General features: G+C 46.7%; 1 protein-coding gene across 2 annotated transcripts; it reads left to right on the top strand.

Annotated features, from left to right (window-relative positions):
• The first annotated feature begins 1,718 nt into the window (after nt 1-1,718).
• On the top strand, nt 1,719-98,139 carry KCNJ12 (potassium inwardly rectifying channel subfamily J member 12). 2 transcript variants are annotated; one of them, XM_060260941.1, is made up of 2 exons: nt 1,719-1,773; nt 96,599-98,139. In XM_060260941.1, exon 2 carries the CDS (start codon nt 96,749-96,751, stop codon nt 98,045-98,047), a length of 1,299 nt encoding a protein of 432 aa, XP_060116924.1. In that variant the 5' UTR covers nt 1,719-1,773; nt 96,599-96,748; the 3' UTR covers nt 98,048-98,139. The 2 variants fall into 2 exon arrangements, with proteins under 2 accessions (XP_060116924.1, XP_060116923.1); XM_060260940.1 differs by lacking the exon at nt 1,719-1,773 and adding an exon at nt 46,059-46,225.
• Nucleotides 98,140-121,896: the final 23,757 nt, after the last annotated feature.

Here is a 121,896-nt window from a genome sequence, read left to right as displayed (position 1 = left end):
TACTGACTTTGATGGACCGAGGGTCTGATTCAGTATAAGGCAGCTTCATATGTTCATATGTTGCCAACTGCACATTGGGAAATTCTTGGGAGATTTGGGGGTGGAGTTAGAACTCTGGGGATTGGGGAGTGTAGAGACGTCAGCGGGGTATAATTCCATAGAGCCCACCCTCCAAAGCAGTTATTTTCTCCAGAGGCACAGATCTCTGTAGCCTGGAGATCCGCTGTAACTCTGGGAGATTTCTAGGTCTCGTCTGGAGGTTGGCAACTCTATACCATATGCAATACAGTCCAACTGATAAATAATTTAGTGAGCTGTTGTAACTAACCTTTCCATACTGAATAAATGTCTAGTAGTTCATGTGACATTTCCTTTTTCTTGCAATCCTGGGTACTCTTTCGGAGCCTGCTCATAGGTTCGCACAGCACAGACAGGTGCGTTCCAAACAACATCCCTTTATTAGCAAGAAGATACAGGGATGGGAGTGACTGGTTTCGGAACAGAAGACCTCATGCAGTCTACATTTTAACGAATAGAACTAAGGAGTACTGACTCCACCCCATAAGACTAAACCAACACAAACAGATACCCAAGGCAGGGGGGGAAGGGGCAGTGTCCCATTGCACAATAAATGTGCAATGGAACACCAGGGCTTTTTTTCTAGAAAAATAGGTGGTGGAGCTCATTAGCATAACTCATTAGCATATGCTCCCCCCAGTCAAAAGCAACTCGATGTAAGAACAGCTTATATATGAACATATGAAGCTGCCTTATACTGAATCAGACCTTTGGTCCATCAGTCAGTATTGTCTTCTCAGACTGGCAGCGGCTCTCCAGGGTCTCAAGCTGAGGCTTTTCACACCTATTTGCCTGGACCCTTTTTTTGGAGATGCCAGGGATTGAACCTGGGACCTTCTGCTTCCCAAGAGCCAGTTTGGTGTGGAGAGCCAGTTTGGTGTAGTGGTTAAGTGTGCGGACTCTTATCTGGAAGAACCGGGTTTGATTCCGCACTCCTCCACTTGCACCTGCTAGCATGGCCTTGGGTCAGCCATAGCTCTGGCAGAGGTTGTCTTGAAAGGGCAGCTGCTGTGAGAGCCCTCTCCAGCCCCACCCACCTCACAGGGTGTCTGTTGTGGGGGAGGAAGGTAAAGGAGATTGTGAGCCGCTCTGAGACTCTTCGGAGTGGAGGGCGGGATATAAATCCAATATCTTCTTCTTCTTCTTCTTCTTCTTCTTCTTCTTCTTCTTCTTCTTCTTCTTCTTCTTCTTCCAGATGCTCTACCACTGAGCCACCATCCCTCCCCTAAAAAAGGAGGGCCCCGGACAAGCAAGGCCTGCTTAGGCTAGCTAGAGATCCAGCCAGCCAGCCCAAGCAGGCCTTGCTCACCTGCGGTTCTCCTTGGCCGCCACCCCTCCTCCCAGTCAAAAGGCTAGCAAGCCACCCACCGCCCAGAATCACATAAGAAGTGGAGGAAGAGTGGCATAGGCTTCTCCAGGGGCTAATGAGTGCTGCTGGGGGTGTGGCAAAGCTGGTGGCTGGTTGGCTGGCTGCTCTCTTAATCCAGGGATTGCTATGCAGCTGCACCTACTATTCAATGGACAAGGTAGGTGGTGAGGAAGAGGGGGAACCTTCAGAAAGGTTCAGGAGCTGTTCTCCTGTGAGCTCCTGTTGAACCTGAGCCACCACATAATAAGCATTTGTATGTCATTTTTGTTTCAGTGAAGACACTGCATATTTTTTAACTTCAGTGAGTCATATGACAACCCTGTAAGGTAGGTCATTCATATCATGTCCTATTATGGCAAAGGTGAAGGTGGTGTAAGAATATAAGAGGTAAAATCTATCCAGGTTTTCAGCTTCTTGCATAAAGTTGGTGATTATGTTTACTGAAGGGGGGGGTAATTTTTTTTGTAATATATGATAAACCTATAATTGATGTTGATAGGTCAGGTCAAATGTGCCTCCTCACACCTTTCAACAGGAAATCTGGAGTCTGGCTAAAGTCTTGTATCGTGGTTGTTGTCATGGAAGCTGTTTTAGCAAACTTTGATTTCTAAAGAACGCCAAAGTCCAGTGGCACCTTTAAGACAAAATGTTGGTCTTTGCTATTATTATTGGTATTATTCAAGGTATTGTTTGTCTTAAAGGTGCCTCTGGACTCTTAACTTTGTTCTATTGCTTCAGAGCAATATGGCTACCCACCTGGATCTATTTGATTTCTAAAGGAGCAGCGTATGCCCAAAGTGGCACTAGAAATAGGGATGCCAGCCTCCAGGTGAGACTTGGGGATCCCCCAGAATTATAGTTCATCTCCAGACTACAGAGATTACCAGGCCAGGGGGGACCTGGTAACCTTAACTAAAAATGATTCTGGAACCTCATTAACTTTAGGAAAACTGACTGTCGTGGGAAAGTTACAGGAGGTAACACGAGCCAAGAAAGAACCCTTTAAAATTCAGGTTGAAAAATCTGGATGCTCCCTGTACCTGATGACCTCTGGGAGAGGCAAAGCCCACCATAACTTGCCTTCCGGAGCTCTTTTTAGAGGAACATCCGATCCCCCAACTAGGTGGTTCTAATTGCCCCTATCAATATCACCATGCCAGTTCCGGCTGTAAAAGGACCCAGCAGGCTCCTGGATATGACTCATGGGCTTTCTACTCCCATGAGGCCTACAGACAGAGTGTCTCATTGCTTCTAAAAGGAACTTCCAGTTTAAAAGAAGTCCCCTTATTGCCATGGTTTTTTTGTTTTTTTTAAAAAAGAGTGCTTCTCCAGAAAAGCACAAGAAGTCTGAACAGAATCTCCCTCTTTAAGGGTCTGCACACAGTTTTCCACTCAAGGGCTTTCTCAGCCTGTCTGCTTCTCTCATCCATCTTTTTTATCTTTTCTCTCATTTTTAGTACTATTTGGGGAAGGGTGATGTTGGTTCAAGTTCCTGGTTTGGTTTCTGGCATCTGTAGCTAAGGGTGAAAACAGATGTGATCAAAACCAGCCCCCCTCCAATTTCATTTTGCGTATAAAAGGCGAATTATATGCATGCATATCTCCCTACCAAACTCACCCCATCTTCAGATCTCAGAAGCTAAGCAGAGTCAGCCCTGCTGGTTAGAGCCTGTGTGGTGTTGTAGTTAAGAGGGTCAGACTAGTATCTGGAAGATCCAGGTTTGAATCCTCACTCATGTCATGGAACCATGGGCCAATCATACTCGGTCAGCCTAACCTACCTCAAAGGGTTGCAGTGAGGATAAAACAGGAAGGGAGAAGGACTGGAGCTTCTTCTGAAGTCCCCATTGGGAAGAAAGGCAAGGTATGAATGAATTGAATAACTAATAAATACTACCTGGAATGGGAGATGACCAAGAACCAGGGCTGCTACACAGAGGCAGGCAATAGCAAAACACCTCTGAATGTCTCTTGGCTTGAAAACACAGAAATCACCTGCCACTTGAGGCCAAAAAATAAATATAGCATAAGGGCTATACAGTGAGGAGATTTCAGATCCCATTTAGCTAACTGAAACTGGGCTCCGCATTTCATTATAAGAATTTTAAAGGGAAACACATCTGTTTTCAGGGGGCTAGACACCGTACTGAAGAATTTCCCCTGTAACAATGTACAACCTAACCCACTGCATGGTATGTGAAGTTTTGAGTCCAGTAGCACATTTAAGACCAACAAAGTTTAATTGTGGGTATAAGCTTCCATATGTTCTTTACATGGAGACAGTTCCTGGTTTGATTCCTGGTATCTCTAAGGGTATGTATGCACACCAAAGCTTATACCCAGAATTTAACTTTGTGGGTCTTAAAGGTGCCACCAGACTGAAACTTTGTTCTGTCGCTTCAGACCAACATGACAACTACCCACCTGAAGCTATCTGACAGATACTGAGGTAAACTGACATGAGCAAGCTAGTTTGCTCTTCTTTTTTCATAAAAAAGTGGAGGAATTTTTTTTCTTTTACAAAAGTATAACAAAGTTTACTGAGAAAGAAACATACCACTGAGGTAAATATAACAGTTAACCCAAAGGGGAATGATGTTAGGTGTTATACACCCTGTGCCTAAGAGGGTGCAAAAATCCTCTCAGGCAGGCGAAGTGCTCTGTTCAGAGTTAACTTCACATCGTTAATATCAAAATGCGTTTTTGTAGTCATTTTTCCAGACAGGGAAACATAACCCCAAGACCTGATATCTTTAATTCACCCTCTGTGTAAAAAGCAGCCCTTCTCTCCCATTCCCAGCTGCAAACTATCCACTGACTAACTTCCTCTGAGCAGGATGGTTGTTGTCACCCACAAAAAGCTCCTGTTTAGGGTTACTAGAGGTGATTACAGACTGGCACTTTGGGCCAACTCAGAGACGGCTCTGAAATGACCCAAAAAATCCTTCCACACACAAACATCTGCTGCCCGTCCTTGTCCCGTACTCACCCCGTCCTCCGGCCTCCGCAGTGCAACTCAAAAAGCTACCACTTCCGCATGCGCATGACTACTGAAAATGTATGAGGGGAAAGTGTGATGGGAATGGTGCACAACAGCCATCTGAACACACCCATATCGCCCCAGGGACAGGATGGGGACAGCTTGCAAGGGAGCATGTGGATTTGAGACACTTTCCATCTCCCCCAAAATGCTTATCATCACCCCAGATGTCCTTTTTAGAGGACATGTCTTCTTTTTTTGGTGCCTATCTATTATTTTGCCTAAATAAATTAATTAAGATTGTTGCTGTTTGAAAACAAGGAAGGGTAGGAATATTCCTAAAAGGGTGAACACCAGTGCAAACACCAGTCGTTTCTGACTCTGGGGTGGTTGCATCACTGTGTTTTCACAGCAGACTTTTTACGGGGTGGTTTGCCATTGCCTTCCCCGGTCATCTACACTTTCCCCCCAGCAAGCTGGGTCCTCATTTTACCAACCTTGGAAGGATGGAAGGCTGAGTCAACCTTGAGCTGGCTACCTGAACCCAGCTTCTGCCGGGATCGAACTCAGGTTGTGAGCAAAGAGCTTGGACTGCAATACTGCAGCTTTACCACTCTGCGCGACGGGGCTGCTAGGAATATTCCTAGTTAGTAGCAATTATCACAGCTTAAATAGTAGGGGCATTTAGAATGAGATTTGTCATAGTGATCAGTAGTTTGAAATAGTCAACCAGGAAATATGTCCTTTTTTTTTTTTTGCTTTTCAAAATATGGTAACCCTATCTATTGAAATAAATGTTTTGAAATAAATATTATTGAATAAATATATCGAAAGAAATCTTGAAGGTGCCACTAGATTTTCATCTTATTTAACCTCTTTCAACTAGTTCATCACCTGTCTCCCAGCCCACAGCTCCTATTGGCTGGTGGGATCAGAGAATGCCACTCCTATTGCCTTGTGTGTTACTGGAGTAAATTTTGGTACCCTCCCTATAACACTGTCTCCTCCCCTCATTTGTCCCATTTAAAATTCTAATAAAACTGTGTGGAAAAAGTGCATTTTGAGAAGCAAAACCAAGCAGGGCTTGAAGGGACCAATCTGGAGTTGCCAAATCCTGGGGATTTGAGAGTGGTATCTGTGGATGAGGGGACAATTTGGGTAGTGATTTCATTCTAGGATCTATGATACACTGTTATGTACTAAGTTTAATATAATGACTTAAGCTTGAAGCAAATGTCCATTGCAAACCAGGATCCTGATGCCTACATTCTGATTGGGTAGAATCAGCCAATCAGGAAGTGAGGCATTTCAGAGGGAAATGCAAATGAAGGATCCTAGAGGGCGCAGTGGGGTTGGTGAGTGTCTGCCTGAGGGGTTGTGGTTTTCTATGTTCTAACTATATATATTCATTCACTGCCAGTTTGTAGTTGATGACTGCTTCTCAATAAATGTGTTCTTGTTTACAAAGAGCTGACTGAACCCACTTTATAACATGTACCATAGAATTTGCCCTCCAAGGCTGCTGTTTTCTCCAAAGGAACTGTTCCCTGTCATCTGGAAATCTCTTGTAACTTTGGAAAATCTCAATGTCCTACCTGGAGGTTGGCAAATTTGGCAATCCCTCCTTTTTTCTTTTTTCTTTTTTTTCCCACATGGCATGCCCATGCAGCTTTCCCCTGACAGACTGAGGAAAGTATGGGTGTTTGTCATGTCTGTTTTGAGGTCTCAGACAGCCACTGTCTACTCAATAGGCAATACAAGATGGACCAATAACCTGATGTTACAAGGCACCTTTCTGTCATCTGTTTCTTGGCATATGTCAAGTGAAAATGAACCTGTGTGTTTTGTGCTGTCAAGTTGCTTCCAACTTACGATGCCCCTGTGAATTCGTGACTTCCAAAACATCCTGTCATTGCTCAGGTCTTACAAACTGAAGGCCACCGTTTCCTTGCTTGAGTCCATCCATCTCATGTTGGGTCTTCTTCTTTTCCTGCTGCAGTCAGCATTTCCTAGCATTGTTGTCTCTTCCACTGACTCTCGTTTCCTCATGATGTGACCAAAGCATGAGAGCCTCAGTGTAGTCATTTTAATGAACTTACGGTTATATATTTCAAATATTTTGCATTTATGTCTCTGAAGGTAGTGTCCAAGATCAGGTAGTGTCTCTGAAGGTAGTGTCCAATTTGTAACAGCGTAATTGCCAGGTGGGCAGCTGTATTGGTCTGAAGCAACAGAACAAAGTTGGAGTCCAGTAGCACCTTTAAGACCAACAAAGTTTTATTGAGAATGTAAGCTTTCGTGTGCTAGAGGTTTGTGTCTCCTGTCCTCCACAAATGTTTGATGTGAGACATTGTTTTTAAGTGAGAATTTTTATCAGGAAGCTTTTGCAGACCCTCTTCTCTATATGTCCGTTCCCCTTCCCTCCCCCTTTCTCTCCCTTTCTCTGACTCTTTCTGCTTAATTCCCTTTAAGGACAAAACATCTACACAACTGCACAATTTCAAGACAAGCTGCACAAGTTCAAGACAGAAAGATATCAAAATATACCCATGGGAGATTATTAATCACAACCAACAAAACCCCCACATATTTAATTGCAAAGCTAGCAGGGAAAATACAAAAATAGGCAAGGGAGGAGAAAAAAAAGAATCAAAATAGCAAAAAATCAACGAAAGCCCAGGCAAAATAGAAATGTTTTTCAACTAACTATCTCCTAAATTTTTACAGGTTTGGCACCTGGCAAATCACTGTGAGGAAGGTTTTCTATTTGTGAAGTGCAACAACCAAGTAGGCCCTGCCATTGATGCTCATCCAGCTTATTTTATTTTATTATGTGGCAAATTTATATGCCACCTCTCTGGTAACCAGCTCATAAAGTAAAGTCAGTACAATAAAATAATTAAAATGGTAATGTAAAATTTATCCCTAGTTGGGATAAATAAACATATTCAGAGATATCTGTAAAACAGGGTAGATGCAGACCTTAAAAGCAGCTTTTTTTTTTTTTTAAAGGAACCCTTCAGGGAAAAGTCTGGGTAAAAAGAAATATTCTAGCCTGGCATCTAAATGTAGATGCCAGGCTAGAATATTCAGAGATATCCGTAGATGCCAGGCTAGAATATCCGTAGATGCCAGGCTACCCTTACCTCGGTGGGGTAGGGTGGGATATAAATAGAATAAAATAAATAAATAAATATTCAGAGATATCTAAATGTAGATGCCAGGTGAGCCTCAGAGGGGAGGGCATTCCAAAGGTAAGGGGTCACCACTTAAAAAGTCCTTTCTCTGGCCATCACTTCACTGAACATTGTGTCATTCACGTGATACTTGTCTTTTGTTTTTCCTGGCCATTTTTGTTGGCCCCAGCCATTTCCCAGTTGGTGCTGACATGTTATCAGATTGACCTTCTGATTTTTATGAACACCAGTGACATTGCCACAGCAGACAAAGTCATCCAGTGTCATTGGCAAAATAATATAGGATGCCTGAACCAATAGGACTGAATGGCAAACATGGCAAAGGAATCTGAGACCAAAGAACAAGTGTAGAGGAAATGGGCACAGAGAATTTCTTCCCCTCTTCCAGAAGCTGGCAGCACTCAACCAAGTTGAAAGGTGGTAGATTCAGGAAGCACAGCTTCCCACAGTGCATCGTTAACAGTGCTCTTAGCTGCGATAACTACATGGAGCCTCCACATTCAGAGTCTGTGTATCTCTGAATACCAACAGTCTTGACTCTGTGCCCTACTTATAAGTCTTGTTGGGGAATCTTGGTTGGCCACCGTGAGGAACAACAGGTGAATTCAGCAGTGTTCTCAAGAAGAGAAATGGTGCCAGAAGACCAACGATGAACAAATGTGTTGACAACATCTGCTGAACACAGCTTGAAAACAAGAGCTTCTTTCGGATACTTGCCATGAAAATGAATATGTAACAAGATAAGTAGCTTTGGCTCAATCCTATTTATAATGCTCAAGGAACTTTGGTTTCAGGAAGTCCCCAAAGGAAGGGGAAGAGGAGAACTAGGTGAACCCACCACAGGCATCTGTTCTGGAATTCTATCAACATGTCATTCAATGTGTCTCTTTTTGCAGTGAGCAAGACTCAGCCTAATTGAGTCTTGCTTCCTGTTGTCCTGAATTGATACTCTCGTTACTACATTTCCCCCCCCACACTTTGTTGTTGTTAAGTTGCACAGTCGAGTCTGACTCTTTGCGACCCCATGGACAAAGTTAAGCCAGGCCCTCCTGTCTTCCACCATCCTCTGAATGCCCAAATTCGTGTTTTACATCAGTAACACTGTCCAGCCATCTCATCTTTTGCCATCCCCTTCTTCTTTTGCTTTCTGTCTTTCCTAGCACCAGGATCTTCTCCAGGGAGTGCTCCCTTCTCATTTGGTGGCCAAAGTATTTGAGCTTCAGCTTCAGCATCTGACCTTCCAGTGAACAGTCTGAGTTGATTTCCCTTAGGACTGACTGATTTGATCTTCTTGCAGTCCAACATTATTTGCTGCTATCCAATCCGTCTTGTAGTTTTTCCTTTGGACTTAAAACTGGTTGAATGTTTCTTCTATCTCTTATGGGCATGCTGGGAACTGTGGTGCCATCACATCAGCAGGTATGATCTTGGATGGCTCACAAAATAGGACTATTCCATAGCACCAGCAGCTTAGCTTATGTATGTTAGTGCCATCAAGTCACAACCAACTTATGGCAACTCCAGCAGGGACCTTTCAAGGCACGTGAAGAGCAAAGGTGGTTTGCCATCGCCTTCCTCTGCAGAGTTTCCCTTGGTGTCTCCCATCCAAGTACCAGCCCTTTGGAGATCTCACAAGATCAGGATATGCCACGCCCTCTGAGGCTTAACTTAGTAGCATTTAATTTGCAACAATACAGGCAGTGTAGATCGAGAAGCACAGATGCACTCCTACAAGATCTGCCCCAAACCTTGGACAGAAACCTGAGTATTGAGAAATCACACCCTGTTGAGTTGTCTTTTCTGTCCTGAGCTGAAAAGTCCCGGCTTTGTAGCTTCCACATGGACTGTTCCTCTAAAAGATTTGGCCTCGATCAAGAGAGCCAGCATCTTTGTTCACCCAGGCAAAACAAATCCAGGCCGATTAGCATTCTATTTTGGGAATCGTTATGCACCCTGCAGCTGTACCTGGCACAAGAGGAAACCGAGCTACAGTTGGTTGATGAGACGCCGTTATCCCAAACAGCATCTAAATTACTGAAGGACGAGAATGCAGACAGAAGAGACTCATGCTGCACTCCTGGAGTGTCTTCCATCAATGAGGCTAGAGCCATCATTGCAAAATATTTCTCAGCAGTTCTGTAAGATGGATTCTAGATTCCTGTCTGGATGTAGTTACAATGTTCAGCTTTCAGAGGAAATGATACGGGATCTCCGGACCCCACATATTAGCTTCAGATGGTCATGGGATCCCTTAAAAAAAAATCTATCTACCTCCTAAATATCTCCTAAATCTAGCTCTTCAGTCTGGCTCTTATTAGATGATGAAGCATATTGTCCTGACCCAGGATAGGCTGAAGAGTTTTATAGACCTTAAGACAAAAGGTGTGGAGAACCTGACCTGGATAGCTCAGGCAAGCCTGATCTCATCAGATCTTGGAAACTAAGCAGGGTCAACTCTGGCAAGTGCTTGGATGGGAGACCTCCTTGGAATACCAGCAGTTGGGAGGCAGGGGCAGGTTTTATTCAGACACCTCTCTGAACATCCTCCAGGCTGTAGGGATCAGTCACCAGAGATCGCCATGACTTCCAGATGCACACACACACACATGCATGCATATATAAATACAAAAAAAAAAAGGCAAAAGGTGTAGGCACCTCTATTGTGTCTTGTCTCTCCCCCCCTCCCCAGTTGGATTGAATGTGAAGGACTACTGGCCTAGATCCAGCCTACACAACTTGTATTCCCACGAGTCAAACATAACCCCATTACCCATATATTAAAGCTCCACCTCCCAAGCTAGCCCACCTTGTCAGATCTCAAAAGTAACTAAGGTGGGCCCTGGTTAGCACTTGGATGGGAGATCGTGAAGGGAGTCCAAGGTTGCTGTACAGAGGAAGACAACGGCAAAACTGTCTCTGAATGTCTCTTACCTTGAAAACCCTACAGGGTCACCCTAACACCAGCTGCAATTTAGCGTGGCTTTCCTCCACCAAAGTGCTACCTGTCTTTTTCATCCGCTGGGTGCGTAGAAAGAAAGAGAGGGTGTTGTCATATGCCAGATGAGCCCCAATTCCTGGCTTAATGGGTCACAAGTTGTACAGCCTCTTTCTAAGCCTTGCCTGGATGATTTGCTAGTGTGTCTTCACAATCTTGAGGGCTCTCCACTTGGTTTTGCAAATCCCAGCGTTGTCATAACGTCGACAGGGAAGGGTATTCTTAAGCATCTTTCTTCAGTGGTTTTCCAATGAAATGTCGGTGCATCTATTGAGGAAAGGAAGAGGCGCTGACGAAGTGGGAAGAGAAAATAATAAATGTCTGTCCTCGCCTCAAATATAATTAACCTAAGGAGGAGATTTTTTTCCCGAAACTTTTGGATCCCTCAAAGGGAAGGCTTTATTCTTAGCCTAACAGGGAAAGTGTCTGGCAGTGCCATTAATTATGGGACCGCTCTTCCCATGACAACCTCCCTGTTGAGAGCCTGCGATGGTTTTATCATCCTGACACCAAGAGTTTATTTCGGGCCAGCTGAAAAGTGCCATGCGGGACGGAGAATGGCAGTTGCAAAGTCCAGTCGTTTGCTGCGCACTAGCCGATGAGCCTCAGTCCATCGGGGCATCAAACAACAGCCTGAGCGACGGTGGAAGTTAGAAGCTGGGTTTTTAAAATGTAGACAGCTGTCAGTATCAGGGCTACTGGTGCCAGCTTACCCTGAGGTGGGGCAGTTCCCTGGGCTCATGGCATCTGGTGAGACCAACTGCTTCTGTCTCCCTATTAGGGTTGCCGGGTCCCCCGTGGCCACTGGTGGGGGATGAGAGGGTAAGATTGCCAGATCCAGGTTGGAAAACTCCTGGAGGGTTTGTGAATGGAGGCTGAGGAGGGCGGGGACCCTGGGCACAATGCCATAGAATCCACCCTCCAAAAAGCATCCATTTTCTCCGGCGGGGGGTGGGTGGGTGGGTGGGTACATCTCTGTAGTCTGGAGATGAGCTGTAATTCCAAGGGATCCCCAGGTCCCACCTGAAGGCCGGCATCCCTACATATTCATGTATTTCTCTGCTCTTTCCACTGCCTGCTTGTGAGTGCTTTGTCACCTGTGCTTCCAGCTGCATGTGCTGGCAAAGGGCATGTGAGTAGTGCACAAAGCATCCCTGCTGGCCATGCCAGGGGCACTCGGCCTCCAGCTCCACTGAGGAAAGGGCATGCAGGCCGTGTGGGCAGCTGTGACTGCAGGTGGTAAAAGAGCTTAGAAGTGGGCAGAGGAAGGATGCAAAGGCAGGTTGGACCATATGGGTGGGTGGGCAAGAAGGGGGGGGGGTGAGCTTGTAGTGGGCATAAGGGAGCCCTGAGCACTTTCTGCCCAGAACCCCCCAAAACCTAGAACTGGCCTTGATCAGAATAGCAACAAATAAAGTCTTATGATAAACAAAAAGGATGATGCTTAAATAGCATATATAACTTGCTACCTTTTGATAGCCTCTGGCTGTAAAAGAGGGATGATAGAAGAGAGGTTCATCAATGGCTATGAGCCACCATAGCTAAAGAGAACCTCCAGGTCTTAAAGAAGCATGTCACCATAATGCCAGTTGCAGGGGAATTATATTTGAGGGAGGGCCAGTGGGTTCATACCCTACTTGTAGACTTTCCAAATTATCTGATTGGGCATTACTGGGAAACAGGATTCTGGATTTAGCAGGGTTTATGTTCTTGCATTAATTCTTAGTGAAAACAGACTTCAGGTGCACTCAGACGGGCAATTTGGACTGATAGAGCCACCCCCTGGATTACAATGGCGCATTTACACATGCACATCTGGGTCCCACTTGTCGGACCCAGAGTCAAGGAAAAGACAGTTGAAGTTCAAGATCTCTAGTCCAGCTTCATGGGCATACACATTAGTTGTCGGAACTGACTTCTCTGTCAGTTCCCCCAACTTATAAACCTTTGCCCTGACCGTTATAATTCAAGCCAAGTAAAAGTGGGGGTTTTGTGCGGGGTTTTTGCAAAGCTCATCATCGCAGGTGCTCGCTATCAGTTCATGGTTCGCATCACCTCCAGCTCTTGCCCTTGGTTAACTAGCAACTAGCCAGTTCCCAGACATGCCATCCTCCCTCTGGATAAGCAACAAGTTACAGTTATATCAAAGGCATAGCAAGCACAGCATAGCATGGAAGCACAGCCTAGCATTATACAATTGAATACACATGACAAGAGGAACAAGATGGAGTGACTCTTGACACCACTGCACACTTGACCTCGCTTTGCCTCCTGATGCCTCTGCTGCTTCAAAAAGCCACTGGGTACTTCTTGGTGGCAAATCGCTGGAGTGCTTCCCTGGTGCATTTCTGGGCTGTCTGAACAGCCGGGGCATGCTACAGAAGTGTCCTGCAAATGCACAAGCGGTGTGACTGCTCCTCCAGGGTGTGCGCAGCCCATGCCTCTCTCAGCAGCCAGGCATGCATCGACCGCTTGCAGCAGGGTGCCTCAAACTGCAACTGCATTTTTAAAGCCAAGACGACGCCGCCATGAGCCGCCAGCCGGAATGTAGCCTTCTTGCTGCATCTTATGGGGATGACTTATAGAGAATCAAACTCCTGTTCTTTCTTTCCACAGATGTTCAGCCTTGTGGAATGGGTCCTTCCTGACCCCAATGGAACCACCCATCCTAAGAGCACTGTGCAACTAAATCTTCTATTCCCAGATCCTCGGCAGATAAAATGGGGCCAGAAATTGGGGCAAATACCTGGCTAAGAAAAGGCAGGTTAGAGTTTTAGTGAAACTTCTATATAAAATAGAAAAATTAGGGTGGGGTGGTGAGGACAGGAGGACTCGCTTCTGTTCTTAAAAATTATAAGGCAGGAAAATGGGGCCAGAAAGTGGGACGCACAGCTGGGCAATGGGAAAACAAGGCCTCCTTCTTAGCAAAACTTAGACAAAGACAGGAGAAGTTAACGGACAGTTTGAACATGGTGCTAAGACTTGAAGGCTTGGTTCAAAGCTCAGCTCCTGAGCATAAGAAGATGAATTATTACTGTGCCGGACTGGCCATGTGTTGCCTCAATCTACTTCAGAAAGCGTTGGTGAGAAGCAAGGTATCAATCTTTTAAGCAACTGCGATAAATAAATCATTTCCAGCATTTGCGCCTCAGACACAGTCTCTTCCTTGCAAGGATTTGCAGTGGATCTCTTTTAGCCACCTAAAGGGGTTGCCTGCCACCCCACCCCCAATGGAAATAGTTTTTCTTGCCTGCTCTGGCCCCCAGTAATGTGTTAGTCACCTGTGTCTTGAGTTCCACTGAGGCACCATCTTGGTTATGCAACATTACCCATTTCTTAAAGATCCCTGGAAGTGGATTCAGTCAATTCCGGCTTCTTTACCTTCAGCTCACACATTAACCCCTCTATCCCTAAGTCAGGTGAAGAGACCAATTTGGGTCAGTCCAGCTTGTGAGAGCATTTGCCTTGGTCTCTGGCAGGAACAGGAGAGAGGGGCCCTTTCTGCATTCGGTTTTTACTGTATAGTTCCCCAGCACAGGAGTTGTTATGCCTTTGATTCGGATCACTTGCTTTCATTCTGCATATGTTGAATTGCCTCAGTACTTCATGCCTGGAACATCACTCTCTGTGGATTATGCTTTCTGCATTTCCACCCCATGGGGGAGGGGGTGGGAATCTGCAGCTGCTAACTTGAGAGAAGTTGGAGAGCCAGTTTGGTGTAATGGTTAAATGTGCGGACTCTTATCTGGGAGAACCGGGTTTGATTCCCCTCTCCTCCACTTGCACCTGCTGGAATGGCCTTGGGTCAGCCATAGCTCTGGCAGAGGTGGTCCTTGAAAGGGCAGCTGCTGGGAGAGCCCTCTCCAGCCCCACCCACCTCACAGGGTGTCTGTTGTGGGGGAGGAAGGTAAAGGAGATTGTGAGCCACTCTGAGACTCTGTCCTTGAAAGGGCAGCTGCTGTGAGAGCCCTCTCAGCCCCACCCACCTCACAGGGTGTCTGTTGTGGGGGAGGAAGGTAAAGGAGATTGTAGGCCACTCTGAGAATCTGTCCTTGAAAGGGCAGCCGCTGTGAGAGCCCTCTCCAGCCCCACCCACCTCACAGGGTGTCTGTTGTGGGGGAGGAAGGTAAAGGAGATTGTAGGCCGCTCTGAGACTCTGTCCTTGAAAGGGCAGCCGCTGTGAGAGCCCTCTCCAGCCCCACCCACCTCACAGGGTGTCTGTTGTGGGGAAGGAAGGGAATGGAGATTGTGAGCCGTTCTGAGACTCTTTGGAGTGGAGGGCAGGATATAAATCCAATATCATCATCATCCGCAGCAGCAGCAGCAGCAATTTTTAAAAAAACCACCTGGAGACTGGCAACTGGACTGATTCCTTTCAAATGGTTCTTGTACTGGTTCCCTTATGCCTGCATCCCACAACCCATCCACAAAACTATTAATGCGGGTGGGAAGAGCTCAAGAGGATTGTAATGTGTGTGGACTGAAGTGAGAACTGAGTTGGGTGTTCCTGCCTGGCTCATTGGAGCCTGACGGCCAGAGCTTGGGGACTTGGGAACCATGGGCGCAGGATCCTAAACCCTGCTGCCCTGCTCCAATCACGAGCCCCCTACTGGTTTGAATGGACCAATCAAACGCTTGTGCGGGAACACAGGTGTGTATATAGTTGGCCCAGAATAACTGTTGTCGGCAGTCTTATGTTTAGCCTTGAGTTTGCTGATACCAATAAAGACCTGATGTTGCACTACCACTTCGCCTCATCATTGTATGGAACCCACTATATTATAAGAATGCGACTTGAATGTTGCTGGCATTTTCCTCTGAAGGGGCATGAGAACAGAGAATAGGACAGTGTACCTTTAAGAGGAAAGGAAAGCAGGAAGTTGCTGTGATGACCTCGCAGTTCAGTAAAAAAGATTTTCACTGGTGAACCCTAAGTTTTAAAAATTAAGGGGTTTTTTTTTGCAAAATGTACCTGTCCAACACTGGACTTGAACGGACAACCCTTGTACAATGAGTTCAAAGCTTAACACTCTGAGGCAACCGGTTGCTTTGTCAAAGTTGAAGAAAAAGGCAAGCATCTTAAGTGGGCGGCACTTAAATACCCGCAGGAACAATTCTACTTTAGAAAGGATTAGGATGAGAACAAGAAGAACTTTGCTTATCACAGGACAGTAGAGTGCTGGAAGTGGTCTGAATGCTGAATGATTGGCAAACAAATGCAGAAGGAGCACATCAAGACAGGTGTGAAAGTGGAATACAATGTAGAAGGGAAGACTTCAATGTGCTCAGAAACCGAGGCAAAACACAAATGCAGAAAGGGCCAGCGTCTGTGACCACCCAGGGGAACAAAACGGGCCTGAAGTGCAGCTGGCCACTTGTGCAAGAAATGTAAATTGGGATCCAGGATTAGACACTCAAAAGGCCCTTTTGAAAAAGCAGCAAAGGAGTAGCATTGCAGAGTCCTTTGCTCCATCACAAGAATGGCTTTGTGGGATCAGACCAAGGGCTGATTTGGTCCCAATTCCTGTGTTTCTTTTATTGAGAAAAATGTTCTTGCCTCAATATCCAAATAACATCTTTAAGGTGTCTTATAGAGATCCATAGAATAACTGTTGAAACAATTACAAACTAAATAGCAGCTTAAAGCAGTTTTTAAAAGAGAGAGTTTGGAAAGTAGCAAAAAACCCCCAAACCCTGCTCAACATCTAATAAAATGAAACTGCCAATGAAACAGCTGCAAACTATTTAAGAAAAGTGGCACAGCAGTTCAAGCACAAAAAGGGGAAGGAAACTAAACTATGGAGTATATTAGAATGGGGATATATTAGTATGCTTGAGTTTGTAACGATGTGTCTCAAGACCAATGATATATAAAACCAGTTTACATCAGGTATGTCAGCTTATAAAATGCATTTTGTTTGTTATACCTTTAATCAACAGGAAGCGAAGATGCTGTCAGGCTTGGGGATCAGTCACACTCATTCAGCCGGGCCTATTATTTGGAGAGGATTAGAAATGTACTGGATAACTATCTGGGAAACTATTGGCCGGATATGTTGGGCCAATGCATGTTGCACACAACTACTCTTCTTCATTAAGGTGTGTGGACTGGGCTTACTCTTCAAACCAAAATGGATCCATATCAGTTTTGTTCCATCACAGCTTCTCCTTATGCTGGGCTTACACCAGTCTTCCTGGATAGTTGTGAAATATTTGGCAAGAGCAATAACAAAAAAGGGCTCACCGGTCACTAACTCATTGCACTAAACAAGCCATTAGCCTGAGCACATTAAGAGAACCACAGCCTTGATTTTGCCTTTGGAAAAGGAAGAGAAAAGACCCATTGACAGGAAGCCGAATGACTTCGGCTTACCTATAACCACCACCCCCCCATCCCACCCCCCTGACCTGGTCCAAAAGGTCTCATTCCTTGAGACGCAGCTTCCGTCTCCAGCCCAGAGAAAACATGGAACTCAATTAATATTTTATCAGGCAGCTATTGAGAGGCACTTATTTAAAACAAACAACCAAATACATACATCACAAGGGGTTTTGTGGTTATGCTCCGGGTGGAGAGCGCTTCTTGGAACACAGCCCTCCCCATTCTTACATGGTGATCCGGCAAGTTGAAATAAATGGGCAGGAAATAATAATTGGAATCGATGGCTAGGGCTTCCAAGCAATGTGGTCAAGATCAGGGCACCATGAATTCTCCGGCTCCGTACCCAGCAATGACATGCATCAGCTATCCAGCAGCAGCAAAGTATTTATGACAAAAAAAGTGAACTAGGTAACTGAGGGCGAGGGCACACATTTCGTGCGTGGCAGAAGCACCTCAGTGCAGGTCAGGTTAACAAATCATATCAGTCATTCGTAAATAAATGCTGTCTGGATGGGCCAAGCTAGCCCGATCTCATCAGATCTCGGAAGCTAAGTAGGGTCAGCTGCAGTCAGTGTTCCCTCTAAGCTGAGTTCATAGAATCATAGATGAAGATATTGGATTTATATCCCACCCTCCACTCCGAAGAGTCTCAGAGCGGCTCACAATCTCCTTTACCTTCCTCCCCCACAACAGACACCCTGCGAGGTAGATGAAGATATTGGATTTATATCCCGCCCTCCACTCCAAAGAGTCTCAGAGCGGCTCACGATTTCCTTTACCTTCCTCCCCCACAACAGACACCCTGTGAGGTGGGTGGGGCTAGAGAGAGCTCTCACAGCATAGAGTTCAACTCATAGAGTTGGAAGGGGCCATACAGACCATCTAGGCCAACCCCCTGCTCCATGCAGGATCAGCCTAAAGCATCTCCAGCAAATAATCATCCAGCCGTGTTTTGAAGACTGCCAATGAAGGGGATCACGGCGCCATGTGTGAGCTAGCTAAGTTTTTTAGCCTCTAGCTCACACATTTTTCTCTTAGCTCGGGATGGATGGCTCCAGAGCAAACTAATTTATGCAGTGGCCAAATTGCCCGCTCACAACTTTAATGCCAGTAGCTCACAAAGTAGAATTTTTGCTTACAAGACTCCACATCTTAGAGGGAGCATTGGTTAGTATTTGGATGGGAGAAGTTCAGGGTTCTTGACAGAGGCTGGGTCCAGACCAGCAATTTGAGCTGGTAGACGGATGGGATGCAAGCGAACCAAAAAAGCGCAACCAAATGCATGCATCCGCCTCTTGTCTTGCTCCCTCTCCCAACCTATCTGAGGGCCATCCCATTCACGTCGCAAAAAAGCTACCACTTCAGAAGCAGGCCTCAGATTCAGCAGGAGCTCACAGAATGCAGCTCCTGAACCTTTCTGAGGGTTCCCCCTCTTCCTCCCCACCTTGTTCATTGAATAGTAGGTGCAGCCGCATAACGATCCCTGGATGAGCTTCACCACCTATTTTTTCTACAAAACGACCCCTGTTCAGGTGATAGCTTTTTGCAGCGTGAGTGGGATGGCCAGGGAGGCAGGAGTGGGATAGGAGGCAGATGTGTGCATTTGATCGTGCTTTTTTGATCCACCCGCATCCCGTCCATCTACCAGCTCAAAATGCCAGTCTGGACCCAGCCAGAGGCAGGCAAAGGCAAACCACCTCTGAACATCTCTTGCCTTGAAAACTCTACAGGATCACCGTAAGTCAGTTGTGTGACTTGATGGCACTTTTGACCACCACCACCAACAACAACAGCATGTGGCTCAATGGAAAAGCCTCTGTTTAGCATGCAGAAGGTCCCAGGTTCAATCCCTGGTATCTCCAGTTAAAAGGATCAGGTGGTAGGTGATGTGAAAGACTTCTGCCTGAAACCCTGGAGAGCTGCTGGATAGACAATGCTGACTCTGATGGTTTGATGGTATGATTCATCCTTCTCCCCCCAACCCAAGGCAAAGAACCAAATCTGGCTTTCCTCCACTTAACTGGAATAGGAAGAACGAGCACCCATTCAGAAGCAACTACCTCCAGTTCTAGGAGAACACATGGTTTGGAGCCTCCCAACATGCTGTGCCTGAGCCCTGCACCCATGGCAGCTGTTTGTAGTTAGCTGTGTGCCCTCCCCTACGGTAGGCATCTTGTGGCACTCAACATCGCTTTTCAAAATTCCAGTAATGCCTGTCAGACCCAGAGGCAAGGAAAAGACAAGTAAAGTTCAAGATCTTTATTCCAGCTTCATAGGCAGATACAGGCGTTGTTGGAACTGGCTCTCTTGCCAGTTCCCAGGTCTTATAACCCCTTGCCCTGACCGTTGCAATTCAAGCAAAGCGCGCCAAGCTATAGCGGGGATTTTGCGCGGGTTCTCTCCTACTCTATCATCACCCCGGGTGTCTGTTATCTACCCCTTTGGCTACTTCTCCACCAGCTCCTTGACCTTGGTTGCACAGTAACATACAAATTCCCAGACATGCCACCCTCCCTCTAGATAAGCAGTGGGGATGCTTCAAAGCAATAGCCATCATAGCAAGCACAGCATTAGCATTATATAATTGTTAGCTAATTGGATACTTATGGCAAGAGGAATAAAAATGGAGTGACTCTTGACAATGCCCACCAGGCCGCACAGCTCTGCCCCTGCCCCTAAGTCCCCGGGCCTGCCGCTCACTCGCGAGTAGGCCTGCAGTGGCCACCTACTCGCAATTAGACCCACGACCATGCCTACTTATGAATAGACCCGCAATCAGCAAGGAAGAGGCAGTACAGGTGAGCGGAGGACAGGGAGGAAGTGGGATAGGCGGGAGGACAAAGGGAATCGGTGGGGAGGAGGCGGGCGGGCAATCCACCTTTCTCACTGGTACTCAAGGTGGATTACACAGAGCAGGTCAATGCAGTCAGCCATATGGACATTCAATAAACAATGCAATAGGATTAGGATTGCCAAAGTCTGGAAACAACCAGAAACCTAAAAGATAGCATAGCATACGTATTTTTCGGACTATAAGATGCACTTCCCCCCCCCAAAAAAGTGGGGGGGAAAGTGTGTGCGTCTTATAGTCCGAAGGGGGGCCATCTGCTGCCTCTTCCTCTGATCCGGCGCTTCCCCGCGCCTGCCTGCCAGGCAAGCGCTGGGATCGCTCCACGTGGCCCCAGCATTTTGCAAGCGCCGGCTGGGATCGCTCCCTCCCCCCTCCGATCCCAGCGCTTGCTTTAAACATCACAGCTGAAGGCAGGGACACAGGCAAGTAGGAAGCACCCACCCCCTCCGCGAGCGCCAGCTGTGGCAAGGGCAGCGTGCTTCCTACTTCCCTGTGTCCCTGCCTTCAGCTGGGGGGGGGAGGGGGGAGGGAGCAATCCCAGTGCTTGCTTTAAACATCACAGCTGAAGGCAGGGACACAGGCAAGTAGGAAGCACGCTGCCCCCTCCGCAGCCGGCGCTTGCGAAGCGCTGGGGCCACGTGGAGCGATCCCAGTGCTTGCCTGAAGAAGATGGAGCCAGGCAAGCAGGCGCGGAGGAAACGCCGGATCGGAGGAAGAGGCAGCGGATCACCCCCCAGGAGGAAGGTGTGTCCTATCCTCTGGAGCGCCTTATGGTGCGAAAAATACGGTAAGTATTAATACGGCACAGTAAGTGGTGCAGAAATTACACAGTAGGATCCAATTTACAGTAAACTATACCTAGTAGTGCAGGCCACAGTCCCTAATAATTGATCCAATTCACTTTGTGAACTATTTTGTACAATGCAACCCTATTACCGGGCTTCCGGTCACGAGGGATGCTGTGAGCAGACGCGTGTAACTCGAGCTCCGAGCGACAGTTGCAACTTCTGGCTATATGAGCAGATAAGAGTGCTTTTTTTTATTTTATGTTATTTTATTTTATTTTTCTCATCAGTGGAACAGTGCAGCTGCCTTCGGGGAAGCCTGCGAGGTCCTGCTTTATCCTGCCAGTCTTTGCTGCTCCCACGTAGAGTCAAAGAAGGTGGAAGGTTTCTATCTGGCTTCCCTCCCCCTCCTTAATTGCTTAACTGAAGATTTATGTCTCCCAAACCTCAGAAAAGAAAGAAAGATACGCGGGGGAGAAGGGGGGCAGAGGAGAGAGATTCCTTGAGTGGGGACGAGTCTGCGTCGGCAGAGGGGTCGTCAGGAAGACCCCCCATGGAGAAACTAGAGGGAAAGATTGACGCCCTTGCGGGCAATTTGCATCAGCTGTCGACTCGTATGGACAAGCTGCAAGTTTTAGAGTCTCTCCCAACTCAACTGTCTCAACAGTTACAGCAACTGACTTTGCAGTTAGATCAGATGCAAAAGGCTACAAATGAAGCTTTAAATAAAATTCAGCTTTGTGAAGGCAAAATTGTTGCAGTTGAACAATCAGTGGCTCAGCAAGATGCTGTTCTTAAAGAGACAGTGAGAGAGGTCCAGGCATTGAGAGAGAAATTAGACACCTTAGAGGCTGAAACGCGTCGTCGTAACTTAAGGCTGGTGGGCTTGACAGACTTGCCGGCTCAATCCCCCTCTGAGCTGATTTCCTTTGTGGCTGGCCTCTTTCGGCAGACACTCCAACTCCCTGAGGATTTTGCTCTAGACATTGCTGAGGTTCTTCGTATGGCCAGACCAGGACAGCAGGGGTTAACTAGAATTACTCTTTTGATTTCCTTTGCCCGTGTTACTACTCGAGACTTTGTTTTGAAACAGTTTCGGGACATCTCAATGAGGGGCGGAATAACTTGGCAAGGGAGTACAGCACGTCTCTCCTTATATCCTGATTACCCTCTATCTTTAATTCAGAGGAGAAGGGCATACAAAACTGCAAAAGACCTAGCTAAGCAGCGGAACTTAGAAGCCTTCGTCTTGTTCCCTGCAACCTTGGTGGTGATCCAGCAAGGGAAGCGCAAAGCATTCTACTCCCCTCAGAGTGCGGAAGAATTCCTGAGAACTTTATAACTACCAACTGCTGTGAACTTATCAAGGCCACAGGGAGGGAATGCAAGGTCCATGGAGACTTAATCATGTTTGGGCCTTAGATGTGCGCTGCTGCAAAAGAAAGGAAAGGGAGGAAGAAGGAGAACACACTGGATGATCGCTTTAATCTATTACTTTTTGCTCAACATTTTTTTTTTCCTTTTTTTGGTTGCAAGGGGGTTTCTGAGGATTTGGTTTTCTTCTCTTAGACTGTTCCATCCCAATGCAATCTATTTTTTCGAGAAGGCTGGGTTTGTTTGCCCTCCAACTTATTACTCATAGATAAATGCCTGCTTTTCTGGGAGACCCCCGTGCCGCCTTGACTCATTACCCAGATTCCCCCCCCCCCCTTTTGGAGAGAGTTTTTTTTTTTCTCTTTTTTTTCCCCCTACACCTCCTTGCCTAATAAACTTTGACTGCATTAAGATACTGGCACGTAATGGATCACTGCAGCTATTCTGGAGAAGTTATTATTAGTGCATGTATTATTGTTTAGTCTGACCTACAAAGTACTCATTCACTAATGCACTGTATATTGGTTATATTGATGTTGAGTCGTATTCAGTGTGGTGTCAGATTTGTATTATTTTAACAAACAGTTTGGGGGGGTGCTTTTGTTGGGTGGGCTGGGGAATAGGGTCTCGATTGATCGATTGTTTGATTAGGCAGGAGCACGTATGGGTGAGACATATGCGATATAGTGGCTTGGGACATGGCCATAATTTATGCGTATAGCTATACAGACTCCAGAGTGTTTTACTTCATTTACTTATTTATTTATTTTCCCCCCCTGTGTTTGGAGTTAGCATTTAATGTAGCAATGTAGTAAGTGCAGGCTTATGCCGCTCGAGCTCTGCTAAGTACTCTGTGACCAATTGGAAGCCAGGAAGTTTGGGTGGGGGTCATATGCTCCTTGGGGTTTGGAGCGTATTTTGTGGTGGGTCTCACTGTAGGGTGTAACATGCCTATTCTTATTTACTATTTGATGCCTGGCTGTCAACCCCCGGCCGGGTCCCCCCGGATCAAGGTGCAGGATGCCATTTAAGGTTTTGACATTTAACGCCCGTGGCCTTCGTGACCCCAAAAAAAGAGCCATGATCCTCGGCGCACGTGAGATACGAGCCGCTGATATTGTCATGCTGCAAGAGACCCACATCCTCGAAGATGAAGCCGGTCGGCTGGCAAAGTACCGTGGTGACCAGGTGTTTTTGGCAGGCTTTGAACGAAATGCTCGTGGCGTCGCCATAATTATCCGGGCTAAGTTGAGGTGGGCAAAGATCTCGGAGTTCTCTGACCCCCAAGGTCGCTACATCGTGCTGTTAGGGGAAGCCCAGGGTGTGAGGACGGCCCTGATTAATATCTATGGCTCAAATAATGATAATCCTCATACTTTTAATAAAGTGGCTGCTATACTTGAGAACCTGAACTATGACAACATTATTTTAGGCGGCGATTTCAATACTACTCTGGATGGCAAGATGGACCGCATGGGTGCGACTGAACGATCTTTGAGAACACGGTTGGCCGTATTGGCCCTGATGAAGGAATTTGGGCTGGTGGATGTATGGAGGGAGCAACACAAAGACTTGAAAGCTTACACCTTTTGCTCTCACATCCACCAGACCCTTGCAAGATTGGATTATTTACTGGTGTCTAAATCCATACTTCGATGTGTGCGTTCATCGGCAATTTGCCCCTCCACTCTTTCTGACCATCACATGGTGCTCATGGAAGTGAACAACTTGCTACACATAGATAAGTCCCCATCGTGGTACTTTAATAACTCTTTAGTAAACGATGAGGCTTTTTGTGCACAAATGGAAACAGAAATTCAACACTTTTTCGCCACTAATGAGGGTTCTGTTCAACATTACTTGACGGTATGGGAGGCTTTTAAAACAACGATAAGGGGAATAATTATCGCCTATTCTGCTGCAAAACAAAAGGAAAAACGCCGCACTGAGGCGAATCTTGAGTCCAGACTTCGGGCCCTATGGGATGCACAGTTTCAAAGCCCTTCAGAGGCGCAATTTAGGCAGATTCAGCAAATAAATTTTCAGCTCAATATGCTCAGGTCAAACAAGGTTGAACTTGCTTATGCACGTGTCAAACAACAGCAATGGGAATCCGGAGAGAGACAAGGTAGGGTTCTGGCATCCAAGTTTAAAACCCTGCAAGAGCAGAGATGGATCGCTCAAATTGTGGATCAAGATGACAAACCTCACGTCTCTTCTGCCGGGATTGCTGAATGCTTCCGTCAATTCTACCAGACCTTATATCAAGGACATACTTCGGTGGACCCGTCTGTTCAGGAATCTTTTTTGTGTCCTCTGGGTCTTCCACAGTTGTGTAAGGAAGCAAAAGAACTACTTGGGGCTCCACTGAGACTTGAGGAAGTGAAGGAGGCGATTCACGGACTTAAAGCTATTTCTTCGCCGGGCCCTGACGGGTTTTCTCCGATATGGTATATCCGGTTTGCAGAGAAACTTGCTCCGAAGTTGTTGGCTACATACCAAGCGATTTTTGATCAGGGTATGCCATCATGCTATTTTAATGAAGCCTGGATTACTTTAATTCCCAAGCCTGGGAAAGACCCACATCTCTGCGCCAGTTATCGCCCTATATCACTTTTAAATATCGACAACAAGATCTTGACGGCAATATTGGCTAAGCGTCTTCAAAAGGTCATCGCCTCGGTGGTTGACCCATCCCAAACTGGATTTATCCAAGGACGTTCTGGTACAGACAATATTCGGCTCATCACGGATTTGGCCGCGATTCATGCTCAGAAAGATGATCTTGCCCTCCTTATTTCCTTAGACAATGCAACCCTATTACCTGTGCAGAAAGACATCTTGCATGAATCAGTTGTGCCTGTTTGCAGAAAGCCAGGAGAGTGGGGGAGCCTTCCTGACCTCCTCAGGCAGACCATTCCACAAGGTGGGGGTCACAGCAGAGAAAGCCCTGACCTAGATAGCCCAGGCCACCCTGGTCTTGTCAGACCACAGAAACTAAACCGGGTCAGCCCAGATCAGTATTTGGGTGGGAGACTAGCATGGAATGTCAAGGTCACTGTGCAGAGAAAGGCAATGGCAAACCCCCTTTGAATGTCTCTTGCCTTGAATACCCTCATGGGGTTGCCATCAGTCAGCTGTGACTTGACAGCACTTCCTACCAACCCGACAGAGAAAGCACTATTCCAGGCACCTGTTGATTTTGCCCATTTGCAGGATGGCCCCTGCCCAGAAGACCTGCTGAGGTGGGCAAAGCCGTCATGGAAGAGCGTACAGGGAGAGGAGGTCTTGCAGCTGAGAGGGATCAAGGCAGCGAAGGGCTTTTGTGGGTGAGAGCCAATACCTTAAACAGAGTAGAGGGAGGTTTCTGCACAGACACATTTGCCACAGAATTTGTGTCATCCCTAAGAGCACCAAGGAGAATGCAAAACTGGCGGCTTTGCAGTGCAGTCAAGGCCTCACCTGAATTCACCTTATCCCTTTTTCCACAGAACCTCACAGCTTGGAGTTTGCTTGCTTCCTAAATCAACTGTGCACATGTCATGAATAAAGATTAGCTTGATTTGAAGGTGGGGAGGGGGTGAGTAATAGAAGAGAAAAAAACAAACAAAGCAAAGACTGAAAAAAGGGATTGGCAGAGAATACGATGCTTCAGGCTCCCCAGGCGTTCCCTAAAGGGTTTTGATCATATGGCTGAGCAAAAGAGCTTTCTGTGTCCTTCTCTCTTGGCTGCTAATGGCCCAGTGGCAAATCAAGTGGCTCCTCAAGGAGTTTGTCAACTCTGGTGAATCAGGACCTGAAGTCTTTTGATGAATGACAGGGAAATTAACCCTCCATGCAGACCAATGGAGCTTGCTTTGACCCACCTTGGCTGGTGAAAAGGGCAACTAGAATGATTAAAGGTTTGGAACACTTTCCCTATGAAGAAAGGTTAAAACGCTTGGGGCTCTTTAGCTTGGAGAAACGTTGACTGCAGGGTGACATGATAGAGGTTTACAAGATTATGCATGAGATGGAGAAAGTAGAGAAAGAAGTCCTTTTTCCCCTTTCTCACAATACAAGAACTTGTGGGCATTCGATGAAATTGCTGAGCAGTCGGGTTAAAAGGGATAAAAGGAAGTACTTCTTCACCCAAAGGGTGATTAGCATGTGGAATTCACTGCCACAGGAGCATAGCATAGCTTTAAGAGGGGATTGGATAAAAATATGGAGCAGAGGTCCATCAGTGGCTATTAGTCACAGTATGTATATATATGTGTGTGTGTGTATATGTATGTATGTATATGTGTGTGTGTATATATATATACACACACACACACACATATATATTGGCCACTGTGTGACACAGAGTGTTGGACTGGATGGGCCACTGGCCTGATCCAACATGGCTTCTCTTCTGTTCTTATGTGACACAGAGTGTTGGACTGGATGGGCCATTGGCCTGATCCAACATGGCTTCTCTTCTGTTCTTATGTGACACAGAGTGTTGGACTGGATGGGCCATTGGCCTGATCCAACATGGCTTCTCTTATGTTCTTATGTGACACAGAGTGTTGGACTGGATGGGCCATTGGCCTGATCCAACATGGCTTCTCTTATGTTCTTATGTGACACAGAGTGTTGGACTGGATGGGCCATTGGCCTGATCTAACAGGGCTTCTCTTATGTTCTTATGTGACCAGAGTGGTGGAGTGGATGAGCCATTGGTCTGATGCAACAGGGCTTCTCTTATATTTTTATGTGGCACAGAGTGTTGGACTGGAGGGGCCACTGGCCTGATGCAACAGGGCTTCTCTTATATTCTTATGTTACACAGAGTGTTGGACTGGATGGGCCACTGGCCTGATCCAACATGGCTTCTCTTCTGTTCTTATGGTGGTCATAATGATGACATGGAAGCGGACTGCTGACTAACTGCCAATGGATTGGCTCACTGCAGAGAATCTAGAATGGAGTAGGGTTTCCTGCCTTATTATCCCATAATAACATTAGGCTCTGCTGGGTGGTGGAAAGGGGACACCAAGCCAGAGCCAACTTGTGGCAAGCTCAAAGGGTTTTCAAGGCAAAATGATTTGCCATTGCCTGCCTCTACGTAACAACCCTGGACTTTCTTGCTGGTCTCCTGTCCAAGTCCTAACCATGACCAACCCTGCCTGGCTTCCAAGATCTGATGGGATCCAGCTAGCCTGGGCCACCCAGGAAGGCAACGGCAAACCACCTCTGCTACTCCCTTGCTTTGAAAGTCCCTTGCTGGGTTGCCATAAGTCAGTGGCAACTTGACAGCACTTCACACACACACACTTATGCCTTCTGGACATGACTGCCCTTTTCAGAGAGTAGAGTTTCCAACAAATATAAAACAGCATTTACAGCCTTTATGCCTTGTTGACCAAATAATAAACAATTTATACACTAAAATATCTTAGTAATTTGTTTAGGCCTGAAGTAACCCTGCATGCACTCCCCAAAATATTTTCTATTCACACGTATCTCTTGCCGGAGACAGTTTTCTCTATTTCTCTTTCTGACGCAGTCTATTCATATTCCAAAAGAGTTCTTCAGTGCCTTCCAACTTCATTTACAATTCAACAAGAAACCCTCTTTTAGTTTGATAACCTAGTCTCCTTTACAGCCAGGAAACAAAAGGGAAGCACATGTTTCTCGGCAAAACTTCTAACAATTGGAGAAAAAAGTGAAAGACAACTAACGGGCTGCTCTCTTTCCCCAGGGTGTTGCATTTCCCCATTCAGCAGAGGTCACCTTTCTTGGTCAGATAACCTTGCCTTCCATTCCAAGGGCATGTAGGCATTCAGTATTCTTGGGGTCTGGACTTTAGCGCCACAGGATTGTAGACCTGGATAGGAAAAGCAAAAATAGTGGAACTTTTAAAAACGTCTGATTAAAAAAACCCCCAGAACTTAATTTTTTTTAAAAAAAAAAAAATGACGAAACATTAAAATTCTTGGCAAACCTAACACACATTTAGAAACAACTTTTCTAGAGCCATGTGTCATGGCAGTTTTCAACTAGTCTCCTGGGGCGAGTAACATTTCTTCCAGGTCATCAAGCACAGGTAAGGAAAAGTGGCGTGTTTGAAGCTAAGCTGGGGCAGTATTCGGAAGGGAGACTAACAAGGCAGATTCTGCAGAGCGAGGCAATGGCGAACCACCGCTGCGTCTCACTGGCCTTGAAAGGCCCTTTCTGGCGTTGCCGGAAGTCGACTGCAATAGGGCAGCGCTTGAAGTGCACACAAACCATCAGGCACAGGTATTTTTAAAAACTGGGATAAAGTAGTAGAACTTCGGCCATAAGAACGTCATGATGTGACGTCGCCCCAGAGTCGGAAACGACTGGTGCTTGCAGAGGGGACTACCTTTTTTTTTTTTGGAGAACAGCTAGATTTTAGTCCAATAGCACCTTAGAGACCAGCAAGGTTTTCATGGTATAAGCTTTCAGGTGGTTTGTCTTTGCCTGACTTAGTGTAATGATACTGGACTTCCTTGGTGGTCTCCCATCCATGTATTAACCAAGGCCGACCTCGCTTAACTTACAAGTTCTGATGAGATCAGGCTAGCCGGGGCCATCCAGTTCAGGGCCTTGAAGGCACTGCTGGACTCCAGTCTAGCTGCTTGGATAGAATTGGCTTGGCTCTCCTTCCTTTCCAGACTGTGCCTGAAATGCAGGTAAGAATAGTAGCTTTCTTTACATTCGTTTGCAAAGGTCAGTGAACGGTGAGAGCCATTGCAGTAAAGTGGGATGAGGCAGAACCAGTGATCTCGTATTAGTCGTGGGGTACAAACACGGTGACCCTGACCTCAATAGTCCAGGCTAGCTTGATCCCGTCAAATCTCAGAAGTGAAGCAGGGTCTACCCTGCCCAGTATTTGGATGGGAGACCTCCATGGAATACCAGGGGAGGGATGGTGGCTCAGTGGTAGAACATCTGCTTGGGAAGCAGAAGGTCCCAGGTTCAATCCCTGGCATCTCCAAAAAAGGGTCCAGGCAAATAGGTGTGAAAAACCTCAGCTTGAGACCCTGGAGAGCCACTGCCAGTCTGAGAAGACAATACTGACTTTGATGGACCAAGTGTCTGATTCAGTATAAGGCAGCTTCATATGTTCAGGGTCATGGTACAGAGGCAGGCAATGGCAAATTACCTCTGAATAGTCTCTTGCTTTGCAAACCCTGCAGGATCACCGTAAGTCACCTGTGACTTGGCAGCACTTTCCACCACAAAAAAACAAACAAACGGTGAGATAAACAATGGCTGCTAACAGATGGGCAGTTTGGGGCATATGGGAGGCATCCCAAACCGAGACAGCTCAGAAAGAAGCATCCTGAACCACTCCCCCGCAAGCGGTCCTCATCCTGTCCACGGGGCGACTTGGCGTGATCAGACAGCTGTTGCACTCCATCTCCTGTAGCTTGGTTGGAGCTTCTTTTTTCCCATTCATTTTTTGGTTATGCGCATGAGCACTCACATGCCCATGCACCAATGTGCTTGAAATCAATATAGGTTTTTTTTTTTTGTTTTTTTTTACAAAAAAGGCTGGAAGTGGCTTGGAGCAGCTTGGCGGGTTCACACTGCCCAGGAACCTTGCTTGCGTGCTTCTGCATGCAGACGCTAAAGAGAAGACCGGCATGCAGCTTAGAAATTGGCCGCCACGTCAACAGTGGTAGCTTTTTGAGCCGCTTCAAGGATGCTGGAGGACAGGTTGAGTATGGGATTGGGGTGGGTGGCAGACGTGCTCGTTTGGATGGGTTTTTCTAGTCGGCTTCTGAGGCTCCTCTGGGTCGGCTTAAACTGCCCGTCTGTTTGCAGCCAATTGCATACATTTAAGGGCTCCGTGAGAACCGGTGACCTTCCTAGTTTTATTTTATATTGGCAGTGCCTCTGAAAGCCAACACACACATCAAACCTTCACCCTTCTGATGGTAAAAAAGCAGAAGCCATGAAGACAGCAGTGTGCAGACGGAACAAACCCGCCAACCCCTGCCAGCAGTACAACACACACCAGTGGCTTTTAAGGCATCAGATTTCGCCTGGTGAGGGGAATCCGAGGAGAAAGCAGTTTGTGCCCAGGAAATGTCTGCTCCCAGATGCTGCTCTGTGTCTGCGCCTCCTCTGACAGTTAACAGAACTGAACAAGGAGCTTGGACCAATCCAAGTCAATGCCTTCCTATGGCATCAATTATCCTGGGATAAGCAGGGCCGGCGCGGGAGTTTTTGCCGTCCCAGGCAGGCTCCCCCCGCACCCTCCAGTGGGGGAGGGCCCCCAGCACCGGACCAAATCGGGCCCATTAGCAGGCATCTGCTTTTGAGGCTTCTCTGGGTCGGCTTAAACTGCCCGTCTGTTAGCAGTCAATGTATGCAGTTGTAAACGCCCCCCCGCCTCAACCTTCTTGCAGCATGGGAAGGCCAAGCAGGGCCAGGTCACCTGTTTGCACGGAGGGATCCCAGGCTCAGGAGGAGGTGCCCTCCCCTCCCCTACCGCTAAGGGCTGGAAGTGAAAGGAATCTCATGAGACATTGGTGCTTGGGTAATTCGGCTGTGGAGCCAGTTTTGATGCTATCTGTTCTATCTATCTATCTATCTATCTATCTATCTATCTATCTATCTATCTATCTATCTATCTATCTATCTATCTATCTATCTATCTATCTATCTATCATCTATCTATCTATCTATCTATCTATCTATCTATCTATCTATCTATCTATCTATCTATTTATTTATTTATAATTTATATCCCGCCCTTCCCACCAAGGTGGCTCAGGGCGGCTTACAACAAGTAAATCAAACATAAAATTTTAAGTTAAGTATTTAAGATATTTAAACATTAAAAACATTAAAAACATTTAAAACATTAAGCATTGCAGCAGTATGCATAGCAAGAATCTGATAGAGCTACATTTAATTTCCTATGTCAGTTAGGTGTAGGCTAGCCGGAAGAGGGTTGTCTTACAGGCCCTGTGGAACTGAGTAAGGTCCCGCAGGGCCCTCACCTCCTCCGGCAGCTGGTTCCACCATGTAGGGGCCATAACAGAGAAGGCCCTGTCCCTAGTAGTTTTTAGGCGAGCTTCTTTTGGCCCAGGGATAACGAGAAGATTTTGGGTTCCCGATCTTAGTACTCTCTTGGGAACATGTGGGGAGAGACGGTCCTTCAGGTAGGCAGGTCCTAGGCCATATAGGGCTTTAAAGGTAATGACCAGCACCTTGTACTGGACGCGGTATATTATTGGCAGCCAGTGCAGAACCCGAAGACCCGGCCGAGTGTGCTCCCCTCTTGGGAGCCCCAGTAACAGCCGGGCCGTGGCATTCTGCACCAACTGCAATTTCTGAGTTCGGCACAGGGGCAGCCCCATGTAGAGGGCATTGCAGTAGTATAGCTTTATGCTGCGTTTTGTATGTTTTGTATAGCTTTATGCTGCGTTTTGTTGTTATAACTACAGAAGTTGCAGAAGGGCCCCAGGCTCAATCTCCAGTATCAGGGGATAGGTGATATGAAAGACCTTAGCCTGAGACCATGGAGAGCCACTGCCAGTCTCAGTTGATAATGCAGACCTCAATGGACCAATGGTCTGATTCAGAGTAAGACATGTTCATGTGAACAGCTTATCCCTATTCTTGCCCTGACCTGGATGGTGCATGTCAAATCTTGGAAGCGAAGCAAGGTCAGTCCTGTTTAGTACTTGGATGGGAGAGCACCCTCTAAGCAGAGGCAAGGAATGGCAGGGGAGGGGACTATGGCTCAGTAGCAGAGTATCTGCTTGGCAGGCAGATGGTCCCAGGTTCAATCACCAGCATCTCTATTACCAGGTAACAGGGGATGTGAAGGAACTCTACCTGAGATCCTGGAGGGCTGCAGACAGTCTAAGTAAATGGTACTGACCTTGATGGACCAATAATCTGATTCAGTATTCTCAAATTTCACTCACATGTTCCCTGCAGCTTAGGTTTTGTAGTCTTAAGGCTGCATACATAGTAGGGCAGGGGAGGAAGACTGAAAGGCTGGAGAATGACAAGAAGGAAAGCCTAAAGGGAAAATAGAACCAGAAGCCTGGTTGCTTACCAGTCCTCCTAATCCTCCATTGGCTGTGGCTGTTGTTACGGCCACAAAAATTGTCTTTCATTTGAATGAGGGCAGCCAATAACAAGCAGTGCCTTAAGTGGACCCACCCACTTTCTAAAAAGTTTGGTGAGTGCCAGGTACAGTACAAATGCAATTATGCGGTGTGATGGTGTGATGCGGTGTGATGTAACAAACAACAATAAACCAACACTAGGCAAAACTAATAAAGAATTCAAGTCTCGTGATGCATATATCTAGCCCAATAGTCCATGTGAAGACCCGGGTTTTTTATTTTCTTCATTTCAATGTCAACCTTCCACAGTGGTATAGGCTTCAACAAACAGCTGTTTGACATAACAACTTGATTTCATGAAGAAAAGAAATACAAGGAAAAGGAAGCAAAATAATTTGCATTGTTATAACATTTGTGTTATTGTTATTGTGTTACAATTCTTGCTGCCGTAGTTGCATGAACCAAAAATCTAGCTTGTGTCTTAGAAATGGTATTTTGGCATATACTCAAAAGATAAAATTCGGGTAGGTGGTTTATATTTATTTTAAGTATTTTTTGTAGCCAGGTATGTATTTGAGTCCAATAACTTCTCGCCTTTTCGCATTGCTGTGGCAACAGTTTTGGACTGATGCTCACCTCCTCATCTCAAAATTTTCAAGATGCCCACGGGCTCAAAAGCCTTGGGGACCCTTGCTTTCCATACCCATGGAAATAATTCTGATTTATAATCAATATTAATGAGCCAAATAACATTTTTCTCTTCAGATTTTGGCTGGCTCTGTTTACCTTGTCATATTTAAAATATCATTAATTGCTTACTTTCATTTCAAGATGTGATCTCAAAAAATTACTGTGCTCAAAGTTGCACTGTATCAAGTCCTTGTAGTCTTAATGTTTCCCATCGTTGTCATAAGAAGCGCAGAAAGCAGTCCGGAACCCCTTCATTGTGCCTTGATCCGGGTCAGTTGAAAACTTTCTTTCCACAGAACATTTATATGGAGTTTAAATATCGCTTGTATTGGTTTTTTTCCAGTTCCTGTGAGCCATCCATTCCTGTGAGCCAATTATGTCTGGGAATTTAATAAAATATGTAAATATTAATTCTAGCATTCTGGATGCGCTGCATACCATATGGGAAATTGTAAGTATATAGAATATTTGTTGTCCTGTTATGTATACAAAGAAACAAGTTCAAATAATACAACAGATTTAGCTTGGAATTTTGGAAAACATTTCCAGTTTAGCGGCAACCTGAATTTCAGCTGGAGTTCTGTGGAAAACCCAAGCAGGGGGCAATTCTAGTGCTAGATAACAGACTGCAAGCTCTTCAAGTCAGGCACAACTAGCCCTATATCTCGCTTTGGTCGGAGGAAGCACTGCAAGTAATCTCTAGGATGCTTTCTGGTCCTGGAAATCAGGTGCCTGCAAAGAGCAAATCCTGTGACACTTCCTTTGTTTCAAGCTTCCTGACTCAGCCTTCCATCTTTCTGAGGTCAGTAGAAAAATGAGGACCCAGCTTGCTGGGGGTAAAGTATAGATGACTGGGGAAGGCAATGGCAAACCATCTCGTAAAAAGTCAACCAAGAAAATGTCATGATGCAACATCACCATATAGTTGGAAACATAAGAACATAAGAGAAGCCATGTTAGATCAGGCCGATGGCCCATCCAGTCCAACACTCTGTGTCACATAAGAACATAAGAGAAGCTATGTTGGATCAGGCCAGTGGCCCATCCAGTCCAACACTTTGTGTCACATAAGAACATAAGAGAAGCCATGTTGGATCAGGCCAATGGCCCCTCCAGTCCAACACTCTGTGTCACATAAGAACATAAGAGAAGCTATGTTGGATCAGGCCAGTGGCCCATCCAGTCCAACACTTTGTGTCACATAAGAACATAAGAGAAGCCATGTTGGATCAGGCCAATGGCCCATCCATCCAGTCCAACACTCTGTGTCACATAAGAACATAAGAGAAGCCATGTTGGATCAGGCCAATGGCCCATCCATCCAGTCCAACACTCTGTGTCACATAAGAACATAAGAGAAGCCATGTTGGATCAGGCCAATGGCCCATCCAGTCCAACACTCTGTGTCACACAGTGGCCAAAAAAAATTATATACACACACACTCACACACACTGTGGCTAATAGCCACTGATGGACCTCTGCTCCATATTTTTATCTAAACCCCTCTTGAAGGTGGCTATGCTTGTGGCCGCCACCACCTCCTGTGGCAGTGAATTCCACATGTTAATCACCCTTTGGGTGAAGAAGGACTTCCTTCTATCCGTTTTAACCTGACTGCTCAGCAATTTCATTGAATGCCCACGAGTTCTTGTATTGTGAGAAAGGGAGAAAAGGACTTCTTTCTCTACCTTCTCCATCCCATGCATCATCTTGTAAACCTCTATCATGTCACCCCGCAGTCAACGTTTCTCCAACGATTGGTGTTTGCGCAGGGGACTACTTTTACCTTTTCCCCTGGCTTCTTGCGATGCTGCCAGGCATCTGTGCCGTCAGGCTATGCTTGAAGAATGGCTTTCTGTCCACTCCCAGGACTTGCCAGCATTCCCACCCTGTTGGCAGTCCAGTGACAACTGGGCAGACACAAGGTAGCCTGAAGATACAGGAAACAGCTGGGAGGGGATTCTCCAAGCTGGCTTCCCCTGAGTCAAAGTACTCTGTTCAGACTTGACCTTTTCTAAGCACTGTGTCCCAATGGTCCTGGGACTGTGTACTGTTGGCTTGAGAAGAGGAGGGCTGTGTAATAGGAGCTGAAGCTCATGCACGGCATAGCTGAGATCCCAGGACTTGCAAGGGAAGCAACAACCTTGGTATGCCCACAGACTATATATAGAAAAGGGAGCGGTGGGGGGGACACAGGTTCATAAAAGGACATGGGACTTTTTCAAGAAGGTTACAAAGGTTTGCTGTATCTTCACCACTCTCACATCCCCACAGATTCCTTAAGAACTGCCAAGAACTAGGGACAATCACGACTATGAGTTGCTTGCTACTCCTAGAAACAAGTACATCTAGGAGTAGATAACAGCCCATGCTTTGCTTGTAACCTAATAGAAGAGAGATGGGGTTGCCAGCTCCAGTTTGGGAAATTCCCAGAGATTTGGAGGGCAGTGCCTATCGAGGGGGGTGGAATTTAGAAGGAGATTTTACCTCGAATCGATGGCATACCATTGAGTCTGTCCCCTGGAGCTGCTGTTTTCTGCAGGGGAGTCAAACTCTGTAATGCGGGGATCAGTTGGCATTCCAGGAGAACTCCAGGCTCCACCTGAGGAGAGGCTGGTAGGAGACGTAGCCCTGATTCTATGTCAGAGCCATGGATCTTTCTGTTCAACCCTCAGTGATCTCAGTGGTCCTTGCCCAGTAGAAAGCACAAATGCTATGCATTAGAATTGCTCCTTTGAATAAATAACACCTGCCCATTACCGGATTGGAGTGTAACCAATACAATTAATCTGAATTACCTGTCCAGAGCCCTCTCCACTGTCTTGGAGTCCAAGGATGTTTGCAGGGACGAGGAGAGAGCAGGCTTCCAAATTACCTTGAAGCTCCATGTCCGTGTCTAGCTGTCTCGGGTGAATATCGCAGCTCATTATATGAGCCCTCCTGCTGCTCTGAAGGAAAATTGTCACCCGCAGGCAGAGAATTCTTTTTGCCCTTTTAGTAAACGAGGTGGGCTTTCCTGGAAGGAATCCTGCAGGGCCACTGTGCCAGGAGCAAATTGCTGGTGTGCTGCAAGAAACAAATTAAACAATTAAAAGTGCTTTTCTTGGAGACTTAAAAAAACAGCTCACAGAGAAGGCAGCGCGTGAGTCACTGTTCTGGCCTTTCTTTTTCCCCAATCTTCTGTTGGTCAGGAAAGTGTGGTAGTGTTGGTCATTTTGTCCTATCTCTGTATCTGCTGTGATTAGAGCATTCAAGTTGTTCCTGATGCAGCAAAATTACCCATCCTCCGAATAGGCTGCCTGTTGTGTCTCTGCAAGAGTCACTGTTCTGGATGGGTAATTTTGCTCAGGATGCAGAAGCACAGCAGTTAGGCTCCCCTGAGAATAAAAAGAAAGTTTGTTTCTGTTGTATGAGTACTAAGTTACTTGCATTTTAACCTTGGCTGATAGAAGCTTGGGTAACACTCACTATATTATTTATTTTAAATTTCATGTGCCAGTGATACCATGCCAATAAAAGCTGGATTCAGCAGCCTGTATAATTCTACACATTGAGACACAGGATTTGCAAAATCTGTTAATTATTTTTTAAATTCAGCATGTGACATCATTTCTTGTCCCATCCCAAGAAACGTTGGTAAAAGGGCTCAGATTGTAGACTCCCCTTGGACACTAACGCTGTGCAATGCCAGGTTCATAAACAATAAGGTGAGGACACCTGTAAGATTACCTGGCAGCTCAGTTGGTGGATCTGGTTTGCATGACTGAAACCAGGATCTGGGAGGGTGAAACAGTCACCTTGAAAGAACTTGCCTTGTCAGGTTTTTCAGTCCTACATCAGTCTTGAAAACGGAGGGGGAGTCAGAGGTGGCCATCTGTCTGGGGTACCAGTATTGGGGGACTTCAGTGTCCATGCAGATGGACCTGCTGTCTCTGTCCAGGCCTCAGAACCATTGTCTTCCATAGCGGCACTAGGACTCCAATAAATTGTCTGAAGCCCCACACATCGAGCAGGCCATGCATTGGATTTGATCATTGGCATGGGGTTGAATGTGGATCTAATCTCAAAGGAACAGGTGCCATGGTCAGACCGCTTGGTTTTGAAGGCCTGGCTGGACATTCCCACTTCTCCCTGTCTAGGCAGTGAGCTGATTTTTTGCTTGCCCATAGAGGCTAGTGGACTGTACTGGGTTTCAGAATGCTCTGTGGGATCTGCAGCCCTCCTGCACCTCTCTAGATGAGCTGATGGGAGACTGGAAGCCCCGTCTTGCTGAGGTCATCGAGGAGATTGCACCCCGATGTCCTTTTCTCTCCTGAGGGAAATCACACACACACACACCCAGTATACAGAATAGCATGGGGGTGAAATGAGAGTTTTGACAACTAGAGTGAGTTTGGCAGCGTACTTGCAACAAGGCAGCATGAACATCTCATAGGATGTTGCATAGTCTATCTGGGCCCACGGACCTTAATGGAAAATCCATTCCTTGTTTACCTTGCAGATTTGTCTGTGTTGTAAGGTATTTTAATGGAGTAGAGTTGAGTTTCACTTTTCAGTGTTTATATGGCCAATTAAAAGCTGTTCCTTGCTGGAGTTGTGTGACTTTGAAAATAAAGGGTTGATGCTTTGAGCGAGCCAGCATGTCTCTGCTGAATAGATCTTAGAACTGGTGCCCAGTGAGTACTCTAACCTGGGAACCCACGGCCAAAGGGGGGTATTACACTGAAAAGCCAATTGCCAATCTCAGTAAACCTGGGGAGGGGTGTGGTGGGGGGAGAAGCTTGCAATGCCCAACCATTTCATCTTTTCGTAAGCCCAGAGCATTTTATATTTTTGGTTTATATTTTTAGTTTCTACTGTGATCCTTGTGCTTTTTCCTTGATGTTTTATTTTTAAAATTGCATTGCCAAATCTCCCTATTCCTCCACATTTCCATTTTAAACAAAGCATCACAAGGGTTTTAAGCATGTTTGTATTTTAAGTAAAAAATAATATCTTTAATTGTGTTTCTCTGTATCCTTTATAAAGTTTATACCTTTGCTACTTGGCATTACATTTTTATGGCACGCATGGTCTGGTCCCACGAAGTCCCATTTATGTCAGATCCAGCCCTTGTAACAAATGAGTTTAATGTATTTATCAAAAAAATTTCTATGGCACCTTTCTACACAAATAAGGCAGCAAATATCCAAACACTGAAAACATGAAAATGGCATTTAAGATATTGATACTATTAAATAAAAACATGTAAGCACACAAAACACAAATGGGGGAGAGGAGGAGGTGAAAGCCACCATATTGAAAAATGGTGGACACCCCTCTCTTTAGCTAAGAAGACCCATATGTTTAAAGTACCTAAATACCAAATTATTGAAGAGAAAAATCTTTATAGTAGTATGTGACAAGCACTAATGATGGTTCTATTTATTTGTAAAGGCAAGAGCCGGTGGCGCAACTGAATAAACATTGATCTAATCATTATTCATCTTAATGCCCCTAGTATTAACGTTGTGAGACTATCTCATAACACTTTATTTGATTTCACTTTTGTAATTTTTGATATGTTCATAGTTAGCCACCCGGGGTGTTCTTTAAATCGAAATGTGGGCTATAAGTCCAGTAAGTAATTTAAAAAGAAATCATGTTTGCGCAGACAGACAGTGTGGGCAAAGTCAGGTCATCTTGAAGAATGCACTGGTGTCTCTCTCACAATCTGCAAATTTTCCGTGGCGTGAGATGGACTTCTTCCTCATGCTGCTGCTTTGGCAGCTCCAGTCGGTTGTGAGGCATACGTTGCAACGAGACAGAACTGATTACATAAAGTATTTACTGTATTGCTTGAGACCACATTGACAGGAAGCCAACATGATGATTAGGGTGACGTCTGCCGAGCTGGGGAAGGATTTCACTTGGGAACATCTGCTGCCCGCTGGAGGGGCCAGAGGTATTTTATATAAGATGCTGGCAGAACTTTTTATATTGTTGGGGAGAGCTGGGTTGCTGTCGAGTCTGCTTTGGGCAGGTTGTGTCCAAAGTTCCACTCAGCCCATGTCCTCCTCTCTCCTGAGGTGGATCTCCATACCCAGAGGAAGTATACTTGCAATTACCGTGACAGAGAAGGACTGGACAGGATCCTACAAGTTTGTCTGCTCCTCTTGCTTGATAATCCATCCTCACTGCAGCCTTGACCTACATAGCTTTTGTCCATGTGGATCTAGGGTTGCCAACTCGGCTGGGAAATTCCTGGAGATTTGGGGGTGGAGTTTGAGGAGGGCAGGGTTTGGGGGAGGAGAGGGATTTTAGTGGGATATAACATCGTAGATAGGCTTGCCAGCCTCCCGGTGAGGCCTGGAGATCTTCCAGTATTACAACATCTCCAGATGACAGAGATCGTGGCTGCTACGGAGGGTGGACTCTATGGCATCGTGCTTTGCTAAAGCCCCTCCCTTCCTCAAACCCTGCCCTCTCCAGGCTGCACCTCCAAAATCTGCAGTGTTTCCTAACCCAGAGCTGGAAAACCTAACCATAAAGTCCACCCTCCAAAACAACCATTTTCTCCAAGGGAACTGATCTCTGTCATCTGGAGAAAAGTTGTAATTCTAGGAGCTCTCCAGGCCCCGCCTGAACAATGGTAACCCTCCTGGATCCTGTGATCCCTGGCATAGCCTTTTGAGGGGTTGAAAGGGGCCCTTTCTCTGTTTTCTACCAGCAGAAAAGCTGGTAATATCCCGTTCACTGTCTCTGTCGGCTGTGTCTTGTTTGGGAGTTTCCTAAGGTATCCTGGACCTCTTGCAGGAAATGGAGTCGGACAGAAATCAAATCAACTAAACGTTCTTAGAGACGGAAGTGTGAGTATGAAAGACTGCTCCATCTAGAAATAGCAGCTCTCCAGCAGCCCTGGCCTCACTCAATGCACAGCAGCCAAGAAGGTCAGAGCGCCTGCTCCGACTGCAATGCCACTGAAGATGTTCTCTGTAACCGAGAACGAAATGTCTGGAAGAAAAACTTTCTCCAGTAGAACACAGCACTTGAGCCTGAAAGATTCTACAAACCCTACTGCTCCATCTTGATCACTGGCTCCTCTCCTATTCTGTTTTGATGCTGTTGGCAGAACTGCAGTGTGGCTTTTGGTAGCCAATGAACTAACTGGACTCAAATTGTGGAAAACATTCAGTTGGAGTTAGCCTTCAGGCTATCTGATTCAGACAGTTCCTGTGGTTACCACTGGTACAGAGTGATATTTCCTCCTCCCAGATGTTACCTAAAAATTGGGCCAGATTTTCACTTGGTGAACCCCTAAATCCAGAGGACTGGACAGAAGAACTTGCGTCGAGAGTAGTACCAACAGGAGGCTGAGATGATCCTCCATCAGATGCAGGGCCAGCCATCCCTCAACCACATGTGATTGTGTATAGACTTCTCCTCTGCTGTCAGAGTAGACAATACTGACCTTGATAAACCAAAGGGCTGACTTGGTGCATACAGCTTCCCAGGGACATTGAAGTGGGGGAAACAAGGCCAGCCCTAACTGTCTGGCATCCTAGGCAAGGCTAGCTTCTGCCCCCTCCCCCCCACACTGATAACATCACCAAGTCACATGGGGGGTGTCCAATTCAGTGCCCCCAGAAGACCAGTGTCCTAAGCAATCACCTAGTTTGCCTAGTGGCAGGGGGGCTGGCCCTGGGGGAAAATGAAGGAGGGGAATACTGTGTGTGTGGCCCTCAGTGACTAGCAGGAAGGACAGGATTAAAAAAATATTTAGTGGTATTCTGCAGCTTAGAGCAACCATGGTGCTATCCTGCTATTACTACCATCATTTAATCTGGGCCTATAATTGCTTACCTTGTGTGATGTGCCCTTCCCGCCCCTCTTTGGATAGTTATCCCAAGACTGCCTTTCCAAAGCAAATAAGAAAGTCAACAACAGGTTACAAATTAAAATCTTCATCTGATGAGCGAGAGCAACTTTATAAACTCATCCTTTCCCCAAACATTTAAGAACTTTATTCCCAGGGGAAACAGCTTGGATTGATCTACACGAGATAGACCTCTTTGATGCTTGTTCCCAGTCACAGAGGGTACTTTTATCTTTCAGGTCAGCGCAGATTCCTCAGCTTCTGTTGCGATCAAAAAAATATTTATTATTTTATTGTTTCCACTTGTTTCATTTTAATGTATCGTTCTAACTCTGAACTGTAGGTTTTTATTGTTGTTATTGTATGTTGTGATCTGCCCTGAACCCATTTACAGAAAAGAGTGGAATAGAAACCGAAATAAATAAATGAAAATACCAGGTAACAAACGTTACTCCTCCAAAGTCTCATGAGCGAAGGACAAGCGTAAGTAACACCGTAGCGGCTCCAGCATGGGTTCCTTCCTGCCAAAGATTTCACTCCCTGAGAAGAAAGTCCACTAGGTCCCAGCTGGCATTCCATGGGTTGGCATGAGGTGAAGGCACTCTGGCCCAGTGAAAGAAAATGCTTACAGCTGTGGCCAACATGTCAGAAGTCCATCCCCAGCAAAGCCAGGTCTTCAAAGCAGCAGCTGCACTCTGGAGTTCACTGCATTTTGTCTTATGTGCGGTTTATGGGACCTCCAGGCTTCAGCCAGTACCGTGGCAGCACCAATGTCTTAGATTAAAGCTGAGCTGCACACAAACCTGATTCCAGCCTCTTCTGGGTTGCAATGAATGTGGGGAGAACAGAATCAGGATTGAGACTATTGGCTCCACCTCCAACCTCCATGTCTTTGAAGTGTCACTCCCACCTGTGGATTCCATGTATGTAAGACGTTCACTTTGCCACTGAGCATGTGTGGCCTCTGCCAAGGAGATGCTCTTTTCTGCTTTCAAGCCTCAAAACTTTCTTCCTCTTCAGCTTCCCTCATGGAGTTTGGAGCAAGTGGTGAAGCCAGCAGCAGATGGGGGGAGGAGGGGGTTGTCTTCCATCCAAAGCGACAATGACGCTCCCACACTCAGTGTAGTCCTCATTACCTTCACCTCAGGGCCCAAAGGGAGATGGCTTTCTTAAGGGCTGGAGAAGCCAGTAGAATGAATGTTCTTGCTTAAGGACTGAACCTATTTTTAGCTTTGATAGATGAGACTTCATTCCCCTTGCTCACCATTGCTTCATTTTCTTACTGGAGCTGCTGAGATTTTGCCTGCCTCCAAGGCTCCCACTCAACTTGCCACTGTGAGCTCCAACCTTTTAAGCAAAATAAAGAAGTGGGTGCTTGAAGCAGGGAGCTTAAAATCCGGCTTCCTGAGTCCTTAGGAACAGCCTGGAAAAGCAGTGCAAACCAGCGGGATTCATTTTAGACAAGGCTTTTTTGTAGCAGGAACTCCTTTGCATATTAGGCACACGCACACGATGTAAGCCAATCATCCTGGAGCTTACAGGGCTATTAATACAGGGCCTACTGCATGCTCCAGAAGGACTGGCTACATCAGGGATGTGTGGCCTAATATGCAAAGGAGTTCCTGTTGCAAAACCGCCCCCCCCCCCGGTTTTAGACAAAACCCATTTTAAAAATTTGCTACTGCAGTGGGTGAGGAGATTGGAGTTTGAATTTTGGCTATGTCAGGAAACTCGCTAGGTGACTTCAGGCTAGTTGCTTTCTCTTTGTGTCTTACCTTCCTCACAGGGTTGTTCTGCGTTTTGATTAGTTTATTGATAATGGACAAAACCGTAAAGATAGTTTCAGGGAGCAGCCAGGTTGGTTTGTGGTACAACAACTAGATTAGAGACCAGTCATACCTTGGAGTCCAACAAGACTTTGACTCTCAAAAGCTTCCACCCTGAAATCCTTGTTTTTCTGCTGCTGCTGGACTGTAATCTAATTAGTAAAAGTAGTATGATCAGGGACTGCCTGCGATTTTGCTGGGGAAACCAAAGTGGAGTAAGATGTGTGAGCTATGATGCATTTTGTATGCCACATTCTCCTTCACCCATAATATTAGAACTCAGGGGTACCAACAGAAGGAGATCGTTTCATATGACTTCAGAGGACAATGAGACCCTCCCAACAGTAGCTCTCCAGATGTTTTTTGCCTACAACTCCCATCAGCCCCAGCCAGCGTGGCCAATGGCTGGGGCTGATGGGAGTTGTAGGCAAAAAAAAAATCTGGAGAGCTACCATTGGCCACCCCTGCTATAAAGTATGTAATGTGTACATCAGGATCTTTGCTCCCCTAATTATGGCCATCACAGTTCCTTTGCTGGTCCTAATGAGCCGCCTTCCTTGGAGTCACCCTTACCCATGGCTGTCTGACAACATCATTGGATTCCCTCCATATGGTAGATCAAACACGCAGAATGGCATCAGAACAGAGTCATGCCATGTTATAAATAAAGCTCAGAGAACTCTGTTTTCAGAGAACAGGAAATGAAGTGACGATCAGCCATTCCTGACAGACAAATATCTCCCACGATATCACAAAATTATTTACGTGGAGCTAGATTCAACTCTAGTAGCACCTTAAAGACCAATGAGATTTCTAGGGTAGCTTCCGAGAGTCTGAGGGAGGGAGCTTTGACTCTCAAAAGCTTCTACTCCCAAACACTCTGGTCTCCAAGGTCCCATGCAGGGGTGTCAAACTCATTTGTTATGAGGGCCAGATCTGACACGAATGGAATTTTGCAGGGCTGGGCCATGTGCGTCATGAAATGTAATGCCAGGTAGAGTTATAAACTTTATAAAGGACACAGATAAACACAATTAAAGGTATTATTTTTAACTTAAAATACAAACATGCTTAAAACTCTTGCAATATTTTGTTTAAAATGGAAAGGCGGGGGAATACTGGGATTTGGCAATACAATTTTAAAAATAAAACATCAAGAAAAAGCACAAGGATCACAGCAGAAACTAAAAATATAAAATGTTCTGAGTCTAGGAAAACATGAAATGGCTGGGCATTGCAAGCTCCTCTCCTCTCCCCCGGGTCTACTCAGATTGGCAATGGCTCTCCAGTGTAATATCCCCCTTTGACTGTGAGTTCCCAGGTTAGAGCACCATTTCTCAGGTCCATTCAGCAGGGACAAGCTGGCTTAAAGCATCAACCCTTTATTTGCAAGGACACAACTCCAGGAAGCAACAGCTTCAGCTGGCCATAGGAATGCTGGAAAATGAAACTGAGCTCCGCTCCATTGCAGCACAGACAATGTTGCAAGGAAAATGTGGATTTTCCATGAAGGACCTTAATGGAAAATCCATTCCACATTTTTTTATGCGTCTTTGCAAGCTCAGAAGAGCTTCCTGCTGCAGCTAACAAAGACAAGGCAGAAGAAGCTGAGAACTTCAACAGCCTTGGAGCTTCAAAGGGTGAGGACAGGTGGAGAAGGAGGGGGTAAAAAAGAGCCATAAGCCCTGGGCGGGCCACTTCTGGCCCGTGGGCTGGACATTTGACACCCCTATTCTACTGGACTTGAATCTAGCTCTTCTACCATAGACCACCATGGCTACCCTCTGAAACTAAGGTACTCAGGTTGTTTTTTCAAATTTTATAATGATCTGCTTTGGCAGTGCTAGAAGGTTTTTTTTGGATCTACAGTAGCTCTGTAGTGAGTTTGTGACCCAGCAGGTGGGTGCCACCACCCGTCAGAGGTTCCCCACTCCTTAGCTGAAAACCTGTGGGCTAAGTGTGTCCAAACATCCAAGTATACCGTGGTCTCTGAACTTCTCTTGGGCACTGAAGGGAATAGAGTTGTCCATCATCAGCCCCTGTGATTGGCAGGGCAGTGTGAACCATCTGGACTGGCCAGGTCTGGTATACATATAAGGAGTCTGGTTGGATGCCTTTGCCAGGTCAATGGAGTTATAGCTTCTGGAACTCAGTGCTGGCTCCAGCCCAGTCTCTTAGATCCCATTCCAGTAGCTGAATTCAGGGACTCTGAGCTGGGGAACCCAACATTCTAGCCCAGATTTGGTCACAGCCAGATGTGGCCCCTGGCCCTAATGTGTGAATAGGGCCAGCTAGAAATGACCTGGATGACCTAACCTTGGATGGCCCAGGCTATCCCAATCTAGTCATAACTTAGAAGCCGAGTTGGTCCTGGTTAGTACTTGGACACAAGACCATCAAGGAAGTTGACTTGATGGCACTTTCCAACAACAGTATGCGGGGCTGGGGCAGTGCTCTGACCTAGATATCCTAGGCTAGCACCATCTTGCCTGATCTCAGAAGCTAAGCAGGGTCCAGCCCTGGTTTGTACTTGAATGGGAAGCACCAAGGAAGTCTTGGGTGGCTACACAGAGGTAACCGTGAGTTGGCTGTGACGTGAAAGCACTTTCTACCAATACCAGAAATTAGAAACTACAACTTTTTTTGCAGGCAAATGTGCGTTTTCCAAGTGGCCCCTGATTTTGCAGCAGAAACTCAAGTGGAGTGAGATTTGCGGGGAGGGGGTGGTATGGGTTCTGTTCATGAGAACAGCAAATGCTATTCCATTTGCGAAGGGCGAAAAGCAGCGAGTGTGTCCAAACGTCACCACCAAGAGAGGGACATGCAGCAAGCCAGAACCTGATTCAGCCGGTGCAAGCCTTATCAAGAGTTCAGTGTCGAGTTTCAGGGGCAGAAAGAAAGATAAAGACCCTCCCAATTAAAAAACGACAACAACAGAAGAACTATCAAAGACCCAGAGAAATAGCCAGCCGGGGAATCAATCGCAAGTGCCAAATCTGACTTGTGGCTCGGAGAAGAGGTTTCATAGTTGCTGTTCTTGTGCTAAAGCAGCAGGAGGGAGTGGAGTGTTGTAGGAGAGAGTTTCTCTCTCTCTCTCTCTTTCTCTCTGTGTCTCACTCACTGGCTGCCTGTGTTACATTCTCTGTCAAGAGGCTTAGCTGGAAAAAGCACCCCAGCCGCTCCGAACTGCAGCATCGCCTCTGGATCAAATAGCTCGACTGGGAGCAGCAGCAACGGCGGCACCGTGAGCAGAAAGTGACCACAACTCCACAGCGAGGCCAGCACCTCCCTGCCACGCACGCCAGCGCAGCACAAGGCATCCCAAGGTTTCCAGCCAGGTTCAAAGTGGAATCCAGAAGACTTACCGGTATGTGGAAGATGGATCCATGGGCATCTTCCCAACCCCACTTGAATCCGACAGCTCCGTCAGGGTAAAAGAGAGTTTGGCATTAAATTCCTGTGCATTTGGATGCTCTTGGGTATTGGGATTTTTAAAAAAAGAAAACATACGAATGCTTCTTTAAAACATTTATTTTTGCCAAGGGAAGACAGGGAAAGCTCTCGCCTTCAAAGATCTCTATAATTTTTTTACTCGCCTTCAAAGATCTCTATGATTATTGCAATGGAGTGGTGGATTCTCTACCCAAAAGGCAACACGGCAGAAGTTTTCTGGGAAGCTCAGGAAGACCTATGGATCCCAACTTCCTTGGGACTTTTGGGAAGAATTTGGGATTCGGTAGGATCCATGCAGTGAGAGGTAAGTGATGGATCTAATGGAATCCAGCTGGAAATCTTGACATACACAGAGATCTGTTTGGGGCCTTACTGGCACCACCCCACCCCACCCCCCAACACACAAACAAAACTACAGAAAGAAAGAAAAGCCCTCTCTTAGTGATTCAGTCATGCCAGTTTCTACAGCTCTGACATAAAAGCAGAGAATTGCAGAGCTGGATTCCAGACAGTAGAAGAATCCTCAAAGGTGATCTAAGCACAGAGTTGGACTGGCAATAAGTCATCTTTAATTTTATTCCCCCCCCCCCCCTCAGAATCCATGTGGCCTACTGACTTGTTTTGTGCATTGAAAACAAGGGCTCATCCTCTAGATCACTTCACAGTTGGAGCAGAAACTGACCTGTTTTAGATGACGGTTAACATGTTTAAGAATGGTAGGAATATTTTGCTGCATCAGTTCACCTTGTCACCTTGTAGCAGTCTGGCCCCTGAAGCTGCCTTATAGTGAATCAGGGTCCATCAAGGTCAGTATTTTCTACTCAGCTTGAGACTCCAAGGTCTTGGGTCTTTTGCATTGCCTCCTGCTTGGTCCTTGCAATTGGAGATGCCAAGGAGTAAACGTGGGAGAGGCTTGACCGTTCAGCCGTGGCCTCTCCCCAGCCAGGGGATTCTCTGCTAGAATCTCAGCAGCCACCGGATGCTGGATAATCCACCTGAAATAGTCAACAGATGCTCGGTGGTTTTCATACCACTCTGAGGGTAGATCCAAACTGGCCCAAAGGTGGCACCCCTTTAGAAAAGACCCCATTTCTGAGCACCTTGAGGGACCTGCTATGCTTCAGGCCACCTGTATGTGGTCCAGTGCAGAGTTCAAGTTCTAGAATAGTTCGTTGGTGACTGGTGTAGAATTTGGCAAGGTCCAATAGGGGGGAATGGTTACCAGGCCAAGGAGTTAGCACTTTCACGTATACCCTGCTGGCTCAGGCCTCTTCCCATAAATTTCTCAGGTCATACTTCTTCAAATGTTATGTCTAACTGCTAATTTCTAATGTTTGGGCATCTCCCAGGTGTCATTTATTTTGCATGCATTCTGTGAACCCTATGTTCTTGATCTCGGCGTATGTTATTAGTTTTTAAACTTTGTTGAAACACTCTGTGTGTGGGAGGAGGGGGTCTGTGTGTGTTCACGCACAAGATCTCATAAGCAGTAAATTTCTCTCAGAACATTTCGATTCAGGTGGACAGCCATGTTGGCCTGAAGTGACAGAGCAGAGTTTGAGTCCAGGGGCACCTTTAAGACCAACCCGGTTTAGTTGGGGCATAAGCTTTCGTGTGCATATGCTAAGCTATTTGGTTTGCTGATGCAGTCGGGTGGGTTCCAGAACAACAAGAAGAGTTTTTAACAGTGTAGTCTCTTGAAGCCAATGGGCTTCTTGACAGCATGAACTTTTTAAAAACAATTCGACCTTTCTCCAAGACATTCAGGGCAACATTCAAGTATTTCCTTTTCTCCATTTTTTTATCCTCTAAATTCTGTGAGGTAGGTTAAGCGGAGAACGACTAGCTGGCTCAGGGTCACCCAGAGAGCTTTTGTGGGTTGAATAGGTATTTGGGTCTCCCGAATCCTTCTTATCTGACCCTCTCAAAATTACATCCATTGGCTCTCTTACTTCCCTAGTTTTGTCAAAGAATCCAGCAGGCTTTGAGAGTCCACTGAGTAGCCCAAACTGGTCCTCTAGGATTTTGGTGGTTATGATGAAACAACAACCCGGGAATTTTCTGTGTGTTTGAGAGTCAACCACTCAGAACTTTAAAAACATGTTTTTGCGAATAGCCTATTTTAAGTTATTTACTTCATTTTTATCATGCCCTTCCTTCCCAGGGGATCTTGGCAGTGTATGCATTCCCCCACTTTCTCCAACAATATCACTGTGAAGTAAGTGAGACTCAGAAATTGTGACTGGCCAGTGAGGCTCTCTGAGTGTCAAGGATGAGCAGGGATTTGAACTCAGGTCTTTCCCCCTCCCATCTTATCACAATGGTTCTTGCTAATTAGCCATTTTCATCATGGATATTTGTGTCTGTGGGTCGTTGCAACACAGAATTCATGAGGCGTGTGTACCGCCCCCTTGATTTTCCGAGACAGCCCTGAAACCTGCAATGCATTTCTGTCTGCTTCTAATGAATTTAAAAGAAAGGGCATTTAGCCAGGGCTTTTTCTGAGCAGGAACACACAGGAACTCAGTTCCAGCTGGCTTGGCACCAGGGGGTGTGGCCTAACATGCAAATGAATTCCTGCTGGGCTTTTTCTACCAACAAAACCCTGCTTGATATAATGGTGCTGTCAGGGGTGTGGCTTAATATGCAAATGAGATCCTGGGCTTTTTTGACAAAAATGCCCTGCATTAAGCCAAAGAAATCATGCACCTCGAATGAGACTAGGCTACAAGAATAGTAACGTCTCCCTGCACAAACTGGAAATACTAAACAAATTGGCAAGGCACATATTTAGAAAGCACCTTCAGTTCCCACCCTAACAGCTTGCTTGCTTGCTGTTGGATTAGAACAGCATGAGTATTTAGAAGTGACTGAAATATACAAGGCAGAAAATGTAGAGTAACACCTACTGCGTTAATTTCAGAGCAGTGAGACTGTGATCCCACAAAAGTTGTAAGGTTGTGCTGTTGTCTTTTCTTTCTCCTTTAAAAAAAACCCAGCCTCCTTCTAATGTGAAGCCTCCTGCTTAGTAAGAGGTGCAAGAATCTATTTTTGTGGCTGGTTCTTAGAAATGCAAGAGCTTATTTACTCACGAGCAGAGAGTTCTCGTGCTTTAAACATTTGCACTGGTAGTTCCTATAACTCTGTTTTGCCAAAAGAACCTTATTATAGTGTGTGTGTGGAGGGGGAAAGAGACCTAGCCTCCTCAAACGGGGGATCTGGGCACAAACAAATGACTGATGTTATAACAGATCCAAATGGATCCAAAGACATCACATGATTTCTTGACAAGGAAAACACAGTTTGTCATATCGTACAAAAATAGTCTCCTGTTGGCACTTGATTCAGCAGTCTGGAAGCCTGCGCTGAATGCTTTTCTCTCCAAGGAAATTACAGTAGCCCTGCTTAATTATTATTAATCGTATCTCTATTGTGCGCTTTCTTTAAGGTGCTGAGCACACGTGGGGGATCCTATTTTATCTTCACCTCAGCCTCATGAGCAAAGTGGGATTGAGAGACAGGGTCACTCAATAATCTTCATTGGATTTAAACCCAAGCCTTCTCAATGCAAACCCCCTATCCTAAGCCACGCTCTTTTTTGGAATCACTATAGCAAGGGTGGCCAACGGTAGCTCTCCAGATGTTTTTTTTGCCTACAACTCCCATCAGCCCCAGACATTGCCCATGCTGGCTGGGGCTGATGGGAGTTGTAGGCAAAAACATCTGGAGAGCTACCGTTGGCCATCCCTGCACTATAGCCATCTCCAGGGCTCGAATTCAGCAAGAGCTCACAGGAGCACAACTCCTGAACCTCCAGCCAAGGTCTGCATGCAGCGGGGAGTTCTCTCCCCACTGCACACAGATCACAGGGCATATGCAAATGAATATACTACTGAGCTCCTGCACCTTTTTTCCTACAAAATGACCCCTGGCCATCTCGCTACCCAAGAAAATGTAGTTAATTATCCTTCCTAGGTAAGTAGGTAGGTAGATGGGTTATAGACAGTTAACTATTTTATGGATGGAGAAGCAAAAAAAGGAGATGTAGAGAAAGTGACCAAGGGTCTGTAGCTGAGTAATGAATTATATCAAAGTTGCTGAAGTAGATATCATTAGAAAACATGGTGCATACAGGTGTGGTCCTCAGGCAGCCAAGACTGGCCACAGTCCCTGATCAAATGGATATACAAAGTCACGTCTCCCCCACGAGTCCCATCTATCAGATTTGCTCTGGGAGTTGCATGCAAAAATGGAATTCCCAGGCATGTGGGGGCTGTATTCATATTGGGGAAGCAGCATGTGGGGTGAGGAGGAGAAAATGTTCCATCCAGTTTTCCCAGCCTGAAAAGGCCTACTTTGTGTAGAGATGGGGGAAACAGTTGTTGCCTCGTTGAGGAAACTTATGTGTATTTATGCATAAGTCAACCCAACACGTAAGGAGATGCAACATGTAAAGTGTGCTTAGTTCAAAGTGGCCATGGCATGGTCCACATTAGAGAATGGGGGTGAAGATAAATCCTTGCCATTTCCCATCCTTGCCATTTCCCATCTTGCCCAGTCTGTCCTGTCCCAAGCTGGATGCTTTGGAGGGTGGGAAACAGGAATCCAACCAGCTGAGCTTTGGAAACAGGAATCCAACCAGCTGAGCTTTCCTGTTGCCCTGCACACCTGACTAGAAATATGCAGGTAGCACAAGTAAGACTTGGGAGGTGGGGGGATCTGAGTTGGTTTTGAGTGCGGACCCTGTTGGCCTGTGCATTTGGGGAGGGCCTTCAGGTGGACCTGGGAATCCCCCAGAATTACAACTCATCTCCAGACTACAAGTTCCCCTGGAGAAAATGGAGAGTGAACTTTAAGGCATTAAACCCGCTGAGGTCCTTGTTCTCCTCAAGCTCCACCCCCAAATCTCCAGGAGTTTCCCAACCCGGATCTGGCAAACCTTTACCCTCCCATCTCCCACCAGTTGCCGGAGTGGGGTGGGGGGGAAACCTGGCAGCCCTATTTTTTTGGTGATAGGGAAGAAGCAGGGAAAACCCCCAACAGGAAACTTTGGGGAAAACAGATTAGGCTATAAATCCTTCCTCAATCCTTCCAGCACTTGGTATCTTCCATCATCTGTAGTTTTTTTAAACACCCCCAAAAGAAACAAAAAAACATTTCTCCCCCTCATTCTCTCTTTATGCAAGCACACATCGCTGGCACAAATGAATAATCCACAATGTCTCTGTACTTAAGAACTGCACTCACCAGTAGAATTCTCATGTTTCTGCTACCTCTTTCTTGGATAATTTTCAGATAGAGAAACATTTCAGATCTCTCCAGCTTCCTGGAGGTCTGGGAAAAGAGTTTGTTGGCTATATCTGATATTATGGCAATCTGGGGGAGCAGCATTTTAATAGCAATGACAGAATATTAAAAATTCTGTAGGTGCCGTCCTTAGTGAGGCACATGTCTCGGAGAAAATCGTTGACTGCAGTTTGCATTTATGTGCAGCGTTTACATTATTCTGATCCCTTTGGGATCTGGTGCCCAGCGATCTTGAGGGCTGCCTTGAATCCAGATTAGTGAACATGGAACTCAGTAATATAAATTAACAATTAATGAATGGAATTAAAAACTAAGAAAAAAGTCTCCCTGTCCACTCAGGTAGACTGTCCACTGTAGATTCAGGCTAGGCAAAAGGAAGTACTATTGCATACAGAGCACGCTTAACTCACTGCCACACAGGATGTAATGCTGGTTTAGATGGTTTTTAAATGGTTCAAAGGAGGGATTAGACAAATCTGTGGAGGAGAGGTCTAGCAGCGCCTGTTGGACATGGTGGAACTATCACGTTCAAAGGCAGTGTGCCTCTTAATATCCATTGCTGGAGGAGTATAATGGGAAAGACTTGGCCTCTTTGCCTTGCTTGTGGGCCTTCTTGGGGACATCTGGTTGGCCACTGTGGGAAAACAAGATGCTTGGACTAGATGGACTTTTGGTCTCTGATCTGGTGTAGTTCTTCATATTTTCTATTTTTAATTCTCAGTCTCAGCTGAAGCAAGCTGCCATCTTTCAGCATTAGCCCTTCCTCCTTCCTCTCCAACATTTCACGGATGAAAACCAGGATATATTTGTAACATTGCTAATACCCAAATTAATTTTATCACTGGCAGGCTGCTCTCGTTCGCTCTGCAGAAATAATGATTCCTCCGCCAGTTCAAACGTCAAGAGGAAAGGCTTTTTCTGTCCAAGCGTTCTTTTAGTTAAGGTTACGCTGGTGATGGTGGAAAGTGGTGGAAAACCCTGCGGGTTTTTCAAGGCAAGAGACATCCAGAGGTGGCTTGTCATTGCCTGCCTCTGGGTAGTAACTCTGGACTTCTTTGGTCATCTCCCATGCAAATAGCAACCCTGGTAGCTTCTGAGATCTGATGAGACTGAGCTAGCCTGGGCCATCCAGGTCAGAGCAAGGTTATGTTAGAAAAACATGATTGTCATAATACACTGACATGGCACAAAATATGGAGCAAAGGTCCATCAATGGCTATTAGCCACAGTATATGTGTGTGTGTGTGTGTGTGTGAAGATGTGTATACACACACACACATATATTGGCCACAGTGTGACACAGAGTGTTGGACTGGATGGGCCACTGGCCTGATCCAACATGGCTTCTCTTATGTTCTTCTGTGACACAGAGTGTTGGACTGGATGGGCCGCTGGCCTGATCCAACATGGCTTCTCTTATGTTCTTCTGTGACACGGAGTGTTGGAATGGATGGGCCAATGGCCTGATCCAACATGGCTTCTCTTATGTTCTTCTGTGACACAGAGTGTTGGACTGGATGGGCCGCTGGCCTGATCCAACATGGCTTCTCTTATGTTCTTCTGTGACACAGAGTGTTGGACTGGATGGGCCATTGGCTTGATCTAACATGGCTTCTCTTAGGTTCTTATGTGACACAGAGTGTTGGACTGGATGGGCCACTGGCCTGATCCAAGATGGCTTCTCTTATGTTCTTCTGTGACACAGAGTATTGGACTGGATGGGCCATTGGCTTGATCTAACATGGCTTCTCTTATGTTCTTCTGTGACACAGAGTGTTGGACTGGAGGGGCCACTGGCCTGATCCAAGATGGCTTCTCTTATGTTCTTATGTGACACAGAGTGTTGGACTGGATGGGCCAATGGCCTGATCCAACATGGCTTCTCTTATGTTCTTAAAACATTCCTCAGCACCTACAGTAGGTTGTCTCTGAAATCAGGTGTCCTGTACACTGCAGGCTCCCTTTGTGTTCATATAATGTGTACGAATTTCTGTGCAGGGGCCAATGAGGGAAGAGGCACCCATGCCTCTAGAAGTCTCAGGGAAGCAGCTGAACCCTGAAGAATTGTAATTCTAACTATATTAGGGGAGGGGGGAATGGCAATGAAATCGGGGCCACCCTCCAAATAACCACCCTCCAAAAACCCCCCAGGAAAGGCAGCCTTTAAAAAGGCATTTACTATTTAACCCTTCTGATGATATCTATAAAGGAGGGCGAGGTCCTTATCAACTGAATGTATTGTTTAGCTCTTTTTGATCAGCCGAGCAGCATATTCCTGATCTGTCTTGTTTCTACTGCTCCACATCCTCTTGCACGCTCAAAATGTTAAGGCAGAAGGTTGTAGGTCTGAGTGTGTGGGGGGTTTGGCAAAGGGAGGGCTGTTTGCCAGCTAGCGATAAACGGCAGCATATGGCTGGCTCTTCCTGTACCAAATGGCTGCCTGGTCCCTTGCGTGGAGGAAAGGAGTAACTCAGGATCTTTCCTCGGTACACGATGCCCTTTGAAAGTTCATGCTGGCACAGGAAGTTTTTACATGACCCAAATGCAACCTCATTGAAAAGCTGGTGGGACAATGAGGGGTTAATTTCCCCAGGTTTTGTCTCACAGACAAACACTCATGACTACTTCTTTTATGACTTGGGAAAGGAAAATCAAATTAAATACAGCGTCATGCATGCTATACCTGAGTTGGATGGGCCAGGCTAGCCCAGTCGCATCAAACTTCAGAAGCTAAGCAGTGCTCGCCTTGACCCCCAAGGAAATCCAAGGTTGCTATACAGAGGCAATGCAAACCACCTCTGTTTGTCTCTTGCCTTGAAAACCCTACAGGGTGGCCTTGATTCAGCTGTAACTTGATGGCACTTTCCACCTCTGCGCTATAACATGAGGCCTATAGGTTAGCAGATCGGTACTTTATTGACTCAGCATTAAATTGTGAAATTAGCTGCTGGTGGACATAGATGGACACAAGCATGAAGAAGAAGAAGAAGAAGAAGATATTGGATTTATATCCCGCCCTCCACTCCAAAGAGTCTCAGAGCGGCTCACAATCTCCTTTCCCGTCCTCCCCCACAACAGACACCCTGTGAGGTGGGTGGGGCTGGAGAGGGCTCTCCCAGCAGCTGCCCTTTTAAGGACAGAGTCTCAGAGCAGCTCACAATCTCCTTTCCCTTCCTCCCCCACAACAGACACCCTGTGAGGTGGGTGGGGCTGGAGAGGGCTCTCACAGCAGCTGTCCTTTCAAGGACAGAGTCTCAGAGTGGCTCCCAATCTTCTTTCCCTTCCTCCCCCAGAACAGACACCCTATGAGGCGGGTGGGGCTGGAGAGGGCTCTCCCAGCAGCTGCCCTTTCAAGGACAACCTCTGCCAGAGCTATGGCTGACCCAAGGCCATTCCAGCAGGTGCAAGTGGAGGAGTGGGGGAATCAAACCCGGTTCTCCCAGATAAGAGTCTACACACTTAACCACTACACCAAAATAGTTTTAAAGGGGATATAGGCAGATTCATGGAAAAGAGGATTCATCAAGGGCTACTAGCCAAGGTGACTAAAGGGAACCTCCATATCCAGAGGCAGTAAATCTTGGGATGCCAGTACTAGGAAGTAACCTCTATGACCTTTATTCGCCCTCCAAGGCAATTTGGTTGGCCAATGTGTGCGGCAGAGTGCTGAGCTGAGGTGATCTCATCCAGCAAAGGAATGCTATGCAGCTGATGCATCCCCATCCCAAACGGTGGCAACACTTTGCATGCAAAAGTCGAGATGGGGAATGGAGGTGTGGGCTGTGGCTCAGTGGCAGAGCATCTGCTTGGTAAGCAGAAGGTCCCAGGTTCAATCCCCGGCATCTCCAACTAAAAAGGGTCCAGGCAAATAGATGTGAAAAACCACAGCTGTTGAGACCCTGGAGAGCCGCTGCCAGTCTGAGTAGACAATACTGACTTTGATGGACCAAGGGTCTGATTCAGTATAAGGCAGCTTCATATGTCCATATGACCCAGTCCAAGAAACAGAGAAACAGCCCCCTAGGGCTGCCAGTTCTGGGTTCAGAAATACCTGGAGATTTGATGGTAGAACCTCGGAGGGTGAGCTCTCAGGGGGTAGGGACCTCTGTAAGCGTAATACCATGCAGTCCATTTTCCAAAAGCAGTCTTTTTCTTCAGGAGAAGTGGAATAAATGTTTTCAAGAAGATTTTGCCATCTTCTGGGCATGAAGCAGGGGTCACTGGGTGTGTGTTGGGGGAGTTTCCTGCTTTGTGCAGGGGGTTGGACTAGATGATCTTGGAGGTCCCTTCCAACTCTATGATTCAATAATTAATTAATAAGCTGCTTATGTAGTCTGGAGATCAGTTGTAATCCTGGGAGATCTCTACAGCCCCATATCCATTTCTGCACAGGAAGACAGCACAGGGAGGGAAGCCTCATCTCCTCTTGCAGCACTCCCGACCTGAGCAGAACAACAGGACACTGGAAAGGTGAATTACCTCAATCGTATGCTGAGTTCGGCACCCATGACCCACCTCCTCCCATGTACAGGGACTTGCTGCAAGCACATGACAGGAAGTCATATGATATCAGTCAGCAGAGACATGTGATGGGTAGACAAGGAGCCTGGACCGCGATCTCTCTGGTGTCAAGTCCAGGACTGTGAACAGCAGACCAAGAGAGCCAGGGCAGGAAACATAAGCTGAGCACTGGGAGGTGTACCACAGTGAGGAACCAGTGAAGGAAGGGGCAGAAGCTTTGAGGAATCCCTGCTACCGCCTTCGCCTTACTGACCTGCAGCTCCTTTCAATCTGCATGCAAAGACAGGCATGGTGCCCTTGCTGTCTGTACTTGTGCACTAGCAACAGGCATTTCTATAAAGCAGCAAAAAAAAAAAAGAGCAGTTCTATAGGGTAGGGATGTTGAACTCATTTGTATAAGGGCAGGATCTGACATAGATGAGACCCTGTTGGTTGGGTCACGTGTGTCATAAAATGTCATGCCAGGTAGCAGAGATATAAACTTTATAAAGGACACAGACAAACACAAAGATTTTTTTAAAAAAAAAAAAACCTTAAAAGATTAGCACTCTTGCAATATTTTGTTTATTTAACAGTTTCTGATAACTGATACCTCTTGCTCTGAATTATTTCATCAAAATCTGGAGATAATGTCTGTGGGTGTTTTCGCACAGGGCTTACCCCAGAGAGACATCCCTCTTCACCGCGCAGCGTCTGCACGGATTTCGCACCAACTGCTCCGCAGAACCCGGAAGAGCCGCGTAGTGCCGCGGCTTTTGCATCGCAAATGTAAACCGCCAAAACCCAACTTTACATTTGCGACGCAAAAGCCGTGGCTCTTCGCGGCTCTTCCGGGTTCTGCGGAGCAGTTGGTGCGAAATCCGCGCAGAGGCTGCGCGGTGAAGAGGGACGTCGCTCCGGGGTAAGCCCTGTGCGAAAACGCCCTGTGTTGTAGCAACCTTGCATATGCTGCTCAGGTGTGTGTAAGCTGCAAATCTACTTTTGATTTGTTGACATTCATTACTTTTGATTTATTGACATTCATTACATTCATGGTCAATGCTTTGAGCCTAAGAACCAGAGGGAAACATGAAATGGCTGAGCATTGAGTGCTTTTGTACATAAGTTGCTTCATGTTCTGGTCAGCCAGTGAGAAAATAGAGGCTTTGCTTTGTAGCTCCTGTGTGATTTAGCAAACCTTGCAAAGCAAGCTGTGATACAGAAGGAAGCAAGAGAGAGAGAAGGAAGCAGATGACAGGGAGTTGCTTGCGGGCATGATAGGAGCTGTCTGGGGGCCTGATCTGGCCCTCAGGCCGCATGTTTGACATCCAGAACCCAGCAGGTGGGGGCTTGGTGAACCACCCAAGAGTGTCACTACATAGGTTGAAAATCAGAGGTCTACTTTGACTGGCACTGGCACAGCCAGAGAAAGAACTTTCCCATCATTGTATACATGAAATTCTTCAAATGGAGATGGTGGAGATCAGGGATCTTCTAAATGTGAAGCACCACCACTGAACCACAGTATCTCTCCTTAAAAGAAAAGCATAGGGAGTTCTGCATCTTGAAATTAAAGCAGAGGTCTCAAAGCAATGTTGTTTTGTATCCCATCACCCCACTTGCTGAAATTCGAGGCCTTCTTCCAGCATAAGCAGCAAAAGAAGGGAGAGCCGTGGCTCAGTTGGTCAAGCCCCAAGCTGGATTCCTGGCAATGCCACTGAAGAGCAGGTTGTAGGCGATGGGGAAAGACCTTTCTCTGCCTGAGACCCTGGAGTGCTTCTGCTGCCAGTCTGAGTAAACAATACTGATTTTGATGGACCAAGGGTCTGATCCAGAACAAGGCAGCTTCATATGTGTTCATGGGTGTGTTTGTCCAACAGAAGCAGCCACTCCTCTGGCAGAGGACCTCTTTGGGCAGAAATAATTGGGTGCAGCTCTTCTGCACTTGGAAACGTAATGATGTTGGGGAGGGAAGCTTCCCTGGTTGATTTTTGCCTGTTTCTCTGAAAGGAACAGAGCCACTGTCTGTGAAATGGTCTCAATATTGATGAGCCAATGAGAGAGGGTTTCAGTAGTCAGGGGTCAGCCCAAAGTTACCTGTTGAGGAACAGAACTCTGGGGATGTAGGAGCTGCCAAGCCCCTTTTGAGCTGAGTGTGACAGGTGGAGCTAAGAAAGGGAGCCCCTGAATCTTCCCTGAGGTGAACATAAGAACATAAGAGAAGCCATGTTGGATCAGACCAATGGCCCACAGTGGCCAATATATGTATATATGTATACACACACACACATATATTGGCCACTGTGTGACACAGAGTGTTGGACTTATGTGGAGTTATGGGAAGATGTTAAGGCTGAGAGAAGGTTTGATTGAAAGGTTAGGCTGACAGGAATGTAAAGATCTGATATGAGAGCTGTGGTTGAGTTTCTTTGTTGAAAGAAATGAAGTGTACTAAAGTGTTTCAGTAGGTCAGCAGGATTTTGTTGGGCCTGAGATGTATCTAAGAGGCAGAGAGGTGAAATGAGATAAATCTGCCTGGGAATGTTGTCCTGAGGCATCTACAGAACAACATTTTAACAACGCATATCTCGTCATTCATCGTCGTTGGGTGTGTTTTAAACAAACATTGTTCTCGTCCACCCCCACCCCCCACCCCCCACCCCCCTGGTGCCTGTCAATTTTGTCTCAGTGATCAAACCAGTCTTGGGCAAATATTCCTTTGGCTCAGATCCTAGTTTTGATTCTACTTTTCAATTTCCCTGTGGTGACCCTGCTGCTAATGCAATGGGAGTAGTCAGGAAATGGGCCAGCCCCATCTCGTCAGTTCTCAAAAGCTAAGCTGTACTTGGGTGGGAGACCTCCTTGGAATACCGGTAGTTGGAAGTCAGGGGCAGGCTTTATTCAGCCACCTCTCTGAATATCTTCCATGCCTCCAGTAGGGGTCAGTCACCACAGAGGTTGCCATGACTTCCAGATGCACACACACATATGCACACATATGCGTGCATGCATGCACACACACACAAACACAAAAAATGTGAATGGAAGGAAAAATTCCGTGTGTGGTGGTGGCTAGCCCTGCCCCACTTGTTAGCGGTCACAATTTGGAGGTAGCAGTTGGATTGGTTTCTGAAGGTTAATTTTTTTTTTTTTAACTGACCAAGTAAAGCGACAAGAGAGATTCCTGAAGGAAAATTTTGAGTTTTGTGGCGGAACAAAGTGGCGGGGGGTGGGGGTGGTGGTTTAAGAATCAGTGTGCATCCATCTGAAAAAAGAGCTGGGAAAAGAAACTGCTGAGTGGGGGGTGAGGCTGTTTTGCCTGTATGTTCCAGGAAATGTCATGGGGAAAAAGAAACTGCTCCGGTGGGAGTGATAACCAGGAACCAGGAGGCCAAGGAAAGATAAAAGTTTGCACCAGTGTATGGTAGAAATGTACTTGTGAAGGCAAAAATGACATTTATTCTAGATGAGAAGGTGGGTGAGGTAGTAAGAGACCGTTTCCTAGATGATCCTGAAAAGCTTTTAGAGGAAGAAGGTACACAAGATGCATTTGAGGTTCAATCTGTCTAGCAGAGTTCTCAAGAATGTCTGCAAGAAGAACAAGCTGATGAGAGCTTGCAAGAAATGAGAGCCCTTAACTAATTAGAGAATGTGTGGTATGGTCACATTCAACAGCCAGTTTCCTTATCACTACCCTTCCAGGAAGCCCCACCAAACAATGGGCACATCCACAAACCAATTGCCCTTTCATCACACCCCCTCCAGCCTAGAAATAGCAGCTCTCCAGCAGCCCTGGCCCCACTCAATGCACAGCAGCCAAGAAGGTCTGAGCGCCTGCTCTGGCTGCAACGCCACTGAGGATGTTCTCCGCAGCTGAGAACGAAATGTCTGGAAGGAAAACTTTCTCCAGTAGAACACGGCACTTGATCCCGAAAGACTCTACAAACCCTAATGATGTTACCAGCCGTGAAAAGCTGAAATCTTTGATAATTAGAAAAGCTCCTGGCTATTTCAGATACAGATCGATCCAGTTCAATTCTGGTGGGTAGCCGTATTGGTGTGAAGCAGCAAAACAGCGTTTTGAGTCCAGTGGCACCTTTAAGACTGAAAAAGTGTAATTCTGGGTATAAAGTTATTCCTTGAATACAACCTTGGTGGTCTTAAAGGTGCCACTAGGCACAGACAGATCCTGGTATGTGGTTTAAAATAGTTTGAGAACCCCATAGTCAGTTGTTTGTGTAAAGTACCGTTAAGGTGCAGCTAACTTACGGTGACTTCATAAAGTTTTAAAGGCAGGAAACAGACAGAGGTGGTTTTCTATCGCCTGTCTCTGTGTAGTGACTCTAGACTCCCCATCAAAGTACTAACTGGGACTATAATAATAATAATAATAAAATTTTATTTATATCCCGCCCTCCCCGCCGAAGCAGGCTCAGGGCGGCTAACAACATTCATAAACATACAATGCAATAAATATATAAGCTTTAAAATTAACATTATTTAAAAACCAATTAGTACACGATTAACTTAATTTAATCTGACAGCAGTAATGATGTTCCTGGCGCTATTTCTGTCAGTTTACATAGTAACAAGGGTCCTTAAACAGAACCATTTTTGGCGGTTCCCTTTATTGAACAGTCATGAATTAGCAGTCCGTGAACGCCAGCTTAAAAAGGGTGGTCTTGCAGGCCCTGCGGAACTGGTCAAGGCTCCGCAGGGCCCACACCTCCTCCAGGAGCTGACTGACCCTGCTTTGCTTCCAAAATCTGACAAGATCAGGCAAACCGGTTCCATCCAGGTCAGTGCTGTAGACGGTAACCTCAAAAGTCCTAGATGAAATGACTTGGTGTGGCACATAAAAGTCTCTTTGCAGGAAACTTGGTTGTGGTATGCACCAGGAGGACACGAACAAAGAACTTTTACTGGCCTCACATAAGACAGCTTGTTACTAAATTTGGTCTGTCTTACCACACTTGCAAGGATGTTGATCAGGGTGGAGATAAAACTGAAGCTCAATTCCATCCTATTCCATTGCTCAAAGTCTATCAGTGGCTACTATTAGTGGAAATCAATAGAAAATAGTGGAAAAATCTATCGGTGGCTACTAGCAGTGCTGACTAAAGGGAACCTCCACATTCTGAGGCAGTTGACCTCTGAATCCCAGTGCCAAGAGACAACATCAGGGAAAGGCCTTGGCCTCTATGACCTGTTGTTGGTCCTCCAGAGGAACTAGTTGGCCATTGTGTGAGACAGGATGCTGGGCTAGATAGTCACATAAGAACATAAGAGAAGCCATGTTGGATCAGGCCAGTGGCCCATCCAGTCCAACACTCTGTGTCACATAAGAACATAAGAGAAGCCATGTTGGATCAGGCCAATGGCCCATCCAGTCCAACACTTTGTGTCACATAAGAACATAAGAGAAGCCATGTTGGATCAGGCCAATGGCCCCTCCAGTCCAACACTCTGTGTCACATAAGAACATAAGAGAAGCCATGTTGGATCAGGCCAGTGGCCCCTCCAGTCCAACACTCTGTGTCACAGAAGAACAGAAGAGAAGCCATGTTGGATCAGGCCAAAGGCCCCTCCAGTCCAACACTCTGTGTCACAGAAGAACATAAGAGAAGCCATGTTGGATCAGGCCAGTGGCCCCTCCAGTCCAACACTCTGTGTCACATAAGAACATAAGAGAAGCCATGTTGGATCAGACCAGTGGCCCCTCCAGTCCAACACTCTGTGTCACATAAGAACATAAGAGAAGCCATGTTGGATCAGGCCAGTAGCCCATCCAGTTCAACACTCTGAGTCACATAAGAACCTAAGAGAAGGCATGTTGGATCAGGCCAGTGGACCATCCAGTCGAACACTGTGTCACATAAGAACATAAGAGAAGCCATGTTGGATCAGGCCAATGGCCCCTCCAGTCCAACACTCTGTGTCACATAAGAACATAAGAGAAGCCATGTTGGATCAGGCCAATGGCCCCTCCAGTCCAACACTCTGTGTCACATAAGAACATAAGAGAAGCCATGTTGGATCAGGCCAGTGGCCCCTCCAGTCCAACACTCTGTGTCACAGAAGAACAGAAGAGAAGCCATGTTGGATCAGGCCAGTGGCCCCTCCAGTCCAACACTCTGTGTCACAGAAGAACAGAAGAGAAGCCATGTTGGATCAGGCCAATGGCCCCTCCAGTCCAACACTCTGTGTCACAGAAGAACAGAAGAGAAGCCATGTTGGATCAGGCCAGTGGCCCCTCCAGTCCAACACTCTGTGTCACAGAAGAACTGAAGAGAAGCCATGTTGGATCAGGCCAGTGGCCCCTCCAGTCCAACACTCTGTGTCACATAAGAACATAAGAGAAGCCATGTTGGATCAGGCCAGTGGCCCATCCAGTCCAACACTCTGTGTCACAGAAGAACAGAAGAGAAGCCATGTTGGATCAGGCCAGTGGCCCCTCCAGTCCAACACTCTGTGTCACATAAGAACAGAAGAGAAGCCATGTTGGATCAGGCCAGTGGCCCATCCAGTCCAACACTCTGTGTCACATAAGAACAGAAGAGAAGCCATGTTGGATCAGGCCAGTGGCCCATCCAGTCCAACACTCTGTGTCACATAAGAACAGAAGAGAAGCCATGTTGGATCAGGCCAGTGGCCCATCCAGTCCAACACTCTGTGTCACATAAGAACACAAGAGAAGCCATGTTGGATCAGGCCAGTAGCCCCTCCAGTCCAATACTCTGTGTCACATAAGAACATAAGAGAAGCCATGTTGGATCAGGCCAGTGGCCCCTCCAGTCCAACACTCTGTGTCACATAAGAACATAAGAGAAGCCATGTTGGATCAGGCCAGTGGCCCATCCAGTCCAACACTCTGTGTCACATAAGAACATAAGAGAAGCCATGTTGGATCAGGCCAATGGCCCATCCAGTCCAACACTCTGTGTCACATAAGAACATAAGAGAAGCCATGTTGGATCAGGCCAATGGCCCATCCAGTCCAACACTCTGTGTCACATAAGAACAGAAGAGAAGCCATGTTGGATCTGGCCAATGGCCCATCCAGTCCAACATTCTGTGTCACATAAGAACATAAGAGAAGCCATGTTGGATCAGGCCAATGGCCCATCCAGTCCAACACTCTGTGTCACATAAGAACAGAAGAGAAGCCATGTTGGATCAGGCCAGTGGCCCATCCAGTCCAACACTCTGTGTCACATAAGAACACAAGAGAAGCCATGTTGGATCAGGCCAGTGGCCCCTCCAGTCCAACACTCTGTGTCACATAAGAACATAAGAGAAGCCATGTTGGATCAGGCCAGTGGCCCATCCAGTCCAACGCTCTGTGTCACATAAGAACATAAGAGAAGCCATGTTGGATCAGGCCAGTGGCCCATCCAGTCCAACACTCTGTGTCACACAGTGGCCAAAAAGAAAACAGGTGCCATAGGGAGGTCCATCAGTAGGGCCAGGACACTAGAAGTCCTCCCACTGTCCCCCCCACCCCCAGCACCAAGAATACAGAGCATTACTGCCCCAGACACAAAGTGCTTCTTTACCTGCCAGCTTCAGTTTTACCACTGTACCAAAAGTACCACAGATGTACCACTGGTCTGACCCAGGAAGGCTCTTCTTATGTTCAAGGTACCTGTCCAATATCCCCACAGAGTACCAAAGAACTGGAAGGGGCACAGAGATTTGGCAGCCTTTAAAGTTTGGGGTAGGGTTGCCAAGTCCATTGTAAGAAATATCTGGGGACTTTGGGGGTGGAGCCAGGAGACATTAGGGGTGGAGCCAGGAGCAAGGGTGTGACAAGCATAACTGAACTCCGAAGGGAGTTCTGGCCGAAGGGGGCTCGGAGCCCAACCCGGCCCAGATGCCCCCTCCTCCCCGTGGGAGCAAAGCCAAAAGCGGCCAGCGCCGCCAGCCAGCCTGTCGCCCCACAGTGCCCTGCTGCCCCTGCCACTCACTGGGCCATGTTCTCCATGACGCACACTGCCCGCGTCCCCCCCACCCCAGCCCCGGGCCGGCTGCTGCTGCCAGTCATTGGCCGCCCGCCCGCCAAGCCCCTCGGGGGGCCAGCCCAGCCTGGCCAGCCAGCATAGCAGCTCTTGCCGTCCTGCCGGGGGTGGGACCAACGTCAGAAAGGGAGCGGCCCGGTCAGCCGCGGCCGAAGGGGGCTCGGAGCCCAGCCTGGCCCAGACGCCTCCTCCTCCCTGCGGGAGCCGCCAAAGGGGGGGGAGCAAGGCCAAAAGTGGCCAGAGGGCAGCCAGCCCGGGACAATCAGCACGGTCCCGCCGCCCCTGCCACTCACCGGGCCACGCTCCTTGGCGCTGTTTCCCCCCTCCCCCCACTTCCGTTTTTTTGGGGGGCGGGGGAAGAGGCTGGAAATCCTGGGGTCCCCCGCCAGGGCGGGAGGGTTGGGAAGCCTAGTTTGGGGGAGGGGGTCACCCACTTACTGGTTATAGGTTCCCTTACACAAGTAAGGACACCTTCAAAACCCCAGGTTTTTACAACAGAATGGGAGAAAAGGCTTTAATAGAAGAACTCCAAAGGAGTGTTTTAAATAAATAGAACATGGTGTATACAATATAGGTACATTTTGTAAGCAGGATGTCAGATCAGAAATGGTGATGGATGCTTCCAGGTCCAGAAAACAACTTGAAACTGTGTGTGAATGCAAGGGCTGCTTTTTAGAGCTGCATCAAATTTGTAATTTCTGTATTCTTATCGATCCTGTAAGCATTCACAAGGACATTGGACTGGATGGCAGAGTGACAGGACGATGCGGTTGCTGCTGTGTTTAAAGGATAAATCCAGATTTATACGACTCAACTTAAAAACTGCAAAGTGTTGATAAAGCAGCTGAGAATTGTAGCAGCGCTGGCTGCGCAACTGGGGGCAAAAGGCATAACAGAAAATGTGTACTGTACAGGAATGTGTAGAAAAAGGTTTGAGAATGCTGAAACTTGGTTGACTTAGTGACAATAGGAAGTACAACTTGGCGTTCTGCAAAACCGCCCCCCCAAAACCCCTACTCAATAAAGTTAACTATGACAAATCTGTGGCATAAAGTATCTAAACTTCTACTCCATCCATCCTGAATCAAATGGTATAATAGAAAGATTTAATGGAACTCTAGAAAGGATGCTTAAAATTTACATTGGCTGCCCATTCCAAACAATTGGGATGTGACTTTCAATATTTGTTCTTTGCATATAAAGAAGGGTGCTGGATTTGTTTCCTTTTAACGGCAGCCTGTGAGACAAGTTTGAAGACCAATAAATTCCCCCATTCCAAATTGAGCTGCAGTCATCCTTGGTATGATGGCTGTTAAACATCAATGTGGGACTTTTTTTTTCTGAAAAAGGACATGTGACAGGTAGAGATAAGAAAGATATCCAGAGGCACAGCAGCCAATGAGAACAGCGTTCTTAGTCCTCTCATGGGGCTGTACCGATGACGTTAGGAGCTGATGGGGAGAAGTTAGGATGTTACAGGTTGGAAGTTCTGGTTGGAGGGTTAGGCTGACAGGAATGTAAAGATCTGAGGAGATATCAGATCTGCAGTTAAGTTTCTTTGTTGAAGGAATTGAGTAGGTGAGCAGATTTTTGCTGGGTAGGCCATGGTTAGTATTTGGATAGGAGACCACCGAGGATGTCCAAGGTTGCAAAACAGAGGCCGGCAGTGACAAACCTCTGAATGTCTCCTGCCTTGAAAACCCTGCAGGGGTGTTGTAAACTAGTTGCAGTCTGTCAGCACTTTCTGGAACCATGAGGACGTATCTATGAGGCAGCAGAGTGTTGTGGTGAAATGACATAAACCTACATGAGAGAGTTTTTTCCTGAGACATGTACAGATTAAAGCCTAACAACGCACATCTTCTGAATTAATACTTACCTCAGTTGGTGTGTTTTTAAAAAAAATACACAATTGTTGTTCTTATTCACTTTACACAGAACCCATCCCGAGCCTGTTTTACCTCAAGGATCAAACCAGGCTCAGGTAGGTTGTTCTTAGGCTCACATCTTAGCCCTTGAAACCATTTCATATTATTTAAATATCCCACTGGGAATCCTGTCACGGTAGAGTAGGCAGGAAACAGGAATTGTGATTGGTGAGGAAAATCCTGCTTGGTGTGATGGCTAGCCCACCCCCTTCCCCCCAGGATATCCATCACAATGAGGTTTTTTGTTTCTGTATTTTGATATATGATCTTCTGTTTTTCTGTACACTGTTTCCTATGCCTTAGCAAAGGATGACAAATTGGTATCAGATTCACAGCATTAATCATGCTTTCTCTCACACACCTACACATTGCATAAAATACAGACCAGATACATTCACGAAACAGGGAGGTCAGAGTGAAGTCAAATGATCTTACCCCAGAACAAGAGTCTGAATTCTTTGCATGGCGAGTGAGTTCATGCACAACATGACCCCCCCCACCCCCACCCCCAGACATTGTGAAGGACGATGGCTCCATGGCACCAAAGTGACACCCTCCCCTTGATTCAGACAGCCAACTTTCTAATCAGCCCCTGCTCCTCTGCGTTCAGCAGCTTGAAGCTGCCTTACACAGAGTCAGAATATCAAGGTCAGTCTCTTCTACTTTGACTGGCAGCAGCTTTTCAAGGTTGCAGGTCAAGGTCTTTTGCATCATTTGCTCCCCAATCCTTTTAACTAGAGATAGACCTTGGGACCTTGCGCATGCCAAGCAGATTCTTTACCCACTGAACCACAGCCAGGTGGGTGTTATGAGAGTCAGGGCTTTCTTGGTTGCAGCACCTTGAATATGGAACTCCCTCCTCACAGATAGATCTCTGGCACCTAACTGCTTCTGGAGAGCCAGTTTGGTGTAGTGGTGAAGTGTGTGGACTCTTATCTGGGAGAACCGGGTTTGATTCCCCACTCCTCCACTTGCACCTGCTAGCATGGCCTTGGGTCAGCCATAGCTCTGGCAGAGGTTGTCCTTGAAAGGGCAGCTGCTGTGAGAGCCCTCTCCAGCCCCACCCACCTCACAGGGTGTCTGTTGTGGGGGAGGAAGGTAAAGGAGATTGTGAGCCGCTCTGAGACTCTTCAGAGTGGAGGGCGGGATATAAATCCAATTTCTTCTTCTTCTTCTTCTTCTTCTTCTTCTTCTTCTTCTTCTTCTTCTTCTTCTTCTTCTTCTTCTTCTTCTTCTTCTTCTTCTTCTTCTTCTTCTTCTTCTTCTTCTTCTTCTTCTTCTTCTTCTTCTTCTTCTTGGGCCAGATCAAAATGTCTTATTTTTTGCATGTTTGCTTGTGATTTTTTTTTACTCTTACTCTGCTCCTGAACTGGTTTTGAATTATTCATTTGTTGGACAGTTACTTGCATTGTTGACTATTCTGTCCCCCCCATCTTCAGTATTTTCATGACATTTTATCATTACACACCTTGAATGTCTTTGAGAGGCAGGATTGAGCTTTCTTAAATAAATAATATATATTTGAGCCTAGAAAGTCTGGGAGTCGGGATGTGTGCTGAAATAGTGTGCTAAAATATATATGATTCATAAGCCAAGAACAGAATAGGGATATATAAAAGGACTTAAATGATCAGGAATGAGATTTTTGTGTAAGCGTGCTTTGACAAAATACCCCTGTGCTTTGAAACAATTTGGAAAGAGCTGAGTTAGTGCAGGAAGAAGAAGAGCAGGGGCAAGATCCATTGGTTGCGTTTGAAAAACGTGACCCTAATAACCCTTTACAGCCCCGTGGCGCAGAGTGGTAAAGCTGCAATACTGCAATCTGAACTCTCTGCTCACGATCTGAGTTCGATCCCGTCGGAAGCTGGTTTCAGGTAGCCGGCTCAGGTTGACTCAGCCTTCCATCCTTCCGAGGTCGGTAAAATAAGTACCCAGCTTGCTGAGGGGGAAGTGTAGATGACTGGGGAAGGCAATGGCAAACCGCCCCGTAAAAAGTCTGCCGTGAAAACATTATGAAAGCAACATCACCCCAGAGTCGGAAACGACTGGTGCTTGAACCTTTACCTTTTTAATAACCCTTTGGTGTCCTGACCCAGACAAGCCCAATCTTATCAGTTCTTGGAAGCTAAACATCTAGACTGGGGTTTCCTTACATGGTGCAGGGGGACAACTGATCTAGGCAAGCACCAACGCTGGCGTATGAGAGAAAAAGAATATTTGCAATTCCAGTACTTAAAGAATTATAGTCCAGGAAGAGCAAGTCTGAACTGGATCCGCAGAGGGGTAGCAAACAGGTGGTAGACGTTGTCAGTGCGTGTCCACTTTTAAGACGGCAGGCAGGAAGGAAGTGTTTTGGAACAAGGGGGAGCCCCACGCTTGTGTGCACATATATAATCTCTTCCAAGCTATTTCCAGCTCCCTGAACTGTGGTCCAAACTGTCACCAACAGATTGCACTGGGATTCTGCGTTTATCCATCTCTCTGCCAGCACTCACTGTTCGCAGGCATCCCAAAGAGCCTGCTGGCTCTCCCTGCGCTTCGCTAGAGATGGAGGCTTCACTTAACATTTTTAGATGGATTGTTTTTTCTATGTGCACAAGGAAAACTATGTTTCCACTTACACCCGCCCACCCACCACAAAAGAAAAAACCACACTTGAATTCAGAGCAGCAGTTAGAGCTGGAATCCTTGTCTCACTCACTTCCTCTGATCATTTGGATTTTACACATTAATAATTTATTTAATCTCAGAGCTGGAAGGGGACCATCAAGGTCATCTAGGCCAACCCCCTCCCCCCAATTCGGGAACTACAGCTATAACATCTTCAACACGCAGGTATTCAGTTGACACTGCCAACTTCCAATAATGTGGTTGTCAGCCTTTCCCTTGCGGACTTGGCAGGAGGGAACTAGGAGGGAAAAGGGTCCTGGAAAAGGGCTCTTCCCCCTGTCCCTATGGTTGCCAAGTCTGACTCAAGAAATATCTGGGGACTTTGGGGGTGGAGCCAGAAGCAAGGGTGTGACAAGCACAATTGAACTCTGAAGGGAGTTCTGGCCATCGCATTTAAAGGGACCACCATGCTCCTTTTAAATGCCTTCCCTCCATTTGGAATAATGAAGGATAGGGCACCTTCTTTGGGGGCTCATAGAATTAGACCCCCCCCAGTCCAATATTTTTGAAACTTAGGGAGGGGGGGGAGTTGAGGAGAGACACCAGATGCTAAATTGAAAGTTTGGTGCCTCTACCTAAAAAAACAGCTCCCCCCCACAGAGCCCCAGATACCCATGGATCAATTTTTCATTATACATTATGGGAATTGGTCTCCATAGGGAATAATGGAGTGCCCCCCCCCACTTTCTTATGACTCTGAAGCAGGGGGAGAACCTCCAAACTGGGGGATCCCCTGCCCTCAACTGGGGATTGGCAGCCCTACAAGGCTGTCGGCCTACCAGGGCATCCAGGCTATTGGCCTACTGGGGCTGCTCCTGGTAGCATGAATATTTATTTATTTATTTAGTGGACTTATATCCCGCCCTTCTCACCGAAGTGTCTCAGTGAAGTGAGTGAATAGCCAATCAGCAGCTCCAGTGAGGTGATGGAAAGTCAGAATTGACTCTGTGCTTTCTAGGGTTGAAGAAGAAGAGAGAAGAGATTGGATTTACACCCTGCCTTTCACCTGGACTCTCAGAGCAGCTTCCAATCTCCTTCCCTTCCTTGTCGGAGCGGGAGTTAGCAGAGTGAGCGTGGTGACCTGCCCAACACAGGGCTCCAGGAAAGAAATCAGCCAGACACCTGCAACTAGGTAGGAGGGGCTGAGAGAGCTCTGACAGAAACTGCTCTTGAGAGGAGCTCTGAGAGAACTGTGGTTGACTCAAGGTCACCCAGCAGGCTTCCTATGGAGGAGGAGTGGGGAATCAAACCCCGGTTCTCCAGATCAGAGTCCACTGCTTTTAACCACTACACCAAACTGGCTTTGGTGCCAACTCCAAATTGCCAGAGAATTCAGCCTCCAAAGCAGCCATTTTGTCCAGGGGAACTGAGATCTGTAGCCTGGAGATCAATTGTAATACCAGGAGCCCCAAGTGCCTCATGGAGGGAGGGATGCTTTGGCGACAGTTGCCAGCTCTGGGTTGGGAAACACCTGAAGATTTTGGAGCCTGAGGATGATGGGAGTTTGGGGAGAAAAGGGACCTCAACAGGGTATAATGCCATAAAGTCGACCTTCCAAAGCAGCCTTTCTCTCTTGGGGAATTGCTCTTGGTTATCTGGAGATCAGTTGTAATAGCGGGAGATCTCCAGGTGTCATCTGAAGGTTGGCAAACCCTGTTTGAGGAAGAATCACATAGGTGCCAGAAAAGACATTGGCAGCCCCTGCCATTTCTCTAACATTGCTGCAGGGGCTTCCTTTGGACCTGGGTGTTGGCAGCACAGGTCTGAGAGGGGATTGTAAGAAAAAGCCCTCTACTTTTCATACACATGGACATTGTGATCACCACGCTCTCCTCAGGCTCCACTCCCCAAAACTCCAGGTATTTATGAACCTAGAGCTGGTTACCCTAGTTGCCAACAGCAGTCTGGGAAATTTCTGGACTCTTGGAGGGGAGAATCTGGGGAGGGATTTCACCTAAAATCTATGATATACCATAACGTCTGCACTAGGAACCTGCCTTTTTTTTTGAGTGCGGGGTGGGGGTGGGGGAGAACTGATCTCTGGGAGATCTCCAGGCACTACCTGGATGCTGCTGTTATTTTGTCAAGCTCTTTCTACCACATACACACTTAATGGAACACCTCATCATCAAAGTGGGACCCTTTTTAATGCACTGCAGAGAGACACACCACCGGTTCTGCGGATTTCTTCTCTCTTTCATGTGTTTTTGTGAGCTTGTGGGCTGGGAGAAGAGATAGATTGTGTTTTCTCTCCCCGCCCCCCCCACTCCAGTTCTGTTCATTTTGTGAGCAATACAGATAGTTTGTTGGGGGCGAGTAAGGCCTTCTGGAAGATCCACAAGGGTAGGGAAAATAACTTGCCACAGGCAGTATCTGTTTAGTTGGGGGAATAGAGTGATATTGCTCAATGGAGGGGAAAGTATTGCAGCCCATGAAGAGGTACTTGGAGAGTCTCCAGCGGAGGCTAATGGAAGAGCCATCTGTGAGACTGGCCCCTTTCTCCTTCTTCTCTCAGCAGCACATCAAGTGTTTCCTTTTGTTCTCCCTTGTGTTTCTTTTTGTGCGCCTTTCAAGAGCATGGCTAATGCTCCCAGTCTGCTCCATTTAAAAAACAAACAAACTAGGCCAAAATCCTGTCAACATTTTCCTTGAGGGCTTGCCTCTGTTACACCAAAACCAGTTCCGTGGCACCTTTTAAAAGAGTAGTTATAGATTTATTGTGGCATTAGTGATACGTTAAGCTGATTGATAACATTTAATACCCCAAGTTTACACAGACATGAAAACAAAGAATTGAAATTTATCAGTAGACTTAATTCTGTTAACTGGAGCTCAAACTGAAATGACTGTGAACCGGATGGCCTCGGCTAACTGGATCTTATCAGATCTCGGAAGCTAAGTAGGGTCAGTCTTAACATTTGGACAGGAGACTATTAGGGTTGCCAAGTCCAAGAAATATCTGGGGACTTTGGGGTGGAGCCAGGAGACTTGGAGGTGGAGCCAGGAGACATTGAGGGCGGAGCCAGGAGCAAGGTTGTGACAAGCATAATTGAACTCCAAAGGGAGTTCTGGCCATCACATTTAAAGGGACCGCACATAATGAAGGATAGCAGCACCATCTTTTGGGGCTCATAGAATTGGACCCCCTGGTCCAGTCTTTTTGAAACTTGAAGGTGTTTTGAGGAAAGTTGCAAATTTGGTGCCTCTACCTCAAAAAACAGCCCCCCCCCCGAGCCCCAGATACCCGCAGATCAATTCTCCATTATACCCTATGGGAATTGGTCTCCATAGGGAATCATGGAGTGCCCAGCAGACATTTCCCTCTCCCCTCCTGCTTTCTGATGACCCTGAAGTGGGGGGAGGGCCTTCAAACCAGGGGATCCCCTGCCCCACTTGGGGATTGGCAAGCCTAGAGACTATCCACAAATTTCAGGGTTGCCATACGGAGGAAGACAGCGGCAAACCACCTCTGTCTGTCTCTTGCCCTGACCTGAATGGCCCAGACTAAGCCCATCTCAGATCTCAGAATCTAAGCAAGACTGGCCCTAGTTAACACTTGCACACAGGGCTTTTTTTTTAAGCAGGAACGCAGTTCCGGCCGGCTTGGTGTCAAATATGCAAAATGAGTTCCTGCTGGGATTTTCCTATTAAAAAGCCCTGTGTGGAACAATGGTGACATCAGGGGATGTGGCCTAATATGCAAATGAGTTCCTGCTGGACTTTTCCCACACAAAAAGCCCTGCTTGCATGGGAGACCAGCAAGGAAGTCTGGGGTCCCCATAAGAGTGAGGCATTGGCAAACCACCTCTGAATGCCTCTTGCCCCAGGCTAGGCCCATCTCGTCAGATTTTGGAAGCTAAGCAGAGTTGGCCCTGGATAGTCCTTAGATGAGAGGCCACTAAAGACCAGGGTTGCTACACAGAAGTAATGGCTGTGGTATATTTCTTGTATATATGTATATACGAATATACGGTAGGGTTGCTTGCTAGCCCTTGGTTGGAAAATACCTGGAGATTAGGATTGCCAAATCTGTGTTGGAAAATACCTGGAGATTTTGGGGGTGGAATTAGGGGAGGGTGGGGTTTGGGGAGGGGAGGGGCCTCAGCATGGTACAATGCCATGGAGTCCACTCTTTGAAGCAGCCATTTTCTTTAGGGGAGCTGATCTCCGCCAGCTGGAGATCTGTTGCAAAAGCAGGAGATCTCCAGGCCTCACTTGGAGCCTGGCAAACCTATGGGTGAAGCCTGGAGAGGGAGGGGTTCAGGGAGGGGAGAAATCTCAGCAGGGTACAATACCATAGAGACCATCCTCCAAATAGGGTTGCCAAGTCCAATTCAAGAAATAGCTGGGGACTTTGGGGGTGGAGCCAGGAGTCTTTGGGGGTGGAGCCAGGAGACATTAGGGGTGTGCAAGAGCAAGGCTGTGACAAGCATAACTGAACTCCAAAGGGAGTTCTTGCCATCACATCTAGCCATCTTATATATGACTGTGAATTGTAGCACCTTAATTATTAACTTATAACAGCTGTTTTATCTATTTTAACCTAATTTATTACGGTAACTTAATTGTATTTTAATTTGTCTTTTGTATTGATTGTATTTTATTGAAATCATGGTTGTTCCATGTCTGTGAGCCGCCCTGAGCCTGCCTTTGGCGGGGGAGGGCGGGATACAAAAATAAATTTACCTTACCTTACATTTAAAGGGACCGCACACCTTTTCAATGCCTTCCTTCCATAGGAAATAATGAAGGATAGGGGCACCTTCTTTTGGGGCTCATAGAATTGGACCCCCTGGTCCAATCTTTTTGAAACTTGGGAGGTATTTTGGGGAGAGGCACTAGATGCTATACTGAAAATTTGGTGCCTCTATCCCAAAAAACAGCCCCCCCCAGAGCCCCAGATACCCACGGATCAATTCTCCATGATTTTCTATGGAAATAAATCTCCATAGGAAATAATAGAGTTCCCAGCAGACATTTCCCTCCCCTCCCCCCGCTTTCTGATGTCCCTGAAGCGGGTGGAAGGCCTCCAAACCGGGGGATCCCCTGCCCCCACCTGGGGATTGGTAACCCTACCTCCAAAGCAGCCATTTTCCTTGGCGGGGACTGGTCTCTGTTACCTGGGGATTAGTGGTAAAAGTAGGAGATCTCCAAGTCCCACCTGGAGGTTGGCAACCCTAATATATGGAACAGTCTACTCCTCCCCGGATATCTGTGTGATTTAGTTTGGTCCTATTAGGTGGAATTCTTGTTTCTGATTCCTGTTTTGTATGTTAGCTGTAGTTGCTGGTTGTGAGAGGAGAGTTGCCCCCTTGCAAATAAATGGCTGATGTTCTGAGTCATCTTTTCTCTGCTGAATGGACCTGAGGAAAGTTGCTTGAGTGTGTACTCTGACCCAGGAACCCACAGCCTGGCTGATGCCTCATTCACTCACTAGTTGCTGCCACCACCTACACACACACACACACACACACACACACACACCCCAGCATCTGCTACTGTGTTTGCCTGGAGACTCAGGGACCATTTGCACAAAGAGAAGCGAAACCAAGCATCTGTGGATGGTCCTTCTTCCATTCCTCTCAGTCTAGAGGAGGCGGTAGAAGAAGGATTTGACCAGCTCCTTTGCTGGTTCCTTTTCGTACAGGCAAGCACAGGTGTCCCCATGACACAGAAATAGGGTTGCCAAGTCCAATTCAAGAAATATCTGGGGATTTTGGGGGTGGAGCCAGGAGACTTTGGGGGTGCAGCCAGGAGACATTGGGGTGGAGCCAAGATCAAGGCTGTGACAAGCATAATTGAACTCCAAAGGGAGTTCCGGCCATCACATTTAAAGGGACGGCACACCTTTTCAATTCCTTCCTTCCATAGGAAATAATGAAGGATAGGGGCACCTTCTTTTGGGGCTCATAGAATTGGACCCCCTGGTCCAATCTTTATGAAACTTGGTGGGTATTTTGGGGAGAGGCACTAGATGCTATACTGAAAATTTGGTGCCTCTACCCCAGAAAAACAGCCCCCCCCCAGAGCCCCTGATACCCACGGATCAATTCTCCATGATTTTCTATGGGAATAAATCTCCATAGGGAATAACAGAGTTCCCAGCAGACATTTCCCTCCCCTTCCCCCGCTTTCTGATGACCCTGAAGCAGGGGGAGGGCCTCCAAACCGGGGGATCCCCTGCCCCCACCTGGGGATTGGCAACCCTACACAGAAACAGGCTGCCCAGTTCCAGGCCCACACCAGGTGTCATTGCTATAAGCTACCAATGAGGGAACAAATGACTGGGATGTTCATGGCAAGAGTGGAGATGTGAGAGCTGAATGACCATCTCAGAATGGTCCTAGTAGAAGTGATCATCACAGAGCAGAAGGGGCCTGCAACAAATGACGTTGGGCTTTGCTCCTTGAAAAACACAAAGGGCTTAGACTGCAAAAAAAAGAAAAGAAAAAGAAAAGGGAAAACGAACAGAAATAAGTGGAGAGAGGTGAAGTCTGCAAGCAAAGCTGCAGCAACAGAAGCAATCGTGATGCACCCAAAAGGCACATTAACTGTGTAAGGCTTCTCCAAAGATCCCAGTCTCCAAAGCCTTCTTGAAATGGCTAACATTAGGCCAGGCCCATAGCTAACCAGGGGCCCACGGGGCCTGGCCCCCTGACAGTTTGGGGGGGGGCCCTCACCCCCAGGCTACTGCCTCCCTCCTGCGTGATTTACATCACATGGGAGGGGCATCCAGGAGCAGCTGCTGCCCCTCCCATGCCATTTATAGGGCCCAGAAATCAGCTGATTGGTGGGGTCTAAATTATGCAAGAGGGGTGGCAGGAGCAGTCACCAGTCTCCCCCACGATTTAAAGGGCCCCCTCTCCCATGGCCTCCGATGGCCCCCTCCCCCTGCAGCCCCTAGCTACGGGGCTGCATCAGGCTGAGGAATTCCTGGAGATTTTGAGGTGCATTCTGTGAAGAGGAGTGGTAGAACCTCACCAGGGTATGATGCCTTAGAGTCACCCCCTTCAAAGCAAGGGAACCGGTCGGTGTAGTTTGGAGATCAGTCGTAATTCTGTGAGATCTCCAGGCCCCACCTGAAGTGAGCCATGAAAGGGGTCAGATTCATAGAATCATAGAGTTGGAAGGGACCTCCAGGGTCATCCAGTTCAAACCCCTGCACAATGCAGGAAATTCACAAATATCTCCCCCTAAATTCACAGGATCAGCATTGCTGTCAGATGGCCATCCAGCCTCTGTTTCAAAACCTCCAAGGAAGGAGAGCCCACCGCCTCCCGAGGAAGCCTGTTCCACTGGGGAACCGCTCTGTCAGGAAGTTCTCCCTAATGTTGAGCAGGAAACTCTTTTGATTTAGTTTCAGCCCACTGGTTCTGTTCCTACCTTATGGGGCGACAGGAAACAATTCTGCACCATCCTCTATATGACAGCCCTTCAAGTACTTGAAGATTCAGATTGGACTACTGTAAATGGAGGTATAGGGTTGTGGATTAGCTTCTTCCTTCCTGTGATATTTCCTCCCCCCCCCCCAAGTTGAAACTTGACCCTGAGGTAAGGAACATACTGTCACCAGACACATGACCTAGCCCCTTTGAAGTTCCCCTGACTGACGTCTTCTCTGTGTCCCTTTAGGTACATACCTTCATGTTTTATGTTACCTTTATGTTACCCTTTGGGGTTTGAATTATTGTTGTTGAGATCAAGATGCCTTTCAGGTTAATCAAACTCCCTTGGGCTGCTTTTGGCCATGTGTCTGCTGTTTTCTCGGTTTTAAAGGTTAATCCTCGGTTTCTGATGTGTATTTTGCTGTTATTTCACTTGTTAAATAACTGTTTCACATTACATGTATTGCTTTTAAAGTACATTATAAGGTATCTTGAATATCTGAGGGGTTGGGGGAAGCAGGAGAGAAATAACTAAATACATATATTGTGGGAGTTGTGGCGGTAAGATGGGCATAATGTTGGATCTTCCCTTGTTTTAAAGAACAAGGCTCTTCCTACTGCAGTCCAACACAGGGGTTGAGTCCAGACCATGGGCTCAGGGCAGCAGCATGCCATCCTGGAAGTGAGCCAGCGGAAACTGGAGCACCCTGGAACTTCCAGATGGCCCATGGAACAGGGACGGGCTGTGGGCACCGCAGGGGAACATCCAGAGTGCTCATGTGTCTCATTTGCCACTCCCTGGGCACTTCCCGGTCATTCCCTGGCTGTACAGATGGCCATGAAGGCACCTCGGAGTTGCCCCAGCACTTACAAAGTGGTACCTTTTTGAGGCAGCTCCAGGTGAGTTGGCGACAGGTTGAGGGCAGGAGCAGGATGGCAGACAGATGTGCCCATTCGGATGAGCTTTTTTGTGGTGTGCGCTCGCTTGCCGCCCCCGGGGTTGCTTAAACTGCCTGTCTGAACTGCCATCCAGGGTTACCCTGATTCGAACCCACTGATTTCAGTGAGCTTAAACTGGAGTAACTCTGCATAGGTTCACACTGTTAAACACCAGAGAGGAAAAAGGAAAGCTACTGCCCAGGTTCAATGAGCGCAAATTAGAGAGGTGGACTTCTGCAAACCACAAGAGTCAGCAGAATAGACCCAAATTACACTGCTGTGATTTTAGCCGAATCAGGTAGGATTTATTAGAACTTGCAATCTAATAGGACAGGATATTAAGGAAGCAAGAGGGATGCATTCCAACCCTCCCTTCCCTCCAAGTGATTCATATTCAACCCCTGAAAGGTATTTCAAAGAATAAAAAGACTTCATCCAGCAGGGCACTTGAGTCTGCTTTTATGGTGCTCAAAGCAACTCCCCCGTCCACTAGATCAAAAGCTGATGATGGGTTTCGAAGGCCGCATAAGACACACAGTAGTTTGGGATGTACGTATGTTTGGGGATCAAATGAAATGAAATCGCATGTGAGCATGTTCAATTTCTTGCTATGCCTTTTCAATGCAATTGCTCAGTTTGTGGTGTTGAGCTGGTAGCTGAGTTTTTTGATCCATATGAACATATGAAGCTGCCTTATACTGAATCAGACCCTTGGTCCATCAAAGTCAGTATTGTCTTCTCAGACTGGCAGCGGCTCTCCAGGGTTTCAAGCTGAGGTTTTTCACACCTATTTGCCTGGACCCTTTTTTGGAGATGCCAGGGATTGAACCTGGGACCTTCTGCTTCCCAAGCAGATGCTCTACCACTGAGCCACCGTCCCTCCCATAATCCATGATCTGATCTGGAATGGTTGTGCCAAATCTCACTTTCTAATTTTCTTTTGTGTGTGTGTGTGTATGTTAAAATATCTCTCTCCCATTCTTGCAATAGTGATAGCAAATTAACTATGGACTGAATTCCCTCTTTATAAGCTGTTTCTAAACACACAGGAAATGAGTTCCATGCTGCTCTAGCTACTTCTTTAGACTATCGCTTGCCCTGCTCACAGGGGTGTCGAATTCATTTGTTATGAAGGCCAACTCTGACATAAATGAGATCTTGTTGGGCCGGGCCATATCAGATTGGGTCGAGCAATATCGGGCTGAGCCATGTATGTGCTTACTAAGATTAAGTAGCAGAGATATAAATTTTTATAAAGAACCCAGACACAAATATATTTTTAAAAACACTTAAAACATGGTTAAAACATTAGCACTCATTGGTCTTAAAGATGCTTTCTTTGTATTTCTCCCATGAGATCCAGGGAATTGGGCAAAGGAAGCTATGGCTCTTTCCTTCCTTCCCCAGGGGACCGGGGGGAGGAGCCTCATCCAATAGAAGGAAGACAGCCTAGACTTGGTAGCTCTTCTGTGTGGCTGAGAAAGCCTGGCAAAGCAAGCTCTCCGTTCTCCCCAAGAGAGGAGCCTCAGCCAATGGAGAAAATAGAGGTTTTGCTCCTGTGCAAAAATAGAGGGTTTGCTCCTGTGTAGCTCTTGTGCAGTTGAGCAAGCTTTGCAAAGCAAGCTGTTATGCAGGAGGAAGCAGATGATAGCCAGTTGCTCGGGGGCCTGATAGGAGCCCTCTGGGGGCCTCATTCGGCCCCCAAGCTGCTCTTGGTAGCTCTTCCGTGCGGCTGAGAAAGCCTGGCAAAGCAAGCTCTCCATTCCCCCCTTCTCCCCAAGAGAGGAGCCTCAGCCAATGGAGAAAATAGAGGTTTTGCTCCTGTGCAAAAATAGAGGGTTTGCTCCTGTGTAGCTCTTGTGCAGTTGAGCAAGCTTTGCAAAGCAAGCTGTTATGCAGGAGGAAGCAGATGACAGCCAGTTGCTCGGGGGCCTGATAGGAGCCCTCTGGGGGCCTCATTCGGCCCCCAAGCTGCATGTTTGACAACTCTGCTCTACAAGTTTACTCTGATGTTCAGTGGAGAAATAAGGAGAGGACACTTTTCCTTGGGTGGCTATGATGAAGTTATGCCAGATCTTGCATTATCTCTGTGATTTGAATCAAATGGACCTTTCCTTCCTTGGATTTATTATTGGGTGCTGCTATTCAGACCAGTTCTGTGCTTTCAGATGACAGTCTATGATTCTGTGATACTATGATTCTATGATTGGGGGTTGGACTAGATGACCCTGGAGGTCCTTTCCAACTCTATGGTTCTATCTTAGGGGTCCCCAACCTTTTGAGCCTACTTTGGAATTCTGAAGCAGGGTGGTGGGTGTAACAACAACATGGCCGCTGCAGGAGGCGGAGCCAACCACAGAATGTCAGGGAGGCAAGGTTATGCCGCACTCTCACACTAACTCTTCAACATTAAAGGCAGAAGCTCTGCTTTAACAGGATGCCTTTTAATCTACACGACAAATCAGAAGCGCTGCTGGGCAGACGCTCCACCTGGTCCTGTCCACTTTCTAACAGCCCTTGGCAGGTGCCAGGAAAAATACTGGCAGGCATCATGATATTCATGGGCACCAGCTTGGGGACCTCTGATGTGTCTCAATGGCCCTGTGCCCACCGTGGCACATAGGAAGAAGAGAGACTGGCAGAAGAGAGAGGGGCAAAACACAGACTTAGAATAATGGAATCATAGCTTTGGAAGGGAACTCCATGGTCATCTAGTCTCTGCACAATGCAGGAAATTGACAAATACCTCCCCTGTGTCCCCTGATCCGTGCCCAGAAGATGGCAAAAAAAAAAAAAAATCCCTCCAGGATCCCTGGCCAAACTGGTCTGGAGAAAAATTGCTTACTGACCCCAAAGTGACCATCAGCATTTCCCTGGACATGTAAGGAGGGACTGTGGATCAGTGGTAGAGCATCTGCTTGGGAAGCAGAAGGTCCCAGGGTCAATCCCTGGCATCTCCAACTAAAAAAAGGTCCAGGCAAATAGGTATGAAAAACCTCAGCTTGAGACCCTGGAGAACCAAGGGATGGTGGCTCAGTGGTAGAGCATCTGCTTGGTAAGCAGGAGGTCCCAGGGTCAATCCCCGGCATCTCCAACTAAAAAAGGGTCCAGGCAAATAGGCATGAAAAACCTCAGCTTGAGACTCTGGAGAACCAAGGGATGATGGCTCAGTGGTAGAGCATCTGCTTGGTAAGCAGGAGGTCCCAGGGTCAATCCCCGGCATCTCCAACTAAAAAAGGGTCCAGGCAAATAGGCGTGAAAAACCTCAGCTTGAGACTCTGGAGAGCTGCTGCCAGTCTGAGTAGACAATACTGACTTTGATGGATCCAGGGGTCTGATTCAGTATAAAGCAGCTTCATAAGTTCATAAGGTAAGAAAAGGCCATGAGAACTAAGCACTGATGCAACCCTTCCTGCCCTCCATCTCATGATCTGCCTAATTCACAGACTCAGCGTTACTGTCGGATGGCCATCCAGCCTCTGCTTAAAAACCTCCAAGGAAGGAGAGCCCACCATCTCCCGAGGAAGCCTGTTCCACTGAGGAGCCACTCTAACAGTCAGGAAGTTCTTCCCAGGGCTTTTTTTGGTAGAAGAAGCCCATCAGGAACTCATTTGCATATTAGGTCACACCCCTTGACACCAAGCCAGCCAGAGCTGCATTCCTGCTCAAAAAAAGCAAAAAGGAAAAAAAAGCTCTGGTTCTTCCTAATGTTTAGTCAAAAACTGTTCAGCCCGTTGGTTCTGGTCTGACCTTCTGGGGCAACAGAAAACAATGCTGTACCATCCTCTACATGGCAGCCCTTTAAGTACTTGAAAATGGTTCACTTCATTTCATGGATTCTATTTATACCCCACTCTACCCCCAAAATAGGGTGGCTTATATCATAAAAAACAGCAAAGATAAAAACAACAGATTAATAAATAGGATCAACAGTAATTAACAGTTAATAATAATAAAAAACATGCCTTATGTCAGGAAAAAACATACATATAAGTAACTCCCAGAACTCCAGTGTCCAGAAAGATCAGAAGACAGCAAGGCCCTGGGAAGGGGGTATAGGCAGCGGAGGCCAAAGTAATTTGGACATCTGTCACCTAAACCAAAAGCCTGGTAGAACAGCTCCATTCTCCATGCCTTAAAGGATGGAGAATGGAGTCCCAGCGGGCTCTGATCTCAAGTGGGATCATCTTCCATCAGGTCAGGATGAAGGCCAAAAATACCCCTGCCCTGGTTGAGGCTAAATGGACCAGAAGAGGTTGGTAAGAAGAGCGTAGAGCTCTTCGGGGCTGATATAGCGAGAAGTGGTCCTGCAGGTATGATGGCCCCAGGCCTTGTAGGGCTTTGAAGGTCAAAACTATAACCTTGAACCGGATCCGTTATCCGATCAGCAGCCAGGGCAGTTGGCACAACAGCGGCTGAATGTGGTGTCGCTATCACCGTCATGGTGTTGCATTCTGCACTAGCTGCAGTTTCCGTATCAGGTTCAAGGGTAGAGGCCCTGCACAGAGCAAGTTAACAGTAATCCAGCCTGGAAGTGGCCACTGCATGGATCACTGTAGCCAAGTCCTGGGGAATGAGATAGGAAGCCAGTTCTGCTGCAACCATCCAGTCACTGCTCCTAGTGCTGCTAAACCCCTCACCATCTTCATTGCCCTCCTCTGGACACGTTCCAGCTTGTCTACATCCTCCTTAAATTGCGGTGCTCAAAACTGAACACAATACTCGAGGTGAGGTTTAACCAGAGCAAAGTGATACCATCCCTTCACTTGATTCAGACACTCTACTTCTGCTGATACAGCCCAAAATTGCATTTGCCTTTTTAGCTACCGCATCACACTGCTGACTCATGTTCAATGTATGGTCTATTCAGACCCCTAGACTTTACAGTACTTTACAGTAAACACTTGGCTGATGCCAAACATGACAGCATCCAGATACTGGGTACCATCTATTATTTAATGGGACTTTCTCAGAAGTTCTTCTTGCAGTCTGTCTTATTAACCGCAGGCTCCAGCTGTAACTCATGAAGAATAAAACCTTTCCTTGGCTTCAGTATAACTCTTTGCCTAGAATTCGCTCTTTTGAAGTGATAAAAATGTGTGTGCGCACGCACATGTGTGCGTATGTGTCTCCCCTAGGCATGTCTGCATCCTTCCACTAATCTTGCTTGCTTCTCAGGGTGCCTTTTAATGAAGCAAGAGAGATGGTACTTCGCAAGCACTTCCCTTTGTACCTATTAGCCACCGCCGAGCTAGGCTTATTTGCATTTTTCAGTTAAGTGCATTCTTCTGGAGAAGTTAATATGGCCCTTAAAACTGTACTTCTGCAGTCCACATACCGAGATGACTCCTTTGTGAAGGTAAGGGGGCTCTTGGTATTGTCGGGCTGTTGACCGTCCTATAGATAAGGGAAGGTGATGGGTCCCAGGCAGACAAATGAAAGCCCATGAAGCTGATGGGCACTGGGTCCCAGGCAGACAAATGGAAGTCCTTCTTCACTCAGTGAGCTATTAAGTTATCAAATTTGCTGCTGCTGGATATAAAAGTGACCACTGGCATAGATGGCTTTAAAAGGGGTCAGAGTCTGTCAGAGGTCCATTGATGGTTACTAGCCAAGACAATGAATGGCAACCTCCACATCCAGATGAAGTCATTTCATTGGCAGGAGGTTTCAGATGGCAGCTATATCGGTCTGCAGTAGAACAGCTAGATTTGAGTCCATTAGGACCTTTGAGATCAACAAGATTTTGGAGGGGTACATCTGGTGAAAAGTGTGTTGACTTCAAAAGCCCCCCCAAAATGTGTTGACCCGTAAGGTGCTTACTGGACTTGAATCTAGCTATTCCCTTCAGGCAACGTCAGAGGGAATTGCTGCTTGTTTTCTTATTTTCTGGACTCTTCTCTTCCTGCTCTGTTTTATTTTTTTTTGCCAGTACCGCAACCAAAACTCATTGGATTTGTCAGCTGAATACTACCAAGCATGCTTGCTTAGAACAGTGTATACTTGAAACAGCTTGAACCAACTGTGCCCTGGGCGGCCTCCCCAATTGGGGTCAGAGTAACTGCTCTCTAGAAACTGTAGTCAAAATAGGTCTAGTCCTTTGTTTTGTTTTTAACACAGCCTGGAGATTCTGCGGTGGAAAGGCGACATATAAAAAAACATTCCCGAATGAATCAGTAAAATTGTTGTGCGACATGCGAGATCCATCAGGCCGTGCACAGCCCTGGGATTTGTTCTTCTCTTAGCATCCTGCCAAGCGACTTCCATCCATGCGGCTTCCTTGAAGCTCCTGCAGAGACAGTCGGCCGCTTGCCAGTCCACAACCTGCAAATTACATTTGCAACTGAACAGAGAGTGTGTTCTTTTAAATTAGAACCGGCAGGTTGGAGCTACCTGCTGACAGAAGCTGTCTTGACAAAAGGCTGCACCTGATACCCTGCCAGATTTCTGTCACTCTTCTGCTCATTCAGATGGTGGGTCTCTATCAGTCACTGAATGAAGTCACCCAATCTGCACTCTGTGTGCTTTGTGCACCTGGATGACAACTGTCTGCTGAATGAACTCTGCTAGAGATTTGGCAACTTGCTCAAGGGCTGGTTCTCACGGGCATGGAGGCCACGGGAGGTGGTGGCGGCCACAAGCATAGCCACCTTCAAGAGGGGTTTAGATAAAAAATATGGAGCAGAGGTCCATCAGTGGCTATTAGCCACAGTGTGTGTGTGTGTGTGTGTATATATAAAATTTTTGCCACTGTGTGACACAGAGTGTTGGACTGGATGGGCCATTGGCCTGATCTAACATGACTTCTCTTATGTTCTTAGGCTAGCAATTCCCACTGCCCGCTTGGGGTGCGATCACATGAGCAGTTTGGCCTGACCCAGCCACCCTCCCGTCCAGGTCAAATGGGTGTGATCATATGTGCACTTCTGGCTCCCATGCCCCACTCATCCTTACCATGTGCTAAACCGATTCCCATGAGGTTTAAATAGCTTCCCTGACAAAGCACTGCCATGGTGGGTTTCTGGCGATCTGATTGCCCTGGCACGTCATGGAAACACATGAGAAGTTTGATCGCTCCACTCCATTTCCAGCTTCCACGTGTGCTTCAGCACCCCCATAGAACCAGTCAGGAGCACAAGTGCACTTCTCTGCTTCTGTATGCACACAGCAGGAACTTGGGGGGAAAACCCAACCCAGCCATTGGTCCATGGTTGTGGCGCATTGGCAGTGTGGATGACCAACCACAGGCCCATGTTGTTATGATGCCGACTTATGGGGGTGCTGTCTGATTAACATAAACCACCCCAATTCACATGGCTTATTTACAATCAAGATATTGCTATGGCAACCTGTCTGTTTGACCCCCCCCCCCTTCCCTAAAGTCATCTCTTCTTCTCTAAACTGAGGGGCCAAATTCTGGCTTTCCCTACCTCACTGAAGGTGCTTCTAAAGATGCTAGGAGAATCACTTTGTGTCTACTTTAAAGCCCTATTGACCTTTAAAGCCTTATATGGCTTGGGACTGGTATCTGATATCCATATGTTCCTGCCTGGGAATTAAGGTCACTGGAACAGGCCCTCATGACTGTCCCACCAGTCAAAGAAGCTCATCTGGTGGACACACAAGAAAGGGCCTTTTCAGTGGCAGCTCCATAATTATAGAAGCACCTCCCCAGGGAGGTATGCCTGGCTCCCTCACTTTTCATCTTTAGGAGGCAGTTGAAGATGGTTTTATTTAGGATTGCGTTTGGTTAAGTTTATCAGCAGTCCTAAATTGTGATTTTAAATTTTGGCTTTAAAAAAAAATGTATGTATTTTATCCATGTTGTAAATTGCCTTGAGCTCCATAAGAAGAAAGGCAGCTAATAAATGTTTTAAATAAATAAACACAGTACGCTCAAAAACAGTAACCTCCATCACAGCAGGACGCTTGGCCTGGAGCCTCCCACTTTTTTGCAACCACCCCCACCCCCCTTTCCCTGAACAGCCATGTTGTGATTGATCTGTGTGATTGCTCAGTACAGTCAGGCAGGCTTCTCTGATAAATGCAGGAAAAGCTTTTATTGAAAGATCAGTAGCAAACACTCGGCAAGGCCTTCCTTGCCAGAACTGACACAAACAAAATTAAATGAATATTTATAGATGCCTGGAATGGTTACATTTGCGCGCTGGTATTTCATGCGCTTAACACTTTAAAAAAGATTCCCAGGCCTCACATTATTTACGTCTACTCCAAGGTTAACTATGAGCAAGTATCAGCATCTAGTGGCACTGCCTCAGTCCATCTCCTAGGAGACCAGATAACAGCATTCCACTGAAGTAACATTCAAAGCCTGTCGTTCCCACCAAGCTCCCCCTGTCAGCTTGTATACATTGAAGCCTACTTTATGGCCTGATCTGTTTATTTACTGTGAACTAACCCTATACTCTTTGCTTCACTAACCCTAGAATTAGAAGGAATGCGAGAAGTGGCCTGGGGGTGGGGGAAGCCAAAGTGCCAACAGGCGTTTGATGTGTAAAACAACTAGCCAGTTCCCAGGTGTCCAGCAGGAGTGAGAGGAGACATACAAGGCCGTTGCAGGGGAGGAGAGGCTGCTATGTCAATGGGAGATAACAGATAGGCGCCCTGGCTCTTCTCAACAGAGAAGTCCCAGTTTTATTGTGGGAATTAAGTTAAACCCCCCATCCTTTGATGTGTATCCATATATGCTCATGCTGGCACCCCTCTCGTTATTAGTATCAATGAACCTGTGTAGTGAAACACATTGCTGTACTCAATAAAAGGAAACTTTGTTTTTAACAAAGACAAGCCTGCTTATTGTTGAAAGCTTCAATGTCCCTGCGCTGACACCCCCTTTATAACAGTTGTTAGAGTTATAATATAAAACTAAAGTGAATTCCTAATTATAAGCAGGTTACATGAAATGGAAGTAAGATTACATGATAGAAATATAGTGAACGATCATAATATATGAATATAATACAAAAGTATGATTAGACCAAAAATCATAACATGTGATTAATGAGCAAAGACAATAATAATGGGTACTGGGAACACACGTCAGGAGACCATCCTGCCTTCTGTGGCAGCCATTTTGTCGAGGCATCTGTTACTCTTTCTCAGAAGTCCAAAAAATGCCCACAGAACAGATCTTTAAAAGTTGGGGACTCTTGATACATATTCCTTGATGGAACCCAAGAACTGGCAGCTGAAAATGGGAATTGGGTCTGAGGTTCTCCATCTCACTTGGATCTTAGGTGGTTGTTTCGAGCACTCACTCTAGATGATGGTGGCATCAAGGAATCTGCATGTTTGTGTGAACTGTGTGTCAGTTGCCTTGGTGGAAAAATCTATTGATCTGGTCTAAGATTAATTGTAATGCCCTCTTTGTGCTTTATTACAGTCAGGGTGTTAACGGGGGTGTTACAGTGCACAGAACACTATATTATTAGAAATAGCACTCTATTATTAGCCTAGAATTATTAGAACTCCCCTGGTATCTGTTTACAGTTCAGCATGCTGATTTTGCCCATGAAGAGAATGTAGGAGTAGAGACGCCTGGGGTTCAAATCCTCTCCTAGACACAAAGCTCCACTGAGTGGTCACAGTTGTTGCTCTCAGACTCACCTACCTCACAGGGTTGTTGTGTAGATACGATAGAAAAGGGAAGAACCTTATAAGCCACCCACAGCTCTTTGGAGGTGAGACTTCTGAAATTTGTCTTTTAAACAACGTCTTAAAACTTTGTTGTAGAGTTATGCCGAAGAGCCCAGGGAGAGTTCGGAAGGAATCTTCCTCCAGGCCAGATTGGCCCTGGGAACCTGGAGGTTTTTCACCTTCCTCTAGGTGTAGAGTGGGGGTCACAGGAGGAATGAGAGGGAGGTAGCTGTGAATTTCCTGCGTTGTGCAGGGGGTTAGACTAGATGACCCCCAAGATCCCTTCCAGCTCTACATTTCTGTGAGATCCTTGGCTCAGATCTCACCTCTGGCAGAAATACACAACAAGGATTTGTTAAGCTATTCTGTTCTGTAAGCATCACCTGTACTTTGAGGATAATAATATTGGCCTACCTTACAGAGATGTTATAAGAACTTCAAGAAGAAATCATGCAGGGAGCCCCAGTTATTGGTCTCCATTTCACCTGTCCAGCAACTAAAGCAATTTAATAATAACAATAATAATAATAAATAAATTTTTTATTTATACCCCGCCCTCCCCGCTGAGGCAGGCTCAGGGCGGCATTTATATTAATGGCCTTAGCAAGGTGTGACTCTGTCTAGGATTGCACTGTTGGCACAGAAAATGTGCATAAACGGTGAACATTGTTCAATTTAATGTAAGAATGTTGGGGCACTTTCTGCCAGTTGTCGTTTTTAATGCCAAGATTATCCAGAATAACAATCACAACAACAAGAAAGCCAAAACCATATGTTTCTATGTTGTTTTAGTCAACAGCTTTAACAACAGATCAGCTATTAACACAAACAGAAATGCTGGGGGGGAAAGAACTTCCGCAGAGACTGATCTTTTCCATTCACCAGCAAGTCATTATTGTGGCCTTTGTTTCCCACAAGTTCCTCTTTTCAGTTTTGTTCTCAGGATTAGCAACAATCGCCTGTGTACATTCGGAGACCTCACCGAGTGCCCTTCTCTTTACGTCTGTTTCAATGTTATTGGCCTCCGGGGACGTCAGTGGAGCCGGGGCACGTTGACAGGGGTGAGGTCACATGCTCTCGTGTTGTGATGCACTAAGGCCTGGCCACCACGTTACGTAAACTCACAGCCGCTTGGCCAGCCAGCTTTTTAGAAAAGTGGCCCAGAAGCAGAGCTATCGATCTGATGAAGTGACGTTTCCAGTTCCCTCTGGTGTTTACACTGCTTGCTTGGGAGCAGGTGGTTTCTGAGATCCAAGGATTCAGAGTCAAAATGGGCCGCTGAGATTATTATATTCCAATCCTCTGTTCTGCCATCATTCTGGTTAAATCGTTCTCCCTTCACCTGTAAGGCTGGTCATAATCCTGCACCCTCCCCATCTCAAAATATCATCCTTCCTAAAGGCAAACTGTAGAAACTGATATGATTCTATGAGCAGAATACCTCCCCTCTTGTTTGAATGAGAGAAGCAAGACTGACTGATATGCAGCTGTGTGATTGACTACTACTTACCTAGGTAAATGGACAGATTTCCTGGGCATAATTTTTCTTATAACCACAAAGAGGGAAGTCTTATGCCTCCATATGGCACAGCCCAGCTCAGCAGCATCTCTGACTCTGTTCTGAATTTTGCAGTTTTAGGACAACATTGTCATTTTCCCATAGCGTCTTCCGCAGGCAGATTCCCACGCCTGGATTGCTACACAGAGGCAGGCAATGGCAAACCACCTCTGTTCATCTCTTGCCCTAAAAACCCCTGGAAGGGTTGCTGTTGTTCCTTGACAGCACTTCATTATTAGCAGCCAGAATAACCCAGACTAGCCTGAGCATCTCAGAACTTAGAAGCTAAACAGAGTCATTCCTGGTTAGTCTTTGGATGGGAGACCAACCCTGCTCAGCTCGTGCCTTGAAAACCCTACAGGGTTGACATAAGTCAGCTGTGTCTTGGCTGTACGCAAATATTATTCATAACAAGAAGAAGAAGAAGACATTGGATTTATATTCCGCCCTCCACTCAGGAGTCTCAGAGCGGCTCACAATCTCCTTTCCCTTCCTCCCCCACAACAGACACCCTCTGAGGTGGGTGGGGCTGGAGAGGGCTCTCACAGCAGCTGCCCTTTCAAGGACAGAGTCTCAGAGCAGCCTACAATCTCCTTTATCTCCCTCCCCCCACAACAGACACCCTGTGAAGTGGGTGGGGCTGGAGAGGGCTCTCCCAGCAGCTGCCCTTTCCAGGACAGAGTCTCAGAGCGGCCTACAATCTCCTTTCCCTTCCTCCCCCACAACAGGCACCCTGTGAGGTGGGCAGGGCTGGAGAGGGCTCTCACAGCAGCTGCCCTTTCAAGGACAGAGTCTCAGAGCGGCCTACAATCTCCTTTCCCTTCCTCCCCCACAACAGGCACCCTGTGAGGTGGGTAGGGCTGGAGAGGGCTCTCACAGCAGCTGCCCTTTCCAGGACAGAGTCTCAGAGCGGCCTACAATCTCCTTTCCCTTCCTCCCCCACAACAGGCACCCTGTGAGGTGGGTAGGGCTGGAGAGGGCTCTCACAGCAGCTGCCCTTTCAAGGACAGAGTCTCAGAGCGGCCTACAGTCTCCTTTCCCTTCCTCCCCCACAACAGACACCCCGTGAGGTGGGTGGGGCTGGAGAGGGCTCTCACAGCAGCTGCCCTTTCAAGGACAGAGTCTCAGAGTGGCCTACAATCTCCTTTCCCTTCCTCCCCCACAACAGACACCCCGTGAGGTGGGTGGGGCTGGAGAGGGCTCTCACAGCAGCTGCCCTTTCAAGGACAACCTCTGCCAGAGCTATGGCTGACCCAAGGCCATTCCAGCGGCTGCAAGTGGAGGAGTGGGGAATCAAACCCGGTTCTCCCAAATAAGAGTCCGCACACTTAACCGCTACACCAAACTGACTCTCCCAAGCAGGGGGAGAAATACAGCTTGGTCATGTTCATGAGGTGGAAGAAGAGGGAAGATACTTCTGCTGGGGCTGCCAGCCTAGTGTATTAGTCCCGATCTCCAGGCAGCAGAGATCAGTTCACCTGGGGAAAATGGCCACTTTGGAAGGTGGACTCTATGGCAATGTACCCAATTGAAGCCTCTCCCCGAATCCCACCCTCTTCAGGCTCCACCTCTAAAATCTCCAGGGATCTTCCACCCAGACCTGGCAACTGAATCCTCAGCAATTACTGACATGTTTGAAAACACACGTGTGATGAAATGCTCCCTCTACCTGCCAAGCAGAGCTCTCAGCACCACGGCCAGCTCTTTCCTGCCAGGGCAGCAGTAGAAGGGCTGGAGAAGGGCTTTTGCGGCCTTGCCAGCTAGATGCTGCTGCTCCAGTTCCCAAGCCGGGACCAGCTGGAGCAGGCCCTTCTTGTTGTCTGTTGCCTGGTGTTTTCTGCCAGAAGGTCCCCAAGGGCAGTGAATTAGGAAGGATTAATTGAACGGGTGGCCTGATGATCCCTCTGGGGCAACAACAAGCACAGTGTTACGTAACTTTCTCCCTTCCCCTCCCCTTAAAGTAATAAACTCATCAGATAAAGAAGCTCCAACCAAGTGGAGCTCATTAATTCCTCCCCCCCCTCCCCTTCCACTTTCCATTGCACTTTGGGAAGTGTTTTGGCTTGATTGTAGGCAAAGTCAATGCTGCGCAGCTCTGAAAGCATATGGCATTGTTGCCCAGATAGCAGAGGCATGCTTTTCAGAAACAGATCTGGAGGCATGTTTCACTCTTCTATATCCCGCAAAAAGATTTGCTTGTGGGGTGTGCAAAGACTAGCTTGATCTTGTCAGATCTTGGGAAGCTAAGAAGGGTCAGCCAAGGGCAGTACTTGGATAGGAGACCTCTAAGGAAGGATGTACAGGAAGGCAATCGCAAACCACCTCTGCCCATCTCCTGCCTAGAACACCCTGTGGATGGGATCACCATGAGTCAGGTGTGACACAAGGGCTTCTTCTTCTTCTTCTGTCTTTGACTCACAGAAGGGGAGGGATGGTGGCTCAGTGGTAGAGCAACTGTCTGGTAAGCAGAAGGTCCCAGGTTCAATCCCTGGCATTTCCAAAAGGGTCCAGGCAAATAAGCATGAAAAACCTTAGCTTGAGACCCTGGAGAGCCGCTGACTTTGACGGACCGAGGGTCTGATTCAGTAGAAGGCAGCTTCATATGTTCAGAAGATTCTAGAAAGAGGTTCAACATCATAGCAGAGGAGAAACAGCTATTATTGTTTTCTGTTCCTGTACAGAGGCAGTGCAAAATATTACAGCTACATCCATTCCTGCAAAAGCACACATCCTGCCAATGGAGACTCTCCAGTTCCTTCTTTTCGACAGCTACAAACGGCAAACTTCAGTTTCTTGTGCGAGCTACGTACATTAAAAACTGCCCAGCTTTTTTCTAGCCCTGAAATGGTCCAGGCTAGACCGACCTCATCAGATTTCAGAAGTGAAGCAGCATCAGCCCTGGTTCGTGCTTGAATGGGAGACCCCAAAGAAGTCCAGGTCTGCTATGCAGAGGCAGGCAATGGCAAGCCGCTTCTGAATGTCTCTTGCTTTGCAAACCCTACAGGGTTGCCATGGGTCAGCTGTGACTTGGCAAAAAAAGAAGCAACGGCAGCTAAGAGCATTTCTCCATCAGAAACGCTCATCAAGCCCAACCCACCCAATGCAGGCACTGTGAGGAAGCTGTTGATGTCTTGCGCAGACTTTGCTGGCTTCTGGCCATCAAGGGCATGAGAGAGGGGATGATGGGCAGCCCATCACAGGCCTGTGCCACTGTTGGCTGGCTTTCCAGAGCCAGAAGCCATAAATATGTGACAGAAAGAAAGGCAAGGAGCTCAAGTTATGACTTAGCCAGTTTCAAGGCTAAGATTGCGGGCAGAGGACCAAGAGAGGTGGAGACAGGGAACACAAACCTGACATCAAGAGGTCATGGGTGAACGCTCTCCTCCACCGAGCACTTTGTTGGTGTAAGGGCTGGATTCTTAACATCCTTTCAATTGAATTCTTCTCATAGCCAGGTGGAGGGAAGGATAATTGTTTCCTCAGTAGTTACTAGGACAAGTCGATCCTTTTTTTAATTCCTTTCAAGAACAGGTGAAGAACTTGTATAGATTTTGACTGGGAAGATAGATTGGGCCCTCAGTTTAAATACATGTTTGGCCAACATGTTCTCTCTGAACCTTTATTCCTTGGATGTGAACACAGTGTTGTCATCAGTGGAATGGATGGGATAATTTGAGAGCACATTGATCCTTGCTAGAATTAAGACTGAATGTTAAGATGTGTGCTAATTCTGGATGCAATCATATAAATCAGGGGTGGCTAATGGTAGCTCTCCATATGTTTTTTGCCTACAACTCCCATCAGCCCTAGCCATTGGCCATGCTGGCTGGGGCTGATGGGAGTTGTAGGCAAAAAAACATCTGGAGAGCTACCGTTGGCCACCCCTGATATAAATCTACATTCAAAGTAAAACCATCAACATATTTAAGGGCTAAGCTGAAATCCCAGTTTTGGGTTAGCATATTTGGGGAGATTCATGTGAACAGAAAACCACTTCCTATGCTGTTCATTTCACCTCCAGCATCTGCACCCACAGGTGATGGGAACTTTGCAAGATACTGCATTTAACGAGATAAGCAGGATCTTTTAGGAAGAAGAAGAAGAAGATGATGATGATATTGGATTTATATCCCACCCTCCACTCCGAAGAGTCTCAGAGCGGCTCACAATCTCCTTTACCTTCCTCCCCCACAACAGACACCCTGTGAGGTAGATGAAGATACTGGATTTATATCCTGCCCTCCACTCCGAAGAGTCTCAGAGCGGCTCACAATCTCCTTTACCTTCCTCCCCCACAACAGATACCCTGTGAGGTAGATGAAGATATTGGATTTATATCCTGCCCTCCACTCCGAAGAGTCTCAGAGCGGCTCACAATCTCCTTTACCTTCCTCCCCCACAACAGACACCCTGTGAGGTAGATGAAGATATTGGATTTATATCCTGCCCTCCACTCCGAAGAGTCTCAGAGCAGCTCACAATCTCCTTTACCTTCCTCCCCCACAACAGACACCCTGTGAGGTAGATGAAGATATTGGATTTATATCCCGCCCTCCACTCCGAAGAGTCTCAGAGCGGCTCACAATCTCCTTTACCTTCCTCCCCCACAACAGACACCCTGTGAGGTGGGTGGGGCTGGAGAGGGCTCTCACAGCAGCTGCCCTTTCAAGGACAACCTCTGCCAGAGCTATGGCTGACCCAAGGCCATTCCAGCAGGTGCAAGCGGAGGAGTGGGGAATCAAACCCAGTTCTCCCAGATAAGAGTTTGCACACTTAACCACTACACCAAACTGGCTCTCTGGAATAATCTAGAAATTCTGTGAAAGCTGACTTGTACTTTCTTTTCTTAGTCAACACCTTTCATGCATCGTAGAAGGGGAAGCAAAAGCTCTGCTTATCCTTGAAGCACTCACACAAACACACTTCGCCATCGAGCTGTAGCTGACCGGTGGCAGCCCTGCATGGTTTTCAAGGCAAGAGACAAACAGAGGCGGCTTGCCCATTGCCTGTCTCTGTATAGCAACCCTGGACTTCCTTATTGGCATCCCATCCAAATACTGAGCAGGGCTGACTACACACGCGCGCACACACGCACACACGCACACATCATGGACTTAAGTTTTGGAATAATAGGCTTAGGATATGTATACGTATGCTTATTAATCCAAAACGTAGGTTTTGGGGAGGGACGGTGGCTCAGTGGTAGAGCATCCGCTTGGTAAGCAGAAGGTCCCAGGTTCAATCCCCGGCATCTCCAAAAAAGGGTCCAGGCAAATAGGTGTGAAAAACCTCAGCTTGAGACCCTGGAGAGCCGCTGCCAGTCAGAGAAGACAATTGATGGACCAAGGGTCTGATTCAGTATAAGGCAGCTTCATATGTTTTATACGCTCCCGTGCATAGGAATAACTATCAGATGTCTTTTATAATGTGTAAATTTGGTCACAAATATCGACTCTAATTCTAAATGGGGCCCTAATTAGTGTCAGCCCTCCGGAGGAGATTCAGATTGCACCAGCAGCTGTCAGGACAGGAAAAGCTCGGAAGTGACAAGAATATGAAGGTGAAAGAGAAAATGGACTTAATAAGGCCTAGAAGGGGAAGAAGACTAAAGAGCGACTGTACTACTTGAAAGTGAGAAGGCCTCAATATGGACTGATATAAGAACATTTAGACTAAAAGGACCGAGCAAGAATACCTTATAAAGGGGGATAGAGATTTAGGTGTATACTCTGTATGAGAAAAAGAATAAGCTCGATGTAAATGATCAAAACAATAAATATATTTATATCTAAAAAAAGATTGCAGCAGCAGCTAGCAGAAGGTTCAGGCCCAGATATATTATTGCTGCAGACATCTTATTGTGCCAGAGAAGTCTCCGTGCATCCCCTTGTGAGTATGACAGGTTCTCCTTGACATAAACTGATAGTACTGTCAAACCAGGCAATGGAAGAGTTTGCCATTTTTGCTTGGGAAGTCAACTGAAGCCTGATCAAGCTGGCATCCCAACCCAGCTTTATCACACTTTGCTTGGAAGAGGGGGGAAATTCTAGAACCATTTACTCATCTAACTCATTTGGCTTTGCCATGTGCCGTCTATGAGGCTGGCCTAACCAGCCAACATATTGCCCTCCAATGTGACTACAAGGCTGATTTTTGTTATGCTCCATCCCTTGCCACCAGCTGCAGGAATCGACTTTTATTGACTTGCCTGGTCTGATCAGCAAGCTCACATGAACACAATCAGCCCTGATGTCAAGGGCCCCTGCCATTTTTACTTATGCATGCTGGTTTATTATATATTACATCTTTGTCCTGGGAATCTGAGGGGAATGCGGATAATACCTGCTTTGCTTTTTCTGTGTAACGTTCATAAGTATCCTTTTCTGCCCCGTGAAGGAGATTGGAGCCAGCATCTCAAGGCCGCCTTATCACTTTCCAGAGCCAGCTTGAACTGCTCTGTTTGGGAGGGGAGAGAGTTCGGTGTGAACTAATTTGTATTGCTTTGTATGGGCTTTTTACTGGTACATTTGGTGGGCTCAATTAACAGCCCTCAGAAGGGTATACAAATCTGTTCACTCCCCAGGTGCACCAGATATGACACAGTATTGTTTTGCTTCTGTTTCCTGCGGACTCTTATCTGGGAGAACCGGGTTTGATTCCTCACTCCTCCACTTGCACCTGCTGGAATGGCCTTGGGTCAGCCATAGCTCTGGCAGAGGTTGTCCTTGAAAGGGCAGCTGCTGTGAGAGCCCTCTCCAGCCCCACCCACCTCACAGGGTGCCTGTTGTGGGGGAGGAAGGTAAAGGAGATTGTGAGCCATTCTGAGACTCTGTCCTTGAAAGGGCAGCTGCTGTGAGAGCCCTCTCCAGCCCCACCCACCTCACAGGGTGTCTGTTGTGGGGGAGGAAGGGAAAGGAGATTGTGAGCCGCTCAGAGACTCTTCGGAGTGGAGGGCGGGATATAAATCCAATATCTTCTTCTTCTTCTATCAATAAAATCAACCTTCTTTGAAACCTGGAGGTCTGCTTGAATTGAAGATAGCCCCCAAGCTGACGTCTGAGTGCCACTGCAAACACAGCTATCTGCTAGGCCTAATGCTTGTCACAGAAATGTCCACATTTTTCCCACCACACCCAGCCCTACATGTACAGATATCACAAATGCATTTTTGTCTCCCACAGTTGTACTTTCTTGATACTGCCCACTATATCAGAGGGATCAGTGGGTTGTGTTCTCAGTTACTTACTTGTATGGCAAATTGACAGGAGAATGGGGCTTCCCAAACTCATTGGAACCTCAAGAACAGGTAGTGGATGGCACCACAAAATGACTGCCATGGGGGGAATCAATGGAACCAATCACAAAATGGCTGCCATGGGTATGGGGGGACCAATGGACCCAATCACAACATGGCTGCCATGGAGCTGGTGGATATTTCCAAACCAAGTATCTGCCTGTAATTGTGGCAGCTGTTTCTAAATGAGTAGTCACTGGTGGCCCCTCCCCCTGATAATCTGCATGGTAAAACGAACATCTGTAAAAAATCCTGTGTATATCTGTAGGCTCTTCCATGTGGTTCAGGTCCTGATCAAATGAAAGACAGAAGAGCATGCATTTATATGCATGTGAGGCTCTGTACAGGTGTCCAACTGAGAATACGTAGGCCAGTGTCCCCAGCCTTTCTGAGCCTTTGGGCACCTTTGGAACTCTGACACAGAGTGGTGGGTGCAGCCACAAAATGGCCACAATGTCAGGTGAAGTCAAGTATAAAATGGCCGCCATAGAACCACAAAACACAAAGGAAGCCCTGATGCTCTACCTATACTGCTTAACAAATAATGAATATAAGAGAACGTTCACTCTTATGAGGTGGGATGTTCTCCCTTCTGCAGTGGTGGAGGGGAGATACGAAAAAGTGCCGTTCCAAGAACGATTATGTCCCTGCTGCAATATCGAAGCCTTAGTCCATGCCATGTTTGACTGTGAGGCTTATAATGATAATCGCGAAATACTTCAGTTTTCCACGGCCATACCTTTTATCAGTAGTCAAAAACTGCAACTCCTTAAGAATCTCCTTGATGATAAGAACCCTGCGGTTACATCCAAATTAGCAAAATTCGGCTGACCTGCCACAAGAATAAGGAAAACTCTAATAATTCAGTCAGGAAATGTCTAAACACCTTTGCCAATCTGTTTGCTGTAACTGCCACGTTCCGTTATATTTGTAGTTTTACAACAGTACCTTATGCCTTTTTAGGTACGATTTTATGGTCATTCAGTTTTACTTCTGTATAATTTTACTGTTTTAAATGCTGGCTTAGGCTGTGAATAAACTAACTAACTAGGCCCAAATGCAGAGTCCAGGAGAAGTAATTAAAAAAAAAATAGAGTGGGAAAGAAGAGTGTAAAACCAACACTGTGGTGGCAGCTGCTATAGAAACAACGCTATTTTAATCTGCACAATCAATCCAGTCTCCAGTGGCCAGTGAGAATTACTGCTGGGCAGGAGCCCTCTGGTCCAACCCGCTTTCTAAAAGTACTTTGTAGGTGCCAGAAAAGGTTTGGCAGGCACCATGGTCCTCAAGGGACCCCTGCTGTAGATCGTAGTAGGCAGGACCAAGTGGCATGATCCTGCACCTCTCTGTACTGTACTGAACATCTGCAAATATCTATGTTTGTGTGTGTTTCCAACGTGTTTTTGTTTTCTCATTGCAGCTCCTCTGCTTGGACCTGTTTGGCTGATCAGGCTCTCCAGAGTCCAAACCTCTTTCTCTTTTATGTACGGCCAGTATTTGGAGGAGGCCAAGAGGTCAGACCGTGAATGAGTCGCAAGAGCCTTCAGCTTCAACACTAACGAACTGAGGGATGAGTACAGGCAGAGTCAACTCTTACAGCATTGTATCTTCTGAGGAAGACGGGTTGACTTTAACCACCATGCCTGGAGTGAATGGCTTTGGCAACGGCAAGATCCACACAAAGAGAAAATGCCGGAACCGGTTTGTGAAGAAGAATGGCCAGTGCAATGTTGAGTTTACCAACATGGATGACAAACCACAAAGGTATATTGCGGACATGTTCACAACGTGTGTGGACATCCGTTGGAGGTATATGTTATTACTCTTCTCCCTTGCCTTTTTGGTCTCCTGGTTGTTATTTGGTCTCATTTTTTGGCTGATAGCACTTGTACACGGAGATCTGGAAAAGCCGACGGCTGATGAAACCTTCACACCTTGCCTGCTGCAAGTGAATGGCTTTGTTGCTGCTTTCCTGTTCTCCATCGAAACTCAGACAACTATCGGCTACGGGTTCCGTTGTGTGACGGAGGAGTGCCCGCTAGCTGTCTTCATGGTGGTCCTCCAATCCATTGTGGGGTGTATAATAGACTCTTTCATGATTGGTGCAATCATGGCAAAAATGGCTAGGCCCAAGAAAAGGGCTGAAACCTTACTCTTCAGCCATCATGCTGTCATCGCCATGAGAGATGGCAAGCTTTGTCTGATGTGGAGGGTGGGTAATCTTCGAAAGAGCCACATTGTTGAAGCTCATGTACGAGCTCAGCTAATTAAGCCCCGCATCACTGAGGAAGGGGAATACATCCCACTTGACCAAATAGATATTGATGTTGGGTTTGATAAAGGCTTGGACCGTATATTCTTGGTTTCTCCTCTCACCATCCTCCATGAAATCAATGAAGAAAGCCCACTGTTTGGGATCGGCCGGCAGGATTTGGAAAACGATGATTTTGAAATCGTGGTCATCCTGGAAGGTATGGTGGAAGCCACTGCCATGACGACCCAAGCCCGGAGCTCCTACTTGTCCAGCGAGATCCTCTGGGGCCACCGTTTTGAACCCGTCTTGTTTGAGGAGAAAAACCAATACAAAGTGGACTACTCGCACTTCCACAAGACCTACGAGGTCCCGTCAACCCCCTGCTGCAGTGCCAAGGACTTGATGGAAAATAAATTTCTCCTTCCAAGCACCAACTCCTTCTGTTATGAGAATGAACTGGCCTTCATAAGCCGTGATGAAGAGGAGGAGGAGGAGGAAGATGACGACAGTAGGGGCTTGGACGATCCAAATTCAGACACTCAACCTGAATTCGACAGACTTCAGGCTACAGTTGCCCTTGATCAAAGGTCTTACAGAAGGGAATCAGAAATATGACCCGGGGCCCTGTGACTGTTTCCTGAGGCAACTTTCCCCTGTGTTCCTCTCCCCCTACTAAAAATAAAATAAAATAAAATTATGCAGAACAATGCAAGTGCCATAGGAATGCCTGAGAATTAGTATGGTATGTAGTTTTGGGTTGGTTGTGTTTGTTTGTTTTAGTTTCACTGCAATAATCACTGAATGGCCAAGGCTGGGGAATCTCAAGGGGCCTCAAAATGTTGTAACTGTACAGTATTAATAAAGCTGCTTAGACAGTGTATTGGAGGGCCGAGTCAACGTGGGGGTACCCAATGCTTGACTTGGATACTCTGCATAGAAGTTCAGGCTGCAGAGAGAGCGAGAAATTGAGCCCCCTTCAAGGAAAAGGAAGGTGAAAATGTCAGCAAAGAAAACCAAGGGTGTGTTGTTGTTATTGTTGTTTTTTTTTTAAAAAAAAAAAACTTAACAGAACATGTTATAACAAAATACAATTATAGATGTAACTGCCAGGAGATGTTATGTGGTTGCACTAGATGAACACTTGAAGTTACGAACCCTAATGTACTGCTTTTCAATTTATGAAAAAGAAAAGGGGGATGTATTTTTCCAACTTCCCCCTTGGAGCACTGTTAACCAAAAAGGTTTTTTTTTTTTCCAAAAAAGTGTAATTACTTTTAAAAAAAAGGGAAAATGGGAATGGAATAGACATTTTACCAAGTCACCAGGGGTCAAGGATGTTTATTTTTGGAGATGAATATTTTGTTTCAGATATTTTTGTCATCCAGTGGCCTAAAAAAGGAGGACCTCCCCACAAAGCACATAGAGAAACTTTTTAAAAACCCACCAACCTTTTGATATATATCTGTAAGCTAAAGCAGAGGCTTGACAAACATTTGGAAGGAAGGGGGTTGATGAGACCTTCCCAGATCTCACTGATTCTCCCCTGCAAAGCACCTTCTGAAATAGTTTTTTCCAGTTGAACTGTAAGAAGTAAGTCTGATGAGGTTATTGAGGAAAAGTCCTTGGTGTGTTGGAGGAGCGATGGGGTGTGGGTGGGCCAGCAAGAGTCAACCTCTCTTTCTAGCCATCAGTTTTTCCCTAGAAATATCCTCCCCACATTAACATCACCTCATTAAATGTAGAATGTCAGGTTTGCTAACATATGGTTTTGCACTTAGCAAATGGAAAACTAGGCCTTGTTTGGCAGAGGCTGTTTTTCAGTAGATTTTCTGATAGTAAGGATAATTAATATATTTGTAGAATTTTTTTACTTTCCAAGTAGGAATGTGTTGACTGCTTTAATGTTCTGCACTCTGTTTCTGTTCTCACCCCCTCCATTTTATGTCTGCCCAACAAAAAAGGACCGGATCTTCAATCAGTATGAAGATCTCATGTCGTTCTGTTGACATCGCTGGAAACTCATTCACTGAGGGCTCTGTTCAGCTGGCATCTCCTCCTGTCAAAATAAATGAAACAGAAGGGGCTGACAGGAAAAATATTTTCCTTAAAGAGAAGCTCCTCATGAGTTTTTCCAAAAAGAGAGTGTCTGGGTTCTCTGAGGCAGTCAGAGGAGTTGCCAACTTTTCAACTGACTCCTTTCAGCTAGGCCTGACAGCAGCTTTGAATGCAGACAATAGCTGGCTGAAATGTTGATGTTGCCAGTTGAGTTCTGTATGTCAAGCCACTGGAAAAAGGGGCAAGTGCTGTTTTGTCCTGGTCAGTTGGCAACGCTAATGGTCAGTGGACTACATATATATATATGCTTCCATTACTAGTACAAGTATGGAACCCAGAGAAGGTGTTACAGTAGCAGAGGTTCCCTAGCCATTACCTTACCAAACATTACCTTACAAAACCCCCTCACCCGCAGTCCAGAATGGGCTTAAAACACAGGTGGGGGAAGGAATCTTCCCTTATCACCAGTCAATTAGTATCCATCACCTCTCCTCAGGGCAAAATCTGGACTTACTTTGGACCCCCCCCCCTTTTTTTTTTTATTAAACTGAGGCATTCTGACTCCTGGGTTTTGCAATAATAGCCTTTTGAGAGGTTTTGATCATTTTTAACATCTTCCCTTTTGGCCACTTGGAGGTGACTTTAATGGAATGTCAGGGTAGAAATTCTTTAAAATATGCCATGACCAAGTTCTTAACAGAATAGATAATTAAATCTGCACTGGTGGCAGGCGTACCGAGGGTCTGTCTGCTCATGAGGGTCACAAAAGATGGCCAGCCCTCAAACGTACAGACCAGTTTTAAATTGAGGGATAATATCTCCTAGAGGGCTGTGTGTACATTTCCAAAGATTTAAATTCATTCTTTTGAGGCTCATAAAATTCACTTTTCCCCTCCTCATACCTATTAAGATTAAGCATGGGGGGGAATATTTCATCTGTAAATTTATGCCTGCCACAAAGCTGTTAAAAGCATAGAAGCCTTATAAGAAGGAAAAAGACCCCTTTCTCTGGAGACAATTGAGATTATCTCTGTCCGTGCTTACAACCAAGCCTTTTAACAAAGTCTCTTTCTTGATTGTTATATATAGATATATAACCCATATTTTACAGTGCTGCAGAATTTAAAAGGAAAACAAACTCCAACCATTTACATTGTAGGTCTAGCATTTAACAGGTTAACTATTAACAGGTAGTTTCAGAGGGTAGCTGTGTTGATCTCCAGTAGTAGAGTTAGGTTCAAGTCCTGCAGCACCTGAGAGACAAACAAGATGTTTGGGGTATCAGCTTTCCAGAGTCAATGCTCCCTTCATCAGATACAAGTAGGAAAGGAGATCTCTGAGCCCTTTTATTCCAGTCAAAAGGTGGGAGCAAAGAAAGGAATCAGGACCCAGCTCTGTCCCCTTGTTCACTATGACAACACAGTCGTCGGACCTAACAACACCAGCCAGTAATTTTCTACCCCTAAGTATTTTCTCTTCAATCTGATAACATTTTCACTAATAACAGACAAGACTTTGTGTTGTAAATTTGTAACCTGACTCCCTTACTTGCAACAGCCCTCCTGCCTTCTGACTGGGATATAAGGACTCAGCAGTTGCCATTCCTACTTGTATCTGATGAAGGAAGCTTTGACTTGCAAAACCTTGTACCCCAAAAATCTTATTGGCCTCTGAGGCACTACTGGATTCCAGTCCAGTTATGTAAACAGGGAGAGTGCCCAATTTCTTTTTTAACACAATCCTAATATTAGGCAGGGAATCAATGGCTTGACCAAAACAGTAGACTTTGGGGGTCTTTGAAAGAATAGAAAACTGAGAATTATTTTGTTGACTATTTGAATCACAAGGGGTGGTGAAACTCCCTCTAAGCTGTGGAGGCTTATGAACAAAAATTCTGCTTCATGAGCTATTTGCATTAAAGTTGTGAGCTATTGCATAGATTAGTTTGCTCTGGGGCTATTTTTCCTGAGCTAAGACAAAAGTGGGTGAACTGGATGCTTAAAAACTGTGAGCTAGCTTGCACTAACTCATCTTAGAGGGAACAGTGGTGGTGAGGGACAATGGGTGCCATTTAGAATTTTTGGCGTCCGACATCCAAATGTCTTCGGCTGACTCTGGAATATCCCCCTCCTCTCCATCAAAGTGTCCTCTACTCTAGAGGAAGTTCTAAACTGAAAGCAGCAGATGAAACCAAACCACATGGTTCCCCCCCCCCCCCTTAGCTGAACTCCCAAGGTTCTGCCTGGCCTGTGCCTTAAAAGGTGAAAAATCATTCAGCTACACAAAGCTTTTTTGTGTGTGTCCTGACACCCAAAGCCACATATAGCATCTCCTTCTTGTGCCCTCCCCGCTCCTCCTTCTCGTTACTTCCAAGTAACACTCTGTTCTCTCCCAGCCTTATGGGATGTCACGTGTCAGCCCGACTGGATGAAGGCATGCAACTGATCCGCAGAGCAGATCGTAAGCAATAAAATGTGGTTCACCCGGCGCACACGTTACGAACGTCTATTGATCCCTTCCTCCTCGATCTGTTGTTGGCAAAAGGTCTCACACTGGCTGGATTTGCCCAGGAGCAAAGTCTGCCAGAAGGTGAAGGACATCATATTGTCCTGTGACCGTTTGCAAAAGAGAGGGGTGGGTGGGCGGGTGGGGAGGAAAGAAGCCAATCTAAAATTAGAACTGAGTCACTAACAGGGCCTGCATGAATTAGGGTCGCCAATTGATTAAGAGACAGCCTGGCCTGTCTTGGTGCCTCTAACAGCAGCTGTAAGAATCAGCCGATGGGAAGCTTCTACAGACAAAGCTGCTACTGAAGGCACGGCAGCAGGAATGGGTAAAAACAAATGGCAACCCTAGTGCATCTCTACGTTGGGAAATTCCTGGAGGTTTGGAGGTGGAGCCTGGGGAGGACACGGTTTGCAGAGGGGGGGACCTCAGCTGGGTATGATACAGCCCACCCTCCAAAGCAGCCACTTTCTCCAGGGGAACTGATCGCTCTAGTCTCAAGATCAGTTGTAATTCTGGGAGATCTTCAAGTCCTACCTGAAGACTGGTAACCCCAACCTCCGGGTGTCACATGCAGTAAATATTACAATTGCTGAATGACTTCGTCATGTTAGTTTAGGAGCTGCTGGCTGTGGCTGCACTACCAGTTCATGCCCCTTTAGTAATCATGGCTTCCTCCAAAGAATTCTAGGAATTACAGTTTGATTAGGGTGTTCTTTTGACAGTTCCATTGCGCATACACCGCATATGGTGGCAGTTCTGTTTTGCATTTATTGCTGCTGTGAACGCAGAGGCATTAGCTTTGGCAACAAAACTTCCATGAGGTAGTCTGCTATCCATTTGCCTCTGTCAGCCACCATTTTCCTTGACTTTTGCTCTCACCACACCAACAAAGGCTTTTAAAAGGTCCGTAACTGCTCTAGCAATTACCTTTTACAAAAAGCTCGCTGGTGGTAGAACAAGGAGAAGATGCCAACAGTTGACAAAAAGAATGTAGCACTGTTATAGGCAAGACCTTAAAAAATGCATACCTTCTGTAATGTACTGAGAACCGAGACGGTTGGAAGGCAACATTCTTTATTGTGAGCACATTACAAGAGAGAAAGCATGCGGGCCGGGCCCCGCTTATATACATTGCCCGGAACTGCCCCCTGGATTGTCCAGGCCAATCCTCGTCCCTCCGAACTTCCCGCCACAGGTCTTGGTGGGCGGGGTGAATGGCGAGCTGCATCTGGGGACCCTAGGGTCGCCTTCTGTCGGGCTCGCCATGCGGTACATTCAAAGTCAATACATAACACCTTCCCTTCCATATGGTAGGATAACCATATAGACGAACAACATTTGTGGTAGGGTAGGAGCTTTCATGACTTCCTGCTCACTTCTTCACAAAAGCTCCTCCCCTGCCACAAATGTTGTTCGTCTTTAAGGTGTTACTAGACTCTTCCTCTCTTCTAACAGTCTAAATCTTGAGCAACATAAGCCCAAAGATCACAGGCCTTTGCAACCAGCTGATCAAATTCATGTGCAGATTTGCAGTCTATTTAGAAATCAGTATAAATGCACGGAGGTTTATTTCCATTTGGAAACTGGCCTAGCATTTTGTGTTTTTACAGTGAAAAAAAGAAATAAGCCAAAGTCCAATCCACCCCTTCTTGTCTAATTTCCTATTAAGATACCCTTTTGCTTGACTTCAATCGACTGCTTTCTATCCCACACGTTAGGCAGAAGGAGGTGGTATTTATCAAGTGTATTCTTTTTTTTTAAAGCAGCTTTTAAGAGTGTGTATTTTTTTAAAGTGAATAAAAAGGGGAAACATTGCTGCTCGGGTGGGGGGGGAACAGTTTTCCTCTGGGAATGAATTTCTAAATGTATATCATAGTAAATATTTGTAAAAAGAAAAGAAAAAAAGAGTTCTTTAAATTATTACTTTTTAAATTATATTATATAATTGTACAGTCCGGTCAGCAAGACTAGAATAATATATACATTGTATTTTTAAAACTACTGCATAGATCAAGATGAAATAATTTGTAGGAAAGCCATGCAACTCTAATAAATTGCAAGATAACTTTTTCCTCTTCAATAATCCCTTTCCTGGTTACTATCTAGCTATGAGAATGTTATATAAAATGTAAAGCTCTAGAAACTGAATGTGCTGTTACATAATGTATAAATATATACATATATTTTTGGCCTACCTGCTATAGTTGATCATTCTTTCCATTAGAGAGCAATCTCACAATTAACTCCGCATGAGAAGCAAGAGTTCCCACCTGTGTTCCCAGCTGTATTTGTAAACTAGTCTAAGATTGAATTCCTGCCATCTTTAGTTTCGAAAGAACTATCTCCAAAAGGAGGGCTATTCCAAACACCTTAAAAACCGATTCTGCCAGTTTGAATAGGGAAATGGAATATAGGTAGATTGGGCACACAGGGGCATCAGATCTTGAGTCTGTGGAAACTTTTGGAATTTTTTTGAATGGGGAGTGGGTCACACGGCAAAATGGCTTCCATGGTGGTTAAATCACAAAATGGCTACCATGGGAGATGCGACCAGTCACAAAATGGCAGCCATGTGGGGAGTGGGTCACACGGCAAAATGGCTTCCATGGTGGTTAAATCACAAAATGGCTACCATGGGAGATGCGACGAGTCCCAAAATGGCAGCCATGTGGGTCTGAGGCCAAATCAAAACGTTAGAAAGTTTCACAAAATGTTGCATCCACAGATTCAAGCCCAGACATCTCCATTTAAAAGTACCAGGCAGTAGGTGATGTGAAAGCCCTCAGCCTGAGACCCTGGAGAGTCCCTGAGGAGACAATACTGATCTTGATGGGCTGATTCAGGAGAAGGCAGGATCATGAGTATGTGTGTGTAATGGAGGTAGCTGTTTCAGAATGGGGGCTCCCTGCTGGCATAGAAACGATGCCTTAAGGAGTTCTTCTGAACCTCTTCCTGTTCCAGTGAAGTGTTGGAAAGCTAGAGGAAGGGATGGTGCTCTCCAAAACACGTCAACAGGCACTATGGTACATGAGGGCGTCATGTCACGGATCACTGTTTTACCCAAGTAACATAGTTACCTTTCTGACATCAGTCATGGCATGGAGGTAAATGGAATGCACATAGAATGCACATGGAAGAAAGTCCTGAACATTTGAATACTGCCACTAATTCTGGGCCTTTTTAAAAAAATTACCATTAAACAGCATGCAATTTGGACCAAGTAGATAAACACATGGAACTACCTTACACAGAATCGGTCTGTCTAGGTCAGACCTGTCTAGTTAGGTCGGCAGCAGCTCTGCAGGTCTCAGGCTGAGGTCTTCCACATAACCTGCTTCTACCTGGTTCTTTTAATTGGAGATTCCAGGGACTGGACCTGGAACCTTCTACATACTAAGCAGAGGTTCTGCCTCTGAGCCACAGCCCTCCCCTTCCAAGCTTGAAATAGATTCAGTGGTAGGGAACGTTGGCTCTCCGGATGTTTTTTTTTGCCTACAACTCCCATCAGCCCCAGCCATTGGCCATGGTGGCTGGGGCTGATGGGAGTTGTAGGCCAAAAAAACATCCGGAGAGCCAACATTCCCTACCCCTGAAATAGATGCTCAGCCACATAAGCACCCCTTGATAGATGTCAACAACGCTGGTATATTAGCAACGGATCACAGCAGCTACTGTTGGAGTACCATCAGTGTGGCAAATACGATCCCTTTTGGTCTTGCTCCAGCTTCAGAGGACAACTCAGCTGCTTGCATACAAGGAGGCACTTAAGAGGAGTCTCCTTCTAAAATCCTGGGTGCTTCCCCTTCCAGGACTGCCAGTTCCAGCTACGTTCCCTTAACCTTTCGCAAGTCCAAGCCCGCTGTGACCTTCAAATCTTTTGTAAGCGATGAATGCAAAGCCACCTTTTCTATCTTTAATAAGGCAGAACAAACATCTTTAAAAATCAACACCGCTGCTCTTCCCCCTGCTTCTTCTCAGCTGAAAGACCAACAAGAAATTGCTGCCTCCTTTCTTCTCCTCACTCTTCTGAAAGAGGCAGTTGGCGGCAATAACTCCAGAACAGGGGTGGGGAACCTCCGCCCCGAGGGCCATATACGGCCCTCGAGGCCACTTAGTGTGGCCCTCGGGGATTGCTGGACTGAACCAAGCCATGTGGCAGCCTCCCTGGGGCCTGGCTGGCCAGCAAGGATCGTGGGGCCCAGCTGTGCTGTGTGCAGCCTCCCCAGGGCCAGGCAGGGATCACTGGGCCCAGATGTACTGTACGGCAGCCTCCCTGGGGCCTGGCTGGCCGGCCAGAAGTGCTGCAGGGCCTGGAAAAGTTACTGTCACAGTTCAGTTTGCACTTGATTATCCAGATGGTGTGGCCTAATGGGGTGTCTGTCTGTCACTGTGAACAAAAGACTCTGCATACTTGCCTGCCAAGGAGATGAGGAAGATGAGGAGGAGTTCTAGTGTGTGGGGGGGGGGAGGGGAAGGAGAGAGAGAGAGAGAGAAAGAGAAAGAAGGGACAAGTCTGTGAATACGAACGAACACAGCCGATAAAGACCAGCCCATTGCAACAATAGAAATGTCCCTTAAAGCCCAGAAGGCGAAATCTGACACCAGTTGAGAGGAAAAGGTGCCAAAAGACAGAGGAGCCTGGGAAATACCGTATATATCGAACTTGGATAAAAATAACTTGGCTGGCGAGATGGTGGCTCCTAATGAACTTTCCACAGCAGTCTCTTGCCCCCCTCCCCTAAAAAAATGTCTGCCCCATGTTGTGCTAATGAAGAACCTGCTTCCACAGAATTCCACAATGGATTCAGGAGGCGGCTGGTTTCTAAAACGTGCAGCTTCAAATGACACTGCGCCATCCTTGCCCTTAGGCAAAAGAGTTAGATGTGCTATATGGGACACTTTTTACTAAAGGAATGGCTAGAAGAAAGTGTGAAAAGATTTTGTGGCAGCAGTGGGGATGATGAGAAAGCCCCAGACAGGGGTTGGACAAGCTGCCCTGATGTCACAGAAGGCTAGGCCAAAAGGATAGTTAATTGCTATTGGTTGGCCACCTTCATGACCTCCTTTTTCACTTCAATCCAGTTATATTTTCCCCTAATAATGCCTACCCTTGGTTTAGGTTAGAGATGGCGAACTTGCAACCCAATTTTGCCCGGTCTCATGGCAACCTTCTCAGTTGACAGCTCCAGGTTGCTGCATTCCTGAGGATCTGGAGATGGGGCCTGGGGAAGGCAGAGTTGGGGAAGGGAGGGACCTCGCTAAGTATAATGCCAGGGAGTCCACCCTCCAAAGCTGCAGTTTTCTCTGGAGGACATGACCTCTGTAGCCTAGGGACTACTTGTAATTCTGGGAGATCTTCAGAACGGGCCCACATCAAAGATGGCAACTCTAAGGGCACAGGCGTGTACCCCCTGTCAAGTCAGCTGATTTCAATAACGAGACTTTGGTTGAAACAAAGTTGCTAGTTTATTGAAGACAGTACTGTAGACCATGATATAGATTGAAGGACTGGGGTACATAGACATTAACCAAGCATTTAAGGTATGGATCAAAGGGATTCTTGAGGGAGGGGCACTCTATGCAGTGAACATTCACACTAGGATGTTACTACTTTGTTCCCAAGCTGAGGCCTTGGCGCCTCCACACTCCCACAGACACCCGGCCTGAGAAGGCTTTACTATCTTGTTCCCATATCAACATTTCAAAGCAGGCTACATAACAAAGGAACGGGGAAGAGGGGGGAAGGAAAGTTAGCTAGCAGCATTCGGTGTTCAGTGTGGTTTACCCAGAACCCTTCACTTCTGAACCACTGTCAGGATACAGCTTGACGAAAAATACAGCAGACTTGACACCCCCACCATCAAAGGACCCAATCATAGCAGGGGCTTTGAATCAGCCAATAGGAACTGAAGGCTGGAAGGCAGATGGTTTTGAAGGTTGAGAGTAGGACTGATAATGTGGTGGAAGCCTGCAGCATGATGGTAGAAAATACTCTTCTGCCTCCCCCCCCCTGCCCACACACACACCTTTTCAGGTGCCAGAACAGAGGAAGAACATGAGCTCCTTGTCTCATCATGCTACATTTTTAAATTGCCCCCTTTACACTCTACAATAGCAGTTGCCTGCCTGTGGTGGACATAAGGATACCGTCACATGTCGTTTGGCCATTGGTACTCAGTGCTGGCCCCCCACCTTCAGCCTTTAGGAGGCAGCTAAAGACGGCTTTATCTGGGATTGCATTGGACTCAATTAAAAAAAAAATTATTGACAGTCCTAATTGTGATTTTAAATTGTGACCTTTTATGTGTTTTTTTTATAACGGTTGATTTATTTACATTGTAAGCCTGCCTTCAGTTCTACATGATAGAAAGGTGGCTAATGAATGCTTCCAATGAATTAAATTCACTTGTTGAATGTTGTCTTAATATGTCACTCTTAAAGCCACAGAATTCCATCTGGAGGGGGGAACCTTGCCCCCCCCCCCATCTCAAGCACCTAGGAAATCAATATTTTTTTCTCACTGGAATATAGATTTAATCCTAATGAGAAACAAGATTTCGTTCCATCTTTTCTCCCCCAGTCTTGCTTTGTCCCACTGTCTTTGCAGTTCCTTCTGGGAAGGCCCAACCGCTCTGTTGTCTGAGGTTTCTGTTCTTACCCTCGGGTATGATACCACTGGGAAGTGAATGGGTTGCCTCACATGAGGTAACCATAGTAACACATCCTCACTTTCTCCGCCCGCTTCTAATGTCAATTTTGTTTTTCTGCTGGCATTAACGAAGGAAGAGCTTCTCTCCTGCGTGCTTTCCCCCCAGCTCAGTAAAACAGAAATGTATTCAAGAGCCGGCAAAGGTTCCTTCTTTGCTTGTAATTTGCTCAGAAGTAAATTCTTTTCTTTTTCAGTCTTGACTAAGCCCTATGGTGCCAACAGCCTAGCCACTGGAATTTTTAATGGAGGCAGGTTAAGCTCTTTTCTGCCACCTTTTCTTCTGTTCCTCTTTAAGGAATAACTTAATTATCGAAGGAGATAAACCAGGATGGTTGCTGTTAAAGGAATTCTGCCTGGTTAAAAATCATAAAGGACATTTTCCTTTCAAAACCCCTTTCTCTTTCTTAAAGGACCTCAAAGAAGCTTAAACCCTTGTTCTCTTTTTATCCTCACAGCAAGCCTGTGACGTAGGATAGGCTGAGAAAATTTGCCTAGTAACCTTCCATGGTGCAGTGGGAATTTGAACCCAGGTCTTCCCTATTCAGATCATTAAACATGAAAAGCTATTTATTGCATTACTCCAATGACTCCTTGTGCAGAATCGCTCAATAGTTAAGGGCATGTATTTCATAGAATCATATAGTTGGAAGGGGCCTCCAGGGTCATCTAGTCCAACCCCCTGCACAATACAGGAAACTCACAAATACCTCCCTCTAAATTTACAGGATCTTCATTGCTGTCAGATGACCATCTAGCCTCTGTTTAAAAACCTCCAAGGAAGGAGAGCCCACCACCTCTCAAGGAAGCCTGTTCCACTGAGAATTGCTCTAACTGTCAGGAAGCTCTTCCTAATGTTGAGCCGGAAACTTTTTTGATTTAATTTCAACCCATTGGTTCTGGTCCTACCTTCTGGGGCCACAGAAAACAATTCCACACCATCCTCTATATGACAGCCCTTCAAGTACTTGAAGATGATGATGATCATATCACCTCTCAGCTGCCTCCTCTCCAGGCTAAACATCCCCAGCTCTTTCACCCTTTCCTCATAGGACTTGGTCTCCAGACCCCTCACTATCTTTGTTGCCCTCCTCTGGACCCGTTCCAGCTTGTCTATATCCTTCTTAAAATGTGGCGCCCAAAACTGAACACAATACTCCAGGTGAGGTTTAACCAGAGCAAAGTGATACCATCCCTTCACTTGATTCAGACACTCTACTTCTGCTGATACAGCCCAAAATTGCATTTGCCTTTTTAGCCACCGCATCACACTATTGACTCATATTTGTGTGTGTCTGCCTGGGGGCCAATCCAACTTGATAGTTTTTCTTGAAGAAGATGAGTGAGAAGCTTCCTCGCCTCCTACCTTGCCTACGTGATGTGCCCAAACTCAGTTGCCCTGATGTTTGAAACAAAATGCCTCCATCCCTTTAGGTCATTCAGGGGCCCCCTTTTAAGTTATTCTGTTTCCCATCGAGAAAGACCAGAATGAAAATGGATGAGTTATTTACTTTGGCAAATGCATGTCTGTGCACAGACTCTTGAGCTCTTTGGCCTGAATCTTTATTAATGAGTGCGTTTGGATTTGCAAAGGGCTACGGAGCCCTCGTGAATGGGGCAGCAAGCCTTCTCCAAATCATTTTGCGAGCATTAGCTAAATGACTGATAGAAAATGTGGCTGTACAATGAGCCACAACAGATCAGGACATTGTCAGAACTACACGGAGCACTCGCAGGGTATGAACTTGTGCAAATGACTTTAACGCTCTTTAAACGTCCATTTCTTAAAACAGTAAGATCTGTCCAGCTGAAAGCAAGGGTGGTATAGTGGACAGAGTGCTGGATTAGGATGGTCATAATCTGGGTTCAAATCCCCATTCCCTTAGGAAGTCCATTGGATTAGTTTCCTAGGGACATCCACCTCCCACAGCCTGACATAGCTCACAGGGCCATGCGGAATATAAAGTGCTTTCATTGAACCGCTGTGTATGACAATAAAATGCTGCAAGGATAAATGTAGCAGGGGAGTAGAAGAAGAAGAAGATATTGGATTTATATCCCACCCTCCACTCCAAAGAGTCTCAGAGCGGCTCACAATCTCCTTTACTATCCTCACCCACAACAGACACCCTGTGAGGTGGGTGGCGCTGGAGAGGGCTCTCACAGCAGCTGCCCTTTCAAGGACAGAGGCTCAGAGCGCCCTACAATCTCCTTTCCCTTCCTCCCCCACAGCAGACACCCTGTGAGGTGGGTGGGGCTGGAGAGGGCTCTCACAGCAGCTGCCCTTTCAAGGACAGAGTCTCAGAGCGGCTCACAATCTCCTTTACCTTCCTCCCCCACAACAGACACCCTGTGAGGTGGGTGGGGCTGGAGAGGGCTCTCACAGCAGCTGCCCTTTCAAGGACAGAGGCTCAGAGCGCCCTACAATCTCCTTTCCCTTCCTCCCCCACAACAGACACCCTGTGAGGTGGGTGGGGCTGGAGAGGGCTCTCACAGCAGCTGCCCTTTCAAGGACAACCTCTGCCAGAGCTATGGCTGACCCAAGGCCATGCTAGCAGGTGCAAGTGGAGGAGTGGGGAATCAAACCCGGTTCTCCCAGAAAAGAGTCTGCACGCTTAACTACTACACCAAACTGGCTCTCCAGAGTACCATATACTCTGCCCTGAGTTCCATTACATTAAGCACTTGTTTATTATTTAATTCCCCACCTTTATTTAATACCCCACATTTCTCTCCAGTAGTGGGGACTCAAAGCAGCTGACATCCTTCTCCTCTCCTCCATTTAATCATCACAACAACCCTGCCAGGAGGGTTAGGCTGAGAGACTGTGTCTGGCTCAAGGCTACCCAGCAAGCTTCTATAGCACAAATGGGGACTTGAACCTCGGTCTCTCAGATACTCATCCAACACTGTAGGCTTTGGGTTTAAGCCCAGTCCATCAGGTCAGTTGACACAGCCTGCCTCTGCCTCCCACTCCTGGTATTCCAAGAAGGTCTCCCATCCAAGTACTTGACCCTGCTTAGCTTCCAAGATTGGGCTTGCCCAGGCTCTCCAGGTCAGGGCAACCTCAAAAATTCTGATTTATCTTGCCAGTGCTGCTGTTGGAAGCTGAGCTACCTTTGACCCTCCTCTGTCTCCAGCAACAGGCCTCTTCTTCCTTGTCTTCTTACATCTGAGTCTTCTCTTCAACACAAGCCAGATATGGATAGGGAAATGTAACTCATCTTCTACCTATGTTTCTTCTTGAAGGTTAATAGGGTTGCCCCAAGCTGAGAGGAAGCGGACAGCTTTCAGCAACTGCTTAGGGAAAAGGCGTCCTGTTCTTCTCAGAAGCTGAATTCTCTGTCCATGGTCCTGGCTCTGGAGCACTTTGATGACAGAAATACTACTTCAGCAACTATGCAGGAAAGAAAGGCGACTGAAGATTTGGTGGCAGTCGATTCTGTTGTTGCCAAGACATTAGATGTGGGGAACAAGCCTCTTCTGAGCCACACAGTGCAAGAGCAATTTGGAGCCCAGAACTGAAGAATGGGCAGGGGGAGGGGTTGTCATGTTTCCACTTTGTCCTTCCAAACTGCCTTTCTTGGAAATAAAAGTACACCAAGACTCCGATAGACCTATATGCTCATACTCTGCAGTTAGCTGCTGAACTATTTGAAGGGTGTGCAGTGGGGCATTCCTGTGCCCAGGTCACCATCCGTTCATTCAGTTCAACTTCCCAATATGTTCGGATTTAGTTAGGTGATTTAATTCCTACCCTCTCCCCGCCCCCCCGCCCCCCGGGATACACACACTACTGGTTTTATTATTTAGTTATTCATAGAGCAATCCTAAACAGGTCTATTCAGAATCCTTCTCAGGTCTACCAAATAGGCCTTACTTAAGTGTTCTTAGGATTGCACTGCTATTTGGGAAAAAATACGCTGCGTATCCAGTGGCTTGTTAGAGGCAGGTCACAAAGCAAAAACAATACAATCGCTGCTTACTTTAGGTTTCTCAACTTCCAGGTGGTCCCTGGAAGGACAAATCTCCAGACTATAGCAATCAGTTCTTCTGGAGAAAATGGCAGTTTTCAGAGGGCATCTATGACATCACATCCCTGCTGACATCCTTCTGTATGTCCCACCCCCAAACCTCCAGGAATTCCCCAACCCACCGTTGGCAACCGCATCTTACTTGTCCAGGCATTGACCCATTCTGCTATCACTACAGAGCGCAAAATGGGAGGCAAACACTATGTTAGGGATTCTTAGGAAAGAGACTGAGATTAAAATGGCTGATATTGCAATGCCCCTGTACAGATCTGAGGTGCAGCCTCATTTGGAATACAGTGTATAGTTCTAGTCGCCCTCTCTCCAAAAGGACATCACAGAGGAGGGCAATCGAGATGATTAGGAAGTTGGAGCTCCTTCCCTATGAGGAAAGGCTGAAGAAGAGTTACTTTTCAGTTTAGAAAAGAGACAACATGATAGACGTTTATAACATTATGCATGGGTTGGAAAGACTAGACAAAGAGAAATTTTCTCCCTCTCTCAAAATACTAGAACTTGAGGCCATAAAATGAAACTGGTGGGCAATAGGTTCAGGATGGACAAAAGGAACTACGCAGAGAGCGATTAAAATGTGGAATTCACTGCCAGAGGATGTAGCTGATGGCCACCAGAATCAACAACTTGACAAGGGGATCAGACAGTTTTGTGGAGGATAAGTCTATCAGTGGCTTCTAGCCGTGGTGACTGAGAGGAATCTCCATGTTGAGAGGTACTAAACCTCTGAATCCCAGACCCAGGAGGCAACTATAGGGGAAGGCCTCAGCCTCTATGCCCTGTTCTTGGCCCTTCAGAGGAATTGGTTGGTCACTGTGTGAGAGAGGATGTTGGACTAGATGAATCACTGATCTGACCCAGCAAGGCTCTTATGTTCATATATGTAGTGACCCTTGGTGTCATACTGGGTCTCCTCACAATTCGTAGCCTGCCCTAATATTGAGAGCTACTTCCCAGTTTCCCTCAAAACCATCCTTTTTCAAGGCACATCTACTTCATGAACTAAAAATGTTTTGATAGGTGTTCCCTTTCCGCAGGGAAGCCTGGGGAAAATAGTTCTATGAGGGGGAAAGCTAGGGAATTGCTAACAGACAATTCTCACCATTCTTTCTAAACTACAATTGCCAGAATTTTCTGAGGCAGGCCTTGAAGAGAACAGCTCCTGAACCTTTCTGAGGGTTCCCCCTCTTCCTCCCCACCTACTTTGTCCATTGAATAGTAGGTGCAGCTGCATAACAATCCCTGGATTAGGAGAGTGGGCAGCCAGCCAGCCACCAAGAGCTTTGCCACACCCCCAGCAGCCCTCATTAACCCCTGGACAAGCCCGTACCACCCTTTCTCCACTTCTTATGTAATTTTGGGCAGCGGGTGGCTTGCTGGCCTTTTGACTATTGGGGGTCAGCCAAGGAGAGCCCCAGGTAAGCGAGGCCTGCTTGGGCTGGCTGGATCTCTAGCCAGCCCAAGCAGGCCTAGGCTCTCCTTTCTTGCGTTAGGTTGCTAGTGAGTTTTGCTAATGAGCTCCACCACCTGTTTTTCTACAAAACGACGGCTGCTCTGAGGTAAGCCATGATAGCATAAAACCAATATACTTTTATAATATAGGTAGGCTTCCGTCAGTGAACTGAGCAATCATTTGCCTCATAGATGAATTGTCATGTCCGATAAAGGGAGCTTTGGACTGATTCCCCAGTAGTCTTATGCCGCTCTCATACACCTCTTCTCCATGGGGCTTCTGTCGGATTTCACACTGGGCGTTTCCCCACAGAGCTTACCGCGGAGCGACGTCCCTCTTCACCGCGCAGCGTCTGCGCGGATTTCCCACCAACTGCTCCACATAACCAGGAAGAGCCGCGGCTTTTGCGTCGCTAACGTAAACTGGGTTTTAGCGGTTTACATCTGCGACGCAAAAGGTCCGGCACTTCCTGGTTCTGCGGAGCAGTTGGTAGGAAATCCGCGCAGACGCTGCACGGTGAAGAGGGACGTCGCTCCGCGGTAAGCTCTGTGGGAAAACGCCCACTATCTGCCCTGAGGCTGCAACTCACTTCGCCTTTTTTGCATGGGAAACAGAAGCTGGTTTTTAGAGGATCCTGTTTGCTGCACTAAAAAAGCAGAGCGAGGTGCAGCCCCAGGGCAGATAGTGTGAAATATAACAGGAGCCCCAAGGAGAAGAGGAGAGTGAGAGCGGCATAAGGCTAGTGGGGAATCGGTCTTGGTCTCTAAGGTGCTCCTGGACTCCACTTTTCTGACGTCTGAAACTATCTGTCTCACACTGCCAGTATCTCACATTTGCAATGACAAACAGTTTCCAAAGGGGAGGAGGAGAAGGCCTCTTGAGAAATAAACTGAAAATAATGCAATAAATATATTTTCAGAGTCACACAGAATAAAACAAAAGTGATGCTTTACTCTGAATGTGAGGATTGAAGGTATCCCAGGGTGACGAGCCCCCATCCCCAAATCAGAATATCTGTAGAGGGAATCTAGATTAAAATCCAACCAATTGTGCAAACCATCTGCCTTTTGCCTCTCACTAATGCTACTTTCATTGTTTCCATAAGCCGCTAAGCAGATTTTTAGCGAGATGAAACCTTAGGCTGGGAACTTTGATGACCGAGGCCTTCAGCCCAACCAAGCTAGCTGAGTACCAGTTCTGCAGAGAGCAACAGTACAATTCTGTCTTGCTTTGACTTGCAGGGGAAGTCTAACATTCATTTAAAATATTTATGCACCAACCTTTCTTCTAGGGTTGGCTACTCTGGCTTGGCAGATTTTGTAAGTTTGGGGTGGAGGGTGGAGTGTCAAGCGCCGAAATTTCTCAATAACCTTCTTTGTTTTAAATCAAAGTAGGTTTATTGTTAGAAACTCAGGAGCTGTACCAAGGACACAAGCCTTGGGAGTAATGACATACACACAGTTACACAGTTGCTATATAGGATATCATCAAAGATTACCATACAGAGGCATACTTGAGTCACGGGTTCAAAGGTTACTAAACCACTATCTATTTTATTACTAAGGAATTTTAGGCTATTGGAAACATCAAACATTCTCACACTACTCTGGGAGAAGATAAGAGTTGTCTGTGTGAAACTGTGGGAGAGGTGACTTGAAGGTACTGCCAGCCAGGCTGTAGCACAAACATCCTAGGGCCAGACGGATTTATTACTTGCCCACTGGCTGTAAATAAGGGGGGAGTAACAGAGAGTTGGTGACCTGCTCTTTCTCTAGAAAGATACATTACAGAAATGAGCGCGCTTGACATGGAGTCTGGGGAGAGGAGGGAGCACAGCAAGGTTCCTCCAGGGGAACTGAACTCTGTCCAGACAGGGGAACTGAACTCTGTCCTCTGGAGAGCAGCTGGAATCCCCAGGAGCCTCTAGGCCCCACTTGGAGGTTGACAGCTCTATTTTCTGCTGACGTGATCAGGAGTAACACCACAAATATCAATACAGAGTAAATAATCAACTTATAAAACCACAAAAAGTTAATGCACGCAAGTCAGCTCCCAGCATTAAAACCTAAAGGCTAAGTCTTACGTTCCTTCAAACTTTTGCGTCCTTGTTTTTAAGATTAGCTGCTTGTCTTTTCTCTTCCTGGAGGCAATTCCTCAAAAAGCTTGATTCTGGCTAACAGCCAATTATTTTCTTGATGTGAGTTACAACATGGATCCATACGGGAAAGGTAGCCTTTGAGTGTGCATGAGGTTGCCAGCAGGGAGTCCCACCCAATTTATTTATTTATTTACCTTAAATTTCTATCCCGCCCTCTCTGCGAGCGGACTCAGGGCGGCTAACAACATTTATATTTACAATGTAAAAACCAATAAAATACAGCTACGATTTAAAACCATTATGTGGTGCTGTACCACATGTTTCAGCGATGTGCCCATGTGATTTCCAGCATTACCAGAGGCACATCAGGGTGACACTCTGGTTTTTGGGCAGAAACTCTATGGTGGAATTAGCTTCTACCGTAGACTTTTTGCCCTAAACCCAGAAAGTTGCCCCGACATCCCTGATGTGCCGATGCCTCTTCCAAATCACATTGAAATCATGTAGGCACATTGCTAAAACATTGAATGTTCCTCCCTTTGTTGTGGTAAGCCCCCTTCAGCCAACTGGCTGGTGGTGGAGAGGTGGGACCTGGGAGTGGGGGACCCCTGCCTCACCAGGGGGTCTGGCATCCCTAAGTGTGCAGACCTGAGGTCTTGAAGTTTTTTAAAGGCGCCTTATAGATTTGAATGCTCCACCACCCGGAAATCTTTTGAGATTTATGGCTAGCTATGTCATTCACCTGCCTTTACGTTTGTCCCACCATTGCCTTGACGTGAACAGATCATTTGAAACAAGCACTAGTGGGAGCATCGTACGCAAAGTCACACCCATCCCAGTCCACTGATGTCGAGAGAAGCCATGTTGGTCTGCCGCAGAAGAGCAAAAGATTTCAGTCCAGGAGCACCTGAGAGACTCACGCCATTTCCGGGGCATGAGGTTCCAAGAGTCAAAACTCCCTTCGTCCTTCCTTGAACTTCCAAAGCTCACACCCCGAAAATCTTGCTGGTCTCTCAGGTGCTCCTGGGCCCAAATCTAGCTCTTCAACAGCAGACCAACTCTCTGAAACTAGCTGTTGAGGATGGCACTGCAGGGTGCCCCAAACAGCCTTTGCATTCCATTTCAGAGAGCCAGTTTGGTGTAGTGGTTAAGTGTGCGGACTCTTATCTGGGAGAACCGGGTTTGATTCTCCACTCGTCCACTTGCACCTGCTGGAATGGCCTTGGGTCAGCCATAGGTCTGGCAGAGATTGTCCTTGAAAGGGCAGCTGCTGTGAGAGCCCTCTCCAGCCCCACCCACCTCACAGGGTGTCTGTTGTGGGGGAGGAAGGGAAAGGAGATGGTGAGCTGCTCTGAGACTCTGTCCTTGAAAGGGCAGCTGCTGTGAGAGCCCTCTCAGCCCCACCCACCTCACAGGGTGTCTGTTGTGGGGGAGGAAGGGAAAGGAGATTGTGAGCCACTCTGAGACTCTGTCCTTGAAAGGGCAGCTGCTGTGAGAGCCCTCTCAGCCCCACCCACCTCACAGGGTGTCTGTTGTGAGGGAGGAAGGGAAAGGAGATGGTGAGCTGCTCTGAGACTCTGTCCTTGAGAGGGCAGCTGCTGTGAGAGCCCTCTCAGCCCCACCCACCTCACAGGGTGTCTGTTGTGGGGGAGGAAGGTAAAGGAGATTGTGAGCTGCTCTGAGACTCTTCGGAGTGGAGGGCGGGATATAAATCCAATATCTTCTTCAGTAGCTGGTTCCGAAAAGAATGTTTTTTTTGTCATTTTGGACAGACCCATTTTAGTAACCAGCACAGCAGCTAACAAATTTTCAATACCACCTTTTCATACAAAGCATCCAATTCGCAAAGCGTCGTTGAGCGGCATTTGAGCAAAACTGGTTCCTTCCCTTTTCACCTCTTTGTCACGCTTTTCAATCGCTGTGCCGTTTTAAACGTCTGCATTGCTTCCTATAATGCTGATTCTCTCCATCACCACCTTTTGGACGGCACAATCTTCCTCAGACTTTTCAAAATGCTCTAAGTTGAGCACTGTGCCAATAAACCAATATAGCGCTCAACTTAAAACATTTTTTAAAAGTTCGAGGGTGCTGTGGAAAAGGGTGGAGGGGAAGAGCCACGCGATGCGACACGACCAGAGCACTTCAGAGACAGCTAACTAACAGAAAGAAATTGATGTATGAAACCCCCACCCCTATATTGCTTTACTCAGAATGGGGCTCACACGGGAGTAGGAGAGGTAGGTGGCAGCCTAGGGCACGGCCTCAATGCAGTGGCCCCTCTGCATCCCTGCTCACGCTGACCCTTATATTCCACGTTGTCCTTTCTTCGCCCCGAGCAATCAGAGTGAAAAAAGGATGAAGCAGGGCCTGCCCAGCTCCTTCTAATGCAGGGGAGGGTTAGGCAAGGGGCGGGCTAAGACGTGTTCTTTCTGAATGTGCAGCTTGGTCCACTCCTTGCCCAGCCCTCTTCTACTTCAGAGGGAGGTGGGTAGGGAGGCTCTTTCCAGCTCCCTCTGAAGTGGGAGAAGGCTGGGCAGGGGGCAGGCCAAGTAGCGCATTTGGAAATGTGGTTAGCTTCCCTGAGCCTGCCTCGGCAGGGAGGGCAGGATATAAATGCGAAAAATAAATAAATAATAAATAAAAGAACGTGCAGCTCAGCCCGCCCTTTGCTCAGCCTTCTCCTGCTTCAGAAGATGCTGACAGATACCAATGCGGTGCCTGCCAGCTCCCTCTGAAGAAGGAGACTGGGCACTCACGAAAGTGAGCTGTCACAATGATGTCACGGTGCCATCATCGGGGAATACAATCCTTTGGAAGGGCAGAGATGCGAGGTTCTGCCTGGGGCAGCACAACCCCTAGCGGTGGGGCTGACTGGGCCAACAATGGATAACTTCCAGTTTAGAACAGTAACAGGAAAGGAGCTCTTTCACATTTCCAGGGACACATCCAGTCAGGGATTAACGCTGCACTCCCACTTTCTCCCCAAGCCGGCCTTTCCTTCACCTTTTGGAGCCAGTTTGGTGTAGTGGTTAAGTGTGCGGACTCTTATCTGGGAGAACCAGGTTTGATTCCCCACTCCTCCACTTGCCCCTGCTGGCATGGCCTTGGGTCAGCCATAGCTCTGGCAGAGGTTGTCCTTGAAAGGGCAGCTGCTGTGAGAGTCCTATCAGCCCCACCCACCTCAGAGGGTGTCTGTCATGGGGAGAGAAGATAAAGGAAATTGTAAGCCGCTCGGAGTCGCTGATTCAGAGAGAAGGGCGGGGTATAAATCTACGGTCTTCTTCATCTTCTTCTTTTGCAACTGATTCTAAGAATGTCTTTTGCCTCTGATTTAAAAACTTGTTAATGCAGTGTGGAAAAGAGTTATTTTTAATACTGGTGAGAGTCCCAAGAATGTACACATGTTACACAAATAAGTTGCTGGATACAGCAAACTGATATTTGGGGGTGGGGGGTGGGCATGAATGCTTGCAGAGGGGTGTTCAGACTGGAAAGATCCTGGAAGTATATTTTTATTTACTTTGTTTGAAACATCTAGATCCTGGGTTATTTTTCCTGATGTCCAAGAACAAAGCTGTTTTAAAGGACAATTGCAAACTGTATCAAAAATTTATAAAAGAAAATAAATTGCTGTTGTTAAAGGTAATAAAGTTACTATCAAATAGTCAGAATGGCAGCCATTAAAATATAACTCTGCATAGAATTTTAAAACTAAGGATGAATCTTTAGAAGGGAGAAAAATAATAGCTTCCAACCTAAACCAGCCCAAGGATGCAAGGACAAGTAAAATAAAACAAAAATATCTAAATAAGATTTAAAAATTAGCAAACAAAAAAACAGTCAACTCAAACAAAAAGCAGCAAGACAAAAATTAATTAATTAATTATTAATTAACATTAATTATGTTAGGTTTATATCCCGCCCATTCTACAAAAGACACAGGGCAGCTAACAGCATAAAATAAACAGTGGTTATTAAAACAATCAAATAAAATCACAATGGTGCTATTACATCAGTTATAGGCAGGATCATATAACATCTTCCACTCTCCAAAGCCATCGAATCCTAGGCAGTAGGTATTAATACAATGGACAGGTCCAGGTGGGGTGGCAGCCCTCTCCCACTCAGATGTCATATGCCATCCGGAACAATTCAGTCTTGCAGGCGCTGCAGAACTGCAATAAGTTCCACAGGCCCTGATGGCTTCTGGGAGGGTGTTCCAAATCATTGGGGCTGCCACTAAGAAGCCTCTGGCTCTGGTGGAATTTAGCCTAGCCTCTTTTAGCCCAGGGACAACCAGAAGATTTTGGGAACTTGATTGAAGTGCTCTCTGGGAAACATGTGGGGCAAGGAAGGCGGTCCTGCAGATAGATAGGTCCTAGGCCATATAGGGCCTTGAAGGTTAAGACCAGTACCTTGAAACAGATTTGGGATGCAACAGGCAGCCAGTACAGTGCCCTCAACACAGGCTGAATGTGCTCCTGCTGAGGGAGCCCCATTAGTAGCCTGGCTGCAGCATTCTGCACCAGCTGCAGCTTCTGAATCTGAGTCAAGGGCAGCCCTATGAAGAGGGTGTTACAGTAATCTATTTTCAAGGTGACCAAGGCGTGGATCACCATTGATAAGTCACTGTGCTCAAGGTAGGGGACCAATGACCATATTCACCGAAGATGGTAAAAAGCAGATCTGGCAGTGGCTGCTACCTGGGCCTCCATAGTTAAGGAGGAGCACTCCCAAGCTCTTGACCCTCGGTGCTGGCCTCGGTGACTCCCCATGGAAGGTTGGTAAAGGGATCACTCTTCCTGGGCCACTGTGACTTAGATAGAGAACCTTCATCTTTGTTGGATTCAGCTTTAATCAACTCAGCCTGAGCCATGATACCACGGCTTGCGGCACCAGGTCCAAGTTCTCTGGGGCACAGCTGGACTGGCCACCCATCAATAGAGCTGGGTGTCATCAGCGTACTAATGACAACCCAGCCCATACCTCCTGACCATCTGGGCAAGGGGCACATGTAGATGTTGAACAGCACTGGGGAAAGATTCCCCAATTGCCATCCTTTGTCCCTGACCTTGGAGGAAAGAGGAAAGCCACTATAAGGCAGACCCCTTTATCCCCATGTCGGCAAGACAGCTGGACAGCAGCTGATGGTTGACAGTATCAAATGCAGCCGAATGCTGCATTTGACAGTATCAAATGCGGTCTAATAGCAGCAGTACCACTGAACCGCCTTGATCCAGATGCCACAGGAGGTCATCCATGAGGGCAACCAGAACCATCTCCATCCTGTGACCTGGGCAGAAGCCGGACTGGAATGGGTCTAGTATGGAAGCATCCTCCAGGAAACCCTGTAACTGTGTCACCACCACCCTCTCTATAACCTTACCCAAGAGGGGTAAGTTTGACACTGGCCTATAGTTGGCCAAATTGGTTGGGTCTAGAGATGGTTTCTTCAAGAGAGGGCAGATCACCAGAGAGGCAGTGGGGCCCTTGGATGACCAAGGGGTAAAAAGATTACTGAAGGAGGATAGGGAAATGGCTGAGAAACTGAATGCATTTTTTGCTTCCGTCTTCACTGTGGAAGATGAGAAGTGTTTG

Source organism: Heteronotia binoei, chromosome 20 (genome assembly GCF_032191835.1).
Source record: "Heteronotia binoei isolate CCM8104 ecotype False Entrance Well chromosome 20, APGP_CSIRO_Hbin_v1, whole genome shotgun sequence".
NCBI lineage: Eukaryota > Metazoa > Chordata > Lepidosauria > Squamata > Gekkonidae > Heteronotia > Heteronotia binoei.
The sequence above is the reverse complement of the archived record's forward strand: the minus strand, read 5'-3'. Positions and strand labels throughout refer to the sequence as shown.

What these genes read in the sequence shown, in the direction of transcription:
- KCNJ12 (XM_060260941.1), top strand. Translation starts at nt 96,749, where the DNA reads ATGAGTACAGGCAGAGTCAACTCTTACAGCATTGTATCTTCTGAGGAA.